Here is a 124106-nt window from a genome sequence, read left to right as displayed (position 1 = left end):
TAAAACTTCCTGGTATACGGCTGCGTTGACCTTGGACCTCAGAAAACACAGTGGACCAACACCAGCAGATGACATGGCACCCCAAACCATCACTGACTGTGGAAACTTTACACTGGACCTCAAGCAACGTGGATTGTGTGCCTCTCCTCTCTTCCTCCAGACTCTGGGACCCTGATTTCCAAAGGAAATGCAAAATTTACTTTCATCAGAGAACATAACTTTGGACCACTCAGCAGCAGTCCAGTCCTTTTTGTCTTTAGCCCAGGCGAGACGCTTCAGACGCTGTCTGTTGTTCAAGAGTGGCTTGACACAAGGAATGCGACAGCTGAAACCCATGTCTTGCATACGTCTGTGCGTAGTGGTTCTCCCCCACATTTTTGAATGGGTTTTGTTTCACAATCCTCTCCAGGGTGCGGTTATCCCTATTGCTTGTACACTTTTTTCTACCACATATTTTCCTTCCCTTCGCCTCTCTATTAATGTGCTTGGACACAGAGCTCTGTGAACAGCCAGCCTCTTTTGCAATGACCTTTTGTGTCTTGCCCTCCTTGTGCAATGTGTCAATGGTCGTCTTTTGGACAACTGTCAAGTCAACAGTCTTCCCCATGATTGTGTAGCGTACAGAACTAGACTGAGAGACCATTTAAAGGCCTTTGCAGGTGTTTTGAGTTAATTAGCTGATTAGAGTGTGGCACCAGGTGTCTTCAATATTGAACCTTTTCACAATATTCTAATTTTCTGAGATACTGAATTTGGGATTTTCCTTAGTTGTCAGTTATAATCATCAAAATTAAAAGAAATAAACATTTGAAATATATCAGTCTGTGTGTAATGAATGAATATAATATACAAGTTTCACTTTTTGAATGGAATTAGTGAAATAAATCAACTTTTTGATGATATTCTAATTATATGACCAGCACCTGTAATTATGTTCCATACAACAGCAATTAATAGACCACATCTGTTAAGCTCCAAAAAGGACAAAACTACTATAAAAACACCATAGAAGTAGTCTAAATGGTTTATGTGTGTTAATCCGAAGGCTTCTAAAGTTATATGATTGCTTTGGCACATATTGGATGTCAATGACATTCAGTAACAACATGATTGACTATTGAGTGTCTTATAACCAAATATCATGATATCAAATATGCGGCATGTGCGCCATTGATTTGAGAACTGCAAGGGAGGTGAACGTTATCATTAAATAATGGCTTGATGATTTTTTTTTTTTTTGGTGCTTGAAAGACTGTGGTCATTATGAACTTGCCTTGTATGACAAACATGTAGCTATGTGAAGATTTTTTAAAATAATAATAAAAATATAGCTGCAAGCAGCAATTAATGGTGTTCAAGTCTTTAAGGTCGTTTAAGTACATATATAACAGATATTAAGTATTAATTAGACAGTCTGTTTGCAACTAAAGCAATGATAAAGTTCCTTAATTTTCAGAAACATCAGGTTAGGTAGCACAGATGTATGGTATTTTTTTTTTTTTTTTTTTTACATTTCTGATGTTTTTAGCACCACCAAGAGGCAGAGGTACCATTGACATCCTACATAAGTGTTTTAAATTTGGTGATGATATCTCATTGCGTTCAAGAATTTTAACCATTTAAGAAAAAGTGTCCTCCCCCACTTTATACGTTTTGGCATACTGTTGCAACGGTGCATCGAAAGTTCACATTTTTTTGCTAATTATTAAGACTGGGACTCCAGAGAACCTTTCTGCACTGATTTGATTCCGATCGGGTGAACGGTCCCTAGGACTAGTTCAAATAGCTGCAAAATGTTGATTGGTCGATGGCGGCCATGTTTTTCAATATATGTGACTGTCCTCATAGAATTTGATGGCAACTTGGACAGAGACACTGGATGCAAAATTTCAAGTCGATCGGACAAACGGTTCCATAGAGCCATTTTTAGATTCATTATTATAGCGCCAACAAGAGGCACGAGATACAACAAGAGATACGCAATTGTTTTTGTGTGTCCTCAGCATGACCCCATACATATGTGTTCCAGATTTGGTGATTAAAATCTCATTCCGTTCAAGAGTTATAATTGTTTCAGTAAAAGCAGCCACGCCTACTACAAAATTTTTGGCTTACCTTTGCGATGATAAATCGAAAGTGCAAACATTTTTTGAGAATTATTAATATTGGGACTCCAGAGAATCTTTCTGCACTGGGTTGATTCTGATCGGGCAAACGGCCTTGGACTAGTTCGAAAAAGTAGTTTTGTTAAATAATCTCATATTTAAATTTGATTCACACCAATAGTTCTTGAGGCAAAGTTGTTCAGAAAGAGGTGGTCTATCATATGAAATGAATAATGTGTTTCTTTGTGAAAGACAGCCATATATGCATCAATTTACACTCATTTAAAACACGATAACGCCTCCCGAAGGCCATTTTTTATTTTATTTTATATTTTGCACAGACCTCTCAGGCCAAGAGACAAATATGTTTCAATTCAATACACTTTTTTTAACCTTGTCCAATAGCTGCTAAAAGCTTATTGGTCGATGGCGGCCATATTTTTCAAGATATGCAACTGTCCTCATAGACCTTGATGGCATCTTGGACAAAGACACTGCATGCAAAATTTCAAGTTGATTGGTCCATAGTTAGAGCCTTTTTTTTTTTTATTATTATTATTATTATAGTGCCACCAAGAGGCAGAGGCATTTTTGTGTGTCCTCAGAATGACCTCATACATAAGTGTACCAAATATGGTAATAATATCTCAATCCGTTCAAAAGTTATAACCGTTTTAGTAAAAGTGGCCACGCATACTAGGTACGTTTTGGCAGACCGTTTGACAATAAATCAGAAGTTCAAAATTCCTTTGATAACTTTTCATATTGGGACTCTGCTGAATCTTTCTGCACTGGTTTGGTTCCGATCGGGCGAACAGCCTAGGACGAGTTCGTTTTGAATATTTTTTAAAGCTTAAACCGCCATGACTCTAGGATTCACTGGGAAATTTTTGTTGCTAGCCCTTACGGTTCAAGAGTAATGGCCCCAAATGTGATTTTGTTCATTATAGAGCCACCTATGGGCCAATCAGGCCGATTCCATGTGTATGGCTAGCCAGCTGGAGTACTACCATCCCTAAAAGTTTCAAGTCTCTAGGCCTTACAGCCCGGTCTGCACGATCAGTTTTAGGGCAGAAATATAATACTAAAAATCCTGACAAAAACAACAGGGTTTCTAGCACTTCGGGCTTGAACCCCTAAAAAAAATGTTGGTGTTCCACTGAAAAATAAAATAACAGAAAATAATGACAGAATTTTCATTTTGGGTGAACTATTCCTTTTAGTAAACAAGAACAACAGAAATAGAGTGTGATAATAGTGGTAATAGTGAACTGTGTCTGCATGTCAAATGTTACGTTCGGTTCATGCCAAAATATTATTAAATATTATTATACCTACAACTTTGGCGCCAAGTTTAGCTGTAGTTTTGATTAAGTCTGCTAGTAAAATAGCGATTTGAGTTTCCTTAACCAAAAAGGCGGGAAAATGGCTGCTATGAAGCTGACACTGACAATTTTGCAGTTCCCTGAACTGCCACTAGATGGAGACAAAATAATCAAAAACAAAGCCTCAGTGTTGAGTAAAACAATCGGACTCACTCAAAATCCTTTCTTGCCTCTCAGTATTCACAAGCAATGGCACAATGTTGCATTTTTGTATTAAAACAAAATAGGAAATGAAATGGAGAGAAAAAATTGCCAATAATGTTCACATCAGAAAGATTATTTATACGCTGCCTTTGCCATTTCGATAGATGTTTAAGTGTTATTTTATCATGAATGTACGGCAGTTTTGTAATGGGAGGGAACTCGGTCAGCATATAGGGACTTCACAAGGACTTCATTCTCATTTTAAAGGACATTTTATATTCTGATTTTTATATTTTTAATGTCTGTATTTCCACACCCTCTTCATTAAGACTGTATCAGTACCTGGACCCTTTTCAACAAAAATGAAAATTCTGTCATTATTTAATCACCTTTATGTAGTTCCAAACCCGTATGTTGTTATTTTTAATATGGAGCTCAAAAGAAGCATAAAAAAGCTTCATGCAACCTTTTGCATGCAATAACAGTTCATGGTGTCCACCACATCTGTCAATCTCTAGAAAGGACAAATAGAACTGTAAAAGTAATTCATATGACTTGCTGTATACCATAGCTTTGTGTAAGGAACAGACTGAAAATTAAGTCATTATTCACTGAAAATCTTCCACACCAGTCAGTCTCCATTTTCAAATGAGTGTTCGAGGAACAGAATGATGACAGAATTATTCCTTTAAGTAAGATTGAAAGCATTCAGGCACCTACATGATGTAAGTTTTACTAGATGAGCCAGTTCAGGTCTGTCCTCATGAGAAGGTTTTCTTGGAAATAGTTACGTCACAGATCTCTGACAACAGTGACGCCTCAAAATCAAGAGCGACTCCAGAGGTTTGTGTGCTCTTTTTCACTTTTATTTCCCGAAAGCGGAAAAGGTGCTGGTAATTTTAACACTGAATGGTACTTGTTTAGATTTCATCCTGAATTATACTGTGACATTATCAGTGCGGCGTTTCAACAACATATTTAGCAAGGTTTACCAACTGAATGGTTTGTCAAAATTGTGCTTGATACCTAAATTTTAGATGGCACAATAATTGCTTCCATTAAACGACAGACCCAATGCTTGTGACTTTAACTGATTTTGCGAATCCTTTACAATATTCAGTATCTTAATGAGTCATTTTAGTGGTTTTATACTTTTCATTCTTGCATCTGCAACAAGGATAAATCATTGCCTGTTTTCATTCTTTTTCTTTTATTGGCACGTTTTAGGTAAATAAATACATCTTATAGTTTCTAAATTCATTTCTTTGATGGTGGTTTTCTTAATGGTTATTCTGGCATATAAAAAAAACAAAACATTACATGACACAAGCCCAATCGTTTAGACACACTTCATATCTTATCAAAATAGATATTTACATCATGAGCACATTATAAGAAGCATTACAACAAACCATAATAGATCTCAAATCTATTGATTGCAAAGTGACTCAATAAATAAATGTTTACATCAATAGCACTCATTACAAAAATACTTGTTTACAGATAAACATTCAGAATTTTACACGTACAGGTAACTTCAAAAAGCTTCACTACTGTATATCATCTGCATTAATAACACTTGCACATGGAATAGAATACAAACTGAATGTATTTTCTGTAATCACAGACACTTCCACCAGTAATGGAGTAAAAAAGCTCTTCTGTACTCTTTGTATCAACTTACTTTCCATCAATTTTGGCACTAGATAGCCTATGAAATCTATTAAATTACTCACTTATGATGCAGGTCTGACTTAAACATGCATTCCCATTTTACAGATACCAGATTCAGAATATTGACCCATGATATGAAACCCCGGGTACCTCTAAGGCATGATATTTTATTAAATCAGTGATTCTCAACTGTTGGGTTTTGACCCAAAAATGGATAGCAAGTCTGTTCTGATAAAGGTTGATTTGGTCACGTTGAAGGTCAGGGAGATAAAAGGTTTGATCCGGGTAAAATGAACCGTGGTTTTACTATAATAATGCTGTAGTAACCATGTTTTTTGGCGGAAGCCATAGCTTTAATTAAATTAATCATGGTGTCACAACAGTAATGTGGTGTTAATGTAGTAACCTTGTTTCATTTTGTGGTTACTATGCTTTTACTGTAAAATACCATGGTGATACTGTAGTTACTGTAGTAAAAGCATGGTTAATTTTTGTAAGGGAAGGTCGGGGTTAGGTTTAGGGATGGGGTAATTTACACTTAGTGTAAATAGCATCTATTTCACTTATTTCCACTTAGCCCAAATAGCCTCTGCCAAATAAATTTCAATATTTGATTTTTTTATTTGTTCTTTTAATATGATAACCCTGTTCTGTATGGGTCGCCCACTGTAAAATCTGGATCCTGAAGCAAAACCAATTGAAAACCATTGTATTTAAAAATAAAATTATTCCCACAGGCCTCCCTTCTCTTCAACTAGGTGCTGCTTTTGACTTCCGAAGGGCGAACAGTGGGTCATGCCTTGGTAGCTGTGTGCTGGGACGAAGCCTCCAAAATGACGAAGGGTTTTACACATGGGGCAGGGATATTCGGCCAGGCCTTCTATATCCTCAAAAGCCAGGTTGACGATCTGATCGGTGCAGGGGTCGCAGTAGAGGTGACCGCAGGAGAGACGCTTCAGTCTGGCCTCGTAAGAGATGCAGCACTGGCAGTGAGGAAGATCTGAGCCTAGAGAAAGGCTACCGGTCAGCGAGCTGCTCTCCATGCTGGCTGCCTGACTGGAGCCGAACTTTGTGGAAGACCTGCAGGACAACAGGAAAGGGAAAAAAAGCAAAAATTAATTATTTTTAATATTTCGGTTGGTTTTTGTGTTCCTGTAGCTCAACTGGTGGTGCTAGCAACACCAGTGGTATGGGTTCAATTCCCTGGGAATGCATGTAATTATAAAGATGCATGGCTTGCTTTGAAATGCATAAAAGTAAATGACAATAATGTGATTAAATTGTAGATAAACATAATGTTTTTGCTTAGGTCTCTTGCTCTTGCTTTACTTGGGTCCATTGACCTTTGAGAGATTTTTTTTCTTCCATGACCCAAGTAATCTCACAATGTCTCGGTCTATGCTCAGGATTGCCAAAATACCAAAGTCTACAATTAAATGTCACATTTCATTATGAACTCAAGCATTTCTAATCAAATTCTTTCAAAAGCAAAAAATGTTTTAATAAATATTCCAGGTTCATTACAAGTTAAGCTCGATCGACAGCGTTTGTGGCAAAATGTTGATTACCACATAAAATAATTTTGACTCATCCCTCCTTTAAAAAAAAGCAAAAATCCAGGTTACAGTGAGGCACTTACAATGGCAGTGAATAGGGCCCATTTTTTGAGTGTTTTTAAGCAGAAATGTAAAGCTTGTTATTTTATATACTGTAAGCACCCTTTTTTTATGCCTTTTTTTTTAAGAAAAGGAGGGACGAGTCTAAATGTATTTTATGGTAATCAACATTATGCCAAAAATGCTGTTGATTGAGCTTAACTTGTTTTTTCTTTAACATGATTTTAGGGTACGATAAAGGCACCCCTTTGTGTATAAAGAATGAAAAATACATTAATTTTTATTGAATATCGATGGAGCAACATCATTTGTCTAAAAATAAATAAGAACAAAAGGTTGTTCTGATTAAAATTCTTTAAAAAAGGTAAGCTGAGAGGCTTATAGTGATGTAGTGTAGATATCAAGTACTAGCAAGTTACAGGGCAAAATTTGGTAACTAATGCAAATACTTTTGAGATCGCAAGATGCTTTTTTGAGTAAACAAATAAATATAATACTTCTTCAAAATAACCACTTCAGAAAAGGGTGCACCATTTCAATCACATTTGGCATGTCATGACATCTCATGTATTCTGTAAACAAAAGAGTCTCTGTTGTGATTGGATCAGTCAATGTGAGCCCTTTTTGAACATTCTTCAAAACAAATCTATTCCCCCATCTAAGAGCGGGTCTTTTTAGGGGGACCTTTAGCCCCAGCGAAAAGAATGAAAACAAGCCCCTTTTTTAACCATCATAGTCCCCTGTATATCTCATTTTTATATCTAGAAACATCTTAGATAATGTTGATATAAAAAGAAACAGAACTGTCATCTGAACAATAAAATGTACATCTGGAGGAACATTTAAGGTAAGAATGCCAGCACATCTTGAGGTAGGTGTTGCATAACCTGGTGCCGTGACCCAATTCACAATAGGCTACTACATCATTTTAGTGTTGTGTTCTGGTATCTCAGTCCAATCAATAAAATATTTTTGCGTTACTATGTGCAGTCTATTTGCCTTTAGTGGCAATGCATAGTCTTTGAAAAGATGCTGTTCAAAACAATATTGCCATAGCAACACATTCAGGCTCCAATTGTTGGCTCTGCCAACATAATTCTTACATGAACCCGCTCAGTCCAGCTGTGCATATGTATGCAAACAGGCAAGGACGTCTTTATACAGAAAAAGCGCAACACTGACACAGTTTTCGCAAAGCATGACCTACCTTTGGGAAGAGGATGGCGAACCTTTAAAGCAATCGAAGCTGAAAGTCGCGATAATTTTCCAACACATGTTTATTCCTCTCATGGTAAATGATAGGAGCGATGTGACATCTGGAAAGCCCATTCATAGTTTTTAAACATGTTTTCTTCACGAACGCAATCTCGTATTTAAGCGCTCGAGACTAGTAAGTAGGTCATTAAAACGCAGTTAACGACGCAATCGGGGGTTAATCGTTTTCAAGGTTGGAAGGAGACCAACAAATCAATGGGATGCGATAGCTCTCTCGATGGTCAAAGCGAAGGAGATGCAGACAGAAACTGATCGGGAGAGAAAAACAAAAAATTCAAATCACGCAGTGCGCGCGCGATTCTCGCTGTTTGAATCTCTATGGGCTTCTATTCTGTCTCGAGAAAGTTTCGGCCAAAACGCATCAATAAATGCAGAACTCGACTCCTGTGTGCACACAGAGATGTGACTGAGCTTGTCTGGCGAGAACTTGCCTATTTCAGGTTCACTTCTCACGCAACGTCATTCTGACACACAAGTGCACATATCTGATCATGCACGTTGTTTTATAATCAGTAATAGTGATGTGTAGTGCGATTTAATTTTAATACCTTGTACTGTTGTTTTTATAACAATGAAGCACTCCCAATTCTCCCACCATAATGTGTCCTTATGTTTGATCTTATTAGTTATTATACTAGTTATTAAATGGTCGGTTTTGCTTCAGAAGGCATGGAAATGAAATAAAGAAAACAAAAGACCTACATTCTCAATTATTTTGTTTGAGAGTGTTTTGTAAATGCATTATATGAAAATTTGAATTAATAAAAATAAATCAATAGCCTGTAGGTCTACTTTAAATTAAAGCTCTGAAGAGTAAGGTAGGGAACAACTCAATCCAACTGATGTAGGGATCATGCTTTGTAAAATATGCCATCCAACCTGTTGTTTTTATTGGGAAATGCAATGTTTATGCTTTTGGCTGAGTTTCATTTCACTACTGACTGTCTCAAATGTAGATAAGAATCAAAAACGTGGTAAAGTGGAAGCTGGCCAACTCTGTGAAAGGTTTAATGCAGACATGCCATCTGCCATTTTTGTCCATCTTTTCTTACAGAATTTGTTTCAGCTGCATACTCTGTACACTCTAAAACATGTTGGGTTATTTTTTCTACCCAAACGCTGGGTTGAGCCGTTTGGGTCATTTTATTGGTTATTTTCTCAGTGTTGAGTAGTTTTATGTGTAACCCAGTCATTGGGTCATTTTCACTGACAGTTGAAACAGTGCACCCCTCCAATCCAAATTGTTGGATTCGTTTGGAGAAACGAGTTTTTTATCTATAAAACCATTACTGTACACTAGAAAATGCAAAAGTATGCAAAATAGGACAGTTCACAAACAGTTCACAGTTCTCAAATTCCAGTATTATGACATCATCATAAGTGAAGGGCTACAGCAATAGAAACCTGCCTCTTACAGTTGTGTAGCTGCACAGCTACTGGGTTAAACACTCTTTAAATAAAGGCTGAAGACAGGGGATTGCCTTTGAAATTTTTACTGGAAGTTAATGCACTACTGATTTGTCATTTTCAGATTTCACAAGACTTCTCATGTTGATCCCCGACCATGCAGAGAGGATATATGCAACGTGGACCTTGAGTTTTAAAGACAAAATCCTGCGCTTCACCAGCCAGGAGAGGAAGTCTCAGGAGCTTCTCTCCAACATAGACAATTTGCCTCCAGGTACAGTTGGGAATACAAGAGTTGATAGTTGTTGCTTAGTATAATGACAATAAAATTACTAAATGATACAAAATATTACTCCGCACAGAAGCCCAAGATGATGTTTCACTCAGACTGCTTCCTTTGATCTTGCCAACCCCTGTCTACAAAAGTGGGAAGAAAATGTTCAAAACAAATTTGGAAGAAAAAGTCTTTCATTGAATTCAAGTATGTAAGTAATGTAGTACTGCACACATCACTTTGCGAACCATACTAACAGCAACCTAAAATGGCTAAATACATCAATACTCATCTCAAACTATCTTTGTACAAAGTGTCAAATGCTTTACTTGTTACGGCTCAGAATCAGAACAGGACTCAAAAGCAATACTTGGAGACAGGCAGGTAGGATCAAAGAAAGTACATTACTATAGATCAACAGCTGTTCAGTTAGCGAAGGCGAACAAATCAGGCAAGGAACAGGCAGACAGGAATCAGGAACAGGCAAGGTCAAAACCAGGAAAACGGGAACAAAGGTGGAACACTGGAACGCAAAGACTGAGTAGTTTATTTGACGATCTGACAGAGAACAAAAGGAATGGGCGTGTGTGTGTGTGTGTGTGTGTGTGTGTGTGTGTGTGTGTATATATATATATATATATATATATATATATATATAAGGGATGGTGATTAGGAATTGAGGGACAGGTGTGCAGGTAGGTAGTGAGATCAGGTGATGCAGGGAGCAGGAAAAGGTGGGTTACTGCATGGTGGGGAGAGTGGCATGATCTGAAATGAAAGAGTTAATGGCATGAAGAGATGGGGTATATGGAATGACGGACAAGGTGATGAAATGACTGTCTGGTCCTGGACATCGTGACATTACTAATTTCATGACTTAAAAGACTATGCTTATGCAAATTAAAGTAGAAGGTAATTTGAGTCAGCTGCATGATATATAAAATTATGATGTTGTATAATAATGCTGCATGATGCATGTAAAGTGTGTTGTATGTTCTTCTCATGCATTCTTGTAAGTTTTTCTTCTGTTCTTTTTTTTTCCTTCCTTTTTTCACCCAATTTCACCCAATTTGGAATGCCCAATTCCCAGTGCGCTTTTAAGTATTTTAAGTGCGCTTTTAAGTCCTCGTGGTCGCGCTCAATCCGGGTGGCGGAGGATGAATCCCAGTTGCCTCCGCGTCTGAGACCATCAACCCGTGCATCTTATCACGTGGCTTGTTGAGCGCATTGCCACGGAGACATAGCACGTGTGGAGGCTTCACATCTCAACTTGCCACGCGCCCCACCGAGAATGAACCACATTATAGCGACCACAAGGAGATTACCCCATGTGACTCTACCCTCCCTAGCAACCGGGCCAATTTGGTTGCTTAGGAGACCTGGCTGGAGTCACTCAGCACGCCCTGGGATTCGAACTAGCGAACTCCAGGGGTGGTAACCAGCGTATTTTACCACTGAGCTACCCAGGCCCCCTTTTCTTCTGTTCTTAACAGGTTGGGACCAACATGGTTGAATACTTAGGGGAGGCTGAGATCGCTAAACCCATCCCCTTTGTCCTTGGCCTCAGAGACAACAGTCAGTGCCATCAAGCCTTTGTTGTTGCTGGCAGACAGGCACTAGAGCAAAACACTCTCCATGGTGCTGTGGACACATGCTTTAAACTTTTTGATATTTTGGACATTAATTTCCCAAAGCAGTGTGCACCAGTGTGGGAGTTTCTGCAGACCGTTGTCTATAAACTCCCAGGAACAGAATCCCCTTCAATGAGACTGCTGTGTGGTTATTTTTCATGCTAAGCAGGACTGGAACCACAACATTTGTTATGTGAGTTTGTATGATGAAGAAAGTTGTCAAACCTACCTTAATAATTTTTTATATATATCTTAGTCTTTTTAGCTGTCTGATGCTCCAGTATCTTCACCAGCTGGATGCAGACATAAATTTGACCAAGCCGATAATGCATTTTTATATTTTTGCCATTGTGTTCTTGTGCAACTTTATGTTTACCTCATTGTAGTAATGTTAATGTACTTTTGAAACAAAGCTATTAATGTCATTTTAAAAGATTTGTGAACAGAAATTTGATGAATTGAGATGGTTTATATGCTGTTTTATTGTTCATTGAGAATGAAAATATAATTATATGCTTTCTCTATGAAATACGCTTTCTATTTTTTGTCTGTATATAGTTACAATAATGGAAGGTAGTAAAATATGAAACTATGACATACTCTGCTGTAATGCAAAGTACACCTGAGTTTTTATATATTCACAAAAACAGCAGAATACTGATATGGTCCTTTCAAACCCTTCATACACAGCTTGAAAGACATTACCTACACATAAGATGGGTTAGACAGTCAACCCATAGAGTTGGGTTGGTTTTACAACCCAACATGCTGGGTCAAAATAACCCACGGTTGGGTTTGTCCATATTTGACCCAGCTGTGGGTTGCAAAACAACCCAAATTGAGTTATTTTCAACCCAACATTTTTTAGTGTGTAAATACATTTTGCCACTCTAAACTGACCATTTTCAATCTGGTTAATTGTTCAGGGGCGTACAGCTTAAATAGTCCAGATATGTTCTGTCTGTTTTCTAACTGGTGTTGATTTAGAAATTTTCTGTTGTATTTTGCTATTAAGCAGACTATTTTAAGTAAATATAATAGGCTACTTTTGATTTGCTGTACAAACAGGCCCTACAGCAGCTGGGACCAAAAAAACTAAAATATGTCTTTTTTCTTGCACTGTTTTGTAAATTTGTTTTAACAGAAGAACCAGAGAGATTTCAGAGGCATTTTAATTAATCATAGTCAATTATGACCTGTATGAAACAGGTATTTCTGAAGAAAGAAAACTTATTTTGCAAAAGAGTAATGGAGATTGGCCTATATATAGATGTTCCTCAGAACAGAACAATCCAGCTTGCTTTCTGTTGAGACTGCAGTGTCACACTTTTTAGGGCACTAAGAGAAATGTCAGTCTGCAGGGAGCAGTTAACAATAGTTAGTACTGCCTTTTTCTTTATAACGATGAGAGGAATGAAGCCCAGAGCACAAATTAACATGTTGAGCTAGAGGACCATCTGTTGGTGCTGTAGTTTTGTTGTTGTTTTTTTAAATAGCTGAAAGGTGCTGTTTTTGTTTTTTTCTTTTTTTCGCAAGGCTGAGAGGTGTAAACTAGTGTTAATGAAGTAATCCATTGTTGTGACAAGGTTGCTAGGATTCAAATTGAACAAGAAGTTATGTTGGCATGACGAAACCAAAATACTGTTAATCAACAAAATTGTTTATAGGGTTTTTAAAAATCCAAAAATTCGAGACCAAAATTCCTAATACTAAAGCAACGCCTCCTAGAGTTTTTAAGATACATCCACCAAACTTGGCACAGACTTTCAGACTGTTCTGGAATAATGTGCCAAGTCTTTTCTAACTGAACAAACGTACGGTTTTCACAGAGCGGATGATGTAAAATTGTAAAAATCCCATAGACTTACATTGACAGAATGTTCAAATGGGCCAACAGAATGCTCAGTAATTAAAATCATCAATTTAAAAACTTTGTCAAGCCAACATCAAAATGTGTCTAGACAAACTATACCTATCTAGTTTTGTCTTGCTATTCTAATGCCATTTTATAGCCTGACGATGATTACTCTGTAAGAATGTAGCCTCTTATTTGGCTTTATTTCTGCAACATTCTAATGGGATGGAATCATAAGAAGCACAATTTTGTTAATGAAATTGTTTATTTATTCAGAAATTTCTTATGTACTTCTTAAAAAACAAAACAGAACTGCTCTGCTCTGCTTGTTTGACCTCTAATATGTCAACCTCTGGTTCAGCCAATAGTATGAATTTGTTGAGGGCACAAATGTAATAAATGGTCCTAAATATAACAAATCTCTTAAATGTGATACAAATCTGGTCCTAAATTTAATAAAAGTCTTAAATGTAAACATTTGTGGTCCTTAATCACGGTCCTATATGTAATAAATGCTAATGACAAGTTTAATGGGCAACAGGCCATTTAAAGCATACAGAACCATATGTCAAGTAAATAAACTATTCTAACGTCATTACACTAACTTTCATTAGTTAGTACAAACATTAGATATACATATGTAAACGCAAACCTAAATTAGCTTCCATAAAATATACAAAGCTCCCTTCTGCCACATTTATCGGAAGAAAAGTATCCTAAACATGTCATAGACTTTTTAGCAATTGAGCGCACACTCAAAAGTACACCTGTGTCAGTATGACATACTCCCCCTTTTAATCTCACTATAAAAGCCTTGTGCATCGTGACATGCATCATGAATAATGGCATTTTATGATTTTTTTTAAAGAGTGACGGTTTATTGAAAATTAATAACATATAAGTAAAAATGTCTTACTATTTAGCAAGTATTGCATGCCAGTCTGCCTTATTATGCCTCTTGTTTAACTGCATATCAGTTATTTCAAATGCATGCGGAAATTAGTTATTAGTCATTAATAAACCTATTTATAACCCCATTACAAAGTTTCAAGGTGTTACCTTTATTACATTTACACCATTAATAACATCAAAGACCAACAGTTATTACATTTAGGACCTTTATTAAATGTAAGGACCTTTATTACATTAAGACTAAATGTTATTACATTTAGGGACTTTATTACATTTGTGCCATATACAAATCACAGTAGATGGGAGGAGTGGTATGAGTGTTTGGGAAACTATTTTTGCAATTCTGTTTGGTGCCACTAGTGGCACAGAAATTACTCACTTTACCTTTAGCTGTTTTAGATAATTCATGGAGATTTAAAATATCAGTTCCCAAAATAGGATAGCATAGACTGAGAAACAGCAAACACACATGGTTGAACAAAGTGACATTCAACAAAACATTTTGTCTTGACTGTTTAACCGGGCCGTACAGTATACATACATTTTAAAAAAAAGAATTAAAAGACACCTTTTATATGAATACATTAAGATGTTGGCTATTGTTCTTAAACAGATTTGAGTGCTGTGGTGCATTTGCTCTTTGAGAGGAATGTACATCATTGTTGTAAGCATGCATGAGAGTGGTGACTTGCAGCCTTATTTGAAAACCAGTCACATCTCATACTGCCTGTTGCTAAGCACTGAATTAGCCCATTATGTCAGATCATACTGGCTTTTCTAGAAATATCTCGAAGAGTCACAGGTTTTGCAGTGCAGGTTTCATATGGATAACCTGGTAATTTCGTAATGAACATGCAGACACTCAAAATTAATATACCAAAATTATGCTGAACCAGATTTTTCTTGTTTTGCAGTGCTTAAGTCTCAATCTTTAGATGCAGATGGTGACTTAAGAGGTGTACTGCAAACAACAGTTTATAACTGATGACTTAATCAACAGTTCTGTTGATAATGCAATTAAGGCACCTTGCTTTTATGAAGCTGTTGACAATTGCTTGCCAATAAATCTTAGCTGCCTATGAATTAATGCAACAATTGACAAAAGTCACTCTGTTGCTCTTTGCATGAGTAAGGTTATTTGAAAAATGACTTGAGAAAAAAGGTAATCCTGTTGCTCATAATAACTGTGATCCACAATGTTAAAAGCGTGTTTCTAGTTAAAATAATAAAACGGATAGTTCCGACACTATTCTGACAATGTATTGCCGATCACCGATAACCGCACATCAGTCAACCAACAATGTATTTTCGTGCTGGCAACAGTTAACGCGGCCTACAGATAGTTAGGCTAATGAACAGTATTTGACCAGAGAATTTTTATTCGGATTGTTATGAATGATTAATGTTAGTCTACTAGTTTGTATTGAACACTTGTGTCTTTATCCTATTCCTGTTGCCGCCATTTAATAAAAGCAATTAGCCATTAGAGGGTGCTTCGCGTCGATCCTAAAACACCCCTTGGTAAATGTCGTGGCGAAATCACGGCCCCTCGTGGCTTATTGCTTTAATAAAGCGGTTCTTGTTATAAATAATTGGCGTGTTTTATTGAATGGATTGTGATTCTGTGCTAATAACACATTTGGTGCACTGGTTAGCTTTAGAGGAGGTGGGGGTGTACGCTTCAAATCCCACTATGGTGATGAATTTACTCATGAATATTAATTACGTAACGTCACGTTTGCTCATTTAAGCATGAATAATTGGCTGAAAGACAGCCGTTGGCGAGTGCGCTGCTAGTCAGCTGGCGAATGAGGAAATCCTACAGTGGTGAGGACTTGTCTTAGGGTCTGTTTAGACCGAGTTCGTTTTTGCTCTAAAAGAAATTGACGTTATTTTTAACCTGACACTGCGTCTAAAAAAGCGGCCTTCCTGCGCGAGACACTGAAAACACAGCGAGACGCGGCACAACAGTCAAAGAAGCGCATGTTTACATAGACAAACAGCGCAGTCGGACGCCGTAAGGTTTCGGTGTGAACTATCCCCTATAAATATGAATTACGTAACTTGACGTACGCCTAGAAGCCCAACTGATTGGCTAAAAGGCAGGGACTGTAAAGAAAGCGCTAGCCAGCTGGCCTATGAATGAATCCTACTATGGAAAAGGCTTGGCTTATAAATATTAATTATATTATGTAACTGGACGCTCCAAGAAAGTAACCACGCAATGTCAGTGTGAGATAATTAATATTCATGAGCTGAGCCTTCACCATAGTAGAAATCGGTAATTTTTTTTTTTTTTTGCCTGTGTAGTAGGGTTGCACCCCGGTTAGACGTCACGCGTGCCTATCTTTCAGGGTGAAGATACAGGCAATGTCATACAGCTTTCCTCATCATCACGACTAAAAATTCGCCGTATCTTCTAACAAATATTATTGACAGCACTTGGAAAAATAATTAGAGTAGAATCGCCCTGGTAAGTGATTTGTTATCCTATTTATATTTTATATTATCTATCATTAGCCTATGATTTACAGATGCTCATGTTTAAAATTAAACACGGGAAGCGTTTTATTATCAATGTATAAATGTTTTTTTATGTTATCTGTTGCAGTTTTCCCTATCTGTATTTCAGGGATGAGATTCATTAATTCGGATAAAAATTATCTGAGCACATCAATGATGGATGCAAACATACTATACATCCAAAATACGTTTATATATATATATATATATATATATATATATATATATATATATATATATATATATATATATATATATAATCCAACGTAAATGGTATTATTATTTTTAAAGCAGTCTTTTATCATTCCACATGGCTCAAGCATTATTTCAATAGGCTACCTTAAATATTTTCCCCCCACGTAGCAGATTAGGCTTTTTCTTGTTTATTTACTTTAATGTTCCGTTGGCATGGGTTAAAGAAACGATTAAAAGAGTAATTGATAAACAGACATATTCCTATAGAGACATCAACGTACCCTATTAGCCTCGCCCCTTCACCTAATATCCATCGGAATAAAATGTGACTTTTAATTTTCCTCACACTCTGATTTTGGTGCTGGTATCAGGGTTTCATATTTTCTGCATTCGATTAATCATGAAAAATATTGACTAAAATGAGGTTTGTAACGCGTGATGTCTTGAAGATTCAAAATGACCTTGCAGCTTGAAGAATGAAAAACTGGTACTTGTGTGTGCCTGCGTGCGTGCGTGCGTGTATATATGAATATTCACGATAATTTGGCCCATTGCTGATTCCGTTCAGTCTTGTCACGACTGCATGTGCCATTTGGTTTGAATGCTCAAACTGGCTGGATTCACAGTGATGTGTGACTACATGTGCCCATATCAGCGCTTCTCTTTCAACGAAACAGTGCGTTTGAACTGCAAATAATCGTCCCTGATAAGTGCATGCAATGACAATTTTGCTCTTTACCTTTCCTTTATAAGAATAGATTAGATAGATCTTGATATTGGATTGTATTGATAGTATATGCAAAGATTTATGTTGGTTGTATTAATAGTATTTGTCGAGTGTTATGTATGTATTTACTATTATTGATAGTGCATGCATAGCTTTCTATTTTGTAGTAGTATACAGTATGCAGAGCTCAGTGTTAGAATATTGATAGTATAAGTAGAGATTTATGTTGATAGTATTGATATGCTGAGCTTTATGTTGGTAGAATTGATAGTATATGCAAAGTTTTTAATACTGATTAGGACTGCTTGTATGTAAAGCTTATACAGTATAAGCTAGTATTGATGATATGTTTAGAGCATTACAATTACATTGGTGCATTGGTAGTAGTGATTGTATATGCAAACGTTCATGTAGTAGTGAATAGTGATACGCAGAGCTTCATGCTGGTAATATATGTAGACAAATGTTGGTAATACTGATATGGAGAACTTTATGTTTTGTAGTACTGTAGAGCTTTTTGTTCATATTATTTGTATTTTACAGAATGTATGTTTTGTAGGATTGATGTAGAACTATATGTTTTGTTTGCTTTATGTAAGTATTATCATCTATAATCTATAATCATCTATCATCTATAACATCTTGTGGAGTTTTGTGTTCCTTGCCACAGTCGTCTTCGGATTGCTCACTGGGGTTGTAAATACAATTATTATTTAACTATTTAACTATTTAATTAATTATTTTTATACACAATTTACAATTACACAATGATGACTCTAAGACTTTATAGATATTACAGTATCATTTTTTGTTAAGGCATGATCTTCTGTAAAGCTGCTTTGAAATTATGTGTGTTGTGAAAAGCGCTATACAAATAAAAATGACTTGACTATTATATACTGTAAATGTAAGTATTATATTTTATATTTAGTATAGCATTTGGTAGTATTGATTGTCTATGTAAAGAATGCTGTATTTTTGGTAGTATTAATAGTATATGCAGAGTTTTATGTTAGTAGCATTGATAATACAGTATATGTATAGAGCTTTACAGTATATTTGGTAATATTGAAAGTATATGTAGATCGCTATGTAGTATTGAGAGTAGAAATACAATTTAGTTCTATTCCAGTACTAAATTTGGCAGGGTGGGCAGTGCTTGTGTACTTGTGTTGTTTTCTCAATTGGATTATTTAACATCTTCTCATTTTAAGTCGCCTTGGATAAAAGCATCTGCTAAATGAATAAATGTAAATACAAATGTAAGCGAGAGTTAATACATGTTGGTAGTTTTGAGTTGCACTTTAAATGCAGACTCTAAAATGCTGTATGTCTGTCTTTCCAGTCCCGAAGTTTAATGGTCCTTCTGTATTCATTCATATTTCCTCAATCAGCCATTCTTAGAAGGAGCTACTGTATTATCATACTTCCAAAGCCCTAACTTTGATCTGATGGGGTGCAAGTGGCCAAAACCATCTCAAGGACTTACAGCGAAGCTTTTTCTCTAAATGTGAATTGATTTGTAGGCTGTCTCTCCTCTGGTGCTGCCCAGGATTGCAGTGGTTTCTCAATCATTGCGTGCTCTGTGCGCTGCAGTGCTCTTTTCAGTGTTACTTTGAGTGGAATCCTCAGAGGAGTGATGCGGCAAAGGAGAAACAGAGAAAGGACACGTTCAGTGTGAAGTATGTGTGTGTGTGTGTGTGTGTGTGTGTGTGTGTGTGGAGCTTTAACAGCAGGAAGTGTTTATCACAGATGTCTTATCGGACTGGGTCATCATTTAGAACTCATTGAAGATTGAGGTTGAGGATTGTCACTCAGTTTGGTGGGTCAGTCCTGCTTATGCAATGCATATCTTAATATATTGGATAAAATATTACGTTCACAGTTTTAAAGATGGAAATCATATTAGTAAGATTTCTTATAACTCAATACCACAATCACTTGAACATAGAGGTGATTTTTAAATAATTTTGCCACTTTGGTTTGAGCAGATGGATGTTGCCATTTTAGTATGTCCCTGGTGTAATTTCTAACATGAAAAACTGGCAATTTATTCAAACCCAACATGTTTTCTTGGGAATATTGTTTTTATAGATATTAGGGGTGCATCTATGTATCGACCACAAATATTTATTGACCAGTTATTGACCAAATTAAGGCCATCTGCATATCGGTCATATGCATGAAAACAGCAATATGAAAAAAATATGATTTATTTTAAATTAATTATGTAATGTATTGCATTGTATAAAGTTATGTCTTTGTAGATAATTTAAAGAAATACCTACCAAAATAAATGAAATCCGAAAAAGCATGCCGAATGCTTAATTTGGCTGTTTTACAATCAAAATATGTAAAATTTGTTTAGAACTGCAAAAACAGTGCAAAAATGTTTTAGAAGTGCAAAATAACCTTTTTCCCCCCACATCAATCGTTATGCTATAATATTTTTTTTCTTTTTTGAAATCTTTTTTCTTTTAGAATGTTGGACTGTCATGCGTCAACAAATCCAATCCATCTTCAATTGAACTGATTCATTGTTAGAGCAATAAAATAGCTTTTGTGCCTCACTGTTCATTTATTAAGCATAATACAGTAAGTAAAGCAGTGATCTGATGACAAAATGAGAGGAGTATGTGGCAAATATCAGTATTGGCCCATATTATTTTGTTAAAATCAGAAATAATTTTTAGTATCAGAAAAATTTCATATCAGTGCATAACTAATTGGTAATCAATAGGTTTTTCCTATGTCCTCAATAACACCACATCCTGTTAGTCTTTTCTAGAATCCCTTTAACTTACAAAGGCCAGTCCCTTAATGACATGTTCTTCCAGTAAGATAGTATCAGTGGATCTTTTAAATTCTAATGTTATATAGAGTTAGAAATACTTCCTTAAATTACAGCACAATCATAAGATTTTCAACAAAATAATTCAAAATTTACATCTCAACAGGCATGACCCTGGTGTGTTTAGGACAGAGCCAAATATACTTCACAGTATATGTAAAGAGGGCAGCAAAATCGAAGCAGAACCTCAAAATGATTTCATCTTTACACAGAGAGCTCGACCCACTTGTGTTTGAACAAAAATCGATATATTACTCTCCCAGCATGTATTGACAGATAGATGGGTAAAGGCCGCCAACCTCTTTGAAGTGTAACAAATAACAATGCCCCAGGTGAAGACATGTATAGATAAGCACATTTATTTGAAATTTTCTCAAAGTTATATCCAAATATCCTTAGTTTCAAGATGATGCAAAAAGAGGAAGTGGTTTCTTCCAAATTGCAGTACTTTATGAGTGTAAATGCGCAGAATGCGCTATGACTGTTACTCTGCTATTTAATGTTGAGATATACAGTATGTCCCATCAATGAAATTATGGTATTTAATATAATAAGTGATGTAATTTCAGTTATTTATATTTTGTGAAATTATGGCAAATTTCAGTTTAGTAAAAAAAATATATCATCAGGAAATCGCATTCACAAATCATTTTACTCAACCTGGTCTCATAGAATCACGTTACTATATCTACATTTTTACCAAATTATTTTCACATGGCTCATTGAATGTATTGCAGCAGTTTCCTTGTGAAATTAGCACTTGAGTTGCTACAACAACAATAACCACGTTTACACGCAAAACGGTTTATTCCAGGGTTTTAGCAGAAAGCGGTTTTCTGAAATGTCATGTAAACTAGAACGCTGATTTCCTTACGCCATTTGAGGGATTAAGAGAAAGCGGTTTAACACACCAAGGTTTCTCTCAGAAAACACGGCTTAATGTGGCCATGTAAATGCCGTTCTGATGGTTGTTTGAAGAGTGTGCGTGCGTGGAACAGACCTGGATAACAAACTTCATAGGATGGAGCCCAATAACAAGTCGACACAGCGGAAAGAATTTAAAATTTCTGGGAGTCCAGTGGGAAAATCACATACACTATGAACTATACCCATTTATACACACAAATGTAAAATAGCGACTGTCCCTCACGTTCGTGTATATGCGCAGGTACATTGGGGAAATCCCGGAGTTTTACGTAAGAGGAAAATCACTGAAGCATAATTGTGCAGCACGTCACGATAGAGAGTGAAGGAAACTAACACAGCAGCAACTCTGGAATATCTGGAAATAAAGCGAAGCAATGGAGAATAAAATAGCGAAGTCTTCCTCATATTCCATGTTTGTAATTTACACACGCGTCACGGAGAAATTACGCTGCTGTGGAGAAAGCAGCTGACTGAATGAGCCACATGTATACGGGGGTAGAGTACGCAGCTTATATAGTGCATGTAAACCGGAAAGCTGTTTTCTCGCAATAAACCGCGTTCTGTTGTCCATGTAAACATAGTCAGTGAGTTTTATTCCCTTTCACGTCAAATCACAAGTAAAACAGCAGATTATCAGTTCATAAACACTTAAGTTTTTTCCTATTCCTCTCACAATGCAATCTTATGACAGCTAAACACTTTTACTATAAAGCATGACTTAAGTAGGTGATACAGTATTTGAACGTTTGCATTTCATAACCAACTACATGTAAAAGCTGATTCAAAAGCGATCAAACTGCGATAGTTGACACGTGAGCCAAAAGTGTAATAGAAGCACAAAGTTATGTGGTTGCTCCAGCAATAACATTTTTATTTTTTGTCTCACATTTGCGTTTAATGACACTATTAGTTAGGTTTAGGTTTACTGTTTAGGGTAGGGAGGAATGTTTTGTTGATTTAAAACTCAGTAGAGCATTAACCTTAAAAACCTCATCTTTTTGGGAGAAAATTTAATTAGCTATTAGCGCCACGCATAAGGATCCATGTAATGTAATTTTGCAAACAAAATGTCGGCACAGTCATGTCATTTTCATGAGATCAGGCTGACTTAACGTGACATATTTTTTCTGAGGGAAACAGGATATTCAACAAGAAAATAAATTGTCGGGCAGGAATTTATTCTATCCACTGAGAATGGATTGGATCGTAAAAAGTGTCATGATGGAATGATGGCAGATGGTTAGAGGGGAGGGCTTGTATGGGATAAATGTAGTATCAAAATTATTCACAAGGCCATTTTGTGTGTAATTTGGAATGTCTTCCTTTGGTTAGACATGCACATTGTGTTACATTTATACAAAAGGGAACATTTGTATTCACAAACATGTCTCTGTTTGTACAAATCGCCACACATTAATTTAATTCTGAATTTCACAGCCACAAGTTGAAAGGCATTTGTGTATAGATAGTAAGATGCATGTATGACATTTATAGAATTGATGGATAAGTGTTTACGCATTTGTGAATAATTTTGATACTATATTCATCCCATACCATGGTGATGATATCAGATGATAAAATTAGTAGATTCAGAGACAGAGTGAGTTATTGCATCTCAATAAAAGATTACGAAAACAAACATTTTTAATTTGGAATGATTTGCACTGATGAATCACACACAATAAGACCAGGAACGTGCATAGAAAGTAAATATAGTCCATATTGATTTCATGTTGACTTTAACGAATATGATTTCTCTGAGAATTGCAAATTATGCCCTACTAAGGGAAATCTGATTTTGCATCAGTCAGAGTTATGGAGAAATGCTGCGGGTATGTCTGGTGTATTTCAGTACATATCAAATATTATACTCTGTATGACTGTATGGATTAAACACAATAGACACTGATTGTAATGTAGATGGTGTTTTCTAATGATGTATGACTCATTTAAATAGTTTTATTTGCCCTGCAAACATCCCATGTGAACTCTTTAACATGTGCGCCATCTTGAGTTCATATATACAAAAAAAGTGGATGATGTAGTCAACACCTTTCAGTGTTGTTTGCATATTTCATTGCTGTGCCTCTTATCAGTCCATATTGATTATATTATTTTATATCCATGTCATGTCTATTCATATCCGACCAAGTTAATGCAAACTTTACTATACGATCACAATAAATATAACAATATTATAAATGTATTGAATTGTTTCAAGCTCAACTTGATTCAAGGACAGACCATGTACCACAAGATGGACACACTAGCAACAATATGACAGACTTCCTGTCTTTAATGAAATGCCAGATTGACAACATCCCTCCAAATCTGGATTATTTTGGGCTAAAATGGAGGCAGGGCAGAGAGGATGCTGGGTGATGCTGATGTAGCAGAGGGCAGGAGTGACGGTGGCCATGGTGACAGTGCGCACTGAGAGATTTGTTTCAGGGCTAATGTGACTCACAGTGGCTCTCTCCTTTCCAGAGAGACTGCTGTCGAGATGCTTCTAACCATTCGCCTACATCCTCCCCTCCTCCCCCTGTTCCACCACACTCACTCCCAGATCCATTGACTCAAGGCTTCTGCTGTCACTCTCACTGTCTGATATACACCAGAGGTATTGAGCTTTGGCCTTGTTAGCAATACTTTATCATCCCAAATGTGTCAAAGAGAGCTAGTGGCTACAGGAAATGAATAACACACTCATAATTTGTGCCCAAATAATCAATCTGTGTAGACTCAAAGCAAATAATGAAAGACGATGGGAAGAGGTTGAAAAAAACAAACATTGCTTGTATTTAAAAGAAGGGGGAGCATATTGAAATTAAATTTGTTTTAATATTACTGTAATAATATGTCCTAACCAGACTTGATGCGATAAAGCAACTTAAGCGATAAAAGTGATAAAATCTTTTACATGTATATCTGAGTTTTTGTTCTAACTGATTGTGAAAAGTAACAGGATATTTTTTCGGATTTCTGCTTTGTTGCACTGGATAGCCCTTCCCATAGTGAAATGTCATTGGTCCAAAATCCAGCCCCCCATAACTGTACATTTAAGCATAAAATATGTTCTGAATGGCTATGATTGTGTCCACAGTTTCAAATTCAATGTGGACTGACAAACTGCTTGTGGCATGTGGGAACTTGCATTGCACCTGGTTAGGAAACGTTTGTTTTATTTAAATCAATGTAAATGAATGCCAGTACAATAAATACTAGCATTATGTATAAATTCCTCACATTAAAATAATATATCACATTTTTGCATTACGGTAAGAAGATTTGGGGGAAATTTACTGTAATTTAATAGTGTGCTTAATCTTGAAAATAATGCAGCAATGCAAATCTCTAATGTCTTAAAAACAGGCTTCATAATCTTTATTTCAAATTTATTAAATCATTAAATTCATTAATGTTTTATTTTTAATGATAGATTTATTTATTTATTTATTTATTTATTTTTTGACCTGGACATGTTCTTGATACATTGAAAAATTGTCAACCTAAAAAAATATTAACATCAAAATTAACTTGTTTGATTCAATCAAAAATATTATTTAACATGTCTCAATCAACAACAAAATGTATTTTAAGGGTTAGATAAAGTAGAAATTCTATTTGAATTTGAATTTCTAATTTCATATAATTTAGAAATTAGAAATGTCTAGAAAAGTGGTAACAATTTTGTGAGATTCACCCAATTACAGTCATATTCACACAGTCATGTTTTAAACAAAATTACATTGCCATCTTTCTTCATCATAGTCCTTGTTATGCCAGTGGATGTTGTTTGTTAAATGAAAGGCATTGTAAACAACGTAATGTGTGTCATGTGGGATGCGCCCGGGCTGTGTAAATCTACAGTACCTGTCTGTTTGACCACCTGTTGCAGCTGCCTGGTAAATAATGAATAGCGTAGCTTTGCATCTTTTGTACATATAATTGTTCACAATGTGGAAAATGGCTTCAGTACCCAGATACACAAGTGAGACAGCATGTATTGTTCTGGAAGGGAACACTGTTAAAAATGAAAGTGCTTTTCAAATTATTTAAATAAATAATTAATACGCAAGTTACATAGTAAATAGGGTCATTTGGTGGGATGACAGGAAAATGATTTATATTGCCTCGTATATATGTAATGTGATTGAATTACAGTCTTCAGTTGCTCTGTGTGTTGTTGGTGGTGGTTGGAGTGGTCGTCCCACAGTTGTTTTTGACGTCGGGACAGCGATTGTTCTGGGTGTCGGGACAGTGATCATTTTAATTGTTCCCTTTTGGGCTGCTGTCAAGGACCTCCCTTTTACCCCAGTGTGGCTGCACACCCTGCACTGCCTGTCGTTACGCCACTGAATAGTTACGCCACCTCTCTCTCTCTCTCTCTCTCTCTCTCTCTCTCTCTCTCTCTCTCTTTCTCTTTGAGATGTGCTGCCTCTCTGTAAGTCACTGTTGCTGAGCAGGTCTCCCCTCTCACTGCCATCCTCGACCGCTGGCATTTTACTGGCTCTGGAATCCTCTGCTAAAGTGACCTGTTAAGTTGCATGATAGTGCATGGTGACAAATGTCCTTCTTTAGAACTACAGCTGGGCATTATAGCTTGATAGATCTTACTATTTTTGAGCTTTTTGATGATATTCAGAATACAATTGGATGTTTATGTATTTGCTATGAATTGCCTTATAAAAATAGTTCATTTTTAATTGAAACATTGAAAGTTGTACCCAATATTTGTGTGTGCTGTGTATTTTTATGCTTATTTGAGCATTGCATCATTATTTAAGCAATGTGTTATTACTTTATTATCTATTGAAATACAATGAGAGTCAGGTCTCCTGTGCGCTTTGCATGAAGAAGGGTATTTGTATAAAGCACAGAGTTGAGCACAGAGTGGAGTTCAGTTAGGATGGTGCATTAGAAGTCAGCTGCCTATGTAGGCAGTAGACAGCAAGACAGCTCAGAGCCTGTATGAAGTCAGTCTGGTGTTCATTTTGTAGATAGCAGAGACAGAAGCCTCTCAGACTAGGAGGATTGTCTAAGTGTGAAGTGAGCATCTGTGTGTGTGTATTGTGCTGAGAGGGACATGTTGTTCATTTTGAGATGAAGGGGTGGGTGAAATAAGCAAAACAATTTTATTGCAGTATTCTTGACATTTTTGGTCGATTATGATATCAAAATATACACACTTCAATGGAAAGTGATTCAAAAACATAAAAAAAAAAAAAAAAAAAAAAAAAGTTTTGATTTTGAATTTAAAACCACGTCCAAAGTAATGTTAGACCTGTCATGTCCATTGCAATGAAACAACTATTATCAGTAAATAACAAATTATTAAAAATAATATTACATGTTTTATTTATATATGAGGGCTCTCGATTGAGCGCGTTTATTCGGTGCGTTTAATTAAATAAGAAATAATGCCTTAAAAAATGTAAGTAATTAATCATGTTCCCGGAACGTAATAAGGAATATTGCTTCCATCGGAGCAATTCAAGCTTGAAGTACCACCTGTTTTCAGCAGGGGGCAGTAAGTGCAACTCCAGCAGTATAGGAAACACACAGCTGTACAGACACAGCTGGATGTATCGCAACTCCAAAAGCAGGGATCTCAAAACATGTTTTTCATGTTTCAATTTACATTTAACTTGACACAGCGACCTAAAAACGGTGTGTTTATGACACGACACAACCAAAGTGAGATGCTCCAGAGGCGTCTACCTGACGCATATGTACATTGACACATCTTTAGAAAACCCTTTAGAATTAATCTATTTCAGACAGATCAACGCATTCAGTTGCAAAATTGATTGCTGTAGACTGACCAATGATAGGCTTATGTTCAATATAATGGAAATAAATAATGTATTGACTAACGCTACTTTTTGTATGGTGTTATCAATGCTTTACTGCCAAAATAATGTAATGCATTTTAATAATATTAATTTTAAATATATATAATATTTATATACACTGGCAGCCAAAAGTTTGGAATAATGTACAGATTTTGCTGTTTCGGAAGGAAATTGGTACTTTAAGTCACCAAAGTGGCATTCAGCTGATCACAAAGTACAGTCAGGACATTACTGATGTAAAAAACAGCACCATCACTATTTGAAAAAGTCATTTTTGATCAAATCTAGACAGGCCCCATTTCCAGCAGCCATCACTCCAACACCTTATCCTTGAGTAATCATGCTAAATTGCTAATTTGGTACTAGAAAATCACTTACCATTATATCAAACACTGCTGAAAGCTATTTGGTTCGTTAAATGAAGCTTGACATTGTCTTTGTATTTGTTTTTGAGTTGCCACTGTATGCAATAGACTGGCATGTCTTAAGGTCAATATTAGGTCAAAAATGGCAAAAAAGAAACAGCTTTCTCTAGAAACTCATCAGTCAATCATTATTTTGAGGAATGAAGGCTATACAATGCTTGAAATTGCCAAAAAAACTATTTCAAACAAAGGTGTACACTACAGTCTTCAAAGACAAAGGACAACTGGCTCTAACAAGGACAGAAAGAGATGTGGAAGGCCAGATGTACAACTAAACAAGAGGATAAGTACATCAGAGACTCTAGTTTGAGAAATAGATGCCTCACATGTCCTCAGCTGACAGCTTCATTGAATTCTACCCGCTCAACACCAGTTTCATGTACAACAGTAAAGAGAAGACTCAGGGGTGCAGGCCTTATGGGAAGAATTGCAAAGAAAAAGCCACTTTTGAAACAGAAAATAAAAAACAAAAGGTTAGAGTGAGCAAAGAAACACAGACATTGAACAGATAACTGGAAAAGAGTGTTATGGATCTTAACCCCATTTTGTGGGATCAGCTAGACTGTAAGGTGCGTGAGAAGTGCCCAACAAGACAGCCACATCTATGGCAAGTGCTACGGGAAGCATGGGGTGAAATGTCACCTGAGTATCTGGACAAACTGACAGCTAGAATGCCAAGGATCTGCAAAGCTGTCATTGCTGCACATGGAGGATTTTTTGATGAGAACTCTTTGAAGTAGTTTAAGATGTTCAGAATTTTTTTTTCAAATTGTAATAGTAATTTTTCACATTATTAATGTCCTAACTATACATTGTGATCAGTTGAATGCCACTTTGGTGAATAAAAGTACCAATTTCTTTCCATAAGAGCAAAATCTGTACATCATTCCAAACTTTTAGCTGCCATGATTGATTCTGATTCTGATTGGTTGATAGACATTCTAAGGTGTGCAATTATTTTCCAGTAAACGTGCGGCTGTGAAGTAGTTCCAGGTCTTGACCGCATAACTGTTCTATATCACTTTGCCAAATTATTTCTGTTATTCCATAGAGCCGTACAGGCTACCACAACAAAATAACCAATTAAAACAAAGACATTGGTTAAGTACGTCAGATAAGAATGACAAAAAATATCTATAATATCCTAAATTTATTTAAATTTCAATTGAAAAGCGTCCTTGGGCTCCCGCTATTTCTTTCTCTCTCTCTCTCTTTCTCTCTCTCTCTCTCTCTCTCTCTCTCTCTCACTCTCTCTCTCTCTCTCTCTCTCTCGCTGTCATATCACCCACACTGCACACCAATTAAACAAAGACATTGGTTAAAGTAAATGGGTTAAGAATGTCAATCAATGTCTATAATATCCTACATTTATTTCAATTTCAGTTGAAAAGCGCCCTCGCGCTCCCTTGTCTCATCCGCACTTACGCACGCTCACATACATACATATTCACACACACACAGAGAGACTTGAGTCGCGACCAACAAACAGAGACGCAACAGTTTATATTATCTGAAATAACTTTTAATATGTGCAACTTTTAATGTTTCAATGTATTTTGCCCTAATCAGCCTCACATAGCTATAGTGGAAAGCACTGTCATGCTACCCCTCCCCCTCTCTTTCGCTCTCACACAAACTCTCTCGTGAGTAAAGTCAGCGCACCCCCGCGACTGGGTTTGTAAACAGTTGTTTAGCATGCAAAAGCTGTACAAGAATGGTGACACTTGCTGCTGCTGAGAAGTATACTTAAACTTACATCTTGGCCATTTTAATCAATGTTATTCTCTCTTTCTCTCGCTCGCACGCACGCACACATTACCTTGTTATTCCAATGCCGAAAAGCAGCGCATCCTCCGTTGCTAGTTCTAAAGTGATGTTTTTGAACTAGCAACGGAGACCTATGCTGTATCAAAGCTAGATACACTTGATCAGTACAACAGTTTCTATATTATCTGAAATATCTGTGTTAAGCACCCTCGCGCTCCCCCTCCCCCTGTCTTTACACACACTCCCACACTCATGAACACACATACATTATATGCATTATGCACACACTTATACATGACGCGAGCAAAAACAGAGCCGTCATGTCATTGTACTTCATCTTAGTGGAGTTGAAAACAGTTGTTAAGGTTTACAACGGAAAAGCTATATACAAAAACGGCGCCACTCACTGCTGCTGAGAAATGCTTAAACTTACATTTTGGAGATTTTGAAGCAATGTTACTTCTGACGAGAGCTGCAACAAAAAAAAGGTAATCCCAGAAGCGATCTCTCTCAGTTTCTGAGTTTCTCTCTTTCGGTAACTCAAAAACAAACTCACACACAAACACACACACACATGCACAAACACACTACCTTGTTACTCCAGTAAGTGCTCCAGTAAAGCAGCGCAAGCCTCGCAATCCTACATTGCTAGTTCTAAATTGACGTTTTTCAAACTAGCAACGAAGGCTCAGACTGTATTAAAGCGAGAAATGAATCCATGGCGAAAGCAAGTAGTTCCACTCATAAGAGAGTTTTAGGGACGAAAAACCAGAAAATGTCTTGAGATAAAACCCTGAACGATGTCTTAAGGTGTGGTAATCGTGGTATAAGCGTAATGATTGACTCTGGCCCGTTGAATTATTGATGGATAATGCACACCCCGCTGCACGTCCCAAGGATGAAGCAGACTTGTGGAGTTCCACAATATATTTTCTGAGGTCTTGACTGATTTCTTTTGATTTTCCCATGATGTAAAGCAAGAGACACTGAGTTTGAAGGTAGGCCTTAAAATACATCCACAGGTACACCTCCACTTTACTCCAATTAGCCAATTAGCCAATCAGAAGCTAATTGCCTAAAGGCTTGACATAATTTTCTGGAATTTTCCAAGCTGCTCAAAGGCACAGTTAACTTAGTGTATGCAAACTTCTGACCCACTGGAATTGTGATGTAGTCAATTTATAGTGAAACAATCTGTCTGTAAACAGTTGTTGGAAAAATTACTTGTGTCGTGCACAAAGTAGATGTCCTAAACGACTTGCCAAAACTTTGTGTTTGAGTTATCGAAAGAGAGAAGCTCAGAAACTGAGAGAGGTTGCTTCTGGGATTATCTTTTTTTGTTGCAGCTCTCGTCATAAGTAACTTTGCTTCAAAATCGTCAAGATGTTAGTTTAAGGGGGCCTGGGTAGCTCAGCGAGTATTGATGCTGACTACCACCCCTGGAGTCATGAGTTCGAATCCAGGGTGTGGTGAGTGAATCTAGCCAGGTCTCCTAAGCAACCAAATTGGCCCGGTTGCTATGGAGGGTAGAGTCACATGGGGTAACGTCCTCGTGATCGTGATTAGTGGTTCTCGCTCTCAGTGGGACATGTGGTAAGTTGTGCGTGGATCGCGGAGAGTAGTATGAGCCTCCACATGCTGGGAGTCTCCGTGGTGCAATGCACAACGAGCCACGTGATAAGATGTGCGGATTGACGGTCTCAAAAGCGGAGGCAACTGGAAAATGTTGGGTCCTCCGCCACCCGGATTGAGGTGAGTAACTGCACCACCATGAGGACCTACTAAGTAGCAGGATTTGGGCATTCCAAATTGGGGAGAAAAGGAGATAAAACCTTAACAACTGTTTTCAACCCCACTGAGATGCAGGTGTGCGCTGACATGACGGCTCTGTTTTTCGCTTGCGAGTAAGTGTGTGCGGAATGCGTATATGTATTTGTGTCCACATGTGTGAGAGCGAAAGAGAGGGTGTTTTCCACATGATCAAGTGTATCTAGCTTTGATACAGCTCAAGCCTTCGATGCTAGTTTGAAAACATCACTTTAGAACAAGCAACAGAGGATGTGCTGCTTTTTGGCATTGGATTAACAAAGTAATGTTTGTGTGTGTGTGAGCGAGAGAAACAGAGAGATCGCGTGTGGAATTACCTGTGTTTAAAGTGGCTCTCTTGTACAGAATGACCACAACTGTTTACAAATCCAGTGAATTGCGGGGGTGCGTTGACTTTGCTCCCGAGAGAGTTTGTGTGAGAGTGAAAGAAAGAAATGGGGAGGGGTAGCGCAATGGCGCTTCCACTATAGCTATATGAGGCTGATTAGGGCGAAATACATTTAAACATTAAAAGCTGCACATATTAAAAGTTATTTTGGATAATAGAAACGTCTCTCTCTGTTGTATTTATCGGGGGGCTCTGTTTGTTGGTCATGACTCGAGTCTCTATGTGTGTGTGTGGGAATATGTATGTGTGTGAGCATGTAAGTGCGGGTGAGACGAGGGAGGTTCACTTTTCAACCGAAATTTACATAAAGGTAGAATATTATAGACACTGACGTTCTGAACCGATTTACTTTAACCAATGTCTTTGTTTATTTAGTTATTTTGCTGTGGTAGCATGTACGTTGTGTTGGTGAGATTAGAGCGAAAGAAAGAGAGGAAGAGAGGGAGCCCAAAGACGCTTTTCAATCAAAATTTAAATACGTTTAGGATATATAGACATTGTTTGTCATTCTTACCTGTTTTAATTGGTTATTTTGTTGTGGTAGCCTGTAGGGCTCTTTGAAATAACTGAAATAATTTGGCAAATTGATATGGAACCGTTATGCGGTCAAAGCCTGGAACTAGGCCAAAGCCTGGAATTTTTATTAGAAAATAAAGTGAGCATTCCATGCATACAAGCACCATACAATGCTTTTTTTAAACACTGCTTGACAGACCACGTTTATCTCAGCAGATGAACTGCTGTCAAAGCCATTTGATGTGATCCAGCAAACCAGCAGGTCTCTCATCCTAAACATCTGCTTCAGAGATTATCCTTGAGATTAGCTAGTTTATGGAATTATTGTAACATGATATCAGATCACCAGAAAACACACGCAAACAAGATGAATTTATAATCCCTGGTGGTATTTCCCATTAACTATGTCTGAGCAATGATGACCGCAACAGGAGCTGCATTTAGGATATTTGAAAATAATGCTATGCAAATTATGTATTTGAGAATATAATTTGGTTATTAATGCTCATTTTCTGGTATCTGAAACAAGAATTTGTTTCTCTCAGCTCGTGTACATCCAGGGCAGCATGCGCCAGCTGAGCAACTGCCATTGATATGAATGAGAATGCTAATGGATAGCTCTCTCCAGCTATTGTAGACCTCCTTGGTTCACAGTCATTATTTTTGCAATGCCATTTGCAATTCCATTCCATTTGACACTAGTGGTGCAGAAATCACGCACTTCACCTCTATTTTAGTGGGCTGTCAATAATAACAGCTAACATTGTGATTCTCAACTGTAGGTCACTGCACCTCCTCACTCTTCTATAGCGGATGTGCTGCTTACCTTTTTCTTCTCGTTGAGTGATAGTCTACATTCGTATAAGGTATAAGGTAATAAAACTGAGCAGGGCCCAGCTAAAGGTATTGAGAAGAGCAGTGCTGCTGACAGATATCGGAGATTGCCTTTTTGTCTGCTGCTATAGCAGAGCGAATGTCTGGCCAGCTCGTTATCTTCAGAGACACAGGGTGATGTGGACGCTGAGAGGTGGCCGCCCGGCTAATGAGTTCTATTGAGAGGCGAGTACACAACAAAGAGACGACCCCTGTTACCAGTGGCCCCTGCTCTGAGAGAGAGAGATACAAGGAAAGGCAAATTAGAAAAGAATGTGAAAAAGATTGGCTGGCTTGTTTATGTTTATTTTACAGAAAATAAGGGTAATATCAGAAGGGATGGAAAACATAAAGAATTTAACGATTCTGGGGCCGGATTTACGAAAATGTTCTTAAGAAAAAAAATGTTTAAAATTATAAGATAAATTATAAGAAGTTAGTAAGAATGTTACTAAGTGAAATTTGTGAAAAATTCTTCAGAACTTCTCAAATATTTTTGGAGCGCCATGCATTTAAAGTGACTGGTATGATTGGTCACCACATTAAGAAGCTTCAAAACGACATTTATTGTTTTAATTTCATGATGACATTTACATGGATTGAAAGCTGAAAATAAAAATAACAATTTACAAATCTACAAGTCTAAAATCACAGTTCTACATTAACAGCCCATTGTGACTTCCGACTCAACGTGATAGAACTCTTCATGTTTGAAACAACCCAGTTAATTCATTAAACATCGTACTTTTTTTAAGTTTAAAACAACTGTGAGGTTATCATAGCTTTAAGATGTTATTTACGACGATTTTTAAGAACAGTTTTTTCAAGAAATACTTTTAACATTTTTTCTTAAGAACAATCTTAAGGAAAGAGATAAGAACTTTCTTAAGAACTTTTTTTAAGAACTTTTTTCTTAAGTTAGAAATTAAGAAGAAAATGGTAGTTAAGAAGAATTTTCATCTTAAGAACATTTCGTGAATCCGGCCCCTGGATTCCATTTAACTAGATGGGTGAAGTTTGTCAAGACAAACTTTGATATTGGCTTAACTAAGCCTTGTCTGAAAGTTTGAAATTTGAGGCTTATACAGAAAAAATTACAGTAAGACAAACATCTAGCTAGCAAAATAGATATTTAGACCGTCAGATAACTATTCAGACACACTGTCACATAGATAGTTGGATGAACTGTCAAATAGATACATAGATACATTTGTTTACATTGGAATTTTTTGACAGTTGGAGCTTGAATGGTCTTGTCCCATTAATGTCAATGCAAGTCTATGGGAGTTTACAGATTTGTGATCGTCCGCTGAGCAAAAAACTTAATTCTGATCGGTTAGAAAAGATATAGCACATTAAGTTAGAACAGTCTAAAGGTCTGTGCCAAGTTTGGTGGTGATGTAGCATGAAAACACTAGTTTCGGTCTTTGTTCAGGGATATTGTAAAAACCCTAAATCATGTCTGTAGTATAACAGTTTGTTAGCATTCTCATGACAACATAACTATTCTGGTTCCTTAACAATTCCATTAGCAATTATTTTTGTACTTTGGAAGAACTACATACTAACTGCAAACTAAGGCCATGTCCACATTAATACATTTTTGATTGAAAAGGCATTGATTTTGTTATGTTTGTCTCAATCACACTGGAATTGCATTGTCCTCTAACGAAAACTGTGATTTTTGCAAACACTCTTTAGTACCACACACTTTGGAAGATGATGACGTTAGGAAATAGAAAACGGAGATGGTGTTGAAGTTGTCTAAGCAAAGAAAAACTAAAATCATTTTTTGGTTACATATTTGAATGTTTTTGGACCATTTATTGAAACAAAACTGTACTGAATGCATCATGTTGTCTTAAGCACTACGAGTTCATTATTAAACTGACTGAAGTCACTTATTTATGCCTCAAAAGCATGTACAAATAACACAGTAGAGTTATCGGTTCATTTTGAGTTAGATACAAGACAAAAATAACGACTTTTAGTGAGTAAGAACCGTTCCATTCAATTCAGTGAGTGAGTGATTCGTTAGAAGAGTTCTAGGCTTATTTTTGAGTCATTTTGACTTTTCGACTAACTTATTTAGATTCATTAAAAAGAATTGGCTCATTAGAGTAATTCGTCCAAGAATCAAAGAACACTGATCACACTGTATGTTTGTTGTTGCGTACGACCAGTGAGGAAAACACAAGAAATATGTGTTGTCCATAAATGATTTAGGTTTTAACAATGGGAATGGTTCTTAACAAGAACCAGTTCTTGATTCCCAGTCCTAAATATCATCCATTTTAGGTTTGTGCAGTGTAAGACTTCTGTTCAGATATTTATCAAACTGCTGTAGAGCTCCTAAGTACCCCTGAGATATTATTAATATGGTTTAATTATGTATATTGGATTACTAATGCAATAACTGGATCCAGACCAATTTCAACAGATTGTACAAGGCAACATAAAGTGGTGGTTTTATAAATTTTCCCACGGGAAAATTGTAATAGCCCTTTTTCAGAGAGGCCGTCTCAATTGGTTTCTTAAAGTGTTTTCCACTAGAATGTAAACTGGAAAAAAACAAGGTCACCGTGATAGGTGCTGAAACTATTAGCTTGATGTCAGTGTTATCCATGTATCCGTGTTTTCCGTAATTGCACTCTTAGCTTGCAAGAATTTTAAATATGTGTATTAGTGCTTTCTTAGCTTATTCTAAGCATATATAGCATATATAAAGTTATTAGTCACTTAACCATTAAAAGTTTATAAAAGCTTGAAAAATCTGTAATCCTGTTGGAAAGTCCAGCTAAACCAAGCTTATGGCGGTAGCTGGTTTTGCATGGTTCTTGTCATTATTTGAAGTTGGTTCAAGCTTATCTAGATAGTTGATCAGCTGAAATACAAGTTGTTGGACCTGGTTTTGACCTGGTAGATCTTATTCAAGATGGTTAAGTCCGGTAGGCTACCTTGGACCAATAACAAACCAGCCACCACGTTCCAAATTACAGCTTGACCACCTTAAACTGGAATGACTTGTTTCTTTCAACAATTAAATATATCATATATTTGTTTAGACATTGTGGGAAACAGGCAGCCATAGTGACAGAAGACAAATTATGTCTGAATAATTATGTCAGCCAATACTGGTATATTATTTGTCTTCCCTGTATATCTTATAAATATATACATGCTGTGTTCTAGTCAGCTACCTATTAGGCAGCATTTTAAGGCATTATAGGTGCACTATAAAAAGGCTATTTAAAAAAGGTAGGAAACACAATCATGCTGCCTATTATAACAAAACACCTTGTTTTGGCAAATTTTAAGTCAGTATCGCATGTATTCTTTGCAGAGAAGGAAATCCCTGAATACGCTAAACTCAGTGTCCGCTATAAATACCATATAAATATTCATTCAATACTGAAATGTATCAATAAAAATAGCTCAATCTAATTAGAAATGGACTGTTTTACCCAATATTTGTGTTTGCTTTGTTTTTTTAATACGTGTTAGAGTATTGTGTTTTTAGCTTAGCAACATGCTAACATCATCCTCTACTGGAATCAACTGTGAGTCGAGTCTCCCTTGTAGAGTGCTTTTTGTGTGTCATGTGAAGTTATTGCAAAGCTGTCACTTATCTCCAACTTGGTTAGGATATTGCCTTAGAAGGCAGCTGCCTAAAGACCCATAGACTACCTGTAGGATTCAGCAACAAGTAAGATCTGAAGAAAAAAGGCTAGCTCTGTCCCAAATGACGCAGTATACGCTATGTACTTGGCCACTAGTATATGAAATTTCAAAGTGAAAAAGAAGCATTTACCATTTTTCAGCAGACGGAAGCGACGTTTCACAATGTGTTGCTGTTAGCTTTAGCACATTAGCCAACCTCAGTCCAACACTTATATCTCAAATAGCGTACACATTTACACAGTGTGGGGTGATGGTAAAGCTGTCTTCACAGAAGTTTCACTAATTGCCACATTGCCACATTCACCAATAAATGTTTTTTTTTTTTTTTTTTTTTTTTTTTGCATGGCCAGGTAACCCCACACCTTCCACTAAATAGGGCATGCAGCAACAGCTGAATGCATGTAATATCCTACAATACACACATGATTTCAGTTGAAGAAGTAAATAATCTGGGTACTCAGAATACTCTTCTTTTAATTGCATTTTCAGTGTGAACACATTACACTACAAAAATGGCATAGAAAAGTGCAGAAGTATGTGATTTGGGATGTAGGCAGCTGTTTTATTACAGGAGAAGCCCCGACATTTCATCATACTAACAATGCACCTTGTACAGTACATCCCTGCTAAAACAAACCAGCTGAAACCAGCCTAAGCTGGATGGCTGTTCTTAGCTGGTCACCCAGCTGAGCATTAGCTTGACTAGGCTGGGTGAACAGATTAAACCAGGTAAGACCAGCCAACAAGCATAGGATGATTTTAGCTGTTGTTTCAGCAGGGAAAACAAACCAAAAAATTGTAAATTCATCCATACTGTAAATTCTGGACTATTTCTGTGTGACATCTTGAATAACAGTATTCTTTCTTCTGTATTTTCAGACTGCCATATAAAGCGCTGCACTCTAGTAGGAGCATTGGGTGCTGTCCAAGGTACTGAACTCTTCCAGCCCAGCTTTACTCTATTACATGCCAACTGGTAGCTCCTGACACCCGGTTCCAGCACTCATCAACGCACGAATTTAAAGCCATGGATGAGGGTTATAGAGACCGCTCAGCCTTCATTAAAGGCGCTAAAGACATTGCCAAAGAGGTCAAAAGGCAAGCAGGTAAAAAGGTGGGCCGCCACGTGGACAAGGTGGGAGATGAGTACACCAAGCGCTCTTACACTCGCTTCGAGGAAGAAGACGATGATGATGACTACCCAGTGCAGGCCCAGGACGGCAGCTATTACCGTAGCAACAGCAGGGCCAATGACGACGAAGGGGCTCACAGCGACTCTACAGAAGGTCATGATGAAGACGACGAGATATACGAAGGTGAATACCAGGGCATCCCCAGAAATGACTCAGTGGAAAAGGCAGACAGGCAGGTGGGTGGTGTGGGACAGTCGCAGTTCCGGGACACAACGCAGTACGAGGGGGAGAGGAGAAAGGACCAGGAAGAGTTGGCCCAGCAGTACGAGACCATTCTCCAGGAGTGTGGCCATGGGCGTTTCCAGTGGACCCTCTACTTTGTGCTGGGTCTGGCCCTCATGGCAGATGGTGTGGAGATCTTTGTGGTGGGCTTCGTACTGCCCAGTGCTGAGAAAGACATGTGCTTGTCAGAGCCCAACAAAGGAATGCTGGGTAAGTGAAGAACAGCTTTTGGATTTCACTTGTGGTTTCTATTTGTAGTACGAACAGCCTACTGGATGTTAATTGAGTTTGTAGTGTTTAAAAGCTAAACCTATTGCCAATATCTAAAGAAATGTGGTGAAACGGGATTTATTTTTTGTGGGGTTGAAGGACTAGTTCACCCAAAATCAAAATTTCATCATTAATTACTCAATGAAATGTTGTTTAGACCCCATGTTGTTTCCGTTCTTTCGTAATAAACAAAGCAACATGTTAGGCAGAATATAAAAGCTACTCTTTTCCAAAAAGTAGTAAATATAACTTGTTCTCTATATTCCAAGTCTTCTACAGCTATACGATATCTTTGTCTGAAAAACAGACTGAAATTTAAGCCATTATTCACATCTTCTTCATCAGAGCTCTCAAATCTTGTGGAAAAAACACACTTGTGTTCTGAAATGATACCTTTAAACATGTTGCCAGGTTTGATGTAATGGCAACATGATCACACAGGAAGTCGGCATGCTGTTTCCGAAAGTTCCGGTACCCTAGGATTGGCGACAGTATTCTGACTCACTGACATGCAGCATTTCCCAACAAACATTTTTGCATCGGTTTCAGTGTGTTTACCTTCCCAAGTGGCTCAACCGGCAGCATGTTGCGTCAGCAGTATGAGAGACCCGGGTTCATATCCACATTGAATCCTTTACAGTTGAAAAGAACTCACTTCACAACTAGATTTTGGCCACCTCTCCTGGACATAAACAGAGCTCACACGTGCCTATACGCCCAACAACACTTACCGCTTTGGCCACTGGGGGCACTGTTTTATATTTCGGTAAGCATATACCGATTTTTGCTAAAGAAAAGTTGGCCTACTATTTCCAATTTCTCTTTGAGATCAGGCTGGTCATGGATACCAAGAGTCCAGCTTGATCTCATGAACATTATGTGACTATGGAAACATTCTTGCAAAATTACATTATGTGGTTTATTACACATATCGCGGCAGTTCCAAGGTGAAATGTCCACTGTGTGGCGCTAAAAGTGAGTTAAATGCTCTCCCGAACAGATCGAGTTTTAAATCAACAAAACCTCCCTATCCGAAACTTTAACCTAAACTTAACCAATACTGTCTATAAAGCTAAATGTGAGATGAAAAACACAATTGCGTTTAATAGTGCTCAGATATGCTTATAAATGTAGTTGGTTATGTTATGCAAACGTTGTGTACATAATAAGTGTCGCCTTACAAGTCATACACTAGCAAAAGCATTTTGATGTCATAAGATAGAATTGTGTGAGGAACAGGGTGAAAAGTAAGTGTTTTTGAAATGATAATCTGCCATTTTCTTGTGATTTGTGTGAATAAAATTTGTAGCGCCTCTAATGTTTATTTCACTTGGAAACTGTCATTTCGCTAAAATGTATGTATAGTATCGTGGTTCTATAAGACCAAGTTGCAAAAGTAATTGATTCTTGTGTCACATGGTGAATTGTGACATAGAAAGTTAGCTACAGCAGAGGGGAAGATTATATACAGCAACTTAAATTTAATTATTTTCTCTCACACACAGCTTTCTTATGGCTTTAGAAGATACATGGAATGTAGTGCACTAGTCAAATGGACTACTTTTATGTTTTTTTGGGTCCTTTTTGGAGCTTTATTAAATAAATCACCATCATTATATTTTATAAATCATTATATAAAAAAAAGCACTGACATTCTGTCTAAAATCTCCTTTTGTGTTTCGCGGAAGAAACAATTATAATATAGGTTTGGAATGACATGGGGTTGACCTAGCTAGACCTTTTTGGGTGATCTAGCTATTTTTTAAATGACACACTGTATAAAATGAACAAGACTGTAACAGCAATCCTTCAGATACTTCAACATTTTTTGAAGGTGTGATATTTCTTGACATGAAGTTTAGCTGTTATTCTTAATTATTTTTCTCGATCTAGGCACCTCTTTCCAAATAAGTGATGTTCACAAGTTTTAGAAGTATAAAATTCTATCTGATGATATGTCCATGCAAGTGAAGAGTTATCTACCTTGTGACAACAACAGTATATTTCTTATATTCATTTTCCACTGCCATCTCTTACCCAAATCACCATCTGTCAGTCCACCAAGGACAAACAATCCTCCATCCTGCATGAATCCAACCCAGCGTTGACGCAGTTTGAGCTATAATTAACTGACAACAGAAGAACACCAGTGTGCTTTTCATAGCTTATTCTAACTCCTGTGGTCTAAGATACAATGGCCAGACTCTATGAGATATGGATTCATTCTTAAACAAACATAACAAATATGAAACCCATTCAATTGCCTTGCATGTGACCATGTGCACGCATGAGTGCATAGATGGAGTCCTCACATGGAGTTCCTCTTTGATTTTTTTTTTTTTATTTGATCCCCGATAAGCTTAATTAAATAAAAACAAACTTTTAAAAGTTTCATCCTCTAAAAAACATATTAGTACTATGGTACACTGTTTTGGTACTTTGTTTTTTGTAAGTGCAGTTCTAATGCATTTTCACAGGTGAGGCTGAACTGTATCTTCATGATATCGGGTTACATTTTGTGCTCGCATGGCCATGTAAGCGTTTGTCCATTGATACATACACTCTGGGTCTCAACTTGAGCATGCTGTCTGTGTGTGTATATTTTTGCCATTGAAGAGCAGGGCCCTTGGTCTCTCCCTTATTGCTAAACAGCCCTGACTCATGGTGGAGTGCTCGCCGCACCTCTGCTGGGTCCAAGTGAATTTTTCCCCACACGCGCAACTGCAGCTCTGCAGCAGAAATGCCTCTGTTACATGACACGCACCAATCAAATTCAACAGCGTGGATGTGTGGGTTGAAATGGCCTGCGGATGGTAGTTTTTTCTGCTCACTGCATCCAGCAGTCAAACTGCATGTTTCACCACTGATGGGTTTAAACGCAAGGAATGAGGCAAAATTGAGAGTAGGTGCTGTTATTGGTTTGTGTAATATGAAAATTAGAAGAATCAAACATTGTTATTTATCAAAACACTGAATGCAACTCATTAAATGTAATGTCAAATCAGCCGTCAGCAAGATTTTAGGTTTGATGGATTTGTATTACATCCAGATTGACGGACGGATGGAGGGATGGATGGATAGATAGTCGGAAGGATGTTTGGATGGATGAACGGATAGATAGATAGATAGATAGATAGATAGACGGATGGAGGGAGGGATGGATTGCTGGATGGATAGATAGTCAGAAGGAAGGTTGGATGGATGATAGACATTGACGGACAGATGAACGGATTGATAGACAGACAGACAGACAGACAGACAGATAGATGGATAGTTGGACAGACAGACAGACAGACAGACAGATGGATGGCTGGATGGACAGTCGGAAGGATGGTTGGATGGATGGATAGACATATTGACGGACAGATGAACAGACAGACAGACAGACAGATAGATAGATAGACAGGCAGACAGACACATAGATAGACAGATGGATGGATGGATGGTCAGACGGATAGATATAAAGACAGATAGATAGATAGATAGATAGATGGATGGTTGGAGGGATAGATAGATGAATAGTCGAAGGGATGGATGGATGGATAGACAGACAGACATACAGATGGATGGACAGACAGGCACAGACAGACAGACAAACATTTGTCTTTTCCCTCTACAAATGTAGAGCATCTCTGCGTGTGCTACTGTGAGAACAGTGAGGATGAAAGGTGTCGCTGCTGTAACTTCAGAGCACATTTAATGGCACACCAGGTGCCAAATGGCATATAAATGGGGTGAAACTGTGGAACAGAATCCACAGACCTGCCACTGTCCATTGCTCTCTCTCCTGATGTGTGACGCATAGAGAGAGACTCACGGTGCACTCGCAGAAAGGCACGAGAAAAAAACCTGCACTATTAATAGTCTCCCAGCCCCTCCCCCACTTTCACTTTTTCCCTCACTTCCTCAACCCTGAAGCCTGTGTGCTTTCCTGTCACTGTGCGGGAGAATCACAGCCTCCTCTCTCGCCCTTCCCCCTTTGCTCTTTCTCTCTGAGGAGGAGGTCAGCTGTCTCCAGGCACTTGCTCCGCCCCTCTCCTGCATCTCCGAGACCCCCGTGACACAATGCAAGTGGTCCCACCCACTCAGCCGTCACCGAGCCCTTATTGACTGGGTTGTGCTCTTCATCCATAAAGCATCAGTGAGTAGCGTAAAACACAGGCCTTCTATTTAAATTCAAGACATGTGCTTGACAGTAAAAGCAGCAGTGTTTATTAGTGCTATCATGTGAGCAAGTCATGAAAAATCTCAAGTACAGCACAGCAAATGTGTTCAATGTTGTCATCACTATTGTTCAGGTCTCCCTAGCAAATGTGTGCTGCATCGCTGGCTTTGAAGGTCATATGGTGGCCTGCAATTCTGCGGAAAGCAATACAGAGTTCCACAGAATGCGAACACCCTTTGTTTACAAAGCTCTACTCATCCTCCTGCATCTTGTTCATTTATGGAACATTTTTTAGAATTTAAAAATGCTTTCAGCCTATGTATCCAACAGAATTCTGGTTTTGCAGTGCCCCGTTAATAGAACACAACAGTCTGATTCTGGAAGTAAAAATCCCATGTATTTTTTCCACAGAGGAATTGATTATTAACGATAACTTATAAACATTTAAAGACTGAATTATCGTGAGCTCCGAGGTTGTTAATCGATGGTTTATGCTTCTGCCGAAGCCATCTTTCTGTGTTAATTAATCTTGTTTTTTTTTAAAACATGAAGAACTACACTACCCATGATTCTGAGGGGGAAAATCCACCAAATAGAATATCACGCTGTGAATGATGCAGCCAAGTCGATCTCCCTACACTCTCAAACTACTTATATATTTGTATATATAAAAATCTTTACATATACTGTATTTTTCTATACTTAAAATCAACAACTAAAAATTGATAGTTTTATATTTTTCCATAGTTTTCATTAAATTTCGTCATTCACAATGCTTAATGGGATTGTTGTTCATTCCCAAAAAAATAAAGACATTAAGTACCTTTGTCTTTTTGTCCAATTTTTTAAATACATTTTTGCTTTAAATCAAAGCTGGTTGGTTTGGTTCATGGCTTAGAACTCTTTTATGAAGGATTTTATGAAATTCCCTATGGAAAAAATGAATGGAAAACATATTTCTTGAACTTAGACTGCTGAAATGTGGGTGGTCCCAAGTTAATTACACACTAAACAAAACAATATTTTATTGTCATAAAACCCTCCAGTCAGTAAATGAGTCAGACTCAGATGTAATTTCAGTGACCGCTCTGGGAAGTAATTCCAGAAAGCAGCATTAGCCAACTATGGTTGTATGTTCCATCATTACCAACATAGTTCAACGATTTGGTGATTCCCAAAATCAGCATCGCACAGTTGAGTGGTTGGAACTACAGCTCTCCACCTGTGGTTTGAAGCATAGTTCCTTCTTAGTTTGCTGTGTGGACATCATTTCACTTCACTGAGGCTTCTTTATCATTCATATTCATTCATCCGTATATATCTTTCATTCTGTCAACACTTTGACCACGTTTACATGCATTTAAGAAAACTATTTATTCCAGGGTTTTGCAGAAAGCGTTTTTCTGAAACATCACGTGAGTGCGAATGTAGCCGTTTAAGGGATTGAAGACTGTTAAGAGAGGGGGCCTGGGTAGCTCAGTGGTAAAAGACGCTGGCTACCACCCCTGGAGTTCACTAGTTCGCTAGTTCAAATCCCAGGGTGTGCTGAGTGACTCCAGCCAGGTCTCCTAAGCAACCAAATTGGCCCGGTTGCTAGGGTGGGTAGAGTCACATGGGGTAACCTCCTCGTGGTCACTATAATGTAGTTAGTTCTTGGTGGGGCGCGTGGTGAGTTGAGCGCGGATGCCGCAGTGGATGGCGCGAAGCCTCCACACGCGCTATGTCTCCGTGGCAACGCGCTTAACAAGCCACGTGATAAGATGCGTGGGTTGATGGTCTCAGACGCGGAGGTAAGTGGGATTCATCCTCCGCCACCCGGATTGAGGCGAATCACTACGCCACCACGAGGACTTAAAAGCGCACTGGGAATTGGGCAAAAGAAAAAAAAACATATCAAGAGAAAGCACGTTTTCACAAATGGTTTCTGTCGGAGAGCACAGATTTTGTGTTCATGTTAAAGTATAAGTGTGTTTTTATATGTTTTTGAAGTGCGTGCATGTGCATATGTGCTGAAGTGCGTCGGGGAATACTGAAGTCTGATGTAGAGGGAAACTCCACTATTGCAGCCTATGTATCTGTCGCATTACACAGTGCATGCCATTTTCTTGTCTTCAGCAGCTTTCTCGCATTAAATGGCTTTCTGGTTTGCATGTAAATAAGCTATTATAATTTATATCCGCAGAAGTTATAACTTCACCCCCTGCATAACGTCAATAACGACAGTTCTCTCTTGTTAAACCAACGTGATTCAAGCGATGGTTGTGCGAAGTACAGTTGAATCAGAAGATTACATACACGTAGGTTAAAGTCATTAAAACTAATTTTTTAACCACTCCACAGATATAATATTAGCAAACTATAGTTTTGGCAAGTCATTTAAGACATCCACTTTGTGCATGACATGAGTAATTTTTCCAACAATTGTTTACAGACAGATTATTTCACTTTTAATTGACTATATCACAATTCCAGTGTGTCAGAAGTTTACATACACCAAGTTAACTGTGCCTTTAAGCAGCTTGGAATATTCCAGAAAATGTTGTCAAACCTTTAGACAATTAGCCAATTAGCTTCTGATAGGAGGTGTACTGAATTGGAGGTGTACCTGTGGATGTATTTTATGGCCTACCTTCAAACTCTTTGCTTGACATCATGGGAAAATCAAAAGAAATCAGCCAAGACCTCAGAAAAAAATTGTGGACCTTGTTCACAAGCCTTGTTCATCCTTGGGAGCAGTTTCCAAATGCCTGAAGGTACCACGCTTATCTGTACAAACAATAGCCATCATACCACTCAGGAAGGAGATGCATTCTGTCTCCTAGGGATGAACGTAGTTTGGTGCGAAAAGTGCAAATCAATCCCAGAACAACAGCAAAGGACCTTGTGAAGATGCTGGAGGAAACAGGTAGACAAGTATCTATATCCACAGTAAAAAAAGTCCTATATCAACATAACCTGAAAGGCTGCTCAGCAAGGAAGAAGGCACTGCTCCAAAACCACCATAAAAAAGCCAGACTACAGTGTGCAAGTGCACATGGGGACAAAAATCTTACTTTCTGGAGAAATGCCCTCTGGTCTAATGAAGCAAAAATTGAACTGTTTGGCCATAATGACCATTGTTATGTTTGGAGGAAAAAGGGTGAGACTTGCAGGCCGAAGAACACTATCCCAACCGTGAAGTATTGGAGTGGCAGCATCATGTTGTAAGGTTGCTTTGCTGCAGGAGGGACTGGTGCACTTCACAAAATAGATGGCATCATGAGGAAGGAAAATTATGTGGATATATTGAAGCAACATCTCAAGACATCAGCCAGGAAGTTAAAGCTTGGTCGCAAATGGGTCTTCAAAATGGACAATGACCCCAAGCATGCCTCCAAAGTTGTGGCAAAATGGCTTAAGGACAACAAAGTCAAGGTATTGGAGTGGCCATCGCAAAGCCCTGACCTCAATCCGATAGAAAATTTGTGGGCAGAATTGAAAAAGCGTGTGCGAGCAAGGAGGCCTACAAACCTGACTCAGTTACAGCAGTTCTGTCTGGAGGAATAGGCCGAAATTCCAGAAACTTATTGTGAGAAGTTTGTGGAAGGCCACCCAAAATGTTTGACCCAAGTTAAACAATTTAAAGGCAATGCTACCAAATACTAACAAAGTGTATGTAAACTTCTGACCCACTGGGAATGTGATAAAATAAATAAAATCTGAAATAAATAATTCTCTCTCAAAATCAAGACAACGCTACAGGGAGACAGGAAGGACAGCTGATCGTCCTCACAGTGGCTGACCATGTGTTACAACGCCTGCACAGGATCGGTACATCCGAATAGCACACCTGCGGGACAGGTACAGGATGGCAACAACAACTGCCCAAGTTACACCAGGAAAGCACAACCCCTCCATCAGTGCTCAGACTTTCCGCAATAGGCTGAGAGAGGCTGGACTGAGTGTTTTAGGCTTGTTGTAAGGCAGGTCCTTACAAGACATCACTGGCAACAATGTTGCCTATGGGCACAAACACACCTTCGCTGGACCAGACAGGACTGGCAAAAAGTGCTCTTCACTGACGAGTCGCGGTTTTGTCTCACCAGGGGTGATAGTCGGACTCGCGTTTATCGTCGAAGGAATGAGCATTACACCGAGGCCTGTACTCTGGAGTGGGATCGATTTGGAGCTGGAGGGTCCATCATGGTCTGGGGCGGTGTGTCACAGCATCATCGGACTGAGCTTGTTGTAATTGCAGGCAATCTCAATGCTGTGCGTTACAGGGAAGACATCCTCCTCCCTCATGTGGTACCCTTCCTGCAGGCTCATCCTGAAATGACCCTCCAGCATGACAATGCCACCAGCCATACTGCTCATTCTGTGCATGATTTCTTGCAAGACAAGAATGTCAGTGTTCTGCCATGGCCAGCGAAGAGCCCGGATCTCAATCCCATTGAGCACGTCTGGGACCTGTTGGATTGGAGGGTGAGGGCTAGGGCCTTTCCCCCCAGAAATGTCCGGGAACTTGCAAGTGCCTAGGTGCAAGAGTGGGGTAACATCTCACAGCAAGAACTGGCAAATCTGGTGCAGTCAATGAGGAGGAGATGCACTTCAGTACTTAATTCAGCTGATGGCCACACCAGATACTGACTGTTACTTTTGATTTTGACCCCACCTTTGTTCAGGGACACATTATTCCATTTCTGTTAGTCACATGTCTGTGAAACTTGTTCAGTTTATGTCTTAGTTATTGAATCTTTTTATGTTCATACAAATATTTACACATGTTAAATTTGCTGAAAATAAAAGCAGTTGAAAGTGAGAGGATGTTTCTTTTTTTGCTGAGTTTATTTAATGGTGTATGTAAACTTCTAACTTCAACTGTAGTTACAATGGTTTTGGGAAACAGTTGTGACAAGCTAGTTAATTTCTCCAATGATGCATCATACTATGGTGGTTAAGCAGTGAGTTACTGTACATCATTGTATGGGAAACGCACCCCTGAATGATTCATTGAATAATGATTCAGTGACTGATTCAAACCTATGGCAATTCGGGTCTTTTTGACCGATTAAAAGAACCGTCTTATAAGAGTCATTTGTTCATGAATTATGATATACTGGTCACGCTGTATGTTTGTTTTGTGTGCATCAAGCGAAGACAACACAATCGAAAGATGTGTTGTCTATTTATTGTTTTTAGTTTTTTTCCCCTGGTACCCCAGTCTTATTATTTCATCAACACATTTTGATGTGTTTTCCCACAGAAAATGTCTAAACATCCCTAAAACAGGACACATTTACTTGAAAAGCAAAATGACATTATACAGTATATTAAGTCCTGTCTTCAAAGAAATCTAGCCAAATTAATTGTGATTTATGCTTAAAACAAGAAAAAAAAAATACATATAGTGGTGCAGGAAATACTGCTCTCAGCTGCTAATAAGAGTGTAGTTTTACCATATTTAAAACCCCAGAGTAACATTTTAGCCTTGCATATTTCTACTGGCCAATACATTCACCAATGGACTCAGAAGGTCAAGAAGAGTCAGAAGGTGTTGAGATGGTGGGAATCTCCTGCACAGGGTTTGTGCGGTGTAAGTCGATGGGCCCAGGAGAGGAAGGGGTGAGATAACAGTCCCCACTGCTGCAATGCAGTGTGATGCCTATCAAGGCTTATCATCACGCCTCTCTGCTATTGCAGCCCATTGTGACGCGAAGGTGAGAGAAAACAGTGCTGACAGCTGCCAGCTTCTGTAGACTGGTCATTTCAGGAGAATCATCAGAGACAAAGTTGATACTTTAATGAAACAGATTGTAACTGAAAACTCAATAAATGGCTCGTACAAATCATATCCACAAGTGATTTGCATGTAAATTACTGCTAAAGTCAGTGTGTGGGTTATACCATATAAAAGATATATTGAAATAAAGAAATCACAAACAGATAAACATTATATATAATCATAAATTTGAAGTGGGCCCTAAAAACCTTATTCTTGGTATACTACCTCCATAATAACTAAGAAATAAATGATAGCAATACACTTTCATAGTAATTAAAATGGCAGCTTTAACACATTCGAACACTATAAACAAAAAGAGCTGGTTCAGAGGTAAGGCTGACAACTTAAAGGTACAAACTACGGAAATACCCAAAGGACATACTTGAACATCGAAAACAGCTTTTCCCAATCTGAAAACAGATGATAAATGAAAAAAAAAAGGCAATCATTGCAGTGGACAAATTATACATAGATGGTCAATTATATCGTGATAAGGACATTACCCCCTGGCTTTTCTAAACCCTTCAATCCCATTCCTGGGTCAATAACTGCCCTGATCATAAACTTATAAACACACAACCACTACCCCACTCCCCAGTATTTCTTTCTTTCTTTCTTTCATTCTTTCTCTCTCTCTCTCTCTCTCTTAAATATATAAGATGTGCTCTTACTTTGCACCTAGGTCTCGTACCCCCCGCCCCCCCCAACCTGTTAAACCTGTTCTACACTATGTCTGTATTTAATGTTTTTTGTATTGTTGTTGTTCTGCTGTGTACATTCTGTCATTTGTGTATCTTTAGTTTTGTTAGTCTGCCAACAGCATTGCCATGTTATGCATGCACGCATACGCACTGCCATAATTGCACGAATATATACACTCACACAAATACATATACAGTACTCACACGCTCACACATTAATAAACATTTTTGTTTATTTTCCATTTCCTCATAAAAACATGTCATCAATCACTTTTCTAACCTGGAAAGTTTGTGGATTTGGTTCTCAGATAAAGAAGATCAAAGTTTTGAATCATTTAAATAAACTACAAGTCGACATATGCCTTTTGCAATTAACGCATTTGTCAGAATCAGATCACAACTAAATTAAATAATCAAAATACAATCATTTATTCTCGGCTCACTACAACACAAAACAAAGAGGAATATGCATTTTAATAAGTAAAAAAATCTCATTTGTTCATAACACAACCGTTAATAGCCCAGTTACAATTGGTAATGTATTTGGCCCAAACACAGATGACCCATCTTTTTTTCAGACGTTTTTTTCCTTCATTTCAAACCTTTCTAGCTGTCCAGTCATAATAGCAGGTGACTTCAACACAGTTCTCAACCCAACAATAGATAGATCTAATAATTCGAGCAATAAACGTATTTGCCAATCTGCAGAAACCTTAAAACAGTTCATGAGTGATTTTGGTCTTGGCGATAGTTGGCGATTACAGCGTCCAGATGCTAAAGAATACTAATTTTTCTCACCAGTCCACCACTTATATTCCCGCATAGATTTCTTTCTCACCAGTAATTCTATTATATCAAATATTTCCAAATCAAAGATCCATCCAAATAGTCATTAGTGATCATGCCCCGGTAACATTAAAATGGAATAGAACTAGTCCACATAAACCCATTACCAGATGGCGCTTTAACACATCTCTTCTGAAAGACCTTGAATTTGACAGTTATTTTAAAAGAGAGTGGGCATGCTTTCTAGAGATGAATGACACCCTGGAATCATCTCCGTCTCTTCTGTGGGAAGCCAGGAAAGCAGTACTAAGAGGAAAAATAATCTAATTTTCTGTTTACAAAAAAAAAAAGAAAGAAAAGGAACAAGAAGCAGAACTAGAGCAAAAAATCAAACAACTCGAAGACATCAATATAAATAACCCAACAGAAGAAACACAGAAGTATAATATAAAAATATAAATTTAAACTAAATGAAATAATCAATAAACATACTCAATTCCTGATACATAGGCTAAGACAAGAAGACTTCCATCACAGTAATAAATCTGGTAAATATTTGGCAAATCAAATCAAACGAAATAACGAAAAACAACAATCCCAGTTATTACAGACACAGCAGGGAAGTCCACCAACTCACCGGAAGAAATAAACCAAATCTTTCAAAATTTTTACAGTAAATTATACTTATCAGAAAAAGACCCAAATCAGAAAGACATCAATTCATTTCTCAACAGTATCAATCTGCCAACTCAGTAAACATCAAATAAATAGCCTGGAATCACCCATAACACAACATGAACTTTTTACTGCCCTAAAACCCATGCCAAACAATAAAGCACTAGGTCCTGATGGATTCCCTGCTGAATTCTACAAACACTTTTGGTCAATTTTATCACCACTTTTCATCCGAATGATAAGTGAATCAAAACAAAAATCAAAACTCCCAGCTAACATGAACACAGCCACAATTACACTCCTCCTCAAACCCAAAAAAAGACCTAACATTACCGTCAAGCTATCGTCCCATTTCTCTAATTAATGTAGACATTAAAATCATCGCCAAAGCATTAGCCCATAGAATTGAAAAAGTCACGCCATCTATAATCCACCCAGATCAAACCGGTTTCATTAAAGGTAGACTTGCATCCACCAACACATGCAGACTTTTTAACTTAATGTATTATTCTTCAATTCAAAAAGCAAAAACCATCATAGTTAATCTCGATGCAGAAAAAGCTTTTGATAGGGTCAACTGGAAATTCCTGTTTTCCACATTGGAGAAGTTTGGTTTTGGGGAGTCATTCATGAACTGAATCAAAATTCTGTACACATCACCTTCAGGACTAACTGTCACTCTGGACACACTGTCACTCAGGACACACTGTTATCACCAATGGACTAACATCACGTAGCTTCACACTGCACCGGGGGACTACACAAGGATGCCCACTCTCCCCTCACTATTCACCATTTTTATTGAACTGTTAGCAGCATCCATCCATCAAAACAGCTACATTAAAGGAATTCAAACACTAAATACACACCACAAAATCAGCCTTTACGCTGATGATTTATTACTGTATTTACAAGACTCCCCATCGTCATTACAAGAAACGATTAAACTAATATTTCTGAATACTCAATCAACTGCAGTAACTCTTCTATTCTTTCATTACATTCCAACAGCTTGGATGTGACATCCCAGACACTACCTATCCCTCTATGCACCAATCACATCACATACTTAGGCATTAATATTTCCCCCAGGCTGTCAGAGCTGTTTGGGCTTAACTTTACTCCGTTATTCAAAACAATAGACGATGATCTTCAACGCTGGATGAATTTACCACTATCCATTAGGGGCAGAATATCAGTAATTAAAATGACTATACTCCCTAAATTAAACTATTTATTCTCAATGATTCCAACACAACCCAACCTCACCTGGTTTAAATCTCTAGATTCAATCATTACCAAATTCTACTGGAGGCCTGGGGCTTGTATCTTCCCACCATCTCCCTGCACTCATTCACCCTGGATTTCTTGCCTTGGGCTGGTTCTGCATTACATGCCTCACTTTTTTTTTTTTTTGCATCACATATTAGCTGAGATACATACACATCCTGTGTCCTGGGGATGGGGGTGTGAGCCTTGGGCCCTGTGCCCCGCGGCATCTCTCCCTGACGGCCCATTGTGGCGTGACATGGGCGGGGGACTAACTTATGACGTGGCCACGGAGGGATCAGAGGCAGCCTTATAATAATTTAATATTATTATTATTATTATTATTATTATTATTATTAATACTACTACTATTATTATTATTTGCCCTCTTCCTCATCCTCCAACCCCCCCACCCTCATTCTTAATGAATTGAGTTTATTATTATTATTGTCATTATTGTCATTATTATTTGTTGTTTTTACTATTGTTATATCTGTTATACATTTCTAGATGTTATTTTGTTTATATGATTCCACCACAACACCCAGATACACTTACACACACACACACACACACACACACACACACCCACAAATATATATACATACATGAGATAGACTTGTCATGTTGGCCGTTGGTATGTATGTTTGTTTGTTTCCCTGTGTTATTTTGTATTTGTTACATGTAAATACTGTTACACTCTTTGTTTGCATAATAATAAAAAAAAAATGGCAGATATAAAGCAAATTACAACGACATTGTACAACGACAAATCAGAGATGCCACGAAGACAAGGATCGAGTGAAGAGAAATAATATCAAGCATGAAAACAAGGATGGAGGAAATATATAGATGGGGAGTTCAATAACATATAAAATTAAGAACATAAAATTTGAACAGATGGAAACTGCTTAAAGAAGTAATAATTAATCAATTATGATGATTCTTTCTCTTTGACTTTTCTGATTAACTGGTAAAATGTAAATTTAATTAGCAGTTATACTGCCATACAAACGCAAAATGCAAAATTCAGTTATAACTGAATCAGGTCTCTTAGGGTACGTTTACACGACAGCGATGTACTAAAAACGGAAACGTTTTTCCTTTGCGTTTTTGAAAAGTTTCGCGTACAGACGACAACGTTGTCAAAACGATCCCCGTTCACACGGATCCACGAAAACGACTAAGGATATGTTCACACTTGTAGTTCGGTTCTCTTGGTCCTCTTGGTCCGGACCAAAAAAGAAAATGATACATTTAGTCCTGGTTTGCTTAGCGTTCACACTGGCATTTTTAACACTGAACCTAACGATACAAAGCCAAAGGCATCAGGAAAAAGTCACAATCTGATTGGACAGCTTTTATGACGTATATTTTTTTACGGAACTTGCCGATCATCCAAAACAATGCTGGCTGCTGGGCGAAATGCGCTCGTTGGATTTATATATGTATATATGGTGGTATTTTTACCAGCTGAGAACAAACGAAGAGCTAATAAAATGTGTAAAGGAGTCAAAAGCAGGAATTCCTCCGTTGCACACACAAACGAAGATATGCTGCAAGGACGGCTGACGGCGGTTCCGACGCCTGTACCGAACTGTAATGGGCAACATAGCTCCTATAATGAGAAGAACCAGGTGTGCTTGAGGTCAGTATAAGGCAAATTACTTCCTGTTTTTGGTCCATTTAGAGGTCTTTGGTCCATGTTGCGTTCATATATTAATCGAACCGCACCAGAGTTCATTTGGAAGCGGACCAAGACCCACTATTCAGGCGGTCTCGGTCCGCTTGTTTGGTGCACACCAATGTTCGGATGGCAGCGTTCACACTTGTTCAAATGATCCGCACTAACAGAGCAATCGCACCAGAGTTCGTTTTAATCAAACCAAACCTGCCAAGTGTGGACACACCCTAAAACGCTGTATTATGCATGCCAGGCCAGTAGTTGGCGATGTCACTTTGTAAAGAAACTATGCGCCTGTGCACATAAGCATTCTTCCACAGAGCGGTGAATACAAACAATGAAGATGGCGAAAGCATTGAGCAATTTTGTCTGGACGGACGATGAGGTTGCTTTATTACTACAATTACTTTGCTGGAGAAGTGACAATAAACTCAAAATCTTGAGCAGCACAAACACAGTCCTGTAGTCCGCCATTGTAGTTTTTAATGTCTCGCGCGTTGTTTTGAAGTACTCGTGCGCATGCCTATAGACTGAACTCTCAAGATTATTCAATAAACTCTGCTAACTTTTACCATCACTTCGTCTCCTGCCTTCTTCTGTATTCCCCCTGCTGATTCTTGGGATGGCAGGAGAGTAAGTTAACATAAGCTGTTGATGTTGACTGGTTTTGGATATCAGACAGAACTCTGATATATGGATATCTTCTGACGGAGAGAGAGGTCTTGTGTACACTGGATCTAACATGCATTTTCACTGCCTCATGTTTTCATATTCTAAGCATATCATTGAATACTGTACATGGCATCACATCTCTGTCTATAGGCTATATACATAAGCGGTGGGTGAATGAATTGCAGGGTAAAGGTACATCAAATAAAATTAAGTAAATAAATAAATAACATTTAAAATACAAATACATTTTCCCCATCTGAATCCATACATTAATTTCAAGATTTTCAAATTGCAGGTTCTGCCTACTGTGCAATGTTCACACTCCGTACAAAACACTCCAAATGAATAAATTGTTTATTATTGTTATTTGCACAGACACCAGTATTCATATTGATAATTATACATCTCAAATTGATGCATATCAATCCATCATTCTATATATAACACGTAATACGCGTGCGCATGACGTCATCGTTTCACAAATTCGCGTTTTTGTATGTTTACTCGGAGACGATAACGGCATTGTTTCCAAAAACTGCACTCTGAAACCCGTTTTCAAAAGTTTGCATTTTCAGGCCCCAAAACGCCATTGTCGTGTAAACGAACAGTCTAAAAGCATAAAAGTTTTCCGTTTTTAGTTGAAAACGTTGTTGTGTAAATGGCCCCTTAGACTATGATCTGCCCTGTGACAGACGAGTTTGGCTCATGGAAGAGTTTAGCTCCATACACACATGCAGCGACTTTATCGCTTGATGTTGCTAGTCTCTGTACGGTGAAGTCTCTAGTGGCTGCTTCTATCTAACGTTATTGGTGGATTGCACGTCTGGCCATGTCTTTTGAAAATCTGATCACAGATAAGACATTTTGCCAGTGAAACTAAGATATCATTCTTCTTTGACAAGGATTCAGTTTTCTTGTTTGTATAAATGCATATTCTGCAGGGGAGAGTGTTTTTATATGAACTGCAGCAGTGTTCAATGCATCATATCATTAGCAAGATGAACGATCTATCAATGTATGAATCAAACTCACTCAAACTGCCGTCATTTTCTTTTCCATACATCATTTTTATTATATCCATGCATGTGGTTACAGACGAATCATATAGAACAGTGAAATCGCTCACAGAAACTTGATGGGTGTTGTGAGCTCCAATGAACACCATCTTCACTCCTATTGGTTGTTGCTTCCAAAAGTCACTCTTCATTTGCATAAAGTTACACTTTTCTCAACATTGTCGTTCCGCTCACCATGCCCACATGTAGTCGCCAGAGGTCGCTGTCGCTCGTGTCGCCGGAAGTAGCCAGCTGTCATTGAAAATGAATGAGAACTAGTTGTTTGGTCTCTGAAAGTCGCTGCATGCGTGTATGGGGCTTTTGTCTCATATGCTAAGATTCAGAGAAAACTTTATGTGAAAATGCAATAACTACAAAATTAAAATCAAAATAATCCTAGCCATTTTTCTCATTTTCAGTGTTGGTGTAGCTACTGAGTTTGGCCTTTTGAGATTGGTTGGGGCAGTCTGCAGCCCACCCTCAAACTGTGCATCACACAAGCCACCCCTAAACTACTTTGAACTAATGCACATAAAAACATTTTAGTTAATACAGCATTTGCCTGATGTTTGATTGGGTGGGTAAGACTCACGTTTGGGTGGGCTCAGCCCACCCCTGTCCATGCCTACATCTGGCCCCGTCTGTGCTTACCAAAATTCAAATCACTGCTCTCCAGTGGCCAAAGCTGGAAGTGTTTTTGAACGTATGGGCACGTGTGAGCTCCAGTTTCCAGGTGAAATACCTACAGAGTGGTGCCAAAAGCGAGTTTTATTTTTATTTGATTTTTTTTTATTGAAAATGATGTAATACAGTCAACAGGAATGCTATTAACCAGACACCCTAATCCAAGCCCCAAATGCCTGATGGGAGATGGCGCTTGTCAGTAATTCAGCAGAATGGGGTTGATTTCAGGGTACATACATTTTTAGAAACAATATTTCAATTTATGATCATGTTGTATGTAGCCCTAGCGACAACAGCCATTGCAGGTTGCCAGCAATGTCTTTCTTCACAATTTTTTTTTCTTTTGGTCAGTTTGATTTTTTTAATTTAACTTATCTTCTGATCTCTTTCCAAATGTTTTCATTTTTTTTTTTTACTGTCTGTACAAATGTCTATAAGACCCACATGAAGCTATTCGTTTGTGTCCACTTCATGCTTTTAAGAGCCCTCCAAAACATTTGGGCACTGGTAAAACATTGACTATAATATAATGAAATATTTCATTTTGCTAAATATAAATGTACTTTTGAAAGGCCATCACTGGAGAAACAGGCTTTTTGGTTGCATAATGTTGTAGTTACAGCATTTACAGTGGCAGCAGGTTCTTATTGCGCATCCTAACCAGCTAAACCTTGATCCGTTTGTCTGTAGAGAATAGCAATAGGTAGACCCGTGCTAATATGAAATGGTTTTGGACCGGATTTTGATGTAATTATTGACCTCACACCCTCTGTCTGTCTCTCTCTTTCAGGTCTTATTGTATACCTGGGTATGATGGTGGGTGCCTTTGTGTGGGGAGGTCTGGCTGACAGAATCGGGCGCAGACAGACACTACTCATCTCTCTCTCCATCAACAGTGTATTTGCTTTCTTCTCCTCTTTTGTCCAAGGATACAGCTCCTTCCTGTTCTGTCGCCTGCTCTCCGGTGTGGGGTAAATGCATAATTTAAAGCTCCTACAGTCCCACATAACTCTCTAACAACAAGACTGCTACAAAAATTAGCATTTAGGAGTCATCCTCTTGTTTTGATGTTTACATTTAAGGTTGAAGTGTCCAGTATAATTTCTGTGATACTGCAACTAGCATCACCCAGTGGAGTTGCAAAAATAGTAACTTTTTTAAAACAGGTTTCCTGAACACTCCCCCCAAACTCATGCCATTAGTAGAGCCAGGGTTTCCCAACTAGGGTTTACAGGCATGTTCAATTAAATTAATTAAACCTTAATGATATAAATAAATATTATAAATATAAAATAGGTTGCAGGTGTTGTAATTGGTCATGAGGAAAAACAACAGATTTTTTTGCAAGTGAACAAGTAAATTCTTATATTTTAAAAGGTTAATATTACTTAAATATTTCCTTTTGTGTTTCACAGAAGCAAGAAAGTCATACAGTTTCAAACAACATGAGGGTGGCTAAATAATGACAAAATTTTAATTTGTGTGAACTATACCTTTAAAATCTGAGGGAGTATTTAAAAAAAAAAATATTTAAGGTCGGTGGAGTTCAGTAGAAAAAAATTTTTGGGAACCCCTTGGTTTTTACACTTTCCAAGAGAAATTTTACATTTTAAAATGGTATATGAGGCAGTATTTTAACAAAAAAAAAAAAAAAAAATTTGTCAACAAAATTGCATCATCTTACATAAGTTATTTTAATTGTACAAAATGATGCACAAAATCCTAATTTTGCAGTCCCTTTCTGTTTTATGCTCTTAATTCTCTCGATTCGGCTGTAGGATTGGTGGTTCGATTCCCATCGTGTTCTCATATTACTCTGAGTTCCTGGCTCAGGAGAAGCGTGGTGAGCACTTGAGCTGGCTCTGTATGTTCTGGATGATTGGAGGCATCTACGCTTCAGCCATGGCCTGGGCCATCATTCCCCACTATGGTAACCATCAAGCTTTCTTTGTTGGGTATAGTGGTTAACTGATCTCAACTGGTAGTAGAAAGGTTTTAAACCCCACAAGGAATGATCCATAAACTATACCTAATTGAGCACAATGGCGTAGATTTAGTTTGAACACTGAGGGGGACCGAATGTGGGTCCGGCAGTTTCATTACAACACAATACACAATGCATAATAACAGTTCAAATTAATGCACAGTTAAATAAAAAAGTATATTCAATGTAGGGACAGTTTTGATGGTTAGATTACCGTCTGAGAAAAAAAGTCGCAGTTAACTAGTTTTACAATTATTTGCACATTTTCTTATTATGCAACAGCACTGATGCAAAAAATGCATATCATATAATAATTGTCTAAACGTCTTAAGTGGATGCATTTCTGGGGGATATGTGGATGCTAAAGGAAGCCCTATAATAAGAAAACTGATAAATATACACACGCACACACACACACACACTCACACACACACATGTTGGGTTTTCATGTTTTATGAGGACTCTCCATAGACATAATGGTTTTTATACTGTACAAACTTTATATTCTATCCCCTAACCCTAACCCTACCCCTAAACCTAACCCTCACAAAAAACTTTCTGCATTTTTACATTTTCAAAAAACATAATTTAGTATGATTTATAAGCTTTTTTTCCTCATGAGGACTGACTGATTGTCCCCACAATGTCAAAAATTTTAGGTTTTACTATCCTTGTGGGGACATTTGTTCCCCACAACATAGAGAATACCTGGACACACACACACACACAAACACACAAACACAAATAGGAGGTAATAAGAGATGCTTCAATCTAGGTCACAACACAACGCTTATCCCAAGCTCAGTGATGTGCTTCAGTGTAAACAGAGTGCTTCAAAAGTGCGTAAATGTAAGATTATTGTGGGTGTGCAACATGTAGTTCACGGCATTAAACAGTTTTTTCTTCTGCATCAGTTTATTAAAGCAATCCGTTATCTGTCAGACACCCCAACATAAAGAATCAGCAACATACTCTAAATACTGTCCACAACACCTTAAAAATAAACCTTTGGACTATGCATAATAACATTACTTACAGCAGGCAATTTACAGGCTGATCATGACTAAAATTGACATTTATTGTTGAATGCGGTGAATTTGCACAGAAGCAATGCTTTAAATAATGAGGACGATTTAAGACGCAACTTTTCAAGTTCACTGATAGTAACTACGTGCTGTCAGCATGCTTAAACATTACAAAAAGTGGCATCTTTTGTTGTTGGACGATTAGTGGAGCATCCTGTCCCATTTGTAGAATGTGTGTCTTTCAAGGACTTCTGTCTGCTTGTTTTACATCCGTCGTCTTCAGTCAATCATTTAAATGCTGCCAAACAGCCGATTTAAGTCGCTTTTTTGATGGATATGAGTCTGGTAGATCGAATTCCTCTGTTATATTTTGGAATTCGTGCGTCAGTTCGTGACACCTGGCCATTAAAGCACCACCGGGCCACCGTCCGTAACCATAGCAACAGCTTCAGTACCCACACAGGCACAAGAGCTTTCCCATTTAGGCTTACAAAATCTTCAGAAAAACTCTTTTATATTATATATTTATACATTATATATAATATTTTTGACACGTGTAAATAAAGCATTTCACAGTTTTTAACCGTGGATTCTAAATTCTTATAGTTAAATTAACAGTGATATTTTTAATCATGGTTAATATTAAAATTGCATCATCCCTAATTCAATGCATACTCTTAAATATTTATACACTATATCATATCAAACATTCAGAAAAAGCATTAGGGTTAATGTTTCAGAAAAAATTTGACCTTTTCAGAAAATTACAATTCTTACGTGCTCATCTGAAATGCTTCTGAAATCTGCTTTCCTCACCATGAAAAACAACTGATCATTTCTATGGATGCCTTTAACATTTTCACTGACTCCACGTATGACTCGAGTTATATTTCATGTTCATCTAAATTCATACGAAAGTTTTGAGTGGGTAACAGACTTACAGACCGAAATTGCACATTGTCAGCAACTGACTGTCTTGTGAATTTTATTCCTGCAGGGGGCACTTGACGCTCTGAAAACTGAATCCTCCATTCATCCGCATATAAATCTAAGAACACGTTATATCCATTTGGAGACATTTTACACTGGATAGGTATTTTGAATAAAAACTGATAATTGCAAGGATTCATACCTGTGAATGAAAATCCACCTCGGCATCATCTATAAAAGCATTTTTAAAAATCCTCATCCAGTAATAAACGACTGTGAGTTCATGCATCCTGGCCAGCGCTGAGAAAAGTAACAGGTACCACGTGACACCGCTGTCTAGTTGGGTGATACCAACTCATACAACAGAGGAGGGACTTCAGTTTTTTTTGTCTCAATATGACAGACTCACTGCCATGCAATTGCAAGGTATCTCAGCATGGTTTTGGACAGCATTGCAAGGAATTTTCAGCATTGATAAAAATATACAAGGGCAGATGCCCTTGATCACCCCCTTCACAGCAATGGGGGGGGGGTGCCCCCCATCTCCCCCATCTCCCCCAGTTCTACGCCAGTGCTTGGGCAAGATACTTAACCTCTGGTTACTCCAGTGGGACTGAACTTGTAACTTAAGATGGTGATGTTCTATTGTAATGTCTCAGAAACATATTACACCAGCCCTGGTTGTGTTGCATTAAATAAAGGCTGAAATCTACATTATTAATTGGATGTCAAAATAAGCAGAACTATTAGCATTTGTTCTTTTAACCCTGCTAAAAAGACCAGCTAACCCAGCATGCAATTCCCATGCTGGTCTTGGCTGGTTTATGTTTTGTGCTGGTCTAACTGGTGGACCTGCATAGCCATGCTTTTAACCAGGTGCTGGTGAATTTGGTTGACCAGCATGGTCTTTCTGATGAAGATGGTTAAATAGTTTAAAAGCCTGGTGCAGACACCAGCACCCAAAACACAACATAAGCTAGTGACCAGCAATGCTGGTCTTTTCAGCAGGGAAGACCCCATGAAATGACTTGATGAGCACTGTTTTATTTCCTGTGTTGACGTACTTCCTATTGAAACAGTTCGCTTGAGTGGGACATATCAAAGGGCCTTTTTGAAAGAGTGAATAAAGCACAACAATCTCGTTCCAGAAAGAAAAATCAAATAAATTTTTTTCCATTGAGGAATTTATTATTAACAATAACTTATAAATCTTTGAAGACAGTCCTACCATGAGCTCAGAGGTTGTTAATCAATGGTATAGTTTCTGTTGAAGCCATTAGTCCACATTATTTCAACATTTTAAAGAAATCGTGTTTAATAGCTGAATATCTGGTGAAAAACGTATCTAACCATAATCCTGAAGAGAAAGATCCACCAATCAGAAAATAGTGGCAAACAAACCGTGTCAAAAAAAAAAAAAAAAAAAAAAACAGCAGCGACTACACACTTCCATGACCATGACTTTGGTCTCCTTACACCCTCAAACTATGTTATTTGTATATCTGAATATTGAGCATCTGAATATTTTGCAATATATTTTAAATACATTAATTCTATACTTAAAATCAAACACTTTAAATCAATAGTTTTATATTTGTCAATCGTTTTTAATTAGATTACATCATTCACAATGCTTCATGAAATACGTTAAGTACACAGTCGACTTTTTGTCCGATTTTCAAATACTTTTTGTTTCAAATCAAAGTTTGTAATGTTGCAATTCACTTCGGAGCTGGTTGGTTTGATTCATGGTTTAGAATGCTTTTAAAAAGTACTTTATGAAATCCCTATGGATGGAAAAAATACTTCTGGAACCAAGACGGCTGAAAAAGTAGGCTGGCATTGTTGCACTCTATAGTTTTTAGTTAACGTCACGCCCATGAACCTTGTTTTGCTTTTTGCTATTGCTAGTCGGTGGCAGTTAATAATAGGGGGAGGGACATTTTGTTTTAGAAAGCATTTTTATTTTTTGACAAAAATTTGGATCTGGCCTTTAGTGCAAGATGAGTCATCAATATATTTGATCAGTTTTCCTGGAAGAGAAAGACTATTAATTTGAAATGTTTATATCCTCTAAAGGTTAATTTTGTCAACTTACAGAAGTACACTAGCCTATAATTGGCCTCAGAGCTAACAGACACAAACTAAAAGCCACATAACTAATCGGGTCTTTAAAAAAAAATTTTTTTTTTTAAAGAAAAACACATTTTGAATTGTTTTAATCCTTCAAAGTGTCAGATTGTTAAATATGTGTTCATTCAGTGCAAGTTTCATCTCTGTTCACTAAGGAGCCGTTCAAAACAAATACATTCTTGTGCTAAAACAATCTAGATGCAACGCAAATGCAGGTGTCTCAAGATGCGCTTTTAAAAGTTTTTAAAAGTGGCATTACCGCCACCTACTATACTGGAGTGTGGACCAGAATTATCTATCCCTTTAACATAAAAAACTAAATAAAATAAAAATAATAATAAATAAATAAATATAACTATATTTCACTTAACATAATTCTATTGATCAGCCCAGTTTCTTTCAAATAATGGAATATCCAAACACGTTCCGTGTGAACTTCCCTTAATATATGCCTCTTCCTGTTAACCAGGCTGGAGCTTCCAGATGGGATCAGCCTATCAGTTTCATAGTTGGCGAGTGTTTGTGCTGGTGTGTGCGTTCCCCTCCGTCGCTGCTATCGTGGCGCTAACCACCATGCCAGAGAGCCCTCGCTTCTACCTTGAGGTTTGTGACTTTCCTTGTTTAGATGAGCTTTAATCTCTGTTATGAGTCCTGCTGCGTGTACAGTAGATTAAAGTGCTATATAAGCTAATTATCCAGAACTGATTCTACTGCAATGCGTGTATTTTAACAGAACGGGAAACACGATGAAGCTTGGATGATTCTGAAACAAGTCCATGATACCAACATGAGAGCAAAGGGCTACCCAGAAAGGGTCTTCTCAGTGAGTACCACTTGTTTCTACAGACCACCCATCAATAAGAACACTGAGTAGAACAGAAGTGATCTATTTCTCTGTATGAATAAGAAATGATTTTGCAGTCACACTAATGGATTTCAATTTGTCTGGCTGAACTGAGAATCAAAGTGGCTTTCATATATTTAATTAATCAAGGTTGATTAAGTTATTAAGATATAAATCATGCAAACATGTTTCATTAGGATTTTGGAAACATAGTTACATAGATTCCTGGATGCAGATAGTTATGTTCCTGGATGCAGATTGGTCAATACAGCTGTCATTAGTTTTTTTTTTTTTAAATAATTGTGTAACAAAAGCAATAAAGCATTTTAGGCCATGCCAGTAGCATGTATTATGAATCCAATACACTGCTGTGCACAACAATGGCTATGGCTAGCAATGGCAGAATTATATACTGCATATATAAAGTATATACACATTATTATAAAACCAATATAGGCTTATTTGTGGGCAGATGCTTACCACTTAGCCATACAAAACTGACTTCTCTGGTGCATATCAGTTATGTGTGAAGGCAAATTATCAAGCATGCTGTGGAATCCACAGGTCACCACCATTAAGACGGTGAAACAGATGGATGAGTTGGTTGACATGGGTGGAGAGGCCACAGCCTGGCATCAGCGCTGGAAGATCAAACTCACCAACCTCTTTCACCAGGTACCGTAAAATATACACAGGTTTTGAAGGAATTATAAACATTTTGTGAAAGGTGCCATTTTTTAATCTAATGAAAATTAGATGATCTTCAGTGAAAGTGAAGATTACCAATGAATAACTGCTTGTTTTGGTGTGATCCTTACACAAAGCTATCATATGAATTTTAAAGATCTAGAATATAATGCACAAGTTGTAAAGACTTTGATGGTGCTTTTTTGTTGTATATGAAATGAATAACAATGCACTCACCAAGTTACAGAATCCTGAATATGTGTTGATATGTAAAAGTGGCAATACAGTCTGTTAATGTGTTGATGTGGTGGTGGCGTAGTGGGTTAAAGCGCATAACTGGTAATCAGGTTGCTGGTTCAATCCCCACAGCCATCACCATTGTGTCCTTGAGCAAGGCACTTAACTCCAGGTTGCTCCAGGGGGATTGTCCCTGTAATAAGTGCACTGTAAATCACTTTGGATAAAAGCGTCTGCCAAATGCATAAATGTAAATGTGATAGTGGCATGGTGATTTTTGAACAACACATTTTAAACTACTGGACTGGAGAGGGAAGTTTGCATAGTGAACATAAGAGTATGCCTGCAAAGTATATTGAACTCAAGGAGAATCCTGATTCCCATAATATGTTCCTTTAATTGCCTTTTCAAATTATATTCTTGGGTTTCCAGGTGTGGAGCAACTTCCTGACAGTCTTTAATCCAGAGTACAGGAGAATTACCTACATGATGATGGCTGTGTGGTTTTCCATGTCCTTCAGGTAAACAATGAATGTGTTCATCCAAAAATAAAATTCAGTTATCATTTATTCACTCTTATGTTTTTCCAAAACCATATGACTTTCTTTGTCCATTGTACACTAAAGGATAGGCAGAATGACTGCCACTGTCACCAGTCTAGTGATGTTTCATTCAGTCGTTTTGAACAAATCTTTTAAGTGAACGATTCGTCTATACAATGATTCATATTTCTTGTAATGATTTTGAAGAGCAAGACTGCTTTGGTGGCTATTCCTGCCTATAAAGACCGATTATAGCACAAGCCTGTGAAGGAGCTCATCATTGGTTTCACCAGCTGAATGAATATGCCTTTTACTGAACCGGTTGCTTGAGTCTGAACGAGATGAGATGTCTCGTTCATGAACGAACTGAATGTACTCATATGCTTGTTTGCAAACTAAATACGTACACGAATCTCTCAGTCATCTCGTTCATGAATGAGGATCTGCTGACTGGCTGAATGAGAGGAGGCATGTCGTTCTTTCAGTTTGGCAGTCTTGTTCAACAAGAAAAGAGGACGGATGAATTATGAATAAAAGTGAGTGATGACCACACATTACAATGACATGCGAACGGAATTGAAATTCATATTTAATTTTAGACTAGTATTGTTGTCTTTTTTTGTATAGCTTGATAACAAGTCGTGCTCAGCAGTTGCACAAGAGAACATGACAGATATGCTTTGTTGTCATTTGTGGGGAAACGCTTATGATGCTTAAACTCTTTGCAGAGAGTCTCTTAGTAAAATTGTATATATGCAAATTTTACTAATAGATAATTAGACAAGTTCCGGTCACAATGTAAAAAGACAGTCAGTTGGCGCCATCTACTGGCGCAACAGCGTAACTTGCAGAAATGATCAATGAATGAATCTGAACAAATCTTTTTGGTGAACAGATTCAAAAGGCTCAAGTAACTCAGATGAGTCAAAATCACCGCCATTACACCATTCATCATTGTATGAAAGAAAGATGCAATGAAACTGAACATACTGCTTATGTTGGAAGTAGACAGCAAGGCAGCTTACTAGATTTTGGAAGAGAGCGATAATGATTTGTGCTTTTACATGTTTTTAAATGTTTCTTCTCTCTGCCTCCCAGCTACTACGGTTTGACTGTTTGGTTTCCTGACATGATCAAATACCTGCAGAAACAAGAGTACTCCTCACGCACCAGAGTCTTCATCAAAGAGAAAGTGGAGCATGTGACGTTTAACTTCACACTGGAGAACCAGATCCACCGGAATGGAGAGTACTTCAATAACAAGTAAGCACTACTCTGGAACAGTATGCATCCTCCAAACATATCTTAGTAAATAGATATGTGCTTTGCAAAATTGAAGGCAGAATCGCATGTACCCTTAGGGGCCGTTTACACGACAACATTTTCAACGAAAAACTGAAAACTTTTTAATGCGTTTTGGCTGTATGTTTACACGACAATGGCGTTTTGGGGCCTGAAAACGCAAACTTTTGAAAATGGGTTTCAAAGTGCAAGTTTTTGAAAACGATGCCGTTATCGTCTCCGTGTAAACATACAAAAATGCGAATTTGTGAAAACGATGAAGTCATGCGCACGCGTATTACGTGTTCAGTCTATAGGCATGCGCGCGTTTACTTGAAAACAACACGTGAGACATTCAAAATTACAATGGCGGACTACAGGACTGTGTTTGTGCTGCTCAAGATTTTGAGTTTATTGACGCTTCTCCAGCAAAGTGTAGATTTACTACATCACCACTACGACCAGCGATCGCCATCTTCATTGTTTGTATTCACCGCTCTGTGGAAGAATGCTTATGTGCGCAGGCGCATAGTGTTTCTTTACAAAGTGACATCGCCAACTACTGGCCTGGCATGCATAATACAGCGTTTTTAGTCATTTTCGCGGATCAGTGTGAGCGGGGATCATTTTGACAACGTTGTCGTCTGTACGTGAAACTTTTCAAAAACACAAAGGAAAAACCTTTCCGTTTTTAGTACATCGTTGTCGTGTAAACATACCCTTAGTGGAAAAAGACAATCACTTGATGCATTGCAATGAGTGAAAAATTCATCCAAGGTGGTGGACTAGTTGAAAGAAGTACTGATTATAATATGCTTATATTTCCTTCAGTACTGAAAGGTAATTAAATCTTATTAAAAATGTACCAATAAGATTATAAAATATTTTACCCCATAGTTGTGTTTGCTATGTTTTTTCTTTTGCTTATTAGAGTATTACATCATTAGCTTAGCAACATGCTAGTGTCAAACTCTATTGGAATGTGTATGCTTCCACAAGGAACGCTATTTGTGTGGTACACAGATTTGCTGTCTATGAAGAGCATTTCAAATCAGTCACTTATGAGGTTCCATTTCAGTTAAAATGCTGCCTTAGAAGGTACTTGCTTTTGCAGACAGCAAGGCAGCTCACTAGAGTCCGGAACAGAGCTGTTGTCATTCAGAAGCTTTGACGTGAAGCATGTAATAATGTAATAGTCCTCAAGCGCTTTTTGGAACCATTAACTAGTCAGTGTCCTGCATTTTTGTTCTCATAATGTGGCCCAGTTATCAACAGATGTTGCACTTCAACTACATTTCAGCTTTGGCAGAATTAATTTCAGAGTGTTTGACTTATCTTTATATTCAGCTCATTTCTAATCTTGGCAATGCTTTTGGAATGTTTCCATGCATTTTAACTCTTTTATTTTATTCTGAATTCGTTTAAAATTGTAATCCCATAGGAAAGATACAAATTCACAAAGGAGATACAGTACCTTTACTCAATTGTTTCTCCTAGAGAGCTATGGGAAAAGTGAATATGCAGACATTTGATTATGCAGACATTTGTGAATATGCAGACATTTGATTAAGGTTCTAACGCATAGGTCAGCAACCTTTTTGACATGGAGTGCCATTTTTTTATTTTCCTGGTGAATGGCTGTGGATTTTCTGAAGTTTGAATCCACTTGTGATTTATTTTTCATTACAAATGACATTATCAGCATCACAGTTTGAGTGAAAGATTTGTGCAAAACCTGATGATTATGATATAATCATGATCCTGCATGTGAATTTTCACAGAGCATCTTAAGTGCTTTAATGAACAAAATGTCCTTTTGTACAAAATGAGTTAACACAGTTAATTTCACAAATATGCATATTTGATTACCGATCACGAAATTGTGTGGAATCTTAAATATTTCTTATATTATGTCATTGTAATCTTGTAATCACTAGCATGCAAGCAACAGCGAGAGGGGAGCAGGCTATTTTAGTTTTCGCACCTGCATTCCAATCTACATCTTGATGTAATCCTTCCTCATGATCACACAGTGTGTTTTCATCAGATGAATGGGAGGCTAAACACTATTAAATTGTGACAAGACTCACGCAGCGCGTGCAAGCCATTCGCGCATCACAAGCCGATCAACTATTTAGCCCTTTTCTGTCAATCGCACCTGCAAAATCCTAAAACTTTATTTCCATGTTTATTTTATATTTTGAATAGACTCAGATTTTTATCAGATTATGTTTTCTCTTTTAATCATTTAATGTAATTTTGAGTGTGACTATGGTTTAAGGATGGTGTACCTGTATGCTGGGTTGGAAACCTCAAGGATTACTAGTGGTGTTTTCCTTATTGCATCACGTGTTGTTCTGAAAACAAAAAGAAACACTGGAATGTAGGCTGTCATCCACGCAGACTGACCGAAGCAAAGCAGGCGCGTTTTCTCACGCGATTAACCGAACGTGAAGCGCTGCTGGCTCGTGATGTGCGAATGGCTTGCACGCGCTGCACGAGTCTGTTGGGTATACTGCAGCCTCGTCACATTTTATCTTTTTGTTTAGCCTCCCATTCAGCTCATGAAAACACGCTGCGTGATCATGAGGAAGGATTACATCAAGATGTAGATTGGAATGCAGGTGCGGAATTTATATAAATAAAATAGTCTACTCCTCTCTCGCCATTGCTGTCGTGCAAATGATTACCCCTCCAGCATTGGCACATGTGCCATAGTTTGCCGACCCCTGTGCGTCTGCTCTAAAGTTTCCGAATACATCTCAACAACTGTGCTCAGATTTTTCAAGAAACCAAAGAGTGCAGTTAAAAGACTTAATTCACTTTAATATGAATTCAGATATTTCTCATCACATTTTTCAAAATTATCTGAGCTATGCGTTCCACATTAATGTTTTAGCTCTATACTCTTACTGTACAAGATGTTAACAATTGTCCTATTTGTGTTAACGTTTTTATTTCATGAGAAACATCTGATACAATGTTGACACTTAACTGAGAACTGATAAAGAACAACTTTTAAACAATACAATTTTACTCTTCAATCTTTTTTCTTTTATTCAAGGTTCTTGAATTTAAGGATGAAGTCTATGGTATTTGAAGATTCCCTGTTTGAGGAATGCTACTTTGAGGATATCACGTCAAGCAACACCTTCTTCAAAAACTGCACCTTCATTTCCACCCTCTTCTACAACACTGGTGAGGAGATCACAGGTTTAGCCCTCCTGGCTATGAGCAAATATAGCTTCTGTTGAATTTTCTTGAGTGTGATTGGCCCAGTTAGATGTATAAAGTATTTGGATTCAAGCTGTAGCCTTTCAAATCTATGATCCTTCATAGGAAGACAATCATATGACTTGTTTTGCCTTGGTTAAAATGGCCCCATTTACTAGAGCTATTGAATGCATTGGAAATGTTTCAGGTGTCCTAGCAACAGCAGCTCAGATTCTTCATCTGCCTGTCTTTGAATGAATGACAATCTGCTTTTCCTAATTCAGTCGTGCTGGGCATTCATGTTTGTTCCTCTGTGCAGCTTTCATATGAATGCTGAGACTGAGAAACCTTAAGGCTCTGTTCCAAATCCAAATGAGCTACCTGCCTAGCCTATTTCACATTTTAAGGCATCATATACACACAATTCATAAGTTAGGGCTGTTCCAATATCTATTTTTATATATTTATATTTGAAATAGTGAAATGTACAATTAATTAAGTTTTGACTAATTAGATATTGACCTTGTATCAAGGTGATAGCTTAGCAACATGCTAACATCAAAGTACTGGAATTAATGGAATGGAGTCGAGTCGAGTGTAGAGTGTTCCAATTTAGTCAGTTGAAATAAGTTTGCATTTCAGAAAAAGGGTGGTCAGACTACACTGTAAACATGCAAAATTATTTCAAACACTGCAACGGACTAGGATATGATGTCATGCACGAGGACTTCTGGTTTTAATAAATCAAGTTAATGTTATATTAAAAATGTTTAAATACTGTATTCTGTCTACTCACTTTTCTGCAACAATAAAAATGCGTTTATTCTTTTGATTTGAGCCATGAAGTTAGTGTGTGACCAAGTTCACCAAACTTGAACTTTTGCATGCAGCGGGATGTGAGAATTTTTCACATGAGCTTGCGTTTCCGGTCTCCCGTGCTTGAATGGGAGTGGATGAAGCGCAAAGTTTTGTGTTACCGGGGCTTTAGGATACTGCCTTTGTAGACCGTGTACAGCAAGGTAGTTCACTTGGTTTCAGAACAGAACCCAAATGTCAAAGATGCTGCTGCGTTTTATTTGCCTTCTAAGCCATGACAAATATAACATATAATGAAGTGCTCTGCATGGATAGGGATTTCATTAAATGCATTAATTATGCACACAATCTAGTAATTCTTAGAAGTCTGGCATAGAAGTGCTTATCTATTTAAACAAAGTCTCGGTGTAATGGAGACATATCTACTGTGATGGTTAATAAAGTCCTTTTTCTCTTTCTAGACTTGTTCAAGTACAGGCTGATCAACAGCAAACTCATTAACAGCACTTTCCTCCACAACAAAGAAGGCTGTATGTTGGATTTCAGCGATGAGAATAATGCCTACATGATCTACTTCGTCAGTTTCCTTGGCACACTCGCTGTCCTGCCTGGAAACATCGTGTCTGCTCTCCTCATGGACAAGATTGGACGTCTAAGGATGCTGGGTAAACAACAACAACAAAAAAACAAGTTGCATCAGTGCTGCTCTGTGATTGGTCAACCATAACCATTACCACACTAATCACAACACTTATGCTGGATCAGGAACTTGGAAAGTCAGGATTTCCATCTTCCGATTGGGAAAAGTGCACCTTAAAGGAATATTCAGGGCTCAATGCAAGTTAAGCTCAATCAACAACATCAGTGGCATAATATTGATAACCTCAAAAATAATAATTTTCTTTAAATAAAGCAAAAATAGAGGTGACAGTGAGGCACTTACAATGGAAGTGAATGGGAGCCAATTTTTCAACGTTAAAATACTTTTTTAAAAGTGTTGCCACAAGGCATAAACAACATGCGTGTAAACATGATTTTAGTGTGTTAAAATCGCTTACTAACCTTTTCTGTATTAAGTTGTAGCAAATTTTACAACTTTGTTGCCATGACAATGTAATGTCAACAAATCCTAAAACCCTAAAATGACTGTAAAAATTACAATTTAAACAACTTTACAGCTGAAATAATACATGTGTTTTAACAGAATAATTAATGTAAGTGCTTTTATAAAATTACAAGCAATTTTCTGCCTTTAAATCCTACAAAAATTGGACACATTTACTTCCATTGTAAGCGCCTCACTGTAACCTCAGTTTTAAGGAAAAGGAGGGACGAGTCGAAATACATTTTTGTGGTAATCAGCATTATACCACAAATGCTGTCGATTGAGCTTAACTTGTATTGAATCTGGAATATTCCTTCAGACTTTCAACTTCGAAACTCGTACAGAAATCCACAATGTTTTTGTCATTTTTAAACAAATAAAATTGAGGCTGGTTATTGACACAGATTTACCAATTTGATTAGACTCAAATTCATAAGCTTTTGATTTGCTTTGATTCCAATATTATTTGATTCTGATTCATTTGGTTATAACTATTAGTTATAATGGCCATTTTGTTTACATTTGAAAGAAAGTCTCCCCCAGCTAATGTTGAAAATTTAACAGGAAACCTTTCAACTTTGTATATTAAGACAATAACTCTTCCATTCAATTGCTATATATTTAACAGATTTAATAATGAACACAACCAAAACTAATGTAAACTATAAAGTTAGAGTTAGATCGTTCTTCAGATTTTAAGAATTTATATCAGGAACATTCAAATAAAGATCACGGTTCAACGAAAAATCTATATTTTTATCCAGCCCTAAATAAAATGCAGCAGTTAGTCAAAGTTACAACATCACATGATAATAATTTTCCTGCAAAAGGTGTGTAAAACATCCTCTCTGTAGATCATTTTACATATCCAGAACAAATGCTAACACTATAGCATTATTTTTTCTACACAATTTGGTTGCCTGGAGACTTCTTTGTTGACAGCCTAACCCCTGGAAAGCAAATGCTAGCATTGCAATTTGTTTCCTTATACGTCAACTTCCGAGCATCGGGCAATGGAGCGCCTTAATGGACGGAAGTCAGATATATTAAGTAGTAATGTTGTACATCCAACTTTAAATGCATGTGAAAACACATCACTCCAACAGTTTTTTGGGGCTTATAAATTGCGGCAATTACCCATTAAAAAAAAAAAAACACGTTTTTTTCTTTTTCTCCTTACCTGGTGTAGCGGGTTCCAGTGTGATTTCCTGCATCAGCTGCTTCTTCCTGTCATTTGGAAACAGCGAATCAGCTATGATCGCTTTGCTTTGTCTCTTTGGGGGCATCAGCATTGCATCCTGGAACGCCCTGGATGTACTAACAGTGGAACTGTACCCCTCTGACAAGAGGTAGGCCATGTGATCTTTCTGTGATTATTGTTATTGTTAAATGTGTTTGAATACCATCACTAAGAATCCATCAGTGTACTGTATATTAATATATATTTTAAGTGAAAACAAATGTGGACATTTAAGCCACACTTAAAAATGATTTTAGATGTTAGATACATACACTAGATAACAAGATTGTCCTCTCCAATGTAGTCATATAAACTAATTTGTGTATGACTAATAGATACTGTAAGATTCATGTCAAAAAATGATGTGCTGCATAGCCACTGCATTGCAGATCAAGTGCATCATTATTTAGGGAATATCTTAAAATTATCCGTCAAAATGAATAAACTCACAGTGGTTCTGGCATACACCATTTGTTGTCAGTGCCTGTTGCTGCTTAAAGGGATAGTTCACCTAAAAATGAAAATTTCAACTCTCATCATTTACTCACCCTCATGCCATCCCAGATGTGTAGGTATTTCTTTCTTCTGCAGAACACAAAATAAGATTTTAAGAAGAATATCTCAGCTCTGTTGGTCCACACAATACAAGTGAATGGTGATTAGAACTTGAAGCTCCAAAAATCACATAAAGACATCATAAAAGTAATCCATATGACTCCAGTGGTTTAATCCATGTCTTCTGAAGCAGTATTATAGGTGTGGGTGAGAAACGGATTAATATTTAGAACATTTTTTACTATAAATCTCCACCTTTGACCAGCCCTGACCAGTAGGTGCACGATATGCACGAAGAATGTTAATCGCCAAAAGAAGAAGAAGAAGAATGTGGAAGTGAAAGTGGAGATTTATAGAAAAAACAAATGACTTAAATATTGATCTGTTTCTCACATACACCTATCATATTGCTTCAGAAGACATGGATTTAATCACTGGAGTTTTATTGGTTACTTTTATGCTGCCTTTATGTGATGTGGACCTACAGAGCTGAGACATTCTTCTTAAAATCTTCATTTGTGTTCTGCAGAAGAAAGAGTCATACATATCTGGGATGGCATGCGGGGGAGTAAATGATGAGAGAATTTTTATTTTTGGGTGATCTATCCCTTTAAGAATGTGTGCTGTTTAGCACTCCTTAGAGGCCAATAGCTGAACAGCCATTTGATTTCAGAAATGTTTGATAGATTTCATTTTATGCAATTCTTTTCCCCTTTATTTTTACAGAACTACAGCCTTTGGATTTCTGAATGCCCTGTGTAAGTTAGCTGCAGTTCTGGGCATCAGTATCTTCCAGTCATTCGTGGGCATCACCAAAGCAGTGCCCATCCTCTTCGCATCGGGGGCTTTGGCTGTTGGAAGCTTCTTAGCTCTAAAGCTTCCTGAAACTCGTGGCCAAGTGCTTCAATAGTCCAGCCAGCAGGTGGCGATGTTTAAGTAGGGAATGCTCGACAGTGTCGCCCAACCCCAAACCCTGTCCGTGAGTGATGCTTGAAGCGGCTGAAACAAACCCCATATTTACAGATCAGATAAAGATATCTTAATTACTCCAATGGGTGCAACTGTAATATTATTTGATTTTAACTTGACCTCATTCAACTCTATATGTATAAATGTATTCCCTGGCATCTTGGGGAAGGAATAACAAGTGAGCCACCCACTCATTCTATGTTTCCATACAGCAGATAATTTTTTTTTTCTTTAATGAATTGACCCCTTGACCCACTTCTGATGTATTATTGTCTGCAGGAATATTAGAGACCCTTTGTATGTGTAAAAAACCTGCCATGTTAAACACATTCCAGCTTTACGTTCTTTATGGTAAGAATGTGAAAATTAACATAATCAGTTTGACTTTCCCTTTAATCTTTGTCCAAGCCATCGTGTGATCTGAACCATCATTGAGGACCCGTGACATCATTAGGTAGATATATTTGAATGGACAGTGTTGATCTAGTGGTGCTGGTGATGGTTCTTGTTGTTGCTTTGTTTGAGTCCTTTGTGTCCCAAGAACAACATTTTTTAGATTGTGGGCGATGCCATAATTGTCTGCAATATCGGCTCAAGCACTCCTCACTTCTCAAGTTTAGACGTTTCAGTGAAATTACTGCTAGAGTCACATTATTATAGACGATCTGTATCATCGGTGCACTCGTTTTTGGTTCCGTTCCATCAGAAAAATACCGTTGTTCTTTCAAGATGTCTGATTATTGAAGGTGTTGTGCATGTAATGACGTGTGAATTCATAAGTATATGCTTAAAGATAGTTAACATAACTGACGAAAGTGCTCTGTATTTCTATACCCTAACCATGATTCTTTGGACATAATGTAAAATGTCAGATATGTGACGATGATGGGGTTGTCATTTTTATTGTCTAGACAAGGCGAACAGCTTTCTGAGCTTTGCCATTGTCCATATTTTGCATTATTATTATTATTATTGATTTAGTATGCTAACAACAGAACATACTGTTTGTGTTCCTACTGATATCCACAGAGTAGTTTCAGTTGAGTCCCTTTGAATGTGCGCAAACAATGAGACTACAGTTACATCGGCGCATCATCTCATCTAAAACATTCATTCAAGACAAGCGTAAAAACTAAAGGAGAAAATAAATAAATGAAGCACAAAGTGATTTGATTAAACTATCAAAAACAATGGGTTTATTTTGATGATTATGTACATTATGCATTGAATATAAATATATTAACATTAGCTTTGAATCAAGTCTGTCTGTTTGAACACTCAAGCTAATATTAAATATACAAACATATATACATAAGAAAAAAAGCTTTCATGTTCAGGTGTTGAACTAGTACCTATATGTCTTAGATCGCCTTTGATGTATGTATATACAGTTATTAAGGGATTTAATTTTTTTGAACAAAGTAAATATATTAAAAAAGTGACTGATTAAGTCCATACACTGATTTGCAGCACACACAGACACCCTCATTCATGTTTTCTCACGTTCTTGTAAAGAAACAGAGGTATCCGTCTGTATGTGAGTATGTGTGTACGGTTTGTATGGAAGTATGTGTGCGCTTGCATGTGAAATGTTGAGTGTTCTCTAAATATTTGTATTTATTTATATAACTGTTTATGAGAGTTTGGTTTTATAGTATTTTTTACTTTATCTGTAGAAACAGATGTAGTGCCACATGCAGGGTGAAAATATTGCTGTATCATTGTTAACCTGATGTTCAAAATACTATGGTGACTTGTTAACAGTAAGTGAATATAGCATCAAAAAACAAGAGATTTTAATTGAAGGTCTGTGTTGAAGAAATTAAATAAAATGGTTGCATTTGACGGGTAACAAAAAACGAGGGTATCTTATTAGGACAAGCAGTAAACAAGTTGTGATATTTGTCCAATTCTGCTATGTTTTACCAAGCATAATTATTACTAGCTCCATGGAGAGCTGTTTTTTCCTGTTAAGTAAACAGATATTGAAGCAAAAATTTCAGAAAAGATAAAACCCCACCTGGTTGAAAGCAATTTTTCAGTCTCCGATGTTTCTGAATGCTGTTAACGTTTAAACTGCAACAGTTTTTTGGTGTCATTCAACGTTCTTTACTGCCGTTTTGTAGGATAGCAGCCATACTATGTGTTCAGAGTAGACACCACGATACAACAGTCCATTTTTTAGATTTAAAAATACTTTTTTGTTTTAAATGCACACAAATAAATGTAATCAAAGTGGTTACCTAGCCTAACACATGATTCATTTTAGGCACAAATGGAACTTTTCAAGCACTTAAAATGGTTGTAAAGGCATTACACTTCATTTCAATTGGAGAAAGTTTTCAAATGAAATGTTCTAGAAACTGCCGTCCCTGTCGTGACCTTTGGTCAGCAGAATTAGTGTCACAGATGCTGTAGTGACAATCCTTATGTGTGCCATGTGTGACAGTGCGCATCTTTAATTGCCAAATATTTTCTACGTCCTCAGTTTGTACTGGCATATCCCACATCACGGCATGTAGAAAAAAATAACACGGTTTGTAATACACTGACATTCTAGCAGTGTGTGTGGCAATCCAAGTAAGCAAAAAAAACAACAACAACAAAAAACATATAGACACAAATATAAACGATTAAATAAAAGTTTTGTGGTTTATAAACGTATCTCTTAATCAGGTCTTAAAAGTGCTTTACTCAGATGGGACACACATTAAAAACAAAATGTTGTTCTTGAATATTATAGAAAAAATTATCTCTCTTAAATGAAAGTTTACTCACCCTCATGTCATTCCAAACCCATATGCCGTCAAGAACTGTCTTTGTATGGAAAAGATCTGCGTGAAGATTCTTCAAAAATGTTACTTTTCTGCTCCACTTTCAGATTAATCAGCATACAGGTTTAGAACGATATGGATGAGAGTAAATCATGTTTTGCGGGATACTATTTCTCTAATATTCATGTGCAAGTTGGTTACAATTAGTAGATACTTTAAACATTAAAACATGAAAGATTTGCTTTGTAAGTGAGCTATATAACTGTTAGTACGCATCACTGTCAAAATGGCCCATTTTGCCATTTCTTCCACATCTAAACATATTCTTATCTAAAATCAAATGTGTCGCCATTGTTCCCTTCATTGAAATACAAATGAGTATGTCATAACTGCTGTTGTATGCTGTGAAATGCTGAATTACAGTAACTAATCTCAGCGAAGCTGTATAACTTCTCTCTGTGTAAAACAGCCCTAGATTTGGTGCACTTCATCACATAAGATTGTGTACTGGTTGTACGACTTTGGGTTTTGTTACAGGGTCTTTTGTATTTCTGATAAATATGTGTTTACTTAGCAACAATCAAATCTTGTGTGCAAAAAGAAATCAAAGCAATAAGTGGTAAACATGTTTCTTTGCTCTGCCCCCAAACTATTGGGAAAGAAGCACACAAAATGTTCGCTGGCCACATTCAATGAAACAGCAGATGTTTAACAGCTGAAAGAAAAAAAGGCCAACATCCGTGTACTCTACAAATATACCATAGGTCTTCTGATGCTTTTGTCAGTTTAAATGTAATGCCATTATTTAAATGTGACAGAGAGTTTATCACCTTATCATTGTACTGTGCTGTAGAGATTGTAGTTGTTTGTATGTAAAAGTATAAATATGTGGAACAATAAAACAAAAAAGATAAAAAAAAAAAAAATGTTGAATATGAGAAATAGAGTACTACTATATGTTGTTCATTTTGTGATTTTTTATTTTTTTTTTTAACATGAGAATGGAAATGACGTTGACATTAATTATTGTTGAATATAGAGACTATTCCATCCTTACCAACATGGTTCTGTATTACGGTTTGTGAGAGATTTACTTTCATTTTCTGACTCGTATGTGGGGCATTGGACTGCGCTTGCGCAGTAAAAACTGTCCCTCAATGGATTTAAAAAAATACGAATAATAAAACAAATGCTATAATGCTTGAATAGATCATTTGCGTTCTTGATGTACCACTCAGACAAACTTTAAGTATGATTTGTAAATATTCAAACACTGTGATATTTCATTTATTGGGAGGTCAAACCAAAATATTACGTTATAGTTTTGTAAGGGCACCCTTTTCTATATAAATATTTCATCTAATCTTTGGGTAGCCTAAAATGCATAACCCTTAAATGCATGGGTATTTCGCCAAACATTATGACATACCGCTGGTCTTTAATGAACCGGCATGTAAATCTATCACAAATGGATCTACAAAATGCCCAAATAGTATAATAATTTCAAAACATTTTCAAGACAATTAGAAAATAACAGAATAGACCATATTCTCAGTTTTATTTTTCATACATCAAAGAGATGATGCAACAAATAGGCTATAGAATAGGATTCATTACTTCCACTCTGAAATTTCACGAGACGCAACTGGCTGTCAAACACATACTGAGCGACATATACAGTGGCAAGAAAAAGTATGTGAACCGTTGGTCATAAAATGTGACATCACAAGTATAGACAAACAAAATGTGCTCAAGCTAACAACACACAAACAGTTATAATCTTTCATGTCTTTATTGAACACATCCCATTAAACATTCACAGTGCAAAAAGTAAGTGAACCCTTGGATTTAATAACTGGTCGATCCTCCTTTGGCAGCAGTAACCTCTACCAAGCGCTTCCAGTAGCCACGGATTAGACCTGCACAATGGTCAGAAGGAATTTTGGGCCATTCTTCCTTACAGAAGTGCTTCAGCTCAGCTATATTCTTAGTATGTCTGGTGTGAGCAGCTCTCTTGACTTAATTCCAAAGCATCTCTATTGGGTAAAGGTCCGAGCTCTGACTGGGCCACTCCGAAAGGTGAATTTTCTTTCTTTTTGAAGCTGTTCTGTAGTGGATTTACTTCGATGTTTAGGGTCATTGTGCTGCTGCATCACCCAACTTCTACTGAGCTTCAACTGGCGTACAGCCACACTGACATTAGCCTGTAGGATATCTTGAAAAACTTAGGAATTAATTTTTCCCTTGATGGCAAGCGGTCCAGGCCCTGAAGCAGCAAAGCAGCTTCAAATCATGATGCTCCCTCCACCATGATTCACCGTTGGGATTTTGTTTTCATGTTGGTATACAGTCTTTTTACACCATATGTAGTTGTAACAAATCCCTTAGCTCCAGGGAATGAGGAAGCGGGAGATGTGATTCCAACACAGGAAAAACACTTTTATTTAAATAAAAACTGTTCGCTTAGCAGCGCTAACGAAAATAAAGAAAAACTTCCAATAAATCAAAGGTGGCAAACAATTAAGCACAGATTTTCAGCAGACGGCAAATGGCCAACACACAGGCAGCTTGTCAGCTGGGCTCTCTCTCCCCATCTGTTGCTGTCCCCTCTCCTTAATTGCCACTGTCACTCCTCACGGAAACACAAGACAGGTGGAAATCATTCACCACTCATCTCCCGTGGCCTCACTCCACTCGGCCATGCCCCCGCAGTAGTGCTGCGTGTTTAACCCAAACAATTCAACCTTAATTTCATTGGTCCACAAAACATTTTCCCAGTAGTGTTGTGGAGTGTCAAAGTGGTCTTTGGCAAATGTATAGCGGCTTCCTTCGTGATCCTACCATGAACACCATGCCTGTTTAATATTTTCCGTATAGTAGACTCATGAACAGAGATGTTAACCAGTTCCAGTGATTCCTTCAAGTCTTTTGCTGTCACTCTAGAGTTCTTTTATTTTTTACCTCATTGAGCATTCTACGGTGTGCCCTTTGAAACATCTTGGCTGGACGGCCACTTCTAGGGAGAGTAGCCACAGTACTAAATCATTTCCCTTTATAGACAATTTGTCTAACTCTGGCCAGATGAATATCTAAGCTCTTTGAGAAAAATGTATAACCCTTTCCAGCATTATGCAAAGCAACAATTCTTGATCATAGGTCTTCTGAGATCTTTTTTTTTGCAAGGCATGGTCCACGTCAGCAGATGCTTCTTGTGAATAGTAATCTCAAAATGTTTGAGTGCTTTTTATAACTCAAAGTAGCTCTAACCCACACCTCCAATCTCATTTAATTTATTGGATGCCAGGTTTGCCAACCCCTGACTCTAAATAGCTTTTGTTGACGTCATTAGCTTAGGGGTTCACATACTTTTTTCAACCAATAATGTGAATGTTTGAACGATGTATTCAATATGTACTAGGACAACACAATAATTTGTGTGTTATAAGTTAAAAAAGTTTGTGTATTCATTATTGTAACATAGATGAAGATCATACCAGATTTCAAGACAAATTTTATACATAAATGCAGGTAATTCCAAAGGGTTCACATTTCACATCACATCTTGCCACTTGTAACACATAAGCTACAAATTTCAGGCACTTTTTGAGTCTAAATAGATGAACAACAAACATAATTACACCTAAATGACAATAGCCATATCATACTGTTCATGTGCTACACTTGCTATAGTTTAATTTCACGTTGCTTCTTCATCATATAGCAATGTCAAATGTAAAACAACAGTAGCATGTATGTATATATATATATGTATGTATATATATATATATATATATATATATATATATATATATATATATATATATATATATATATATATATTGCCACACTGTATTTATAAGAGAAAGGTTAAGGAATACTAATGAGGTGTGGGCATATATCCAATAAATGGATGAGGAACAGGGGGTGGAATGAGGTCCTGGGACACTTAAGACCCAAAGTATGCATTTAAGGGTTAAAGGAACAGTTGACCCAATACATGTATATTAGGAGATGTAGGGCAGAATGAAAGTGGATTGTGATTTTTACTGCCAAGTTAAATAGTCCATAAAACTTGTACGCAATATCATTTGAGCCATACGATCTATTTATGTGATGAAAAGACAAAAATGCATTAGCTAAACGTATTAGCTATTAGTCACTGAAAGTCTTCCCCTCTGACATAGCTCAATGAAAGAGCATTTCAGTGTTAATTGAGTAGAATTATTTGACTGGATCATCTAATAAGGGCCATCTTGCGTAGCACAGCCCAAGTTGTCTTTTGTCACCACTAGCCAACAGTAAATTATATTAAATGCTTTAAGTTAAAAAGAAAGAGCAATCGTAATTTTGTCAATTCCTACTGACTGAGGCAGATTCCAACAGAAAACGCTCAAGTGCCTCGGGCGAGCTAGACTTCTGTTAGTTTGCTAGAGTCAATTTGGCGCCAGATGCAAATACGCACTCTCTGATGACATATAAATGTACTTTTCCAGTTACTAAAACATTGATTTATGATATTAAGCCTTAATAAGGGAGGTCAGCCCCTTCTATAATGCGTTAATAATGAAGCAGTGGTATATAGTTCTTTCTATATAGACTTATATTTTCTATTCACTTTTTTTTATTTTTTTATTACATTTACATTTATGCATTTGGCAGACGCTTTTATCCAAAGTGACTTACAGTGCACTTATTACAGGGACAATCCCCCTGGAGCAACCTGGAGTTAAGTGCCTTGCTCAAGGACACAATGGTGATGGCTGTGGGGATTGAACCAGCAACCTTCTGATTACCAGTTACATGCTTTAGCCCACTAAACCACCACCACTCTTATTATTATTATTATTATCTCTGTCTTGTTGTTGCATTGTTTGTGCACTGTAAGCTTCTGTCACCAAGACAAATTCCTTGTATGTGTAAGCATACTTGGCAATAAAGCTCATTCTGATTCTGATTCTGAACTGTCTAGATAAGATGTAATTCTCTGTTTTGCCGGTAGACGGCAGTAAAGATATTTCAGCAGCCTCATCAGAAGGCGGATCTGCATGAACCGCTTCCTGTATGTTGAAGACGTTATAAAAGGTGTCAAATGGTTTCCATTTGTGATCACTCATACATTTTGTCTATCTATCATTTTCATATGTGCTTAAATATGCCTGTCAACGATATGGTATTTTAAATAGCATAACTTGGATGTTATTAAAATTAAACAGCAATGCAGGCAAATCTAGAACATTTCATTTCTAATCTTTTCAGATTTACAGTATGAAATCCCTTAAATGAACCATGACATTTATTTATGACCTACTGCAGAAAAACTAAATATGAGTATTATTTATAGATGTATTATTATTAGATTTACATATCATAAGTACATTACAAAAACATTGTTATTAAGTTTAAATGGTTGATTCCAGTATTAGAAATTATGGGGGAAAAAAGCCCCCAAATTTCAAAATATTTGGGCAATTATAAACAAATAAAAGTCCCTGTTAGTGAATTGTTCTGTTGTTTTTATTATTATTATTATTATTTGTAAATTTGATATAGTTCTTAATATATTTATTATAGTCCTAGTTATACATGGCATAAATATGAGCTGATGTTGATTTAATTCTTAAGGGTAAGAGGTTGTAAATTCTCAACCCATAATGATTTGACACAGTTTGTTTTAAATGGATAGAAAACATATGCTCTCATAAAGGTAAAAAATTTCCCTGAAATCAAATCCAGGGGTTAAATGGCCCCTTAATGTAAAATGTGTTGTCTGACACTGGTTAAAAATACTATCATTATTTACTCACCCTTGTTTCAAACCCATATTACTTAATGTAGTTCCATGGAACACACGTGTTTCAGTCACCATTCACATTCACTGGATGAAAAAAAAAAAGATGCAGTGAGTTGAATCGGGTGTGCTACTCTACATAAGGGGCCATCCAAAATGTGCATGTTTAGACCAACATCTGTCTGATATCTAAACAAAATATCTGCTAGTCTGTCTCTGAAATCAGGTACAGATTCAGGTCAAAGAAATCTTGCATGTTTTCCTGCAGGTGGTCCCCTCTCTTTACGCCTGATGCTGTCCAGTGCTCTCCACTGCCTGCATCCCTCCTCCTCCTCCTTATCCAGACAGCTGGTCCATCTTCAGCCTCACATGGAACCCAGTGGTCCTGTAGAGACCACCATACGGACCAAACTAACCCAGGCCCTCAAACCTGAGCACCTGGAGGTCATAAACGAGAGCCACATGCATGCCATGCCCCCTGGTTCCAAGTCCCACTTCAGAGTTCTGGTGGCGAGTCCTCAGTTTGAGGGTCTTTCTCTTCTGCAGCGTCATCGGCTTGTGAACGAGACTCTGCGGGACGAGCTCAGTACCTGCGTTCATGTCCTCGCCATCCAGGCAAAGACACCCCAGCAGTGGAGCAGCAACCCCAGCCTGGCCAAAAGCCCTGCGTGCCTTGGAGGATCCAAACATGATAATACAGTGGCTGAAAAACTGAAGGCAGGTCGAGAGTGACTGTGAAGACGCAGTTTGTCATTTCACAGACATTTAATGTTATAATGATGAGATCTGAAAAGAGAGAACCAGTTGGTTTTTTGCACATTTGCCTCATGCATATGTCTTTTCTAGAGATGACTGAAACTAATACTAATTTTTTATGAACCTAAATGCAAAAATGAATAAACACAATTGTTTCATATTGGTTTTAAGTGGCTTAGTACTATAAAGAAGCTTCCAGGATCTCGCTTAATTTACGCCAGAAGCAATTACTTTAATTTTATGACTTGGACATCAGATGGCACCAAGCAAATTAGCATTACAGTGTCCCATTGGTTTAAAATTGCTGATAAAAACATCAGCCAATGTAATTAATATGACTGTTATTGTGAAATAAATTGAGCAGTTAATTTCATCCTTCTATCTTCCACTGGGCAGTTACTGCTCAAACATGTTTTATATTTATTAGATTTTGCATGAAGATTTCCTTGCATTTTGCCATTACTTTCATGACTTAATTTACTTGAGTTTTTTGTAACTCCCATTATTCTAAATGGTGATTCTCATATTGTAGTATCAGCTTTAAAGGCAGTACAACAAGGTCTACCATGATGTATAAATACTGTGCAATTTAAATAATGTATCACAAAGAGAATTAAAATACGTTTTTGTAATTAATGTGAATTTGGGTCCTAAAAGGAGGCTTCATTTTCTTTTAACAAAATACAATTTCAAATTTCTTCTGATTTTGGGGGTGAAATATGACCCGCACATGTTCTTGAGATTTCGTGATAATCACAAGAACATGTATATTGTGTGTATAGCTGTCACTAGGTTATACTGTATATCTGAGCATGGCTGAAACACTGTGTTGACCAATCAGAATGCTAAACCAGAACATTTCATTTTATAAATATACTTGAACTGTGCTGTATCATCTGAACTTTGCGGCTACATACTAGCTTGCAAAAAATGCACCACCAGAGGGCAACATGACATCAGAGTACAGCTTGATAAAGTCAGCATAAGGCGCTTTGATGGCGTAACTGTAGAGTGGTTGTCTCTTCAGCTTCTGGAAATTACTCCTTGTTATACGCAGTAATTGCAATAAAGTTACAAGTAAAAAAAAAATAAAATCTTTTATAAACATTGAAGCAATTTTAGTATGTATGAAGTAATAACATTTGCATAATTCTCTCATCATTTACTCACCCTCATGCCATCCCAGATTTGTATGACTTTCTTTCTTCTGCAGAACACAAATTATGATTTTTAGAAGACTATTTCAGCTCTTTTGGTCCATAAAATGAATGTGAATGCATGCCAAAATTTTGACACTCCAAAAAGCACATAAAGACATCATAAAAGTAATCCATAAGACTCCAGTGGTTTAATCCATATCTTCAAAGTGATTTGAGAGGTGTGGGTAAGAAACAGATCAATATTTAAGTCCTTTGCTAGAAATTCTTCTCCCGGCCCAGTAGGGGGTGATATGCATGAAGAATGCAAATCACCAAAAACACAAGAAGAAGAATGTGAAAGTTAAAGTGGAGATTAACTGAGAAGGGAGGATCATTTATAGTAAAAAAGGACTTGATAATAGGACTTGAAATATTGATCTGTTTCTTACCCACACCTATCATATCACTTCTGAAGATATTGATTTATGTCTAATGGATTACCTTTACACTGACTTATGTGATTATTGGAGCTTCAGAATTTTGGCACCCATTCACTTGCATTATAAACAGCTGAGAAATTTGTTTAAAAATCTTAATTTGAGTTCAGCAGAAGAAAGAAAGTCATACACATCTGGGATGGCATGAGGGTGAGTAAATGATGAGAGAAATTGTATTTTTGGGTGAACTATTCCTTTAATGTTGAGTGCGATTCAGAGGTTCCATGTAAAATATATACATTTTTTACTTCACTGACTGTTAGGTTTATAAAATTCTTAAAATATGCATTCCTCTTCACTGTATTACACCATTTTTCAACTTACAAATGATGCACTTTTGGCTTCACTCTGTGGACTTTTCACCCCCAAACTGGAGCTCACATGTGCCTATATGTTCAGTAACACTTCCTGCATCGGCCACTTGGGGCAGTAGTTTGAATTTCGGTAAGCACAGACTGATTTCAACAGAAGAACTTTCAACCTACTGTTGACGAATTCACAGCGAGATCAGTCTGCTTCTAGTTGCATTGAGTCCCCCCTTTGTTTAATTACTTTTGCTGTTTGTAAAAGTGTCTGATAAATGCATAAAAAAATAAAAAAATAAAACAAATTGTTCAAGCATGCATGAGGCATTTTTTAACTGGCTTGTTCATGCTTGCTGAACACCTATTTTCCCTTCTCCATCTTTTAGAGAATTATCTAGGAAAACATCTATATGTTATGCAACCAACCTACAGTATCAAAATTATTTAAAACTGTACTAGTTTCATTGTAAAATGACTCAGATTATAGCTTCCTGACATACGTAGATGGTTTATTGTCAGTGATAATGAGGAATCGCATCTGTTTACAGTGAAGAGAAGTAGAGAGCACAGAACAGTTCTTCATCACTAGATACTGGAAAGTTCATCCATGTGGAACAGATGACTCAGATCACAATACCAGTGAGGAAACAAAACAAGTGGTGTCGTCGTTTGGCTGGAAAAACAGCAACATGAGCATTTTATGACTGTCCATTAGAGAGAGCCCTGGGGCGATCCCACACAGGTCAAGCCAAAGTGTGTTTAACGTTCACTGTCTCGAGAGGGCACAGATGACCCACAAAGTGTGATTTGTGTGCTAGAGTTCCAGATGCGGCAGTGCCTGAAAGATACAAGATTGTGATACAAGCCAGAACAGGAAGCCCCATCAAGCAGGTGGGGTTGGGAGGGTATACAGTCAAGAATGTTCCATCCACAGTGGCTACATTCACACAGCAGCAAAATATGCTTGTCAATCCTGTTTTAGAGTGCCAAATACAGTTATATTTACATAGTTTGGCAATGAAGGAGAGTGACAACAGCATTCTAAAACTGAAGTTCAGTTGTGAGTCTTGAAGAAATTATCAGGACTCGCAACTGAATTTTTAGAGTGAACAGAACCGCTGCGGACAACTAGTTGATTGTCACATAATACAGTGCCATTGTCACTCTGCACATTTTGCACACAATTTTGTCTTTCTGTATGTTGTTTTTTTCATGTGGCATTCTGGTAGCTCAAATGATATACAGTAAGCTGTGCGAGCATTCAAAGATTTTAGATCCAGGCGCTGTTGTTCCAGCTGTGCTGTTTGCGGTCTGGGCGCCACCCAAATGCTGCATTCTATACTCAGTTAAAAAAAGTAAAAAACATTCAAAGCTTCTGTTGGTTAATTTAGATATGACAGATGAACTCATGCCTCAGTTGGGCTCTGTTTATCAAATAGCATCTTGTCAAATGTAATAAGTCTTTTCTTTGTGATGGAAGTTGCCATGTTTGATATTTACTTTAATGTGCTATGTTTGTTTGATATTTTTGAGCATAGGTGTACGTTTTTCGTATTTATTAATTTTGCTTGCTGTGTATTTTAGTCATTAAAAGTAATAGTGTGCTATTCCATACCCAGCCTCTCCCCGCATCCGAATATGCATACTTCCCTACTATATAGTTTGCCAAAAGCAGTATGTCAATGGAGTAGAATGTCTGAATCCTCAGTATTCATAAACCAGTAGACGAAAAACACCCGAATGACCTACTACATCTGGTGAGATTCTGAAATGTGCAACCACCGGACACTTATGCCATAGTTCCATGGGAGCTGAGGAGACGTTAGATTTAAAAAATTGAAATAAAAAGAAACACAAACTGTGGAGAACTGTGAGACGGAGGCTCTTTTCAACTGTAAGTGATATATACACTACCGTTCAAAAGTTTTAGAACACTGTTTTTTTTTGTTTTTTGTTTTTTAAAGAAAATGATGATTCTGTTCACCAAGAATCCATTAAATTGATCAAGAATCACAGTAAAGAAATTTATAACAAACAAATGACTATTTCTAAATGCTTTATTCTAACTTTCTGTTTTGTTTGGCAAGTGTTTGTCATGTACTGTTCATTTAAGCTGCAAGAGACTCTGATGTCCTCTGATGTTTCTTTTTGGCTATTCTTTTTAACCCTTGCATTGTGTTCGTTTTGTGCTTTTAGTAACTATGACAGGTTTTGTACTCCTTTGTTGAACATATATATATAATTTTTTTTGGGGGGGGGGGGGGGGGGATTTTCAATTTGGAATGCCCAATTCCCAATGTGCTCTAGGTCCTCGTGGTGGCGTAGTGACTCGCCTCAATCCGGGTGGCGGAGGATGAATCTCAGTTGCCTCCGCGTCTGAGACCGTCAATCCACGCATCTTATCATGTGGCTTGTTGAGTGCATCCACGCACAACTCACCACGCACCCCACCGAGAGCGAACCACATTATGGCGACCACGAGGAGGTTACCCCATGTGACTCTGTTGGGGATTTTCTCCCCAATTTGGAATGCCCAATTCCCAATGTGCTCTAGGTCCTCGTGGTGGTGTAGTGACTCGCCTCAATCCGGGTGGCGGAGGATGAATCTCAGTTGCCTCCGCGTCTGAGACCGTCAATCCACGCATCTTATCACGTGGCCTGTTGAGTGCATCCACGCACAACTCACCATGCACCCCACCGAGAGCGAACCACATTATGGCGACCACGAGGAGGTTACCCCATGTGACTCTACTCTCCCTAGCAACTGGGCCAATTTGGTTGCTAAGGAGACCTGGCTGGAGTCACTCAGAACACCCTGTATTCGAACCAGGGGTTGTAGTCAGCGTCAATACTCACTGAGCTACCCAGGCCCCCAAACATATTTTTTTTTAAATATCTATTTTTATTGATAGAAGGATCCATTGAACTGAGCTGGCCAGTGGGGGGCACTACCTGCGGGATTTTTTTAAAAAAAAAATTTATTTTTATAATTATATAATAAATGAATAACCACTTGCTTGATCTGAACAAAATAGGTGTCATTTAAAGCTTAGAATCTGGACTTTACAATTCATATAGCTGATCCTACCAGTTCTTACATAATGCTTTTTAATTTGCCAACAAATAAGAACTTTTTCATTCTCATCATTTGCAAATTTGTTTTCACAATTATATTCAGAGTTGGTAAAGCCATAAAAAAGATTAGATAGCCATGTGTTATAAATGGTTGGAAAGGTCTCAGTTTGTAGAATGCAATGAGCAAATTTGCTTCACTCAGAAGCCAAACTGCAGTGAGTATTAGTGTATGAAATTCCCACAGACACTCATAAATATAATAAACAGGAGTGCCTTTTGTCTCGTTTTCCTTATTACTACCTGAACATACATATAACATAGAGGATAACATATCGTAACTTACAGCAGACTATTTCGATTTAAACGAGCCCAAAGGCAACATAATATGATAAGTAGATCTTGAAATATTCCTCAAAGACTGTACATGGAGAGACAATGCACATATGGGTGCTCAAACACACTTTGTGTGTGTGTTATATGTGTGCACATGTCTGAGGACTTTGTGTGTGCAAACACACATCCACATACAGTATGTGCTCATCTAAAGGATTAGGATGCTCCTGAACACTTAATATTTTTGTATTTTGTAGTCTAATCCATTCATTTCCAATGGTCGGCCATTTTTGACCGGGAACACAACAAGTTTAACAAAGTGAAATAAAAAAACAACATTTTTTTTAAAGAAAATGGTACAAATTTTGTGTGTGTGTGTTTTCAGATACCATATGTGAACAAAGTCAAGGAATTTTATTCCAATTTGATTAAGTAAAAAATTAAAAAAAAGAGTCATCCGGGTCAAAATGACCAGAACACAACATAAGGGTTAAACCAAAATTTGACTTGGAAGTGTAAAGTGACTTGTAAGAAATACAAGTGTACTCAATATCTCAGCAACTGGAAAAAGACACTGTATTGTAATTTCCATACTTCATTAAGTAGCACAACCGTTTTCAAGTGTCCTAAAAATACAAGTTTCTTGACAACCAAATTAGCACATTAGAATGATTTTTTTTTTTTTAAGATTGGGTGACAGAATAAAGTATTCTTAGTACACTTGTGTAATGTCTCCTGAAAATGGGACTTTGCCATCATGAGTGAAAATATAATTTAAAAATAAATAAAAATATAAAGCACTCATTTTTCAAACAGTAGTGAGCATAATTGAAATACGTTTTCAGCAGTATTTTGATCAATTTAATGCATTCTTGGTGGACAGAAGCATTAAATAAAATAAAAAATATTGGTGTTCTAAAACATTTCAACAGTAATACATACAAAGAAAGTTGTTCCTTGATATTTTTTATTTATTTATTTTATTTTTTTATTTTTATCCCCTTTTCTCCCCAATTTGGAATGCACAATTCCCACTACTTAGTAGGTCCTCGTGGTTTCCGCGATCCACGCACAACTTACCACACACCCTGTTGAGAGCAAGAACCATTAATTGCGACCACGAGGAGGTTACCCCATGTGACTCTACCCTCCCTAGCAACTGGGCCAATTTGGTTGCTTAAGAGACCTGGCTGGAGTCACTCAACACGCCCTGGATTTGAACTCACGACTCCAGGTGTGGTAGTCAGCATTAATACTGCTGAGCTAACCAGGATCAATCAAACTGGTCTTGTTTTAAGGATTTTTAGATGTTTTTACAGGAAAATAATAATTTAAAAAAAGTATTAAGAATACGATTTTTGCCCTAATATCAAAGGTCTTACTAGAAAAAAAGAAATTATGATCCAACCTGAATTTTCTTGATAAAAAATATGATCGTGCCTGCTAACATGTGCATGTAAAATGGCTAGAAAAAGCATTTTAGCTTAGCGTAAAGCTGACAATTTACACAAGGTATATTTCTATTTCCTCTGCTCCAAACTTACTTCAAACTTATTTCTCTGTCTGCTCATATGAATGTAACACATCATAAGAAAGTGTTTCACCGCTGTTCAAATGCACTTTGGATCGCATCATTTATATGTATAAATGTTTTCCATCTGAAAGGACTAAATATTAAATGAAATAAATGACAATAAAATGCAAAGTAATCTCTTCAGTAATCAAAATACTTTTTGAATGTAACTGTATTATAATTACCAATGATTTAAATTGTAACTGTAGTGGAATACAGTTACTTATTTGGTATTTGAAATACGTATTCCCGTTACATGTATTCCGTTACTCCCCAACCCTGAGTGTGACCAATTATTAATGTATCTCAGACAGGGTCACCAAGGCTGGCAGGGTGGCATGGTTCAGTGGGAACCGGGGTGGTAGTGCGTCAGAGCAGGGAGAGTGATGGTGCCATGCCTGGCTGGGACTCTGGACAGTGCGCTGTTCCCGCCGGCATTTGATTTACAGGCCTGTGCTGGATATGGGCTCCCTGACACAGCTGACCTCTCTAGGTTGAGGGTCAATAGGTTAGGAATGGGAGCAGCAAATGGTTGTCTGAAAAAGCTCCTACAAGGACTGGCCGTCTCTATGGAATTGTCGTCTATACCATTCCTCCGTCTGATGCACTATTTGTGTACTGTGGGGGGTCATGCATTTACCATTTGCTGGGAAATTTATTTTTCTTTAACCTTGCATTTATTTTTATTTATTTATTTATTTAATTAATTTTTTGACACAGAGCATAACTTTAAATTAATGAATTAAATAAAATTATATTATACACTGGTGGCCAAAATTTGGAATAATGTAGAGATTTTGCTCTTATGGAAAGAAATTGGTACTTTTATTCACCAACGTGGCATTCAACTGTTCACAATGTATAGTCAGGACATTAATAATGTGAAAAATTACTATTACAATTTGAAAACTTAAACTACTTCAAAGAGTTTTCATCAAAAAATCCTTCACGTGCAGCAATGACAGCTTTGCAGATCCTTGGCATTCTGGCTGTCAGTTTGTCCAGATACTCAGGTGACATTTCACCCCACACTTCCTGTAGCACTTGCCATAGATGTGGCTGTCTTGTCGGGCACTTCTCACGCACCTTACAGTCTAGCTGATCCCACAAAAGCTCAATGGGGTTAAGATCCATAACACTCTTTTCCAATTATCTGTTGTCCAATGTCTGTGTTTCTTTGCCCACTCTAATCTTTTCTTTTTGTTTTTCCATTTCAAAAGTGGCCTTTTCTTTGCAATTCTTCCCATAAGGCCTGCACCCCTGAGTCTTCTCTTTACTGTTGTACATGAAACTGGTGTTGAGCGGGTAGAATTCAATGAAGCTGTCAGCTGAGGACATGTGAGGTGTCTATTTCTCGAACTAGAGTCTCTGATGTACTTATCCTTTTGTTTAGTTGTACATCTGGCCTTCCACATCTCTTTCTGTCCTTGTTTGAGCCAGTTGTCCTTTGTCTTTGAAGACTGTAGTGTACACCTTTGTATGAAATCTTCAGTTTTTTGTCAATTTAAAGCATTGTATAGCCTTCATTCTACAAAACAATGATTGACTGACGAGTTTCTAGAGAAAGCTGTTTCTTTTTTGCCATTTTTGACCTTAAGACATGCCAGTCTATTGCATACTGTGGCAACTCAAAAACAAACACAAAGACAATGTTAAGCTTCATTTAATGATCCAAATAGCTTTCAACTATGTTTGATATAATGGCAAGTAATTTTCTAGTACCAAATGATCAATTTAGCATGATTACTCAAGGATAAGGTGTTAGAGTGATGGCTGCTGGAAATGGGGCCTGTCTAGATTTGATCAAAAATGACATTTTTCAAATAGTGATGGTGCTGTTTTTTTACATCAGTAATATCCTGACTATACTTTGTGATCAGTTGAATGCCACTTTGGTGAATTAAAGTACCAATTTCCTTCCGAAACAGCAAGATTTGTACATTATTCCAAACTTTTGGCTCCCAGTGTATATAAATAAAATATCAATAAAATAAAACTGATCAAAAACAACTTCTATATAATGGACTTGAACCAGGGTGGAACCTGTAATGAGTTAAAATTAACAATGAAGGTTTGCCATATGGCCTAAACTTTTATTAACATTCCCGGCAGTGATGTAGAGAATGAACGTGACTGGGAGAGATAGCCTACCACAAGCAAAGATTTCTTGTGGAAATAAAAAGACTTGTGGCCTGAAAAATGACAAAGTTCTGCGTTCACAAAGGGGAAAACAAAAAAGGTGGATTATAGGACATCTTTGTCCTCTTATAGATTAGTAACCTATAGACCACACAATATTTCTCAAATGTATTTAGGCTAATAATATATCGCACTTGGAAATTCCCTATGGATCATGCACAAACAGACATAGATTTCTATTACTGTATCCAGTTGGATCTGCTGATTTGGATTGAAAAGTCCCATAAATACTTACCAATATAAATTGTTCTATTTTTTTTTTTTTTTTTTTTTTAATTAAATCTGAGTGGTGTGAATCTTAACTAAAGTAGTTTACAGACGCTTAAAGTACATTTATTAAAAGTAGTAATTAAAATAAAGTTGTAAAAACAAAAACGTGTTAAGAAAATGCAATCAATAATTTATTTTTGTTTTGTAAGTATTCAGTTCAGGGAATAATACTGTCATATTGCTGAAGTGTTACACTTTTCTCCAAGTATTTTCTGCTTATTTATAAAAACTTTTTATATAAAATTAAAAGAAATAAAAAACACTGAAAGAGCTTGAGTAGAGTGATAACTGAGCACAAATGTTGCTATGGTGCAGACGTGGAGCAGGTTTCTTTCCAAAGAGCTTACTCAGCAGGGTTTCTCTGAAAATATTGATTTGGGGTGCGAGAGAGGAGCGGAATATCTCACCTGGCCATCGTAAAAGAAGTCACACTATATGAATGCGATGCTAAATTTCTGACACTGCCAGAACTTCGTCGGAGGCTAAAGATCATTGCAAAGGCTATTAATTGGCCGTCGGAGAGCATGTCACACTAAAAGTTGTAAGATTGCCGATTTTGCCCTACGACGACAGAAATCCTTTAGGATTCCTGAAATTTGTCTCAGACGGCAGAATCGTGGCAAAAACTGTACAGCGTGCACCGGGCTTTAAAGCTTAAAACAGGACCCAAGTATCATAAAAATTAGTCAATGCAATTTTAGCGTCATTCCAAGTCTTCTGAAGTTGGAGATAAGTTTTGGTGAGAAACAACCCAAAACTTTGGTCATTTTTCAGTGAAAATCTTAAAGTCTGCTGCATGTTTATGAGTGTATGAGAGAAGCTTGTTCACAGCATGTTCATGTAAGAACTTAAATTCTTTTTTAGCGCTAAACAACGCAAGTTTTTCTTTTTGTTCAGTAATATCAGTCAATTGTAATATCACAATGACAACTGTATTGTTTGTTTTATAGCACAACATTATCCTAATTAAATACTTACTAGGAAAATACAGTAACTAGGACTATATCTGAGTCTAATGGCCTCCCCAAGATGTCTGACAAAGGCTAATTGGAAATGTTGGGACAATTAAAAAAAAGTGCTTTTGTCCGCAGCAATTGCAGGCTCAGTTAACAGATAAAAACATCCTGGAGAGCTTTCAGATTTTATTTAAAAAAAAAAACTCACAAAAGTCCATGGTCTTTAAAAGGACAGCATTATTCAATCACAATAAATGTGAATCTTTGTATTATCAACCAGCCAAAGTTAAATACGTGAGCTCTATGCAAAGTTTGCATTGTTTTCAAATTTCAAACAAATAGTTGAAATAGTGCATTCAGATGGGATATTCTCTGGACTGATTGTTTCTCCTACTTGTCGTTTTGGAGGCAAAGAAGACAATTAGACTGAAGGTGAGGGTAATAGCTCATTAAGTCTTTTTAATTTGGAGGATTTGTTTTTTGTCCGGCTGCTCGGCAAACGAATAAGACCAGTGAATAAAAGGAAAGACAAAGCTCAAATGGGGAAGACAATATCCTTGTGTGGGAGAATTAGTTACACTCAGTAGTCCAAGTATTCAAAGCAGAGAGGAGATCAGCAGGGATTAAGACAAAGTCTACACAGGTGGTTGATGGGAGTCACATGACATGACATTACCTCGTTTGGGACATTAAGACAGGATGATATTTGAGTGTAATTTAATGACATAGCTCATAGTGAAATTGGATCTGAAGCATACCACGCCAGTCAAAACACCAGAAAACGTATTTTATCAAATTTAGGTAAAGGAATGTACAAAGTTAAGCACAGTCTACAGCAATAGTGGTATAATGTTGATTACTAGACAAAATAATTTCCACTTGTCCCTCCTTTATTAAAAAACAAAACAAAATCACAGTTACAGTAAGGCATTTACAATGTAAGTGAATGGAGCCAAAGATTTTAAAATACACACTATGTCAAAAGTATAGCCACTAGATGCAAACACGTGTTCATGATTTTAATGCAATAAAATCACTTGCTAACCTTATCTGTGAAAAGTTATGTTCAATATTTCAACTTTGTTAACATGACATGTAATGCCGGTAAACTGGTAAATGTATAGCGGCGGTAAATCCCCCGATTTGATCATGCTAAAATCATGTTAACAAATATAACGTTTATTCTTGTGCCTATACTTTTGAAACAGTGTGCATTTTAACTTTTATAAACTGGCCCCATTCACATCCATTGTAAGTGCCTTACTGTAATCAAAATTTTTGCTTTGTTTTTTAAATAACCGAGGGGCTTTTTTTTTTTTTTTTTTTGGTAATCAGCATTTAGCTATGAATGCTGTTGATTGAACTCAACTTGAGATCCCTTTGAAAGTTTACACAATCCATTGAAATTCATACATTTCATAAATTCATGAATTTATCTGAAATAAATAAATAAAAATAAGTATTTGCGTTCAAATTTAGATCAAATTCACACTAATTTATTTCAAATGTGAGTGGTCCTTGCCCATGCAAAAGTCACTGCCATGATGCTAGGGTGTCGTGAGTGGTTGCCCAGGCATTGCTAAGTGGTTGCTAGGGTGTTCTACAGTAGGTATTTGTGAAGTGGTTGCTAAGCCTAAGTTTAAAGAGTCCACCCAGAGGTTTCTATGATATTCTGGTCCCTAGATATAGCTTTTGTCCTGATTTCAGTGTAAATCTATGGGAATTATTTGCCTGTTTTATTGTTCACCAGGTGAAAATTGTAACAAGACACTTCTATTCAACAAGCCACATGATTTGAGGTATCATTCATGTCCACAGAATGCCAAATGGTAATACTTAGGGTTAGGGGTTTGTTCAAATCCCTAACCTTAAGTATGATAAATAGTAGTAGTGATGCTTGCTGACTGAAGAAGGAATCCTGCAAAGATTTGAGACCTTATACAGGAGTCAGCCACAGCCTGACAGTCGACTGTGGCGTGAACTACCTTAGAGCTATAACTAGAGTGGACCACTTCCAATCCAATCCAACACTAATGTATTGGGAGTGGGAAACGGGAGAAGTGTGTGTGTGTTCCACTTCTTAATTCACCTCCAAAAACCCATTGAACACTTTGACAATCTCTAAATGAAATCAACTGTCAGCACAGAGCAGCAGATCATGTGTTAAACTCAAAGGGTCGAGAGGAAGCGCAGTAAACCTTGAGCCAACCTCAAGGTTTGTTTGCTCAAATGTTTTATTTAACCCCTAATCACCACATTAAGGCTTTCGTTCATTTGGCCCTTTATGCTTTCAAAGGCCTCGTTTTAAAGCACTAATGAAAATAAACTGGAAGGGCCCCCGTCTCTTTATTTTGAGAGGGAACACTGGATCCCTGAGTTCAGGGTAGGGTGAAGAACAGAGGGCACTGGGAACAAAGACCAGAAGACTTAGAGGTCAAATGGTCTGGTGTCCAAAGCTTCTTCAGCGGACACGGCCTGGGAGAGCGCTGCCGCTTGTATAATCACAGATCCGTTTTGTCCATGAGTGTAGGATAGAATATATCACGCGGGGCTGACATGGCAACAATAGATCACGTTTTTGTTTGAGCCAGTGCGAGGTGCTTTTGACTCTTTTCAGAGGACCACGCATCTGGACTGCCGCAGATTAACTGCGTTCACACAATTACACCCTGAGTGGGAGATATCCAGGTGACAAACATTATCCTGGGATCTGGAGGGTCAAATGTAATGAGGGCAATTAAAAACCATCAGTACCATATTGCAAAAAAAAAAAAAAAAAAAAAAAAATTCCCAATTCTGGCCATTTGAGGTTTATGTGGTTTTTATTCAAATAGGGGTCATTGCTCAGCTTTTGTATTCTTATAAAGTGTGCTTGTATAACAGGATTTCATTAAAATGGTGGTATTTAAAGGCCGCTCTGCTAGGTCGTGTTGCTTTGACCCAGAGTTCAATTAGAAATCTCTCAGTATAACACAGACAGTTCCAAACAATTGAACTAATGAAGAGCCCTTATTTATCTACAATGTCTCGGCTCATCTATTTACTGCATTCCATTAGTGGTACTTGATGATTTTACTATTACTTGTGGGGGAGGTTGGAGTGGAAGGGGGTTTGCAGCATGAAGCATATACATGTTTCCATTGATCATATTTTACAGTGTGGGACTTAAAATTCAAAATAAGGTCTTAGTAACTACTCGTCAGTTTTAAAGTAAGTCAGTGCTTAATTTGATTGCACCACCTGTTCTTAAGGCTAGATTTAGCTAGTAGGGTGTAAACCCACCGTAGAGTATGCATAGTCGCATGATATGACATTTACATTTATTGATCCAAAAAGTAGCCTTAAAATTTGTGAACAGAAGTGTTGAAAAGTCATGAATTTTAGTGTTATCTTGTTTTGCTTGATGTTCAAGCCATTTTTGTCGCACGTAAATGTAGACAGTAATAAATTATATTTATATTGACATACGATACATAAAAATCAGTTAATATAATAAATAGTATATTGAAATAAGTAAATAATAATATTCAGATCTGTATCTAAAATGAATAAGGGTCAATAAATAAATACTTATACAACAGACTGGAAAAACTGACATTTATCCATTTTAATATCCTAAATATTTATATATGTTTATGGGTTGAAACTTGGCACGCCAGTGACGCAAGGCCATGAACTCAAGAGGGCGCTCATTTTATATCGGTTTCAGGCTAAAGAGCCACAAAGAAGTCAATTTTTACTAAATGTTCTCTCGCAAATGAAACTGAGTGTAAAAGTTATCGTCATCCTCAGGGGCGTAGATTCCGGGGTGATGGGGGAGAGGTAACCCCCCCAATAATCAAAACAAGCAAGTTCAAGTGGGCTCTTTTGAACACATAGCAACAAAAAACACTGAGAATACCTTAGCAACCATCCAGAATACCTAAACAACTGCAGAGCAATGCACTAAGAACCACTCAGAATACCTTAGCAACCACATAGCAACACCCTGGCAACCACCCACAACTCCCTAGCATCATGGAACAGAGAGGCGCTAACAATTTTTTGGGAGAATGTAAAACTGTAGATTGCTGTTGCCCTTGTGTTCTGGTTGTATGACCTAGACTCAATTTCTGCTAAATTTTGGGACATCACAACTAAGATTCTTGACCACTTACAAAACAGACAAACAAGCCCTACTCAGAAGCCCTCCGTGTCAACCTAATCCTTACACACACTCACACTAAATCTCCCCACATTCATGGCTCTTTGTTTGGGCTCGTTTGACCAGAAAATATCCTGCATCTACCAGCAGAAATGCATCTTCGTCTCTGACTTTCTCTTAAGTGCACTATCTGAACACAAGCTTTCAGACAGCCTGCAATCTTAATTCTGGTCCTATAACTGAGGCTCGGCAGCCAGATCTCTGAGCTGTTGAATTGTTTCATCCAAGTCAGTGATGAGGGTTAAGAGGAAGAGAGAGGGAGACAGAGGTGCAGTAGACTCTAAGCCTTGGAGTATATGGAGGTAGAGGTCTTTATTGTAATAGGCATATTAATTTTATGTGAATGATAATTACGTTGTGAGAGACAGAAGGACAGTTCGTCAATAAGTTGTTCACCCAAAAGTGAAAAACAAAATGACATTATTTACTCTTCATGGTGCCATTAAAATACCACATAAGTAATTCATATGACTGTGTGCTTTATTCTAAAATCTGAAGCCACATAATAGCTTTGTGTGAAGAACAGACCAACATTTAAGTTGTTATTCACTGTAAATCTACCACTCTGCTGCAGATCTCAAATCTTATTCTCCATTTTGCATATTCGAATTGGCATGCAGCATTAGCTTATGACACGTGAGAACTAATGGCAAATTAATTTATGAATCTGAAAGCGAACAAGAAATCAGAGCTTCAGTGGAGGGGAAGATCTTCAGTGAATAATGACTTATATTTCAGTCAATTTCTCTTGCAAAACTGTTGATGGTGGAGTAGTACATTGATTCTGTGAAAAATTGTTTTGTGACTTTTAAAGGAATAGTTCAAAATGGTATATATGATTCTTTTTGGATATCTTTTTTTTTTTAAGCCAAGGTAGCAGTCTTCCATTTGGATTCTTATTTTAGTTCAAAATGGTAGTTAAAAAATAGTTAAAATGAAAATGCTCTCATAATTTACTCACTCTCATGCCAGCACAGATATGTATAACTTTCTATCTTCTGCAGATTTTTAGAAGAATATCTCAGCTCTGTAGGTCCACACAATGCAAGTGAATGGTGGCCAGAACTTTGAATCTCCAAAACTCACACAAAGCCAGCATAAAAGGTATTCCAGTGGTTTAATCCATGTCTTATGAAGCGATATGATAGGTGTGGGTGAGAAACAATCAATATTTAAGTCCTTTTTACTATAAATCTTCACCTTTGACCAGCCCCAACCAGTAGGTGGCGATATGCTCATAATGCAAATCACTAAAAAACAAAAGAAGAAGAATGTGGAAATGAAAGTGAAAATGGAGATTTACAGTAAAAAAAAAAAAAATATTGATCTGTTTGTCACCCACACCTATTGTATCACTGTTGAAGACATGGATCAAACCACTAGAGTTGTATGAATTACTTTTATGCTGCATTTATGTGCTTTTTGGTGCTTTGAAGTTTTGGTCACCATTCACTTGCATTATATGGACAAAAAGAGCTGAGATATTCTTCTAAAAATCTCCATTTGTGTTCTCCAGAAGAAAGAAAGTCATACACATCTGGGATGGCATGAGGGTGAGAAAATGATGAACTAACCCTTTAACAATCACCAAGACCCATCAAACGGACTGTAAGTCTGAGTTTCGAGTCGCAACCTGGTTGTCATTTGTGTCAAATTAAATATGCCATCTATCCTGACTAATGTCCATACGGTGGCATTATATTGGTCAGGTTCTCCACAATTGAATGTCATATGTTCTTCCTTTTAGCCTCATTGTTATTTAAAATTTCAAATATTCACTTTATCTAATGAAACATTTGATCAATTAGACACATGTCACCAATGAAATGGAAAGAGTATCTTGGAGCCTTTTGGCAGAAAGCACTGAAAAGAATCTCAGACCTTTGCTTTCCAACTGGCACCCTCAAGGGCACAATAACAAACAGCCCAAACAATTCCTACTCTGTTTTTTTCCCTACCTCAATAATTTCAGTAGCAAGAATCGAAATGCTTAAAGGGATAGTTAACCAGAAATTAACTATCCCATTTGCTTACCCTCATGTCATTCCAAACCTGTATGGCTTTCTTTCTTCCATAGAATATAAAACGAGGTGTTAGGCAGAATGACAGCCTCAGTCACCATTCACTTTCATTACTTGGAAAAAGATGCAATAAATGTGAATAGTGACTGAGACTAACATACAGCCTTATATCTCCTTTTGAGTTCCACAGAAGAAAAATGTCATATGGGTTTGGATGGAACAATCTGAGGGTAAATAAATGATGACAGAAATGTCATTTTTTGGGTGAACTATCCCTTTAAGCATTAGTATTTGTTGATAACAAGGGACAGATGTGAGTGTGGCCTACAGAATTTCATCTCACTCTTTTAAGTGGCTCGCTCCAGGCCAACCAAGTGGGTCAAGAGAATTGACATGAGGTGAAGAGGTTCACAAAAGCGCGAGGAGAAGGTCAACCGTAAAAATCCCCCCCACTTTGGTGTGGAAAAGGGTGGGATACTGAGACAGAAGACAAGGAGACTGGGGCAGAACCAACACTCTGGTCAATGTTCTCTCTCGACCCCCAGTCAAAACTACTCACCCTTGTCGCACCCCTGCTTAGCAGTGGCAACAGCGGGCTGCTTTCTCGCACTTTCTTTGTGTCTGTGCCAGCTAACAGCACAAACCTACCATGAGCCCACACAGCAGGAAGTGTGTCTTCTTGTCCCTGTAGAACAGTGGGAAGAGTTGACTAAAACCTCAGATGTCAGCTTATGCTTAAAGAGAAATTTCACCTCAAAATGAAAATTCTGTCATTATTAACTGATTTTTTTTCCTGGAAATGTTCAGCAGAATGACAGCATCAGTCACCATTCACTTTCATTGAATGGAAAAAAGATGCAATGGTAGTTGAATGGTGACTTTTTGTATTCTACAGAAGAAACAAAAGTCACATGGGTTTGGAACAACATGAGAGTGAGTTAATGATGACAGAGTTCAAATTTTTGGGTCAACTATCCATGTAATTTTTTTTTTCTTTCAGCTATTTCTGAAGCGACGTAGCAATCAAAAGTACGGACTTGTCCTAGCGTCTCTTTAAGAAGTTTATACATTCGTCCCACCATTTTTTAAAAACAATTTCAAATCGTCCCTGAACCTGCGAGTTTCATGCATTCCTTATTTATTTATTATATATATATATATTTTTGTTTTTTATTAATATATAATTTTATTTAAATGTTTTATTCTGTTTTATTTATTTATTAATGTGAAGCACATTACTCTTCAGTTTAAGGAGCAGTAACTAAGACTAGTAATTTCTGCACCACTAGTCACCAAACAGAATCGCAAAAATAATGAAAAAAGGTTTCCAGAACACTCCCCCTGTCTTCTATTTGTCGCACAATCAGATGGTCCCGCCCTAAACTCATTGCAGTGATTGAGTCAATGTTGCTTTGTCAGCCTGGTCAGGATACTCAAACAAACAAAGCAATGTTTAATAGTGCCACAGAGTCATAGTGTTAACACTTTTAGGTGAAATCAACCTACAAATGGCTTACATACAGTATAGTTGTCTCTGCATATTAAGCAAGGATGGGAGTAAATATTTTACTGATTTGATTTTGATAACTGCATCTCAAGAAAAATTTTGCATGAAGTGCCTCAACAGCCCAAAACTGTCACCCAAAGCGATGACAGTGTCATTTACTGTAAAGAGCTGTCACATCAGACCGTAAAGTGAGAGCTGGTGCTTTCGGGAGGTGTGGAAAGGGGAGGAGACGTGAAAGGAGGTAAAAGAGAAAGGTGGTAGGTTAGCTCCTGCTCCTCCTTTTCATCAGAGGAAAGAGGATGAAACCTGTCATTAGGAAGGTTAAATGAAGAAAGCCCTCAATGGGGCGGCTATTGTGTGGGGGCAGTGAGTAGGGTTAACTCTTTAGTGCCTCAAATAACATGGCTTGCTGCATTGTGCTGGGCTGAAAGAGACAGAAGGGGGCCAAACGGAGGCCTCAGTGCTTGAGAAAAGCCCTGTAGGCCGGGCCACAGTGGGGGTTGACGGGGAGGACAGGGACCTTTCGGGATTTTTTTTACCCTCTTGTGTTTCTTTCTTTCTTAGCAGCTCATCCAGAACTTTTCGTTTTAGAAAGTCCCTGAGATGGGTCATTCTCGGGAGATTCCTCTCCCTTGTGTTGAAAAAATGCTCCATGAATGAATGCATAGTTCTACATTTAAGCCTCCTTTCAGTGCACGGCTTTAGAGATTTACTCATCCCGGTATTGAAAGGTATTTGGGGTCAAAAATCTGTTGGGTTTAAAAGTGCCATCATAATGATATACTTTAGCTAGAGTCAAACCTCTGAAACACAGATTGTGCTAACGAACGTGAATAAATATGCACCCAAGTAGTTCTATGGGTTTTAAGTATGAGGTCCATTGTAGTCACTGTGTGTTGTTCGTATGCTGACTTATGTGCAACATAAGTGTTGAAAAATGTTGCCCAATGCAAAGAGTGCCGTCATTTCATTGGTGGCTGAAAGTATTATCAAATTAGCCAAAATATTTTATGAAAAAAAAAAAAAAAAAACAAGAGTTAAAAAGCCACGAAAGAGTGCCTAAACCCCCCTCAATAATTACTTTTTCAGCTCCATTTAGAGGCATGATATGCAGAAAGAAGGCTCTAAACTTGTTTGTTTAGGATATTTGAGTAAGGTCCAAGGTAGGGTGACCAGACGTACCTATAAAATCAAGACAGTCCTGATTTTATGAACTATGGCCAACTTCTGAATGGAAATTGTTGTTAAAAGGCTGAAACATATTCTACGCAAGTACGTGAATGCAGGCGCCTTTAGCTATGCAAGCACAATTTTGTGTGTTGTTGCGTTCCAAAAATTCATAACACGTCGCAAGTATGTGTTGCATTCTCAACATTGCCACAAGGGGCACTATAGTGGACGTTAGTTTGAATTGTGCACTTCTACGGTGAGTTTTCTCTTTAAAATCAACTACTGGCTGTGTCTCGTTTTGAAGGCTGCGTGCTAGGTAGGATACATCCTTTGAAGGCTGCAGTATACCGAGCGTCCTCCTCTAAACAAATCTCATTTAAACGAGACGGCCTTCGTAGGACAAACGGAAACGGAATGTAACATGGTTGCTATGACAGCACGCCACTCTTTAACAAGCACGAGCGCTTTGAGTGAGAAGGGAACAAAGTCCCTTTAGAAGGGAATGTATGAGGTACATTTTAGGAGTGTTATAAAGATGTAAAGAGAAAAGAAAATAGATTTTTCAGGTGTACCTTTAGTCTAATACTTTATTTTAATTATATATTAATATAATTATACATATTATATACTCTGCACCCATCTACTGAGGTACTTCAACTTGAGAATTAACATTACTTGCGTTTGAACATCATATTTACGGGCAAATTGGCGTTATATTTTTTTTAGACATTTCCGTTGAAGCAAAGAATTGTAGGTTGTGAGTGCCCACGAAGGATACACCTCATGCATCCTCCGAATTCCCATGAAAGAAGGTCGCATTCGAAGGCTGCATTCGAAGTGTCCTACTCGCTTTTATGAAACGAGACCTCGATGACGTATGCGGCCGAGAAATGCGACCTCTGGAGGACGCAGCCTTCCAAATGAGACACAGCCACTGTCACGGCAAAGAAACAGTTTGAAGAGAATATTGTTGAGCAAGATAGTTAAAGTCTATATGTTTATAGAAACCTACCTGAATAATAACACATCCAGTTTAATGGCACAGATGTTTGAAGGTAACTCTATCGCCCCCTTGAGTACTGAGGTTTGTTCTGAGGACGCATGTTAAGCATGTTCAACAGGACCACGTGTCTGCATGCGCGTACTTGCATAAAGTACGTTTTTGTATGGACATTAACTGCCTAAACAGATGTTTTTTAACTGGGGTCAGAGAACTCCCATGGGTCTGTGTAAAAATTTTAGTAAAAAGTACACCATGCAAGAAATGGGTTTTGAAAAGGTTAACATTTATCGAACTTGACTTTATAGTTTGATTTTGCTTTCTAAAGACTGGTTGGAAACCATGAGAATAACTGTGATATTTTTGTTCATTTGACAGACTTTTTCTTAATCAGTGTCTCCTTTAGCTTGCTCAATGTGGGTTGTAAGGCAATGTTTCGTGCAAAGTTGCTTTGGAGCACTTTTTATTATGAAAAGCGCTATACAAATTAATTTGAATTGCATTGAAAGGATTTCTTTTCAGGTCTATACAAATACAATTTCTCTAACATTTTTCTCACACAGTATAAATGGGTCTTTACATGTGAATATTTATACAGCAGCTTTTATATTTTAGGAAGGGGTCCCTCACAAGTGAATCATGTTGTGAGGTTCTTGGCATTAAACACTTTTAAAACCACCTGTATTGGAACATGTGTCTCGTTATTTATTTTTCTTATCATGGTCGCTTGGTCACCCAAGTCTTGGGTCACACTTGCTCACCCTCTCTCTTTCTGTACCGGCATGCCTTATAAACCTATCTGGCCAATTAGTGACTCCATTGAATGACACTCATTCAATACTTGTGCAAATCAGTGCATTAGTGGCTCAATAAAAGCCCAGTTTAGCTTGATCAGGATTTGCTTCTACAGAGAGCAGAAGCTTAGGTCATCAAAACCCCATTTAAAGCATCATGCAGTGCCAGCATTCACATGGGGAAGAATAAAGACAGCTGAGTCTTGAAATGCGCAAATGTTTCTTGTTAATGGCAACCTTTGTGCTCTGTAGATGAATTACCAAGAGACAAATTGAGGATCAAGTGGATGTTCAGAGAAGCTGGTTAATGAATACTCACATCAAAATGAGTGCTAAAACTGTAGCGTGTTACTATTTTGTTGACACAACAAAATGTCCGTCTAATTGACCCTACGCTAAGCCCTGTCTTAAAAATGCTACGCTCAACAACAACAAAAAAACTCTCATTGGCTGAACTTTATTTTAATCATGGACAGTGGTTCTACATGTTTGCAATTAGTTTTCAACCCTGATAAAATTAGACATGTCAAAGTAACTCCGATCAATTTCTATCAGTTAAAGGTGCACTCAATAATTTTTGTCTTTGTGTCATCTTGAACGTACACTGACACCTAGTGGCTTGGATGCAGCATCATTTAAAATCAATAGTTTTTAGTTTCAGATGCCATTGTAGAAATCTGTATTCAAAGTCAGCTATGATTACTTTAATCAATGACTGAAAGTGTCAAATAACAGGACAGTTACTGCGATTAAGCGAATAGTATTCGGCTGGTCATGTGATTCTAACATGGCCGCCCCCATGTGCGGACCCTCTCCATGTAGAAGAAAACAGCTTTTATAAGGACACTGATATGACTGGAGTCTTCATTTTAATGTGAGTGCTCATGAGTTCCTACATATATAGCAAAATTATAATTAATGTCTTTAGGAGTTAAACTTTTTTAATGAGGAAAACATTTCTGAGTGCAACTTTAACTATACGCTAGCAATAGTTCACGTTAGCATGCTAATGTGTATTAGTGTTGGCACGAAGCATAACAAAGTGGAGATTGGTGTACCAAAATTGTCATTTTCATTAAGTAAATTGGACAAGCAGCAAAAATATATATTTTTTAACTGTTCTGACCAAAGCAACTGTTGCTGTCCACCATATTATCAGTCAAGCTTTTGCTCTTTTTAATGTGTGTCTATGGAAGTTATGTTTTTGGATAGTTTTAAATGGAATTTTACAAAAATATGGTAAAATATTATTGCCAGGGTATTTAAAATAATACAAAATACCTAGTCTCTTAGAATGAACGTTATTATAACTACATTTTTGCTAAATTACTTTTACATGCTGAATTCTATGTTTCGTCGCAGTTTCCTGGTGAAACAATTGCACCTTTTGTTCACTTTCACACAAACCATGAATACAACGGCTGATTATGACTTCATAAACACTTATTTTTCACTCTATTACACACACACTTCTATGTTATGATATCAAAACACTTTTACCACAACGCATCACTTGAAAAAAACAATACAGTTTAACGCTTGCATTACAGACTCACCTACATTTACGCACTTAAAGGTGCACTCAGTAATTTGGCGAAGTAACTTACATTGACTTACACTGACACCTAGTGGCCTGGATGATGCATCATTCAAACACAGTAGTTTTCAGTTCCCAATGCCATTGTGGAAACTCACTATGCACAGTAAGCCAGGATTAAATCCATGATTGAAACTGTCCATTAACAGGACAGTTACTGAGATTAAGTGAGTAATATTCAGCTGGTCATGTGATGCTAACATAGCTGCCCCCTTGTAGAAAAAAAAAGCTTTTATAAGGTTACTGATATGACTGTATAATCACTGAGTGATCTCACATGAGTGGTTGTGTACATATGTCTTAAAATTACTATTCATTTCTTTAGAAGTAAAGAAATTAAATGAAATGCACAGTCTATGTTGCACGGGCACGATCTGATCCGGAATGCAGAAAAACTAATTATACCTGGGCTTTTATTCCAATGTGATTAGCTTCTGTGGTAGTTCACCTGATAGAGTGTTGGAATTTGGATTTTGAGGTTTGCAGTTCGAGCCCATCCAAACATGTGAGACGAGAGTGTCATAGAAGCAACACGAGATGACGTGGATGCTTCAGAAAATGCTTTTCATTTTGATTTTTTGTTTTTGTACACTATCGGTTAGGTTTAGGCATTGGTAAGGGTAAGGATGTCTGTTTTGTGTCTACCTTTAATTTGATTTTAGATCACTATTGGTTAGGTTTAGGTTAAAGTTTTAGGTTAGGGAGGTACGTTTTACTTATTAAAACCTCCATCTAACATTCATATTAAAAACTATGTCTGATTACGACAAAATTTCACTTGCCTTTGGCACCCCCTGCTGGACATTTAATTGGGAAACTGCACTGAAACGTGTAATGAAGCACATAATTATGCTTTGCAAAAATCATCCCACAGTCATGTAATGTTCATGAGACCAGGCTGCAAAATACTCAGAGAGGAAAAACAACCAATTTTTCCCTCTTCCAAATCTTTAAATCGTCATCATTACCAGGGAGATCACCTACATTTACTCCAACGTAAATTAATGTTAATAACTTAATGTTAATTCATATGCATACATAGTAAAGTTGATAGTGGCAGATTTCACAGCACCACACTAAAGTTATCATTTGTAATCGCTATCAGATGAGACTTTTATGACTTTTTCTCTTTTAAGTTGACTGTGATAAGTGTTTGCCTTGATTCTGATTCGCAGGCACTTTGATTTTAATTCATGTTATTATGCAATTTAACAATTAATTAACAAGTAATTTTTTTCGACGTTAAAATATAGTCTCCTATTCCATTTTAAAAGTTTCAAATCAAAACATTGCTCTGTTTATTTGAGCTGCCTGACAGAGCAACACTGGCCCTACCAATGGCTTTATTTGGGGGTGGAGCTATCTGTTTGGACAACAATTTTCAAACTTGTTTAAAAACAGTAATTATTTTTGCAATGCTGTTCGGTGATGCTTCTGGCATAGAAATTACACACTTCAACTTTAAAGAAAAGTGGCAGATGATGTTTTGCAATGCTACACTTCATTCTAACTCACGTAAAAATAACTTTTATTAGCACATTTTTACTGAAAACCGTGCTGTTCAACCACTTAAATTAATTTCAATGGCAGAAGTCAATTGACCACTATAAATGTTGCCGTATCACCTGGTGCTGTTTGTACATTGAAATGTTCTGGAACAGTATTGTGGAGAGTAGGCCAGAAAAAGATGTGTACTGTGTGTTGGATCTGAATTTGTCCTCTTCTCCATTAAAAAGGTTGCACCTTTCAGTGTGAATGTTGTTGTTTGTGCCTGGCTGTAAGAAGAGGGAAGCTAATCACTTTCTCTTCTGCCTCCTCAACGGCCAGACTGAAAGATCACAGTGCTTGTGGGCCGCCCGGCCCACTGCAGCCTGCAGCTCCTCCTCGCCCTATTCTCTTGCTCCTGGGGAGGCTAGTTCACGCCGCTGAGCCATTGATCGGGTGAATGATGGCTTCATAAAGCAGCCTGTCGCGGGTGGGCACTCCCTGAAGGAATGTCTTCCCACTCTCCCTTTAGGCAGGAGACAGATGCGAAGGCTTTTTCCCTCTGAGCTGCTTTCCCAGGATTCCCTCGGGAGAGTGTTAGGACGGGTTCTGATGCTCCTATTGTGACCCGGTGAGGGTCACACATTAGAAGGTGACCAAAGCGTATATAGCGTTTGTTTCTGCGTGGTTATGGCACACAGACGTGTGCTACCATGTTTTGTTTTGAATCCGGCTATGAAGGGGGGGGGGGTGTCATGTGCTTATTTTCTGAGGGGGCAGTAGAACATTCAAATTTACATAGCATTAAATAAATAAATAAATAATTTTTTTGTATTGTTTTCCAGTAAAAATATCTAAACTTCCTTTAAAAAAAAAATTTATTTCTTGTTTTCAGAGAAATCTCATAAAATTAGTGGGGTTTATGCTTAAAACAAAAAAAAAAAACAAAAAAAAAAAAAACACTTGCCAAAAAAGTAAGAAAATTACACTTGTTTTCCCATTTATTTTTTCTCACCCCATTGGCAAATTATTTTCTTGTTTCAAGCATAAACCTAAGAAATTAAATAAATGATTTATTTTACCATGTATTAGTTCTTTGTGTCTCCTGGTACAGTTTTCATTTAACTTGCAAGAGAACCCGGGTTCAAATTCAGACCAAAAAATTACTTTTTTTCTTTTTCATAAAACAAGCAAAAGTGCAAACGAACTTGATAACCACACTGCAAAAAACATTTATTTTCTAACAAAAAATGTTGTCTTACATTTCAGTAAAAACATCTAAACATCCTTAAAACGAGAGAAAAAAAAAATACTTGAAAAGCAGAATTACATGAGATATTTTGTCTTGTTTTCACAGAAATCAAACTAAATTTTATTTATGAGGTTTATGCTTAAAACAGGATAAACTATTTGCCAATGGGGTAAGATAAATACACTTCTTTTTCCTTTTAATCAAGTTTTTTTTTCTTACCCTATTGGCAAATAGTTTTTTCTTGTTATAAGCATAAAAGTTAGATTTTAAAAATTAAAAAAAATAGATTTCTCTGAAAGCAAGACAAAATATCTTGTGAATTTCTGCTTTTCACGTAAATGTTGTTTTACGTATGTTTAGATATTTTTTACTGAAAAACGAAAAAAATAATCAGTAAGAAAATTCTTATATATATATATATATATATATATATATATATATATATATATATATTATGAAATCATAAAGGAGGGGAACCAGAACAACTGTTATATTTTAATGCAATACAGTTTGACATAATGCAATGTTTACCCTCAGTCCACGGCCCTCAATCAAGGTGGATTTTTGGCTCTTCCTAGGTAACTTTGGGCACCTCTGCTCTAGTGCAACTAATAGCATGTTGCGCTAGCAGCCATAGAGACAAGGGTTCTGGTCCAATGGAAACAAGGAAGTATTCACCTTCACAAGTTTAATGATGAGAGCAACTCGGAGGTTGCATTTTCCCTCTAAGATTACACTTTTACCCTACTGACAGAAAGAGAAATAACCCGCAAACTGGTTATTATGGTCATCCCTGATCACAGAGGCCACTTCCCTTCAGGCACCCCCCCACAGACGCATCATGCCCATTCAAACTGGCACATTTCACAATTAACAGACTGATCTTACTGTGAATTCGGTGTCAGTGGGCCGAAAACATTCTACAGCTAAATCGGTCTGTGCTTTTTAAAGTCAAAGCACTGCCCTCAGTGGCCAAAGAAATGTTGTTGAACATATGGCCATGCGTGAGCTCCAGTTTCTGGGTGAAATGTCCACACAGTGGTGCCAAAAGCTAGTTGTTTTTTGTTGTAAATCATGTAAAAAGCCCTAACCAAAACCCCAACCCTAAACCTAACTGCCCTCAGGGGCTTTGGGGCGACAGCAGACACTGGTTCTCCCTCTGACTCCATTCAAGCAGCGGCTCTCTAAGCACAGGCGTATAAATCGGCTACATTTAATCAGACACGGTGAGGAGTTTAAAGAGGCGATCAGGAGAGTTTTTCCTTCATTGATTTTCCACAGTTAAGGATCCTCCACACTTGGTTACTGGGGTTGAAAGAATTCCTCTAATAACAGAATAAATAAAACCACATGCTGTCTTTACAGATTTTCTACTTTTATTAATCCAAACAGCATAATTAAAGATGCCTACAGGAGCATTGTATTGCTCATTGGTTGCTCTTACAAAGCCCAGTAGACTTAAATGAATAATCCGGGTTTAATACAGATTAAGCTCAATCAACAAACATTGTAAGTACCTTACTGTTACCTCAATTTGTGCTTCTTTTTTTTCTGTTTTTTAAAGAAAAGGAGATGTTTCTCCTTAAAGGTGAAATAAAATTAAAAAAGACATAAATGAGACAATTGTTGACATACAGTAAGAGTACATGGCTATACATTTAATGTGGATAGCATAACACAAAGAATTTGGTTTTTAGAAAGAATTAAATAAAAAATGTTTGAGTTTGACTTGAAATCTCTGACTTTTGATTGTAGACTTTGGTGTCTTGGCAAATCTGAGCACAGTTTGTTGACACGAGTAAGATTACTGGGCTATTTTGCTTAAGGCCAAAAAAGTCCTAAAGACTTTACCAAAAGTCTCCATTTCCTCTCCATTTTTTCTCAATGCTGTCTATGAGAAACAACTGAGATTTTAAAGAGATATCACAGGTGATTGTTCTCTCTTAAGGGATTGAGCGTGGTATTGACCAACCAAATTTCAAGTAAAAGGGAAAAGTAACAAAAAATGATAACCGCTTGACAAAGTGAGGCAGCATATCAAATGGTCTGACATTCACTCAACAGGCAGTTTGTTGTCATGCACATGAATGGAACTAAAGCTGTGCGCACACTAGCGAGGCAAGAATTACTCAGACACAGTACAAGAAGCCTTTTCAGTCGGCCTCAAACACTGATTACATTGTAATAGTGCAATCAAAGAGGAAAATGACAGCACATAATACACCACTCATAATGGTCAGATGGTTGAAATTGCATTGTACAAAGCTTTTAAGTTGCACTAGTCTGTGGGCAGTTGAACAGGAGAGGGGGCATCACACCTTTAAAATACTACCTTGATGTCACAGACTATTAGCCAGATATCATATGTAATTGTGCTCCATGGATCATAGGAACAAGGGGTATACATTGGTAGAAGTCATCCTGAAAGTGTTTCTGTGTGTAAGTGTGTGTGTGTGTTTGTGTGTGTTTGTGCACGAGTGTGTGGGAGGGATGGAAGAACAGGAGATTTTTTGTGTTGTAGAAAAAGAGCCTTGGACACTTCATCTTCTCTTCTCTGTGCTGCCAAAAAGGCCAGAGGTCAAATGTCAGGGTGAATGAAGAATTCCGAGCTGCATGCCGACAGATCGAGTTTCAGGTCCGGGGGAGGGTAGAGAACAGCCCTAAAGCAATAGGTACCAGTATATGTGTGAGCTTTTTCTGAGCAACTTTTATTTAAAACATCTCCAAACTGCCCTTTTTGCTCTGAGGTTTTATGAGGTTTCACTCAAACTTTAACATATTTTCTCAAGACGAGATATTTTATAAATATATTTTTTTTTTTACCTTTGAATGCATGATTTCCTAATAACCACTGACCCTTAAGTTATGTGTCCAACTGCGTTAAAACAACAGAAGTAATTAGTTTAAGAGTGTGTATTGGTTTAGCATTTTAGTAGGCCTAAAACATATTTTAGTAGAAGATCTTAACAGTTGAATAAAGTTCTTATGCATTTTTTGGTACTTTACCATTTCTTGATGATCAGTGTCAGTTTGGAAAAAGAGAGCCAAATTTATATTATATGGTCTATACAAAGGTTGATGATGTAATACATTTTTTTTTTCTTTTTGTAATACAAAACAATTACTTAATACACATTTGCTATGATTGACATGTTTTCAATTTCTAAAAGTTATTTGAAAGTAATTTTGACATTTCAGGGGGTTACAATCAAAAATGTCTAAGTGGTACAACCGCCCAGAGACAGTAAAAAATATATGTTTAAAAAAATTAAAAAAAATAAAAAGCTTAAATTGTTGAAAAAAGAAATGTTGGCATATGTTTAGAATAATCGTTTATTATTTATTTATTAAAAAAATAAGCAGGGAAACAATTTTGTTTTAAAAAATAATTTTTAAAAACCTTTGTCCACCAAATCAAAGTCAGGTGGTGTAGCCAACATGCAAGTGGCCATTAAATTGTCATGTGACAAAAAAATAAATAAATATATAAAAAATGTAATTTTTTTATTACATTTTTACACCCTTTAGACCCTCATGATTGTTTTTTTTATATAAGCTGTCATTTTTACTAAAAGGCACATTTTGTTTATAACGGAGTAACCCTAAGAAAACTTATTGATATTTGTGACTCAAAAATTCATGATATTTAAAAAAAATTATAAAAATATATAAAATTTAAAAAAATATATAAAATAAAAAATAAAAAAATAAAAAAAGTATTTTAAAACATTTTACTTGGTGGTTACACTACTTTACATTTCACAATGTTTGAAGAAAATTTTATAAATATTTTTTAAAAATTTTGGAAACCAACATTGATGCAAATAAAATGTTTCTACAAATGAACTAGATTTTTTCCCCCCTCTAATTTCAGACAACCATATTTATCAACGATTTTAGTACTGATAAAATCAATCACTCTGAATAAACCATACGTTTCTTTTCAAATTGCCCAAAAGAAAAAAGTTTGCTTCAGCAAAGATGTTCAATTAATTCTAGATTAATTGTTTTTCTTTTTATCTACAAATGAACGTTTCTGTTTAAGTGGGTTAAATTTTTACCTTTCCGCTTTAGAAAATCAAACAGAGGTAAACAAAATCAATCTTGTAACTCACCCTGGCCTTTGTATGTTAGAGAACTTAGTCTTTGGGCTCTTTAAAGGATAAACAGTTACTGTCCACTTTACTAGTCTCTCCATTGTGAACTCTGTAAATGATCTTCATTCAACATGTGCTCTGTGTCTCAAGAGAAACTCCCAAGTCAGAGTAAGAGATTTCAGCTGTTTGCAATTGTACTGGTTAACAGACTTTCATAATGTCACCCTTGTTTACTTGATAATGCACAAGAATGTTTTGTTGCCGCATATGTTATGCCAATTATGTAAACCATGTCTTTAACTATAATTCTTCACAGACTTTAAGATTAATTTGACTCGGTTTTATTAACATTTTATTTTTTATTATTTAATGTTAAGTATTATTCTCAGAATAATTGGTCATGACTGTCCTTAAACACACTGCTGTGAGTCATTGGCCTGTATTTTGTTTTTCTCAACTGCTCTAGAGAGTGCAATGTTATCATAGAGTGATGTCGACTCTGTTCCAAAACCAAGTGAGCTGCCTTGCTGTCTACTGCCTACATATGCCAACTGAAATGGAACCCCATCATAAGCGACCAATTTGAAACGCTCTACATAGGCAGCAGCTTTGTGCGTCATACCAATAGCACACCAGAGACTCAACTCATTTTGAGTTTGGCATTAGTATATTGTAAAGCTAACAACGGCAAAGCAATACTCTAATAAGCATAAACATTCATAGCACACACAAATATTGGGTGAAATAGTACATTGTTAATTCGATTTAAGTATTGTCATCAGTATTTTTCGGAATAAATATTTTTATAAGTATTTTTAAAATCAACATTTTACTCGCTTTGTCTGCCATCTGCCATCTTCGATTTTGGATCTTTGAATCTGGCCAAAAGAAGGTATCTTAGAAGGCCAATTTTTTTTTGGTCTTAAAGATAAGGCCTATGATCTCTTGAAATACTGCCTATGTAGGCATCAAGGTTTTGGATAAAAGCCATCCTCTCTATTAGTACAGACACGTCCATATACACATTCTGCCAGAATGGGCTGTCTATAATGGGGCATTTTACAGTATCACATCTTTAAACTCTTTTATGGACCACCTGCTCTGTAAATGACCAAACAAAGTTGTTGATGATTCAGATTGGGGGTCCAAACCACAGAGACTTGGCTTGACACCCAGCCTTTGGGGGCTTTGAGTTCGATCCCATCCGAGTCCAGATCCTGGACTAATGGGGAAGTTTGTGAAGTGGAAATGCTTTGATGCTGACCTTTTTAACAACGTGTCCTTTCTATGATTGGGGTGAGAATTGGCCAGCAGGGTTCCAGGAGGAAAATGTAAACCACGGATTAGCTGAACTAATGGCCCCTTGCCTGTCGTTGATGTTAATTAGCGTTAATTGGGGCCCCTGCACAGTTTTGGGGGAGATTTGGAGAAAGACGAGGGGGCGACCTGCGCATGGTGGAGTTTTCAAAGCTGCCTCTTTTTCTTATAACACCAGGGCAGAAGCACTTGCCCGCTGACGGCGTCTCTCTGTTTGTTCTTCACTCATTGTCAGAGCCGATTTGTTTTCGCCACAATGATTCCCATTCACTTGGCTTGATCTTCACAGTTATTCAAGGGGCCAGCTTTTTTGGTTGTCATGGGTTTTGATGGCCCCCACCCACTTCTATCCACTATCCCACTCCAAATCCATGCTTATGTTTCCACTGAGCTAAAATGCCCTTTTTTGGGAGTGCTTTGAATTTGCATACTCAGGATTGAATTCAATAAACAGTTGCATCACTTTTGCGAACATTATTTCAGAGCAAAAACCTGCATCTTATTTACGAACTACTCATAATCCAGTTTAACCGGGTGCTAAATGCACTGATAGTATTTAAATTAAGTCATTGTCATCCTTTTCAGCTTAAATTACTCCTTTCTATGTAAATTAAGCTCATTATAGATTGCGCCTTATTCACAAAAGTAAGTGCTATTTGGCGCAATCAAGATCTTGCTATTACCACCCATTGGAAAGCAGGCGTAAATGGAATTTTATTAAAAAGAAAAGTTAACATTTTTGGTAAAAAGAGATAGTTGCATACATTTCCTATTGATCGTGGCAGCAGTAAATGATCAAATGTTGACCAAATGATGGAAAAGAGCATAATTACCAAGCATATATTGATATACTCTGTGTAGTCATGTGTAAATTTTGGCATAGTAAAAAGCCGATTATGGTGCCATAGTGGTTGAATGATGCTGTAAAGTCCCAGTTAAAGGAATATTCTGGGTTCAATACAAGTTAAGCTCACTTAATAGCATATGTGGTATTATGTTGAGTTCTATCAGAAGACTTGCAGACTTGAGTGAAATTCAACATGTCATTTATTTGATGAATATAAAACAGAAAATGTAATGTCTCTCTTTGGCGTAAGCCCCGTCTGGCGGTGCAAAGAAGTTGTACTCGGAACCATCATATCCTGCCGGAGATAGGAGGCAGGGGCGAGGAGCCTACCTCCGTGCAGGACGGGACTCGACTTGTGGTGGTGGGGTGGTGGAGGTTGCCATGTTAGCACAACTGAACCAGCAATGTGATAGAATGTGAGCAGACTTATAAAGCAATGGCTTACATGTGTTTGGCTAGGAGTTACCTTGCTAATGGTGCGATGATGTACAGCTGCTTGTCTTCCCACTAGAACTACGCTGCACTTACATTTCCACGAAAAAATTATTTTGACTCGCCCCTCGTTTATTAATAAAAGCAGATACAGTAAGGCTCTTGCGATGGAAGAGAATGGGGCCAGTCCATGAATGCTAAAATACACATTGTTTCAAAAGTATAGCCACAAGACATAAACAGTATACACGTTAACATGATTTTAGTGTGATAAAATCGCTTACTAACCATATCTGTGAAAAGTTATATTCAATACCAGGATTAATGGGTTTTATTGTCATAGCAACAAATTTGTAATATTGGATGTAAGTTTACACAAATAAAGTTAGTAAGTGATTTTTGTCACACTAAAATCATGTTTAAATTTTGTGGCAATACTTTTGAAACTGTGTGTATTATGGACTGGCCCCATTCACTTCCATTGTAAGTGCCTCACTGTAACTATGATCTTTTTTTTTTTTTTAATAGGGAACAAGCCAAAATTATTATATTTTTCTTCTTTTTTGGAAATCAGCATTATGCCACAAATGCTTTTAATTGAGCTTAACTTGTATTGAACCTGGAATATTTCTTTAAGTGTACCAGATTGCGATTGTCGTCTGCATCCTCCACAACTCAGAACCGACCTGCAAGATCAGGAATTGTGCCTTGCACATTATGTTCAGTGGTAATTAATTGACCATGTTTGTGCATTTATTCTAATTTGCATAATTCCTTTAGTGATTCACAGAACGCGACTGCACGTGTAAATACATGTTGCTATCAGCGGTCGCAATTCATTCTTAGTGAATCTATTTTCTATAGATAAAGAAAACCGTTGTTTTGGCTTTGCCTCCAGTGCTGCCATACCTTTCACACCCGGACAGGGCTGCTTAGTGTGAAATGGGGCCCCAGTTTGGTAGATTTTTTTTGGGTTAACACCTGGTATCACTTTATTTACCCTTGACCGTCTCAACCCTTGAAAGCTCAGGAACAGCGGGGCCATCGGGGCAGCCCCTGTGGACGTCAGGGCTGCCTTTGAAGGGGGGAAATGATGCCCAGCATTGGAGCCTCGGCGATGACTTTACCAGTACCGTGACCTTTGTGACCTCATATCCCCCTCCCCACAGCTGCTGGCCCCCATTGGCCTCTGCTGGACTGCAGTGGTGGAGTGAACAGAGAGCATTGGATGGGGGAGAACGGCAAAAGGTCAACTGGTGGTCAGAAATTTTTTATTGGGATTGGGAGGTAGAGGGAGAGGGAGAGAAAATGTGTTAGAGACCACCGTCTAAGATTTTAACTGCAGGGAATTTGGCCTGTCTTCTATGTGAAATCCAGACTGCTTGGAAACCAACTGATGTAAGCACAAGACTGACAGAATCTTCATGCATATTTGGTTTTAGAGATGAATATTGAAACAAGTACTTCTACATTAATGCAGACAGTTTTATCCAAACTGACTATAAGATGTAAATTTTTATCAGATCAGCCTTTAAAATATATGTTTTTCAGTGGTTCTTAAGTTCAGCAAAGAACCCTTCAACATAGTCTCATGACAACTCGTAATAATTTGTACAAGATGGCAAAATCGTAAGATATCGTACGACTTCGCTCGTACGAAAAGGTACAACTTTTACTCTCATAGAGACAACCAATCAACAAACTTTTCACACAAATTTTAGCTAGCCTCCTATCCAACACTTTATTTTGGATAGCAGGCTTGCTAGATGGAAACGTCAGCAAACAAATGTGGTAAGTCATTTCATATTTATTTATGCATAACAAATCATGACTGATGTCAACCTGTAATACGCTTCCCTCGTTTTCTTTCTTCCATGGAACACAAACGTTATTTTCTTTTTCAAATCATGGGTAGGTTTAGGGTTTGGCTAAGAGGTTACACTTTATGGTTTTGTATAGAATATGGGTTAAACTAAGAAAAAAATCATAATAATATTGTTTGTTGGTTCGTTTATTTTACTTTATGGGAGTGAAAGTTCTGCATTTTTTTGCATGAGCCAACTTGCACGTTTCTTATGATTTCAAACTAATTATTACAACTAGTCATGAGACCGGGTTGGAATCCTCCTCTTATCAAGAACTAGTTTTGGCTGTATAGGGTTCTTAAGTTGATTATATGGTTCTCTGGAGTATAAATTAGTTCTTAATGTTACATTATAGATTCTTATGGCCAACATATTAGTTTTTAGTTAACCTGTTAACAGAGGGAAGTCTCCTGGGTTCTGTAAAACACCAGAATATGGATGTGTTTTAAGCTCTTGTTATATCTAGACTCGACTACTGCAATGTTCTTCTTCTTCAGTCAAACCTCTGCAATTGATCCAGAATGTGGCTACACGATTGGTCTTCAATGAGCCCATGAGAGCGCATGTCATGCCTCTCTTCATCGAACTGCACTGGTTGCCAATGGTTGCTCGCATCAAGTTCAAGGCATTGATGCTCGCTTATAGAACAACCACTGGTTCCACACCCCCCTATATACACTCGCTACTTCAAGTCTATGTGCCCTCCATAAGCTTACGATCAGCGAGTAAGCAGCACCTTGTGGTGCCATCTCACAGAGGCACAAAATCACATTCCAGGACCTTAACTTCAACTGTTCCTCCCTGGTGAAATGACCTGCCAAACTCTGCCCGAGTAGCCGATTCTCTAGCCACCTTCAAGAAACATCTGAAGAAGCATCTCTTTCACAAGCACTTAACCCAATCCTACTAATGCAATAATTGTCTTCTTTCTTCTTCTTAAAAAAAAAAAAAACAATCTATTTTCAATCTATTCTTTTGCCAATGTCTCTCACTTTCCTCTCTACTTGTATTTCTCTTGTATTAAAATGTAAATGTTTTCTTTGGATTGAACCCATGACCTTGGCCTTGCTAGATCGATGTTCTACCAGTTAAACTACAGTAAATGTAAAACAATCATGCTGAGATTCAGTGATTACGGCATGCTCTGTTGAAGTTAATAGTGTTTTTTTTTTTTTTTTTTATCCATTGAGACCAACATGATGATGAATCACACCTCTAATTATTCATCCATAACATGGGATGCTTTTGTCATGGTAACCAAAAATTTTAATGCTCAATGATAGGACTACTTTCTTTCAACCTCATTGTCCACAATGCAAGGAAATGCAGATGTTTAAAGGGATAGTTCTCCCCAAAATGTTTATTCTGTCATTATTATTCACACTCATGTTGCTTTCTTCTGTCAAACAGAAAAGGAGATATTAGGCAGAATGACAGCTTCAGTCACCATTAACTTTCACTGTATGGATGGAAAAAAAGGACTGAGACTGACAACATTACTAACTGTCTATCACCTTTGGTGTTAAACAAACGAAAGAAAGTTTTTGGGGTTTTGAACATGGATGTGAGTAAACGATGACAGAATTTTCATTTTTGTGTAAACCATTCCTTTTAAAATTAAGGGTAACCAAATGTAAAAGTTGAAGAACTGGTCAATGAAAAACCCATACTGACCACAAATCATCTTGGTTACTGTCGTAACCTCCGTTCCCTGTTGGAGGGAACGAGACGTTGTGTTGATGAAGTGACACTAGGGGTCGCTCCTGGGAGCCCCAGACATCTCTGATCTTTGAGAAAAGGCCAATGAGAATTGGCCAGTGGAATTTGCATGCCACTCCCCTGGACATACGGGTATAAAAGGAGCTGAAATGCAACCATTCATTCAGGTTTTGCACTGAGGAGCCGAGACAAGATCCCGGCCCATTCAGCAGGTAGTTTGGTGTTGTGGCAGGAGGGACACAACGTCTTGTTCCCTCCATCAGGGAACGGAGGTTACGACAGTAACCGAGACATTCCCCTTCTGTCACTCACTCGACGTTGTGTCGATGGATTGACACTAGGGGTCCCTATACAAAATGCCAGGACTACTGAACTGTGTTACATTTACTAGCGGGGAGAGACAGGCAGACCCCTGTGTCGTAGCCAGCGCACCCGGCCGTCATGTAACCTCCCCCAATGCTCTAGTGGGCGTCAAATGGTCCCCTGCACCTCAGGGACAAGTCGACTGCACAAAAAAATGAGGACCGGCCTTTTCTCTTTTTTTTCTACCCAAAAGGAACGAAATTGTTCAGCTGGGGGAAATATAAGGTCCATGTCTGAGAGTGTCCCTTCAAAGAGGAGGACACAGCGGAGACCACACCCCACCCAGAGGGGGGGGGGGGGCTTTCAAGTGGAAATACATCACATGGTCTTACCGAGTCTAGTCGGAAGCACTTCATGTGGAAGGGTCCCATGGTAGGTCCTTCCCGAGGGGGGAGGAGTTTCTACAGACACGGTGACCCGGGGCAGAGGGGTGTCTGCCTAAGGAAGATGCAGTTTACCAACGGTGAAACAACTTTGCAGAAAATACATCACATGGGGTTACCAATGGGGTAACCAGCGCATGTGGAGCACCTACCCCAGTACAGGGCCTAATTAGCACATGTACTGGGCCGGCAGCGAGTTTCTCTGAAAACTCGCCAGCCACAGGGCTAAGGAGGAAGGACATCCAGGGTCCACACTTTTGTGAAAGCAATTGGGAGAAAGAGAGCATGTCTTCGCCTCAAGGGAGGGGAAAGGCGCTATGCGCAAGCGGTACACCCAGCCAGCTATCCCGAGACTTACCTGTTTGAACCTGACAACACATAGGACAAAACCAGCTCAACCCAGAGGTTGCAGAACCTCGCAAAAGTGTTAGGTGTTGCCCAGCCCGCTGCTCTACAAATGTCTGCTAGAGAGGTGCCGTTGGTCAGAGCCCAGGAGGCCGCTACACCCCTGGTAGAGTGGGCGTGCAGCCCCACGGGGGCAAGGGGACATCCTGGGCGTGATATGCCATAGCGATGGCGTCAATGACCCAGTGGACGAGCCTCTGCTTGGAGACAGCGCTTCCTTTCCACTGTCCCCCAAAGCAGACAAAGAGCTGCTCAGAGCTTCTAAAGCTCTGCATGCGATCCAAGTAGATGCGCAAAGCACGCACTGGACACAGCAACGCCAAGGCTGGGTCTGCCTCCTCCTGGGGCAGTGCTTGCAGATTCACCACCTGATCCCTGAACAGGGTTGTGGGAACCTTGGGCACATAGCCCGGTCGGGGTCTCAGGATCACGTAAGAGTCACCCGGGCCGAACTCCAGGCACAGTGCGCTGACAGAGAACGCCTGCAGGTCCCCTACCCTCTTGATGGAGGTGAGCACCATCAGGAGGGCAGTCTTCAAAGAGAGCGCCTTTAACTCTACTGACTCTAGGGGCTCAAATGGAGCTCCCCGTAAACCCCGAAGTGAGTTCCCAACTTCCTGGGCTGCCCGTCTCAGGGGCTCTTCAAAGCCTTCCTCGGATTCTTGGCAGCTGGCCATGAGACGGGTGGCATCTGTCTGCCCTTGGCGACAAGCAGACGGGGTGCGGGACCTCGAGCCGCACCGGGGCAGGATATGTTGTATGGCCTCCGTCTGCTTCCTTACCGTCGAAAACTGCCAGGCAAAGTCTCCAAAGGTGTCACCGAATAGGCCAGCCTGGGAGATGGGGGTGTCAAGGAATCAAACCTTGTCAGCCTCTCTTGACTCGACCAGGTTGAGCCAAAGGTGGCGTTCCTGGACCACCAAGGTGGACATTGCCTGCCCAAGAGACCGCGCCGTGACCTTCGTCGCCCGGAGGGCGAGGTCGGTCGCCGAGCGCAGCTCCTGCATTAATCCCAGGTCAGAACTACCCTCGTGCAGTTCTTTAAGTGCTTTGGCTTGGTGCACCTGCAGGAGAGCCATGGCATGCAAGGCGGAGATGGCATGTCCAGCAGCGCCGTAGTCTTTAGCCATCAGTGACGACGTGAGCCTACAGGCCCTGGACGGGAGCCTCGGAGGACTCCGCCAGGTGGCGGTGCTCTGCGGGCACAAGTGCATCAGGACCGCCTGATCCACCCGAGGAATCGCTGAGTACCCCCTCGCCGCCCCTCGCCGCCCCACCGTCGAGGGTAGTGAGAGCGGAGGAGTTCGCGAATCGGGTGCGGGCAGTAAAAGGTGCCTGTCACAACCGCATAAGCTCCTCATGCACTTCTGGGAAGAAAGGAACAGGGGCTGAGCGTGGCCATGAGCGGCGCTCCGGCCCCAGGAACCAATCGTCGAGCCGCGAGGGTTCGGGGGGGAGCGGAGGGTTCCACTCCAGCCCGACACTCGCGGCTGCCCGGGCAAGCATGGCCGCCAGCTCCACGTCCGCCTGCGACTGGACCACCGTACCCGAGGGTAGCAGTCCAGCCGAGTCTTCCGCGTCAGACACGGTGAGCCCGCTCTCCGATGCTGCAATGGATATCTCATCCTCTTCGTGAGTTCCGAACGAGGCCGTAAACCCGCCCTGAGACGGGCCCGCGGTCTCATCCCAGAACCCGGCCGGGGCATACGAGCGTGCAGGGGAATGGGAGGTCTGTGGGGGGTTACCTGGTGGAGAAGCTCCCACTGAAGTCCCCAAATCTGACGAAAGAAAGCCGCGACCACAACATAGCCATGGCAACCAACGTAACCATCCACGAATGATGTCTCCGCGTGGGAAGCACCCAAACATGAGATACAGCGATCGTGGCCATCAGAAGCGGAGAGATAGCGATCGCAACCAGGAAGGGTACACAAACGAAAAGGCATCTTGAAAAAGATGCTTTCGTGAGTGCCACTCTTTTAGTTGGAAATATTCTCTTTTAGAGAAAAAATATACTCTTTTTTTTTTTTTTTTTTTGCGCTGTTGAAGCGCCCAGGGATGTATTCTGCACAACACCGGTGCAAGAGGGGGAGAACCGCTATAATGCGCCGTAAGACCAACAGCTCGTGAGAGCAAGAGAGATGAATGGACCAGCTGTAGTTCAGCTTGAATGAACACAACCACTTGGCTCCGAAGAAGAAATCTGAATGAGTGGTTGCATTCCAGCTCCTTTTATACCCGTATGTCCGGGGGAGTGGCATGCATATTCCACTCGCCAATTCTCATTGGCCTTTTCTTAAAGATCAGAGATGTCTGGGGCTCCCAGGAGCAACCCCTAGTGTCACTTCATCGACACAACGTCGAGTGAGTGACAGAAGGGGAACTGAATATTGTGGGACATGTCCCCCTCAATGTCTATGTTGGTTTTGACTCTGCCTTGATTATAGTCCATCAAAACTGTGACCACAATAAGCTTGACCAACTACAGTTGAACTCTTAATCTGCTCCAAAATCAGAAGTAAAACTAATTTTTCACAATTCCGCACATTCCCACTTATTTCCTGTTATTTGGCCTTTTTATCTGCTGCTGGACACAAAAATGACATGAACAAAAAGGTTCACCTCAAGATGTATTGATGTTACGTGTCAGCAATGTTCCACTCGAACCTGATTGAAACCCACAATGGGTGGGTAATGTGTGCTTTCCAGGCGGCCAGAGAAAAACAGCAAGAAAATACAAGGTTATCTGCAGATGTCATGTTTGCCCCACCAGAGCCGCAGTGCAGAGTCACAAAGATGTTCCCTCAAGCGGGCTGCTTGAGTAATTTATTAGTCTATTGCATGACTGAAGTCCGGGGTTAAAAATAGCAATAAATATCACATTATGGTGGAGAGGCTGGTGGGGGTGTTTAGCAAATCTGCTATAGACAAATATTATGCTTTGTTAAGCTCATTGGTCACAGTATCGCAGCCTGATAATTTATAATTAAATATCTTTCTCTGGTTGCTTGCTGTACACAAGCGCAGAGTTACGATTTGCATTTTCGAAGAGTGGTAAAGCCCATTTCTTTTTCAGAAGGACCAAAACAAAGGTACTGATTAGGGATGTCCCGATACCGCACTCATGTACTGGTACTCGTACTCGTAAAAATACTCTGATACCAAAAACTGATACCATCTGATGTACGAATGTCATTACGTAAACATTCAGCCAACAAATTAAAATCAAGTCATGTCCTAGTGAGATAATTTAACTGCAAAAGCTGTGATTTAATGAGATAAATATATAGTTTGCATGTAATTCAAATGTGAGCGCTTGTGAATGTGTGGAGACAGTGTTGTGCTGACACCAGCTGCTCATACCTTTTAAAGCTCCTTCTTAGCTCATACAGGGAAAACACCGCCAAGAGCATCGCATGCTCTGTTTGTAGCAGATGACAGTAAACAGAGTGCAAATTAAAGTTCTGTAATATTCACTGTAATACTACTACTACTATACTAATAATTATAATAATAAGAATAAATCAGTAGTAATTATATTATACTTAAGCAGTATCTATGGTGTTCTGTTATGCAGCACTTTATTTGACAAAATATAACTCAACAGTGTATATTTTGGATTGTGCAGTGAGGTTCTGTATATAAGCACTTCATTTGATAAAAATAATACAATATTATGTTGAAAATTAATTGTTATATTTTAATTTGATTAAAGTTTCAACAAATTCATTTATTTAAACACCATATTGATGATCAAATTGAAATAAACTGTTGATCTTGGATCTTGGATCTTGGATCTTAGAAAACCCAAAAATAAAGTATCGGTACTCGTACTCGTTCTCCAAAAAAAAAAAAAAAGATTGTATTAGGACATCCCTAGTACTGATGAATTTAGACCAGCCACATAACCTTAATTTCTCACTATGCATAAAGTGGCTAGACAAAGTATTTGGACCCTTTTGGACACCCAATTCACATTTAAAAATGTATGAATGTCATTTAACTGTATTATAATTCAAATATCAAACAAAGTGGCATCAGCAAACAAATGTATTTGGAAACATATGGACACTTAAATCACTTAAAAATTAGGAAAGCAAGTGGCATCTGCAAATAAATGATGCTAGACCTTTTCTCAGAACAAACTTCATTGCCTTATTTATTTATTTTTTGCAGTTACTTTTAACCAACGTCAAGATGAATTTTAGTGGTTTTATGATGTCAATTCCCCTCAATTACACACAGGTGTCCTAGAAGAGTAACCACATGTAGTTCACATTAACCACTGACGTATTCTTGTAATGTTTGACAACCACATATTGTCCAAATACTTTTTGTCTTCATTTTGAACAATAAGTCTATTAAATCATTTAAACAACAAACTTTGTTTTGTGAACTGTTTTGCTTGAAAAGTATATTTATGCTATCTTTCTTTAAAATAAATGTCCT

At 37.9% G+C, this 124106-nt stretch overlaps 2 protein-coding genes and 1 long non-coding RNA gene across 3 annotated transcripts; all 3 read left to right on the top strand.

Moving 5' to 3' along the window:
• The first annotated feature begins 9207 nt into the window (after window positions 1-9207).
• Window positions 9208-11952, top strand: LOC127453260 (uncharacterized). Its single transcript, XR_007899391.1, has 3 exons — window positions 9208-9880; window positions 9969-10091; window positions 10971-11952. It is a non-coding gene; the product is annotated as an uncharacterized LOC127453260 (long non-coding RNA).
• Window positions 11953-16603: 4651 nt separating this feature from the next.
• LOC127453105 (synaptic vesicle glycoprotein 2A-like) lies at window positions 16604-77516 on the top strand. Its single transcript, XM_051719214.1, has 13 exons — window positions 16604-16751; window positions 37713-38458; window positions 56764-56944; window positions 57752-57903; window positions 62515-62648; window positions 62779-62868; window positions 63454-63564; window positions 64246-64334; window positions 65454-65618; window positions 68701-68834; window positions 70127-70330; window positions 71960-72119; window positions 73292-77516. The coding sequence occupies exons 2-13, from the start codon at window positions 37861-37863 to the stop codon at window positions 73473-73475; spliced, it is 2202 nt and encodes a 733-aa protein (XP_051575174.1). The 5' UTR covers window positions 16604-16751; window positions 37713-37860; the 3' UTR covers window positions 73476-77516.
• Window positions 77517-82387: 4871 nt separating this feature from the next.
• On the top strand, window positions 82388-82828 carry LOC127453234 (bolA-like protein 1). Its single transcript, XM_051719482.1, has one exon. The coding sequence runs from the start codon at window positions 82388-82390 to the stop codon at window positions 82826-82828; it is 441 nt and encodes a 146-aa protein (XP_051575442.1).
• Window positions 82829-124106: the final 41278 nt, after the last annotated feature.

The sequence above is a fragment of the Myxocyprinus asiaticus genome, chromosome 15 (assembly GCF_019703515.2).
Source record: "Myxocyprinus asiaticus isolate MX2 ecotype Aquarium Trade chromosome 15, UBuf_Myxa_2, whole genome shotgun sequence".
Lineage (NCBI taxonomy): Eukaryota > Metazoa > Chordata > Actinopteri > Cypriniformes > Catostomidae > Myxocyprinus > Myxocyprinus asiaticus.
The sequence above is the reverse complement of the archived record's forward strand: the minus strand, read 5'-3'. Positions and strand labels throughout refer to the sequence as shown.

Excerpts from the sequence above, each read along its gene's own strand:
- LOC127453105 (XM_051719214.1), top strand. The coding sequence starts at position 37,861 with ATGGATGAGGGTTATAGAGACCGCTCAGCCTTCATTAAAGGCGCTAAA. Across the intron at positions 57,904-62,514 it reads GGCCATCATTCCCCACTATG|GCTGGAGCTTCCAGATGGGA; the intron begins GTAACCATCAAG and ends CCTGTTAACCAG. Across the intron at positions 70,331-71,959 it reads TGGACGTCTAAGGATGCTGG|CGGGTTCCAGTGTGATTTCC; the intron begins GTAAACAACAAC and ends TACCTGGTGTAG.
- LOC127453234 (XM_051719482.1), top strand. The coding sequence starts at position 82,388 with ATGCTGTCCAGTGCTCTCCACTGCCTGCATCCCTCCTCCTCCTCCTTA.